Raw genomic sequence first — 110,502 nt, forward strand, 5'->3', positions numbered from 1 at the left:
GGAGGTTCGTGAAGGATTACAGCCCATAGGAAGGACTTGTGTTGGAGACGTTCATGGAGGACTGTCTCCTGTGGGAGGAACCCCACACGGGAGCAGGGGAAGAGTGAGGAGTCCTCCCCCTGAGGAGGAAGGAGCAGCAGAGACAACGTGTGATGAACTGACCCCCAACCCCCATTCTCCATCCCCCTGTGCTGCCAGGGGGAGGAGGGAGAGAGAAACGCAAGTGGAGTTGAGCCGGGAAGGCAGGAGGGGTGGGGGGAAAGGTGTTCTAAGATTTGGTTTTACTTCCCATTATCCTTGTTTTGATTTGATTGGTGGTTGTCCTGGTTTCAGGTGGGATAGAGTTAGTTGTCTCCCTAGTAGCTGGTACAGTGCTATGTTTTGAGTTCAGTATGCGAAGAATGTTGGTAACACTGATGTTTTCAGTTGTTGCTCAGTAGTGTTTAGACTATAGTCAAGGATTTTTCAGCTTCTCATGCCCAGCCAGCAAGAAAGCTGGAGTGGCACAAGAAGTTGGCACAGGACACAGCCAGGGCACCTGACCCAAAGCGGCCAATGGTGTATTCCATACCATGGGATGTCCCATCCAGTATAGGAACTGGGAAGTGGGGGCAGGGAATCGCCGCTCGGGGACTAGCTGGGTGTCGGTCGGCGGGTGGTGAGCAATTGCCCTGCGCATCATTTGTACATTCCAATCCTTTTATTACTACTGTTGTCATGTTATTAGTGTTATCATTAACATTATTAGTTTCTTCTTTTCTGTTCTTTTAAACCGTTCTTATCTCAACCCACGAGTTTTACTTCTTTTTCACGATTTTCTCCCCCATCCCACTGGATGGGGGGGGGAGTGAGTGAGCGGCTGCGTGGTGCTTAGTTGCTGGCTGGGGTTAAACCACGACAGTAGTAAATTAGATTGATTTTGGTTTTACCCCAAGTTGAGCCTGTCTTTTGCCCGTGACCATAAGTGGGTAGTGATCCCTCCCTGTCCTTGTCTCAACCCATGAGCTTTTCTTTATATTTTCTTGTCATCCCACCAGGGACAGAGGGGAGGAGTGAGCGAGCGGCTTCATGGTTCTTTGTTACTAGCTGGGCTTAAACCACAACTTGGCAAAAAAAGAAAGCTCAGGAGAACAGAAAACATCTTTTGAGGTGGCTGCATAGGTAAGTAGGTGTCAGGATGTGCTGAGTGGCCAGAACATTGAGCAGGGACATTTGGGGAGAAGTGAGTTTTAGGTATGGGACTAGCAGGGGCTTTTGGGGAGGGAATGGGTTGGAGAAGGGAGGATTTACATGAAAAATGTGGAAATATGGGAAATTTCCTACATTCTAAACAGGAAATACAGATCCTTTCACTTCACCAAATGCTATTCCATGTTTTGTGCCCACCTCCTGTCAGCCTTGAAAAGCAAAAATTGCAATTATCTGCTGTATGGTGACTCAAATCTAAGCTGGGGGCTGCCACTCAAACAAGTGGGAGAAGTGTGAAGGAATGGGGAATGCAGGGAGTTTCCCATGGGGAAGAGGCAGGGCAAGCACTGCAGCTCCAAGGGAATTGTATGGCAAGGGCTGCAGGAGCAGGCAGGTTCTCCCACATGCCACGGGTGAGCAGAGCATATGGACACAGCTCTTGAGACAGAACAACCCTAAGATGAGTGGAAGGACCCCAGGAGATCTCTAGTCCCACCTCATCCTAAAAGCATGCTCAGCTATTGGGGTCAGCCTACATTATTCTGGTCTTCATACAGCTGGGTCTTGAAAACTTCCAAGGACAGAGGCTGCACAAGCTCCCTGCATGACCTGCTCTACTGCTTGACTCTCTTCAAGGTCAAAAAGTATGTCCTTGTATGCCATCTGCACCTCCTGCAGCAGCCCAGTTCTTGGACTCAGACATGGCTTAAAAGTGAGACGTCCCTTTCTCTGAGCATGGCTCCAGTACACACCTCAGTACCCCCATGGAGCAAGGTAAAAACTCACCACCCAGGCACCAAGTGCCCCATGAGCTAGGCTAGCTAGTACCTCTATCAAGCCCTTGTTGGGTGCTTGGCTGACCTCCTTGGGAGATCAAGGCAAAGCATTTGTGAGATGATGCATTGCTATTGCTTGTCCCAGTGCCCTGGGAGGTCCTGCACACCCGGGTGGTTTAAGCAGGCAGGACCAGGGGACAGAGCTGTGGCTTGTGACAGGCCTGACTTTGTCACCAGCACAAGATGTGGCTGTTATCCCACTGACTGGATGCTAGCAGTCAAGTCCGTCAATAAAATCTAACAAGATGCCTGAAGCAGAGACGTGCTACAAGGCAGGAACATATTGATAGGATCGGCAACTCTTGGGGACCGTCATCCCAGGAGACAAGAAGAGGAAGGGCTTAGCCAACACATCTGTGTACCACCGATGTGGCATAAAACCAGCACCTAGGAGGTCCACTACACTTCCTTGCACCCATTGGAAATGGGCTGTGGGAGCGAAGAGGGAGGAAGACAGGCAGTCATTGCCAGAAACCCGCCACAAGGCCAAACAGGCTCTGTGCTGGGTAAGCACATGGGTAACAGCCTCAGCTTCTCCTCCAAAATGAGGTGGCAAATCGCAGTCCTGATAGGGTGTCCTCCTTCTGCGCCTGAGTCTTGCTCCCACGGAGCTGGTGTGAATACACTGATGCTGTTTGAGATGGATACAAGGAGTCTGATGTGCTGAGTAGCCCAGGTCCCAGGCTTTATGTTCTTTTTTTCCCCAAAATATTAAAATCTCCCAGCTGCTAGCAGTTTTGCAAGCCAGGCCTCCAAATTTGTGAGAAACTTGTGCAAAAAATACACCCAGCTTCATTCTTTTATTTTCCCCACGGGATACCTGCCTGTTTTCCCAAAATCTTCTGCATGGGCAGTTGTATCCAACAGGTGAATGGCAGCTCCTACCAGGCTGGCCAAAAAAATAGAAGATCCGAGACGGGCTTTTCCTCTGTTCAGCTTTCAGCAACATGGTGGGGGACTTCGTCTCCAGGCCCCTGGAGAAGGTCAAAGCTCTTACAGCAGATGGGACAGCCATGAGCCAGGCTGCATTCATTCATAGTCGCCCAGCGTGGGGGGGGGGGGGGGGGGGGGGGGCAGCAGGGCTGTTAACGTCACCTCACACGGGATGCACGTGCTGCTGGGATGAGGGTACCACCACTGCTCGCCCAGCCCCGCGGGACTCCCCCGTGGGAGCATCCCCCAGACATGGGGTGCAGTCAGAGACCCCCCGTGGGAGCACCCACCAGGGTGGGGAAGATGGATGAGAACGTGTACCTGGGAAATCGCTTTCGCGGCAGCAGAGTGGCGCAGCGGAAGCGTGCTGGGCCCATAACCCAGAGGTCGATGGATCGAAACCATCCTCTGCTATTCATTTATTGCTCCCCCCAACGCTTTTTTCCCGAGGCAGCGGAGACCCCCCCACCGCGCACAGCTCCCGCTCGGAGCCGGCAAGGGAGTTGGGGGCGGCGCAGAAAACGCTTCGCAGCGCGGCCGGTTAGCTCAGTCGGTTAGAGCGTGGTGCTAATAACGCCAAGGTCGCGGGTTCGATCCCCGTACGGGCCAAGTACAATTTTCGTGGGTTTTGGGTTTTTTGGTTTTTTTTTTTTCCTTCCGGCCCTCCCTTTCGTTTCGCCCGGCGTCGGGCAGTGGTGGTGCAGGGACCCGCAGGGCCCTCGCCAGGGTCGCGCAACGCGAGGCGCCTGGGGAAGGAAGCCAAAATAAATTAAAAAAAACAACCCGGGGAGGAGAGAAGGAGGGGGGGGGGGGGGGGGTAAAATAATTAGCAGAGGATGGTTTCGATCCATCGACCTCTGGGTTATGGGCCCAGCACGCTTCCGCTGCGCCACTCTGCTCTCTGGTTTGAAGTTTCCCCGCTGTCTCTTTAGAGCCTCTCTTAGGCGCCCTCCCCGCCCGCGTGGGAGGTGTTCCCACGGGAGTTCTGCCTGCACCCCTCAGCCCTGGGCCATGGTCCCCGGGGAAAGCCTCGCCCTCTAGTCTCACCCCATGCTTTCCCTACTCCTTCTTTTGCAGGTTTTCATTTGTTTTGGAGGACAACCTTCACTACGTGCTACAGCCAACGGCATTCATCTCTACAGTGAAGAATTGTCGAAAACAGGCTTTGCATGGAAAGCCAGTGACCAGTCAGCATGCAACACGTGCACCCGATTAAGCACCCTAATAGTGTCACAAATGGGGTCAAGCAAAATACACAAAATGCATCACCACCACCACCACCATAACTTGCTGCGCTGGAGGGGAGACCAAGGTTGCTGCTCATCTGGGAGCTCAGCGCTTCTCACACCAGCTGGCCTCTGGGGACAGGTTCCCCCCCACCCACTTTGTCTCTCTCGCTCCCTTTTTTTATTTTTGCCACAATAAACATGTATCATTAGAGCCAATGTATGCCACCAGCTATAGACACTGCTAGTAGTTCTTTGTGCCTACGAGCCTGTACCAGCACCCTTTGTGTAACACCCGTGGGATGCTCTGTTAGGTGCTGCCAAATCCAGCAGCCCAACATGGCCAAGGCTGCCATGGCTCCACCTCCCCAGCTTCAGGCAGCAGCAAGGCTGAGCATGTATCCCCAGGAGGCACATACACCCCAAACTAGTAGATAGGTCGTTAGATAGATGATACACAGCCCCTTTCATACCCTCATCCCTCTATTTTCCCACATTTGTAGCTCCCTAAACCACCTTGATCTCTTCTTTTCACCACCTTTGGTTCCTCCCGCTGAACATCCCATTAAGTCTCATACAATGCCAAAATGCAATTCCCCTGCATCCCATACTGTGTCCCTCAGCCCTGGGCAGTCACACCCTCAGTCCAAGAGGTGATCTGGACAGCTGCCCCCAGCTGACTATCCTGGTGGGTGCCACCTCCTGGCCCATGGATGGCCCTGGCAACAGCCAGGTCGGGGGATCCCTGGCACCGTAGAGGTTCCCAGAGTTCCTCCACCTCTCGTTGTTCCTCTGCTTCTCTTCATTCATGGAGATGAGCCTTTAATCACATAACCTCGTGTTGTCTCATGGGGTGGGGGGGGCTGCCTGCACCCCAGCCCTAGGGGATGCTCCTGGGGAGAGGAAGCCTGTATGCATCCACCAGCCCCGAGGGATGCACCCACGGAGGATGCCCTGCAAGAGCCACCCCATAGAGACCTTTCCAACAGGAAGAGTGTGCCTTCCCCACCACACCACTTCTTTCTGCATCAAAGCCAGGTCTGATCCCTCCCTCTCCCCCCACTGCAGCAATTTTGGGAGGGAAGAAAGACTGCCTGTCCCTACCAGCCCTGGCCTCTCTTGCTCTTCTCCCTGCCAGCCCTGGCTGACCCTGACACCTCCCATCCCATCCCACCCCACAACCTGTCCTGTCCCCTCCAGAGTGCCCCTTGCACCAGCCTCAGGGGACCCACACCCCCACAGGGTGTCAGGGCTGGCACCACCTCGGCCCCTGGTACCCCAGAACCATGAGGGTGAGGTGCCATGGTAGACTGCACCTGCCCCAAGGTGCACCCCAGCCAGGCCCCAGCTGCTGCGCCTTACAGCAACCCCACAGGAGCATCTTCAGCTCTGCAGAGCCTGGAGGGAGTGAGGATGAGGTTGTAAGAGGGGTCGGACATGGGCTTGGGGGTCAGACGTGGGGATGTGGCTCTAAGAGTGGGTGTCGGGGATGCAGTTGGAGCTCAGGCATGGGATGCAGCTCTGGGTTGTCAGGATGGACACTCTTGAGCGTGGAGGTGATCCTTGAATATCAGCCCCCTTTCTTGGGCTCTTCTTTCCTCCAGGGCCTTATCCCATGGGACTGTATCAAGCAGATCCCTAAGGAGGCCAAAGTCTGCTCTCCTGAAGTCCAGCATTGTGATCTTGATTTTTGCCTGGCTACCTCTCCTTAGGACACTGAACTCCACCATCTCATGGTCACTGCACCCAAGGCTGTATTTGACCTTCACATCCCTAACAAGCCTGCTCTTGATGGTGAATACGAGGTCCAGCAGAGCACCTCTCCTCGTTGGCTGTTCTATCACTTAGGTCAGGAAGCTGTCATTGATGCACTCCATGAACTGCCTGGATTGCTTATGCCATGCTGCGTTGTCCTACCAGCAATATATCAGGGTGGCTGAAGTCCCCCATGAGCACCAGGGTCTGAGAACGTGACACTACTTCCAGCTGTCTGTGTCACCTCTTTAATCCTGACCCATAAGCTCTCAGTTGGCTTCTCACCCGTCCCCAGGCAGAGCTCCAGGTACTCCAGCTGCTACCTCACATAAAGGAAAACTCCGCGCCCTCATCCTCCTGGCCTGTCCTGCCTAAAGAGTCTGTGTCCCTCCATTGCAAGGCTCCGGTCATGTAAGCTGTCCCACCACATCTCCATCATCCCAACAAGCCCACAGTTGTGTGACTGCACACAGATCTCCAGTGCCTCACCTTGATTCCCCATGCTGTGTGCATTAGCACACAGGCATGTCAGAGTGGCAGCCCAGCGTGCCGATTGCCCAGAAAGGGTTTGGGGTATTTTTCCATAATGGTGCCTTGTAGGCGCTTTCTTGCTTGCATGCAAATGCTGAAGGTGACCCCACTGAAGCGCCGTCTTGCTGATTTTGAGTTCGCTTTCATTCACATCACCCCAGACCCTTTGCTTGTCAGCCCTCTTCACCACCCCCACAACCCTGACTATGCCCCTCTGAGCTCTGCAGTCGTGACTGACACTCTCCAGGTTGCCCTTGGGAGTATCACTGGTACCCACAAGGAAGAAGAGCAGGGGGGGGAGAGTCAGACAAGCTTTGGCAGTCTCTTCACAACACCCCCGACCTGGGCCCACAGCAAGCAGCACACTTCTCTAGACAAGTCAAGACGTACCCTGCAGCAGATGTGCTGGGGGCTTGGAGACGGGTGGGTAGGTACAACATAGGAGGTACCCCAAGCCGCAGAGGGATAAAGAAAGAAAGGCAGGTATGGAAGCAGGCAAAAGCTATGCTTGTTAGGTACTTTTATTCTCAAGAAAGGTCAATATACTGCACAGAGGAGGTTTCAGTCGCATCTCAAGTCTGCTCACCCCTGTTCTAGGGACAAATAGCACTAATAATGATTCTTCTAAGAGAAAAAGCAGCTCTTCAGCTGCTCTTTTTTACCAGCAAATTCAACTTACAGCTTCCCAGTTGGTGTGGTACAGTTCAGGCTTTGGGGTTTTTTTTGGGGGTGGGGGGAGAAGGGGGACATAGTTGCACTTTCTTACAAACCAGAGCAGGAGACACCCAGACCTTGAAAAGGCAAATTAAAAAAAAAAAAACAAAAAAAAACCAAACAAAAACCACCAAACTTGTAAGCTATTTCATTTGAACACCTTTCCTACAGCTTCAAGCTCTGTTAATAAAATTTGTGAGCTACTTTTCTTCTATTTCTAACTCCCACCCTTGAAAAACTCTGACCTCCACAGCTGGGTGGATTTGGTTTACATGGCAAGGTTGAGGGGGACGGTGCTGCAGGGGTGGCTTCAGCTGAGCAACCAGCAAAGCTGGTGGCACCTCTGTAAAAACATATTTAAGAAAGGACAAAACACTGCCCAGAGGGAGGAAAAGAAATACTCAAGAAACAATCCCACTAACACCAAGGGCAGAGCAGAAAGAGTGGCAGGAGATTCCCCTGCAGCCCACGGAGGACACTGTGATGGAGCAGGTTGTCCCCCTGCAGCCTGTGGAGGACCACACTGTAGCAGACATCCACAGGGGCCCCCGCCAGAGCAACTGTGTATTCACTGAAGGAACTGCAGTCCATGGAGAGTCCACACCGGAGCAGTCTCTCCTGATTGCCACATGCTGCGAACACACCATCTCCCTTAAGTAACAACAGCCTTAGGCCTGGCCAGGGCAGGGGGAAGTAGGCTAAGTTGCAGTATTGTTCGAGAGGAATCTGTAAGGCAGGATTATCTGAGCATCATTAATATTCTGCACAAAAACTTGTGCAAAAGAATATTGTGCTTGCCAGCATTTTTTCCTCTCGATCAGGAAGAGATCTCAGCACCTGTTGAACCAGGTTCATGAGAAACACCATCCATCCCTCCCCAAGAATGGAGACACTTTCTCCTAATTAGGGAAATGGATTTCACCAACAGCTCCTGAGCTACCAAGGCTCACTCTGGAATGATGAACGGCAACACTTAAGCTCTAACGAATCCACTTACCTCTTTTAGCTACTTGCATGTATCTTACACTAAGTGATGAAGCTATTCTCTCCCTTATCTGGCATAATCTCATTTAAGCTGGCCCATTAGGCAAAGGGTTCTGTAACACTCTATAAATGAATAATCACATTAGCATCATTGGAAAGACTAAATGTTGTGTGATTATGCTATGAGATAGGTCAAACTGGTTTTCACATTAAGGTCCTAAAACCCACGTAAGCATGCACATGGAGGGCACAGAGCAAGCACCAGTTAAAGTACAAGAACAGATAGTCACGTTTCCAGTGCAAGCTACTGTCACTGCAGGGCTCAGTGATGCCAATACATGACCTACCTCAGCACTACTCACCTCCTAATTCAGCCAACCAGACTTTCTTGTGATAGCATATGCCCACACATTCTGTACAGTTTGCTTAAATATTTTTATGGTTTTAATATTTTTTACCAGCTGTGGAAATTGGTTTGCTGCTAGATAACTGTAAAAGTGAGATTTGATAAATGATTATAAGAAATCATATACTAACATTATGATTGAAACAATAGACAAACGTGTAGCCAGGGGATTAGCTAGTAGAGGTAATTACAAAAGTGTAGTCAAGTGATTAACTAGTAATTAATTACTCCTAAGTTTGGTAGTTCTTTGCTCTTATGACTAGATGTTCCTGTACCCTAGATGAGAACAATGTTGCAACTGACTACATGTGATTGAAACTGTGTTAAGCTTCAAGACCAAAGAACAGGGACTTCAAGGTCAACCAACAGAATCTCAAATGGGTCAGTGGTCGTAAAAGCAGCCCTTCAACTCAAACGAATTCTTCATTGCACATCATGAGATGTAGGCAGTACTATGATAATCAGTTACAATAATTTTTACGTATACTAATCTGATTAATATGTAATGAGTTATTCTATATAACCTGTTTGTGCTGAAGCTGTGGCACGCACACTAGGTGGAATTATCCCCTGTGCATCCAGCGCTGCAATAAAGAATGTCTGCTTTCTAAAACTCCAAAACAAGTCTCAGAGAGTATTTCTTTACAGGCTGTGAATTTCAGTATCATCTGCTGCTACAACCAGCACGAACTTCACAAAATGGATTTTAGGGAAAGAGGCAGCAAGAAGCATTGCCTTGTAAGGCGAGTCTTGACTTCTCTGGAGCAACCTGAGCACTTGTGCTGGTTTTGGCTGGGATTGAGTTAATTTTCTTCTTAGTAGCTAGTATGGGACTATGTTTTGGATTTGTGCTGGAAACAGCATTTATAATTCAGGGATGTTTTAGTTACTGCTGAGCAGTGCTTCCACAGAGCCAAGGCCTTTTCTGCTTCTCACCCCACCCCACCAGCGAGCAGGCCGGCGGGGGGGGCACAAGAGGTTGTGAGGGGACACAGCCGGGAGAGCTGACCCCGTCTGACCCAAGGGATATTCCAGACCATAGGACATCAAGCTCAGTATATAAAGCTAGGGGAAGAAGGAAGCGGGGTACATTCGGAGTGATGACATTTGTCTTCCCAAGTCACTGCCACACACGACGGAGCCCGGCTTTCCTGGAGATGGCTGAACACCTGCCTGCCCATGGAAAGTGGAGAATGAATTCCTTGCTTTGCCTGCTGTGAGGGACTGAAAGAGTTAATGTCTCAAATATTGTGGTGGGGCAAGTTCTGCTTAATGAGTTAACTCTGCATAACAAGGAATTCTGCCTAGCAAAGAACCCCAGGGGAAAGGCAGATCAGCGCCATCAGCAACAGGAGGGGGAGGGCATGCCCGAGGGTGCACAGCTCCCAGTGCTGATGTGCTGAGCAGGACAGCTCAGCCTGCAGGGAAGGGGAAGTTACTCCCCAAACGATCCCCAAGCCCAAAGGCTCACAAACTGCTCATGATACCCAATTAGCCTAATGCCCACCCGAAGGAGGGCCAGGGATGATAAAAGAACACAAACTGAAGCCTCAGGTGCACAAGCCCACTAGAACTGGAGCCCTTGGCTGACTGAACCAATGCTGGACCCAGGACTGGTGAAATCTTTCTCTTTTCCCTTTTCCATAATCCCCACACCTCATCCTTTTAGACATAAACCATTGACCAAGTCTGGGACTAAGAGCTGATCCAGCTGCCCCACAGCTCCTCTCTGAGAAAGAGTCCAGAAAGCAAGGGGGTCTGCTCTGAGCTTCATGACTCAACGGGACGACTCTCCTTATTGTCTTCCCTGAACTGATCCCCAGACAAGCAAGGCCTGTAGTATATGTTTGGTGATGCATGATTAGCACGTTACAGTTTACTGACATAGTTTCATGCCAATTTTTGTTGTGAGCACACCAATTTTAGTGGTGAGCATGCCAATTCTTCTTGTGAGTGAACAGAAGTTGAGTTTTGTGACCTTAAGGATCCCTGGTGTTGTTTCACCTTAAAATCCTGACCTAGGAATCAGCAAACCTGAGTCATCGTCCTGAGAAATCAGGATGTTATAAGTTAATTTTGTCCCAAACAGGATTCTAAACAAAGTTAACAATTCATTAAATTAATAAAGGCAAGCAAACAGCGCTGGGGATGTGGGGAGCTTCTGTGTGAAAAACAAACCAGCTTCTTTTATAGTCTAACGTTCATTACATATTCATACTAGGCGTGTTCTCCCATCTCTGGGTTACTTGGGTGCTTAGAAACTTATCTCTGACCAGGCTCCCCACTGTTAGTGCCAGACAGCAGACATGCTGTGTGACAGCCGACACTTTGCACAGCACCAGCTGTGGTCACCAGAACCCAAACAAGTTCACAACAGACACCTCCCCCTCAACAAATACATACAACAAATGGCCCATCAAGATCCCAAGCACCGCAATCCCTGAGGCCCAACACACATCCAAATGCCTCAGTTCTCCCCCAGGACAGTTAACAACAAAACCGGGTTTGGGTTGGTAAAAAGAGACCGAACTATGTACATATCATCTGTCTCCTCCCGGCCTGCGGTTATACAAGGATCGACAAAATGGTTAAAGATTACATAGACAGTAGGGGTCGCATTTTATTATGTGGCCCTAGCATTGTTTATATTAACACGAATCAGATGAACATATTTCACGAGGACATGACACTTACATGCACAGCTTTTGCTTTCCCTATTAAACTGTCCTCATCTCAACCCACGAGTTTTCTCACTTTTACCCTTCTGGTTCTCTCCCCCATCCCACAGGTGGGGAGTGAGCAAGCAGCTGTGTGGCACTTAGTTGCTGGCTGGAATTAAACCATGACAGCGCTATTCCAGGCTTTTCTGGGCTTTATGTCTCTTTCTTTGTCCCAGGTGCCTTCAGGTAATCCCTAGTAGTTTGCGTTGCCAAAGTAAGTTTTGGAAATAAGAAACAACAGCTCTGTTCCATATATTACAAATCATGTTTGTCAAGTTAATACACACAACACAAACAGTTTTAACAAGCACAGTTTATACACAATTTCAAGCATCAAAATACATCAGTTCCAATGCCTTATTTAGGTACTGTTGCCTCCTCCACTGTTCTTTCCAGAAGCTCCTACTTTCTGCAGCCGGCTCGCACTTGGTTGCCGAGGCATCCTCTGGGCAGATCCTTCCCGGCTGCTCCTTTCTGCTAGAACCTGGGTCCCGCTGACAGCAGAACTAGTTTTATTTCTCCCTGAATAAACAAACGCATACATTAATTTTCAAGTCCCAACCCTACGCATCATCCACACAGCATCTAAGCTGCAAGCGTTCCTTAAGAAATCATGCAAAAGGCAAAACTCTGTTAGATGTCGCAAATGCATCCAGCACAGAAAGCTAATTTGTGAATTCAGCTCAAGAGGCATCAGGGCCACAAAACCAAAACAAGCTGCAGTAGGAGCATTCTTAATTTTCATCAGGTTTAATCTATGAAGTAACCAGCCACTTCGTTCTTGAAACACTTGCTTTTATTTGGCACAGGAACACCAGCATTGCAACAGCACTTCAAGGAGAAAATTAAGAGCATCTAACACCTCAAGGCTGGGATAAGTGAACCAATGTGCCAGTGTCCCTCAGTTTCTGAACCCTGCAGCCACATTCTCAGATCAGAAACACTTCTCCTCATGTCACTTCTGTGACTTGATAAGCAAGCTTGGATTCATTTTCTGGAGTTTCCAGGAGCTCAGACTCCTACACAGGACCTACTCACAGATTTTCTTACTGTGTTCAGAAGATAAGAGTTATCCTTCTGTAGGCACAACTGACCATCTCTAAAATGCAGTGACACAGCAGAGAGAAGCCATGGGTAGAAAGGTAGAAGTTGAGGGAGGCAAGGGGCACACAGCCCACCCTGCTGGATTCAGCCAGAGGAGAGAGTGACAGGCTAAGGTGTACTGCAAACAAATGACAGGAGGGGATAAGTGAAGGAGACTGACTTTTCTTGGCACTGGAGAGAACTACTTCAGATAAGAAGTAGGACTCGCATTAGGAAACATTACAAAAATAAAAGACACAAAAGGGTCACAGCTTTTACTAAAGATAGCAAGCTCCAAGAAGCATCATAAAAAAATAGTAATATCAAGGAGGAAACAAAACACAGGAATACAGTGAGCTGTAGTTACTGTAGTTACATGCATGCAATTTAAAATGAAGAGTGGCACTTCAGCAAGCGTTAATCAGAGCAACCTTCAGAATACGAACAGCTACTCCACACACTGGAGTCTCCATGGGCATGGATTGGAAATCATCATCTTGGATCATTTGTGCTATCTATGGACAGCACACAGACTGGAGATACGTCTGGTTTACTTACCAAACCACCCTGTCTCCTTGGAGCAGCTGTCTGAGAATAGGACTCACATCGACACCACAGGTTAACACCTTGCAGCACCAGAAAGACAACCTGAGAACTTCCAAATAAGAGTATGTGGCCCCTGCATATCTGTAAAATTTGACAGACTGGAGTGGCAAAAGAAATATATTCACTTATCCCAGCCGAGTCAGGTGCTCTTAAAAAAGTCTATTATTGTAAACCACACTAGTGATCTGCCAGCAGTTATCATCCCAAGCCAGCCAATCAGCTTTGCAGTCTTTCTTTGCAGCTCAAGCACTTTAAGCAGTTTCACTAATGCAAGTATTGTCCATGAAAACAAACAAATTACACAAAGGCAATACATGATCTCACAGTATTTGAGAAAAAAACTGGCAGGAACAAAAAGCATTATAGTTCACCATGATGCTTTTAGCAATCCAGAACATCTCTATAGGTGAATGCCCTTCCCCTTCTCACATGCATCTACCCGGTAAGAGTGCAAGTGTACGACAACCTGTGTACAACAACTCTAACCATGTGCACATACAAAACAACTGTACCATTAAGCACTATTGGAAGTCAGGCCCTTGATCTTCTGACCTAGCTGAAACAACTTGGGTAGAAAGAATCACTTTACTGAAGAGAAGATGTGCTCAGACAAAGCACATGCCCTCCATCCTCTCTGCCTCAAAATCACGGTAAAACAAACCAGTTACTTAAACAGCATAAAAACCAACTATATTTTTGGAAGCATCCTATCTTGACTCACGAACCAGTCAAGAATAGCTCAGGAAGTGTGCAAGGACAGGCATGGTTTGTGCACTTCTACCAGTTAAAACACTATCAGAGATAACAGATTCAATTAATGCAAAGTACAGAAGTTGAACAACCACAAACTCTGTAATTTAAGTACTACAGATGAACAAAAGGATTCCACTGATATTTTCCTTGGTGACACAAGATGTCCTAATATTGGACGTGTCTGGCTGTCATAGAACACCTGCAGCCCAAATAGATACAGATGCCAGAGACAAGCCAAAAGACAGCCTAATCAAATACCTCCCTTCCCAAAGATGACTCCAAAAGAGGCAGCTACATGTTTATCTCAAGAGCCAGCCATAGTTTAAGAAGAATGGTATATGCACACGAGCAGTGGCAGAAGTGTGCCCTACCTACCTCTGACTGCTAGCTTCCCCCATTTAAAAGCAGCAGTGTCCGCTGTGATCAAGCTGTTTACTTGGACACATTAATGCTGATCATCTCTGACAAAATCCAAGGCCAAAAGGCTACAGCCACCTCTAGGAAAGGCTGAAGCAGGAGTCTTCAGGGTGGAACAGGGCAAGAAGAGAAATCCTTAAGTAGCAGAGGGAGAAAGAAGCACCTTCTTGCATCAAAAAGGAGGCAAGTGAAGACACATCAGATTTAGGAAAGGAACCCCAACCCCAAATACACTTTCAGAAGTGGAAATCCAAAGCTCTTCTCATTCAGTCTCCTCTCCACTCAACCTACTGCTTTCCCCAGGGGATCCTTTCCTGCCTCTGAGCAGTAGCAAGGACTACAGATTTTCCTCCCACTGGTAAAATAAATAAATAAATAATTATTGGTACATTTACTTGTAACACAGTTAGGGATATCAGGGCTGCAGCAATCTCAAAATATTTCTTGTATTGCATATTGGCAGTGACTATGGGCTAGAGCTACCATGACAGTACTTTTAAATTCTCCAAAATCCTGCTCCTGTTTCTGTCTCACAGTAGAGCTTACACTGGGCACAGTAAATCAGCTGGCCTTTCTAGACAACCAAAGACTCAGTTTTAGGTGTGAACAAAAACTTGTAAGACCAGAAGTCCCTCCTTCTTGCAATTGCTATGCGTTACCTAGAGGACTAAAGAGACACCTTTTGCCTAATCACCAGAAGTGTGCACAGTGATGGGACTCACTTCAAATCCCATCATCTCCTGACCATGGAAGAATCTCAGACATGGCTAGACTTCACTCTCCAAAGCAGTCCCAGTATGTGACTGGCTCATTATACCCAATTCTTTGCCAGACTGTCAGGTTTGCCCTTCAGAGTCTTGCTCGCATCCCTACATAAGTATCACAAGTAGTCCTCTTCTGCCACACAAACTGGCAGGTTCTCAGGTCTTCAAAGCTGCGGCCATATCTTAACAGCTAATACACACACTGGGCTCTCTTCAGAGTAAAAATATCACCCCTGCTAAAGCAGTCTCCCTGAGAAGACAGAGTAAAGCAGACAGGTAAGACCGGCAAAATACGTCTCAATAAATCTGGCTGAATTGTTTTGAAACACAGGAAGAGGAAAAAGTAAGAAGATGGTTTTCAAATGCACTTTTCCAAAATACTTAACTAAGACCTTAAGTATGCATTGAGCAGAGGATCATTAAGCACATTTTCTCTTGCAAACACTTATCTGAAGAGAAGGATTTGGAGAAAGAAGAGAACACAAAATAAGTGGACACCTACACAGGCCTACAAATCACCTGCACAGAACTTACAGCTTCCTCTCTTTTCCAACAAGCTTGTTTCTTCCTAAGAGTTTAGGTATTCAACTGCATTACTAGATACGACTACAAAAGCAAGCTTATATTAACAAAGTCCCAGATCCTATTCAACATAGTGATAAGCCTCCTTAGGTGCTCAAACATCTCAGTTTAACACATCAGGTAAGAAGCATCTAAATGAGATGTCTGAAGGTAGGTTAGGGTATAGAGCAATTCCCCCCTCCCAGAGCAGAGGTCTGCATTAGTCTGATCAATCTGACAGTCCTTTTCCAAGGCAACTGTCTGAAATAATACTTCATTCTCATCTACACAATGGATGGATTCTCCCTTACTCTACTATCTATGTTACCTTGGGAGGCTGCCAACTTGACCACCCATGAAGTGTCTGGTTTACCAAAGACAAGGTTTTCATTCACCTCTCCCACTCTTTTGAAAGATGGCTCCCTTCAAGGCTGCTCAGCAGAGTCACAGGAGCTCCCATCCACTGACCAACATGAAACACACCAGCCTTTTCCCTACAAATTCTCACATGTTCCTGGTTGCTCCTCATTTTGCTAGTTTTCATCACCACACTTGGGATAGTCTTATTTCCTCCCCTTCTCTCGCACATAGATTACAGAAAGAGTAGATGGAGAAGAGGTCCCTCATTTTTCTCAGAGAGGTCTATTCAGTCTGTAAGATTTTTTTTGAGTGTTTCTTTGGTTGGTTGCAGGCGGAGGGTGTGTGTGTGGGGGGGGGGGGGGGGCGGGCAAAGAAGGAGTTTGTCACTCACAAACTCAAATCTCATTACTTTGCCACAAAGCCACACATGATGAGTCTGGCAATTACAGTACCCCTCTAAATCCCTTTTCTTTCTGCCAGTACTTGCTTCACAGAGCATGAAAAAGAATAAAAGCCACACCTTGAAAATGAGCCTGAAAAGACATACTAAAAAAATCCTAGTGCAGTGTTTAGCTCAAATACCCAGCAGAGAAGAAGCCTTACAGCCTCAGGTAAACCTGCAAACCTTCTGTGGAGAAAGCATGACCAGAGAGAGACCTACACTGGCCAGAGATCACCAGTCCTCTCTAATACCTTGCTCATGTTGACAGTGCTGCCAATGCCATCCAAGTCCTCGTTTTAGCTATCCATCCGCATCAACTTGCCCATCCATGTCCATCATACCTAGAGCACATACAAAAACATTACAGAGAACCACCCAGGCTACTGAAGGGATCCCAGTACCTTCAGGGAATACATCAGCACACAGTGTTTCCTCTTGAACTGCAGCCTGTCCAAAAGCCACCAGCTTCTCCGATGGACACAGCCACGTACTCATAGCTAAATCATTAGGCAAGTCTGCAACACGCTCCCACCGTATGCAGAGCACTGCAAAGAACATAGCACGCTTAAAAGAAAAAGAGAATGGAAGAAGTCCATACCTCTCAGATAATGCTTTCCCCACCCACCCCCCCTAAAAAGGTTACTCAGATGGGAGGAAGTCTTTAACAGATTCCTTCCCAAAACACAGTAGTGCAGATTGCAGCACAGCATCCAATACAGCCTTTTCCTCATTCAAAAGGAAAGATTCCATAAAATGACAAGTTTGTCTAGACTTCAGTTTTCAAAGTACGTTGCCCAGAGAAAAATATATTCTGTTAAAATTAAAAAAAAAAAAAGTGCATTCTGGAACAGGAGCCTGGGGGGGAAAGGGGAGGGGAAGCAACAACTCCACATCAGGAATGCTCTAAACATAAAACTTCTTGCCTTGTATAATTATCATGACCATCATTTCACAAAACAAGAATAAAGGCCTCTAATTCAAAAGGCTTGAACTCTGCTGCATATGGTAGAAAGAGTTAAGAGGGAGTAAGAGTTAGCAGGATCCGGAAGGCAATCTAACTGCTATTTAGTGAATTTAGGAAATCCACTTATTGGAGCAGTATTGATGAAGTACTGAAAAAAACTGAGTACGAGTGAAGCAACTAAGTAAGAAAACCATGATCAGGACTGTATTAATCCTTTGATAAGTCCTATAAGTCACCTACAGATTATTCTACAGATTTTTTTTCAGGGAAGACATACAGACCATGAAGTGTCCGAGTAGAACATTTACAGGTGCATGGCACAATTAAGAATGCATTGCTATCAGTCCAGTCCCATGGATATATTTAATCTACAATTAAAGCATAATAGGCAGTATAACCAACAGGAAAATTCACTGTATGATGTACAAAAAACAGATTAAACACATTTAAGAGAAATTGTTAGCATTTCTGGGGAGATTCCTTCCACCGCTCCACAGAGCATTAGCCTTGTTAGCTACCCTATCTCCTTAATACAGAAGTCTGCATTACAAATACCACATCAAGATGAACCCTGAGACAACATGAGGCTGAGTAAGTCCAGGGTGAGTGTAAGAGGAATGCAAAGCAGCTGGCGTGGCCAGCCAGCAGTACCCAAGAGTGACAGCAGTCACCATGGGCCCTTGCAGCTGTCATACCAAAAGGCTGACCACAGCTGGAGACAGACAACACAGAGAAAGTGCAAGAAATAAGAAATTAGAAAAAGGGATGAACAGGGAAAGCTACAAAACATAAGGCTGACAAGAGGAACACATAGGGAGGACAAAGTTGGCAACAAGCTGCACAGTAGACGGAGGAATATTTAGGAAATAATCAAACAACAACACTTGGAAGAGACCTTGACCATATCTAAGTATTTACACAGGAAGAAAGTAGTTACAAATGCAGGAGCAGAAAAGGACTTACAATTCTCAAAAGCATATTTTTCCACACAGGCAAAAAAACACAGCCCATGAACCCTTCACTGAGCCCATGGTGGTTGGTGGGCTCAGTGGCTTTTCCAACAGGCACCTAAGTGCAACATGGAGTTTCACAGAGTAGGAAAGCATTCTGACCCCTGCTGTACAGAACAGGAGGCTGCAACAGTTCCTTGCAGCCTCAAAATCCATAGACCAGGTGAGAGGCCCACAATGGAGACAGGATTTTGAAAGGCAAGCTCATGTTAACAACATATTTAGTACAAGAAATAAGCTGGGGCAAAGCTTTGGGAAGTAACTTTATGGAAGACACTTGGGCTGGTGAAGTGGGTAATGTGGAAAAGCCAGTTGGAGTGCAAAGAGTGAGAGAAGCATCAAAGAATATTCATCAGCCTAGAAAAAAAGAGCAAGGCATTGACATATGCATGTCAACAGAGAGGTAGAAAACTGCAGGGAAACCACCAGGAGCTTGAAGTTTGGCTGATGGGAACGGAAAGCATGGAAATAATATGTAAGAAAATGGTATATTTAACTACACAAAGGTAAACTATACACACACCTAGTCTAGGGCAAAACCAACACCACTGTCCTAATGGGTATGCACACCTCCTCACATTCACAGAAAGCAATCGCCCAGGATATCCTTTCTCTTTAAAATCAGCTCTTTCCCTCCCAAATCAACAGTTGAGGAATCACTTCCAATGCAGCTTGCATGGAGTTGTATTTAGCTAAATATGCCAGATGGATGCTCCAACACTCAAACACCGGAATTTGGAGCTAGCTATGAAGAATTCAGTTACAGAAAAGCTGTAACGTCTTTTTCCAGCTGCTTTAAAAAACCTCCCTGCACCATGATGGGCTGAGAAGCCTAAGCCGATATCTCATTGTTACTGATAAAACTCAAGCAGAGCAGTCTTGGCTAATCTTTAGTGAGACCTGGATTACTTCAGCCATTTGTCTGTCTTCTGACAAAGGAGGAAGCACAGGAGAAAGAGCAGATAAGCAGAGTTGAAGGACACTGTGCAAAGCAGCTTGGCAAGCTTATATAGGACAATCACTGTTCTTTGTATTAGCGCAAAGAGACACAAGTCCAAGCTACGCAGAGGAGGAATCTCCCATCTCCAAATGCCTGGTCCTGCATGGAAGCTGCACCATCCTCTTCTTAAACAGAAGCAGCATCTTCCAACAAGAGATGGCGGGGCCAACAGCAGATACAGCTTTGGTTCCCCTTCCCGCAGCAGCTCCTAAAGGAAAAGGAGGCAAGGCAAGCCAAACGCTCCTGCAGAACAGATCCAGCCCAGAGGACACCCCCAGTCACCCTATTAACACTTACCCAACTCCTGAATGATGGACTTAGACTGTGCCCAGAACTAGAAAGCTCAGTGAACGAGGAACAATTCCTCCTCCTCTTCAATCTGAGCTAGCTGGTTGTTTCTTCAATTTAAGGAGAGAAAATTACTCTGCTGAAGATACACTGATTTTAGTGGGATCTTTGTTTCAGCAACACACTTTCCTCCAAGGGCTACAGTAAAACAAGCTCCTGTCTTGAGCTAAATAGTTCAAATCCTAATTCAGCCTAAGGTGGTCCAGTAAAACACAAACAAGGCTGGCAGTAATGGCCCAGTTCTGCTTTACATCATTACCGATTTCCATCAGCTGAGAGATCTCTCTGGACACCTGCTCGTTTTCATGACCTTCAACCAGGAGTCCTCATACATCTTCCTCAGACACATCGCTCCAAGTGTTACATGGCTCTGCAGAGTCACACATAAGCTAGCCAAAATTTGCACAAAGCTGCCAATTCAAGCTGCAAAAGCTTGTTCACTTGCACTTGATGCCCATCTTAGGTCAGGCTGGGCACTGAGCTAACATAGCCCCCTCCTTCAACTAAATCACAGCAAGTTCAGACATCTGCCTTCCATCCGAGAGGCTACAGAAACGTATCCTCACAAGAGCAGCTGGACAAAACATGTCCTCTTCTTGATATTTATGAGATCTTACCAGCACTTCTTATGCTTACAGAAATGAGGACACAGGACTAAGGTTGTGATAAGTCACCACTGAGCTTAAGTTTTGCTCAAAGAATTTTCTGAGAAAGTTGGCTTTTCAATGGTGATTTGATTCGCAAAGGAATTAGCCAATGTCAATAGGTGCTGGGTGACAGCAAAGTCATTTAGGCTGACAGAAACTAAAAAGAGAAGTTTTCATTCTAAGTGAGTTATGGCTCTAATAACACACAAGCTTCCAGAAAACAAAAAAAAACCCAACATAGCTGGCAAGACCAAAACTTCTGGCAAGGCATGCAAGCGCTGCCTGTCAGAATTTGGTCAGGACTGAGAGCGTGATGAGAGAAAAGGCCCCTTTATCACCATTACAGAGAACCAACTTGCAAAGAGAGCAAATCCAAGTTCAGCATTTAATGTTTTACCACATCTGCAGTGAAACTGTGGCTTGATGGGCACAATCCTCCTGCCTCAGTAAGCTGTGTGTGATCCGTGATCTCAGTGCACCGACTAGCCCTGAAGACATATGTTAGCTTTGTGAAATAAAACAGCAACAGGAGACACTGAAGGCCAAACTAATACTGCGAATATTTACCACACGCAGTGCAGAGCTAAGGTCACCTTTCTCTGAACTTCACTGCGCTTCACCCTTGGGTCCAAGGGCTCGTCCCAGTGCACTCGAGGATATCAACATGTCCATTTTAAAGCGAAACTACAGAGGGGAAAGTCTGGCTGGACACACTACGACTGCAATCTGACTTGGGCACCATCTTGGACCAGGAGATGCTCTGCTAAACATACAGAATGAGCATCCTGGATTAACACAGGCACAACTGAATTAAGCTCCCAAGACAGATACTAATTCCTGCAAACTCATAGCCTCTCTAAGGTGCTTACAGCACCTCAAGCTGGTAGGAGGCAACGGTTAAGGCCATTTCAACTCTACCTTAGGGTTTCCAGCTTTTCCTCTTGAGAAATTTAATACTGATTAGCAAACAAGTTGCCATCTGACTGTTTCAAACCTGAGCTGGCATACTACTAGCTAAAACTAGTTCATGGCAGTGACCCAGTCCTAGAAAAAAATAATCTCATTTTTACAGGAAGTACCACACAAACAGCATACATGAGAGAACAAAAGCTACTCCAGATTAACAGGCAGACAGGAACAAAAACCTTACCAAAGTTCCTCCACAGTCTGAGTGGCCCGTCGCACCTGAAGCGCCAACAAAGGAGAAGAGAGAGCAAAATTTAACAGCACCTTTTGTTCAAAATTGCTGCTCTTTTGAGATGTTTCCTCTCAACGTGGTACCAGAATAGCATGGTGCTTTTTACTTAAAATATCCAAATACTGTACCTTTCTCATTTTGCTCGGGAAAAAGTAGTCAGCCAGGTGTTGTCTTTCTCCCCTGTGCATATTTAGAGTCATTTCTCAGTCACATGTGAGGCTGTTCTCTTTACCGCAACCAACTTCTCTGCAGGAAATTCTTAATCAAGAGCATCTCTTGAGAAAGGGGAACCTGTTCACAGTGAAGTCCATGGAGTCCCAGACACTTTACTGGCACACTCCAATTCCCATTTGGGCGTAAGCAAACTTCCTCAGAGCCTCTGTACAGCCACCCTCAACTGCTCAGTGAGGTGATTCTCACCCACTTACCATGTGGGAATCCACACCAGAAGCAGCAGGCTCTGCTGTTGCGAAGGTGCCTCAGATTATGCCCCAGGTGGCATAATCACCCTTACCCTGAAACTCACTGCTTATAGCTGGTCAAATAAATCTTGCCTTTCAACCCCACTTCGTACAGGACTTAGCATCAGACTTGCAAGCACAGCCATGAGAATAAACACCTCCTACCACCAAGGCAGCCTCAGTAGTGAGGCTCGACTAAGCAGTAGTACACTATCATGACAGGGAAACCTTACTTCCCCTCCCACCTTGCTCTGGTTACCTGTGCTGACAAACCTTTTCTTTCTTGCCCCATTCCCTGTGTTCCCAGCACAGTCCTTGCTGACAATTACTTTTTAAAAGTTTCACCTCAAAATTCATCATGGGTCAACAGAGACCCATCAGCTACAACAGATTTTTCACCCTGAAACAGAGAGAGGAAGGGAGAATGGAACATGACAATACAATTCGACTTGACCTCATCCATTTCTAGGGTCCTGCTGGGTGATCGAGCACACCCACGTTACTGGTATGGCAGCGCTGGGGCGTGCAGCTAGCCGAGCTTTTGGTGTGCAGTTTTGCTCTTGGCAACCGCAGACAATGCTCACAAAACCCTGCTGTTTCGGCCATTACCCCTTTCTACTATATTTTTGAGCACAAGAGAAGTGAGAGCCTTTTCACAGTGAATTCAAGCTTAGCGACAGCAGACTTATTTTAGTTACCTCTTTTTAAAACTTTTGGAAGTAATCCGCAGAGGTTGCAAGCTACCAGCCAAAAGTCACTTCCGGAAGTTCAGGGAGTAAGTAAAAACTTTTATTAGAACTGGTTTGGAATAAAATAAAATATATATACGGCACAGCTTCAGGGCTACATTTGTTACTGTCCGCCGAGATTAGAGCAATAACAGAAGATAATTACATTTAAAAGCGGTTCCTATCTTAGCTGACAATCCCACGCAGCCTCCCATTTCACATTCCCACCTAAATACCATCTGCCGGGCACGGAAACCGATGGCCGGGCGGCAGAAAGCCACCGAGCTGCTAGGTGGGGACGGAGCAGAGCGAAGCATCGCAGCTCCCCTCCTTTTCCAGGGATTCCTAACGTACCAAAAACCCGCACTTTCTGTCGAGTTAAATACAAGCGAAGCAGCACCGCGTAGCATTATTGCGTATTAAGGGGCTTCTTTTTTTCGTTACGGGCTTGGAGGGCAGAGCCGGGAGGCTACAAAACCCAGCACAAGCGACCGCAGCAGCCTCCCCCCGGACGCACCGCACCGCTCCTCCACGCCCACCCCCCGATGCTGCCTAAAACGAACAAAAATTGAGAAAAAAGGGCGCGGGCAGGAGGCGCAGCGGGGCGGGCCCGGGGCTCCCCCTCCGCAGGGCCCCGCGCAAACCCCCCATCCCCGTCCCCGTCCCCGCGGCCGGTCCCGTCCCCGCGGCTCACACCGAGCGGGCCCCCCGGGGCCCGGCCGAGCCCCCCCTCGGGCCCAGCCGCCCGGCCCGCGGCCCCCTCCCCGCGGCGGGGCGAGGGACGCGGCCAGCGGGAGGCGCGGGGAGGCCGCGGGGCAGCAGGCAGGCCGCGGGGGGGCCTCGGGAGAGCGGCGGGCGGCCCCCCAGCCGCGGCGGCCGCAGGCCGGAGGTGGGGAGGAGCGGGGCGGGGGCCCGGCCGTCCTCGGGGGGCTCTGCGCAGGGAGACACGGGGATTAGGGCTCGCCGCCCGCCCGCCCGCCCGCCGGCCCGCCGGCCCGTCCGCCCGCTGCCCGCCCCCCGCCTACCTCGGGTGTCGGCGGGGAGCGGCGCCGGCGCGGCCGGGGGTCCGGCCTCGGGTCCCGACGGCAGCCGCTGCCCGGCGCACATGGACTTGAGCACCTGGAAGACGGCGAGCGGCGCCACGTTCATGCGCAGCAGGTCCAGCAGCACCCTGCGGGGACAGCCGTCAGCGGCGGCAAACCGGGGGTACCGGCAGCCGCCGCCCCCGCCGCTCACCGGAACACCTCCGGGTCCAGCCCGCTGCCCGCCGCCTGCGCCAGCTCGAACAACTCCGCCTCCTCCGCGCTCAGCAGCTGCTTCCGCCGCAACCGCGCCTCCGCCATCGCCGCCGCCGCCGCCGCCATCCCCGCCGCCGCCGCCGCCGCCGCCGCCGCCTCCAACATGGCGGCGCCTGACGCCACGCCCCCTCACGGCCCGGCCCCGCTCGCCGCGAGGCCTGGTCCCGGCGACGGCGGGCTCAGCCCCCGCCGGCCAGGCCCGGCTCCTCCCGCCCGGGCCCGGCAGGTGGCAGCCGCGCTCCAGCCGCAACCGAGGCCCGCCCGGCGGTGCGGGGGGGGGGGGGGGGTGCTCGCCGGGGCCCTCGGCCCTCTTCCACCTTCCCGCTCCCCCGAGGGGCTCCTCTGCTGCCCTCCACCACCACCACCACCCCCCCCCGGGCAGGCTTCCTGCTTCCCGTGAAGGCCCGTGAAGCAGCAGCCGTGGTGTTTTCTGGGTGTCTTCCCCAGGTGGCCCTTCAAATTCACTCCTCCTCCTCTGAGCTTACATGCCTTCTGCTCCGGGATGTGCCCTCAGCCGGCTGGAAGGAGCCTCTCTGCGGCCTCCATGCCCTCTCGGTTTAGTTAAGCCAACCAACCTCCTTTCTCAAAGTATAGACGCCCGTCCCAGAGTCTTCGGTCATCACTCACGAGGTCGTGGCTCCTTCCACCGACCCTCTCCAGCTTCTTTTCCGCAAGCTGTCACATTTTTAGCTGAGTAAAGTACACGGTGGAGGAGATCACATGGAGGATCACCAGCTGCCCCATACCCACCCATCTGTGGGCAGGTGAACACGTACTCAGTGTAGGCAGCGAACAAGGACACCTTCACCCCCATGCTGGATTTCTTCTTTCTTCTTCCATTTTTCCCACTGGAAGACAGAAATAGCTGGTTGTCCTCATTGTTGTGGTCATCCGGGTGACTTCTTGCGTGACCATGCTCTGCCCCCCAAGTGATCTGGGTCCTGTATCACGGCGGTCAACTCTGGATGCTGGTTTTAATCTCCTGTCCCTGGACAGGGTTAGGGAAGGGAGCTAGTGAGAGGCAATGGGAGCGCTTTGGGCCGCAGGCAGTGCAGCGGTTTTGGGTGTGGAGAAACTATATGTGCCAGCTGCCTTGTGGAGCTACACACAGATAATCATCCGTGTTCACGCACCCAACTGTCCACCTCTGCTGGGCTGCAGCATCTCTAATGTGCTTCAGTTCCCAAGCCAGCAGAGAGCATCTGGTGTTGTGTAGGGAAGAAAATTGGAAATCTGGGTCTTGAGTCGCACTGTGGTGAGAAGACATCAAGCCGAGATTGAAATTCTTCTATCTAAATGGAAATGAGCAGTGCCTCTGCCATCAGGGAGGGATCGCCTGTCCCTGCTTCCCGCATCCCAGCAGACACAGAGTCCACGGACGGACCAGCTGGCGCTGCTGAATGGAGGGGGGGAGGGGGGGCCACAATGCAGGGATGTCCCCCGTTGGTGCCACCATGAGAGACCCCGTCCCGTCCCTGCATCAAGCCGCAGGAGAGAGATGCTCCCACTCCACACCCTGAGCAACCTGCAAGCATGTCAAAATCATCAGCCACCACAGGGCGACCTGACCTTGCATCCTGACGGGCATTCAGCTTCGCTAACAGACAGACATTTACTGCAGCTGCCAAGACGGGAATGAGATGTATGATGATAAAAGAAGGATCTTGCTGCTAACAGCCCTGAGCAGGACCAGCCCAGCAGGGACAATTATCGCGGTGCAGATAGCGGGAGCAGCTGCTGCCAGCATGAATTACCTTGCTGTCTGCGGGGCCGACAATGCCAGAGCCACAGAGCCTGAGGTTGCCCTGAATGATGGACTTTCAGAGGGACCCTCACCTAAGTGGGGCAATGAGGGGTCTGCAATGCAAAGGAGACTGGGCAACATCCCTGTGCTTGGTCTCCTGCCTGCTCTGGTGTATGATGTCCTTCTTCCTTTGGGACTGGTGGGAAGTCAAATGCAAGGGCAAGAGCCCTCACCATGTGGGTGATGGACCCTCTCCAGCCCTTCCTGGTCCCATTTGGACCATTTCCCCCAGCCCACGGCATCTGGGAGCTGGGTGACAAGTCACAGCAGAAGAGGGCAAGATGCTTTTTAGTTCAGCCACTCTCTGGAAAAAAAGAAGAAAACCAGGGACCACCTTCCCTACAATAAACTGGAGAAGCCTCAGCTAATACCTCCTCCTTCCTAGCCCCAGCCGGCTCCAGCCGGCAGCTTTCCCTGCATGCTCTGGTCACCAGCATCACAAACAGGGCTGGAGACCTTTCCAGGATAAGGGATGGGAGATCCTGCCTCTCCCATGCTTCCTTCATAGGCCATGGCTGTGGGTCCCATCTTCCTCACCTTTCTTGGTGTAGGCCTGGATGGGCACATTCTGCAGCTTTGAGTGACAACACTCTCCTCTGGACTGCATGGTCCCTTCTGCCCTCTGAAGCATTTCTAGGATCTCTGATAACCCAGTTTTCCCCTTTTGCTCTCCCAAGCCAACAGGTCAGTAGAGGAAGTCATTGGGATTCCATAAACATGCCCTGAGAAGACCTTAGTTTCTGGAGCTGCAATCTGGGTAGCACCTGGGACTCTGGCTTAAATGACATTTGGCAGGACACGGGGTCTTGCTGCCCACCAGAGGCACCCTCCATTACCTCTGGCAGGACTTTTAACACCTAGTCACCACACAGCCCACAGATTCCAGACCAAGACATGAACCGGGGCAGCCCAGGATGGTGGTGCCAGGCTGCATCTCAGCCCTTGTAAGACAGTTACAAGAGGGGCTGAGCAGATGGGGGCAGAGGAGGCTCAGACAGCCTGAGTGTGTGGAAGGAAAATGGAATTAAGCACAGCACTGAACCTGCAATCTTTACCATAAATTACCAGCTAGAGTTGGGGGTTGCTCAGACGCTGGGACACGATGCTAGAGCCTTGCACACATAGCAGAAAGCACTGCTACAATATGCCTGTCCGGGGGCTGCAAGGCACCTGCATGGGAAAGCAGCTAATGCATGTGCCATAAATTAGGATGTCCCGAGCACACGGAGGCAGCACGACACCGCATGGAGTGCCCACCCATTGCACACACAGTAAATCCAAGACCACTGCATGCACAAGGGGCAAATCAGGCAGACTACTCCCCTTGGAGAGGGGCAGTGGCATGTGTGAGCATGGAGGCAAAGAGATGCAAGAGCCTTCCCTGTAAATCAGGACACGCTGTGCCCGGTCAGAGAGAGCACACTAAAACCAGACGTGCTGTGAATTTGCAGAGAGGTAAACCTTAATGCATGCCATAAATCAGGACACGCTGTGCATGCGCAGAGAGGCTGTAATGCTGCATATGGGCAGTAAATCACAGTGCACTGTACATGTGCAGCAAGGCTACCTCATACAGGAACAGTGAGAGGGGACACACATGTGCAGAGAGCCCGCTGGTCCCATGCAGGCACAGATCAGGACTTGCTGTGAGCTGCCACTTAAGGGAGAAAAATTCAGCATGCATATATTTATCCTGGAAATTAAGAGAAAGACTTGTAGCTGTGCAGGTCATCCAGCTGAGCAGGATGTGAAGGACAGAGAATGCCTGAAGCACAACCACCAGATGAGGACACACTTTGAATGCATGAGATGAGGGTCAACCAGGAGGAGCTGCATGAGATCAGGGAGGAAAGGAGGAAGGAAGGTCACCTCACTGTGAAGGAAGGACCAGATTTAGGATAACCTGGGTATGGCTCAAATAGCAAACAAATGCAGCAAGTGTGCCCCCCACATCCAGAAAAGGAAAAAGAGGGGTTAAAACATATCTAGACTTTCACATCTTTCTTGGGGTTTTGTTTTTTTTTTTTGAAGGAAACCCAGCTTCAAGATAGGAAAGCAAATAGAAACAGAATTTATCACAGATACATTGTCTCAGTGTAACGTAATGATTTTTCTTTGATCATTAACTTGGACAAGGTGATGCAGCGCATTTAGGCTGGTTAGATTTAAGGAAGGAGTTTGATTTGCACCCAGTACGAACCAGTTTCCAATGCTGGAAGTCACGGGTACGGATACAGCAGAGGAGGAACCAGCTAATCAAGTAAATGATGTATTAAAATGGGTGTCTCTGAGCAACGCGATGCTTCTAGCACTGTTCCTCCACCTCAGTCTTGGGATGACCTGACCAATGTTAATAGCAAGCAGTGCAGGGCTGGGAGCGTGGAGTCATCATGCCTGGGATGTCTTTTCACAAGGGATACAGCCACATCACTAGCAAGGCGCTGACTGGGAAGATCTCACCCAGAAGATCTGCCCGAGCATGCCATTTTGGAGACAGGCCTCCAAAATTGTGCAAGGAAAAGGAGAGAACTGCTCACAAGCGTAGACTGAAAAATAGGTGGAGGCATCCAAGCATGGATGTTTTGGGACAATTTTCAAACAGGGTACCAGGAGCAAGAAACTGGTTTGAGACGATGCTGGGGAAGCGTACCGAAGGGACTGAGCAAGGGTGGTCTCTGAGTTAGGAGCTGAAACTTGCCCCTTGTGTCAAATATGTTGGTCTTTACGAGAAGATTTGAAAGGGAGCATTTTAGCTGGGCCATGTGTGTACCACATGCGTGTGCTATGTATGTGCTACACTGCACGTTTTGCTGGTAGCCTGCCGGGATCAGGAACAAATTTCTCTCCTTCGCTACAAACTTTGGCAGCTGAGCTGCTGGGTTATTTGATCCTTCTGCAGACTGCTGTGGTTCAAGACAGAATACAGGGCACTATGTTTTCAGTGATATTCAAGCAACTTAGGCATCACTGCTAGGACTGGGGTTTTAAACTAATCACTAGGCTTGGGCTTAAGGAAACTTCTCCAGGCCAGAGGAGCAGGAAGGGGGCATTGATGATGGACCACACCCTACACACATCTGAGGGTTTTGCCCAGTCCCGCAAGGATCAGAGTTACTGGTAATGCTCTCCAGCCTCTGGGGTGTTCAGGAGCCTTGGTGACTTGTGCCAGGGTGGGTGATGAGGCTGATGTCAGGCTTGACACTAACCGAAGTGCTTCATTTTCAGCAGGTGGGAGACATTAGGGACTATGAGAGTTTCAGCGAACATATCCCAGCTTCCAAGGAGGGCAAGCTCAAATTCTGCCCTGAATCAGCCTTTCACCCCTCTTGGTTGCCTTCCTCCTGCAAGACTGCATCTTCTGGCCAGCGAAGTCCTGTGCAGGAGGAAGCACAGCCCCAAGCTGGCCCACAACCAGGCAGAGTGGCACGAGGCTTGGGGGCCATGCCAGCTCGGCCCTGACCGCTGTGCAAGAGCAGTGTTCCCAGCCGTGCTAATCCAATTATGAAACAAACTTCCTTCCCTCATTATCAGGGTCTGCAGCATGCTAAAACAGCTCAGCGATTATGGAGGGCTTAGCAAGGGACTAGAGATCAGGCGATGAATGACAGAGCTGTTTCACTTCTGGGGAGGAGAGACAGAGAACAGAGGCAGCCAGGAGGACACAGGGGATTGCTGGTACAAGTGGATTGGGAATTGCTACAGACAAAGGTCTCTGGTCAACCTTCATGCTCCCAACAGGGTTAACCTTAAAGCCACATCAGGTTGTTCAGACCCTTGTCTGTGTCCTGGGGATTAGCATCCTCATGAATGGGGATTCCCCGTCACCTCTCTAGCCCTGTTGCATGGCTGCCCCCACCCACCCCATTCCCGAACAACACTCACTGCAGTCATGGGATGGCACAGATAGAACTAAAATACCCTTGTAGGAGAGATTCAATTCAAATTTTCTGGGAAGGTCCTGATCAGCTCCCATCATAAACAGAGGTTCCAATACACCAGCCAGACCCAGCGTCACATGCTTCCTGTGCGAATCCCAAAATGACACCCCCTGGGTCCAAAGAGGACCCAGGACCTCCTTGGATCTGCCCTGTTTGAGAAGATCAGGTCCATCCCCTGACCCAGTGTCAAGCTGTGGGCTGGCTCTTTGTCCTCCTGTGTCCTGGCTCTTTTTGTGCTCTGCATCCTGCAGCCTGCTCCTACATCTTTCTTGTTGGACCTCCTCCACCACATGAGGGCCCACATGGAGCTGGAGGCTCCATTGGGCTGGAGGTGTTACCCTCAGGTTGCAGTGCATTTGCAGCCATCTGTCCCTGGTGTCCAGTCCCTCCTGGTAATGCTATGAAGAGGGGAAAAAGAAACTAGCTGGGCTTACGGCAGTTCTGCTTCTCTCCAAAAAAAGCCCTTCTTGGACTTTGGTCAACACTGACACTGTTTGGAGTAGGAGGGTGAACTAGAGATCTCCTGAGGTCCCTTCCAATGGAAGTTATTATATGAGTGTAGCCAGGTCAAAGGAAGTAGTTATTTCCCATTATTTGGCACTGGTGAGGCCATGTCTGGATACCGTGTCCAGTTCTGGACCCCAAGTACAAGGAGAGAGTCCTGCAGAGGATCACTAGGATGGCCAGGGCTGGAGAACATGTGGTACAAGGAGATGCTTGAGGAGTTGGGCTTCTTTAGCCTGGAGAAGAGAGGGCTGAGGAGGGATGCAATTGCCACAGGGAGGATTGAGAGCTGCTTACCTGAAGCACTTGGACACAAAGCCCAGCTCCAGAGCAGTCCTGCTGGTCTGTGACTGTTTCTGGGGAGCTGGTGCAACACACACACGTCTCACACCTCTTAGCCCTCGGCAGGGATGACCCTGAGATGGATCCAGGCTGCTTGGGCAGGATTTCACCCTAAGGCTGCGAGGTTGCTGATACAGCCAGCACTGTCTGCCAGGCAGTTTGCTCCCTGCCACAGTTTCTTGAGAGAAAAACCCACAATACGAGGGGAGGCTCTCCTGTGCCTTCATTCCCCAGCTGAATGGACCGGAGAAGCCTCTGCTTTCCCAGCCGCGGCCACAGAGTACCCCCTGGGATGAGCTCTGCACTGGAGCCGTCAGGGCACAGCAGGGCCGCTAAAGGACCCTTGAAAGCTTTTAAATGCAGCAAGGGCATCCAAGAGCATCTCTGCAGATTTCTGCATCCCCAGCCCTTTCTGCAGGCACTGGTGTGGCACTGCCAGGAGAAAAACCCTCCAGCTGGAGTCGCCTCCGTCACCGCCAGACAAGATGCCTGCCTGGGATGGAGAGAGGCAGCCAGGGAGCTGCCAGCAGCCAAGCAGGGCTGTAAGGAGACACCGGGCGCCCGACAAACTCAAACCACTGCCTTTTAAGGAGCAGCAGAGCCTGAGGCATCCTGGAACAAACCACCAGAGTTTCTGCAGGCTCCCAACCACGGCATGCACTTGGGGACCACGCTGGCCATGCCTGACGCTCCCCACGGCAGCTCAAAGCCGTGATGAGCAGCCAGGACAGCGATCCCCCAGCTACAGATTGAGTCTGGAAAACCCCAGAGCCCTGGATGGGAGAGCAGAGTTCCTGCTGCGGCTGCGGCGCTCGCCCATGCAAGGTCCCTGCGGTCCCATCGATCACCTCTGTCCCCCCCAGCAAACCAGCAGGACCGGATCCTTCCTGGGAGGAGGCGGTGGGGAGGATGATGCTTTTTCACAAAGCCTTCATCAAGCCACTGCTAACACATCTCACCAACGCCCCAAGCGCTTTCCTCCGCTGATGCAAAAGGTTGTGCTGGTCCAGCAGTGAATTTGCCGCTGCCATCCCCTCTGCTGACCACTGCAGGACCACCCAGGGAGCGAAGGGGAAAGGGAACGTGCTGCAGGGGAGTAACAGGGAGACAGCTTAGTCTGAAGCATGGATGGAGGAAATGCACATGCGTGGGTACAGTAGCAAGCAACACCAGAAACAAGGTTAAATGGCAAGGTGTGCATTAAGTGCTACAGAGCACCAGATGTAGCTTCAGCCAAATGAAGAGAAGGAGCAAGCTGGCCCAAAGACAAGGCGTCAGGAAGACGAAGAACAGGACTGAAGCCAGTAAATACCCAGAGGAGGGGAACAGGAGGTCCGTGAAATTCAGCGATTTTGCCTAAGACTTAGAAGGGGTGAAGGAAAACAATGAGACAAAAGATCCCAGAGAGCACCGCCTTCTACAGGGAATAACAAGCAAGTCCAAAATCAGCTCATCGCTGCCTGCAAAGGGTCCCAAAGACATAGCAAGGACGTGACCACCGGCATCCCTTGTCCCCCATGTATCAAATGAGTGAGCTGGCTCGGACACACAGGTCTCAGTGTACACAAGAGTGAAGGAAAGATCAATTTGCTTACAGCCTTTGTGTAATAAAATCCCTCTCCCCACCATTTTGCCACACTCAAGGTGGTGGGATGCGGGTGCGCGGTCCCCACGGAGCAGGAGGTGACCATGCACCGCTTTATTAGGCAGCGGTGCTGCACGCGCAGCTGAGACCGGTCACTATTTACATTTGGCAAAGGATGGCGGCGAGTACCGAGCATTTGTGTGGGTGGGGGCCACCACCAACCTGCCTGGCCCCCCGCGCCTCGATAGCCGCGAGCAGGCCCCTGCTCGCCCCCTGCCAGCCTCCTTGCCTGCGGGCACAGCCGTTTTGTCTCCCGTGGGCAGAGCCAGGCACCCTCACAGAGGCACCTCAGGCCTGCTACTGGATGATCTCTCCCCCTTTTCCTGCACGTCACCCCCCTCCCCAGCCTCTCCAAGGCCCCAGCTCTGGTCCTTGCATCCCAAGCTCTGCCAGGAGGCAGGTGAGGGCAGCAGGCAGCCGGCAAGCCCCACTCAGCTCCTCGTGCAGGGGGTCCCCTGGCGCCGTCCCAGTGGGCAAACCAGCGCACGGGAGTCCCCTGAGCGAGTGGGACAGGGGGTCCGGCTGCAGCAATCCCCAACAGCGCCGGCCGTGCCCAGCGAGGTGCTCACGGGCTGCTGGTCTGGAGCCATCCTCAGCACAGCAGCGCTCGGCCCTGCGGATGCGCCAGTTTTGGGTGCACCCAGCCTCGAGCCTGGCTCACAGGGGGCGAGTACTATAGGGTACGGATAGCCACTGGGTAAAGCAAGGACATGTGCTCAGCCCCCTTGATGGGCAGCTTGCGGCTGGCGTAGTGATGAATGATCTCCGGCACGCTGTCGAAGGGCGGGCTGTGCTGACCCAGCACGTACTTGTTCTCTTGGGTCCGGGACAGTTTCATGTGCATGAAGCCCTGGCTGCTCCTGCAAGAAGAGATCGAGGCAGGGTTAGGGGGTACAGCTGGCCCCAGTCTCCCGTCAGCTCCCAACCCCCCTGAGACAGGCAGCCTGCCCCTGCAGCTGGGGGGGATGCTGCTGGCTCCTGTCCCCAGCCACGGCCCTGCCCGCACCATCCCACTCTTGGCCAACTCCAGACAAAGCCCACTGCACAAGGGAAGGAGATGGCCAGCCACACGGCACTGTGTCCCCCGGTAGGGAGCACGGCTATGCAGTGGGGCGCAAGGGGTCCATCTGGGGACAAGGACAGTGCCGAGGCTGGGGTAGGTGTCTGCAGGCAGGGAAGCAAGGGCATAGCCCGGGCAGGAGCAGCGGGGGCTCTTGCCGCAGGGTGATGTACGGGCAGCAGCTTTTGCCCCTCACATGTGGTAAAGCCCCTTTTGCAACCACCCCAGCTCACACGGGGGGACTTCAGCTCACATATCTCCAGCCTCACTGTGGCAAAGCAGGATTTGCTCCTTTGGCCTGCAATGCATTGCCCGCCCCCCCCCATACTGCGGGCTCCATAAAACCCGCTCAGCGTAGCGAGGCCATTTCCCGGCACAGCACGGGCACTGAGCCACGCAAGGCTGCGCAGGGAGATCCTGCCACGAGCACTGATTCCAAGTGACGGGCTAATGGCCCTGTTGCTATTAATTTGCGTCTCTGAGGAGAGCCACAGCCTGTCTGCAGCGTCTGGAATGCACATTATGGCAAAATATTGATGACTTAAAAGCAGACAGGACCTCATCAGCAATGCTGAGCCTCTTCCAGTGCTGTGCAGGCCGGTTCCACCCCCCCCCGGCTGGAGACAGTGCCTGTAATGGACAGCCCAGCTGCATTAGCAGAATGGGTTTGCAATCCATTTAGCGTTGAGAGGCAAGGAGCCGGCTGTCCCGGGGGAGGGCAGGGGGGAGAGCTGCAGCCCCCCACCAGGGGCCAAGGAAAAGCAATAGCTGGCCACATCCTGTGTCCCAGCAGCAGGGCGCAGGGAAGACCTGCGGGGGCTGCACCGTGCATGGCATCCCATGAAGGTGCATGGGTTTATCCGGCACACACACATGTGGCTGCACCACTAACAGGCAGAGCTGCCCATGGGTGCTGTCCTCGGCACTGCACCCTGTCTGTAGATGGACCCAGCCCTTGCCTGGTGCTGGGAGGGCGAAGATGCACAGGAGCCTGGTGCAGAATCAGTGCTGGTCCAGAGCTGGAGTGCTGCCACACGGGTCCACAGAGAGGCGATACTGGTTGTGTTTTGCCAAAATCATTTCACGGGTCTTTGTCGCAAGCTCAGGGACCTGACCAAGATCAGACCCCCGGAGAGATGCCTGAGGGAGCACACTGCAAACCCGACAGCCTCGGAGCCAGCACCAGGGGCAGAACGAGGACAAGGGGCAGGTGCTGCTCCTGCCGAGCACCTTACAGACGCGAGGAAGGCCCCAAACCTTTGCAGCGTGGCCCCAGTCACTCTCACAGAGGTGTGAGCCAGGAGAGACTCATTCTCCGAGCGTTTGAGGCAATGACACTACAACCCTGTCCACGACAGGCAGCGTAGGGCTGCCTAGCCTGGACCAACCAGAACTGTCACGGCAGGGTTAAATTCTTCCAACTACCCAGCTACCTGACATAGCTACGGCTATGTGTACAGCTGCTCCTGCTGCTCTCTCTCGTGCATATTTCCCTTTAAAGCAGCACAAAAGGGCTTTAGGTCAGCACCAGAGCTCTCTTTCAGACCACCTCCTTGGCTGTACCCCCTTCCTCAAGGGGGAAAAAAAACCAAAAAAAAAGAGTTTAAAAAAAAGAAATAGAGAGACACAGACAGACAGCTTACAGCTATATAAAAAGTGTCCCAGGGGATTTTCCTTGAAAAGGCTCTACAGAGAAATGCAATGGAGTAAAAATCATGCTCCTGAGGCTGCAGTCTCTCTGCAAGCACAGCTGGAGGACAGGCAATGCCTGAGCAGCTCCTGGATGGGCTGCATTCTCCTCTGGAGAGGTGGCACACCACTGCAAGGCCACATCCTAGCCACACATGCTGTTTGAGAAGAGGATTTGGCCATTTTTGCCACGAGGCTAAGGATGGGCAGTAAGAAGTAAGGAAAAAAAACCCCAAAGAAGTGAGTGACTGGCTTGTAGAGAGGTGATGGAAAGGGGCACCCTCTCTGGCAAGAGAGGAAGCCCCATCAACAACCCCAATGCCACCTCCCAGGCTCTCCAGTACACGTGCTGGCTAACGCTACCTGCAAGGCGATGGCTGAGATGACCTCTCACAGCCTCGAATAAGATTCATCAACCAGCAGAAGCTGTTGCTTCAAAATTGCTCAAAAGCCAGGGCAAGGAAAAAATACTGAGAAAATTAAAACATCAGTAAAAATTCTTGACAAAAGAAGGAAAGGAGGGAGCTTTTCCAGAAAGGCTTGTTGTCTGATCTGAAAGTTACAAGTGCAGAAGGAAGAAAGAATATTTTCAGCTAAACCTCTGCCCTGGTTTGGTGCTGAAGGCAGCAAAAAGTGAAAAAAAAACAAACAACAGAGAGAGAGATGGAGCAATCTAATTCACAGTTGTGTCACTGGGAAATAAACAGGGGAGGCTGAAACCACCAGGGAGCAATGCAGGTACAGAGACCACTAGGGAAACTTAAAAGTATATTGAGAAATACAATGGCCCATTGCTGGGCAGAGACGACTGAAGTACTCAATAAATACTTTTTTCACATCTACCAGGAACAGAGTTAATATAGTCGTCCAGCAGAAGGGCAAGAATGTATTTGCTAATCCATCATCATCTTCAGGACAGTAACAGCTTTGATTTCATGGGTTTGGGCTGCCCCAAGAGTCATGCAAGAGCTGGATGAGGAGCTATGGGCAGCTCGTCCCTGGCAGGACACGTGCAGGGATGCTTCATGCAGTTTTGACACTCAGAGAATCTGAAAACTTGGGGAGGGCGTAAAGATCCCCCAGAAAACTCAAGCAGAAACCAAGCCATGCTGTGGGGGTAAGGTTTCCCTGCTGGGAAATCAAAGCAGGGTAATGCCCTCTCTACAGCGCCAGTTGAGCAACGGCTTCAATGATTACGTGAGCTGGGGCAGCAGGGATGGGTACCCGCGTTTCTGTCAACAACAGGATCGCACAAACGTTCTTTTCCCATGAAACTAAGCTACAAAAAACCAGGGTAACAAGAAGCCAGAGCTGGAAGCTGTAACCAGACGCATTCAAGTGAGCAGCGAGGCACATCGTTTTATCTGTCTGAGGGACTACTAGCACTGCCAAGGGAAAAGCAGTGTGCCTCCAGATCTACAAGCCTTCCCGAGAGATACTTTTGCCAGACACCAAACCAGAAAGAAGCCTGTGCCACTCTGCAGTGAAGCGCAGACTTCTTCTTCCAGCCATTTCTGTCCACCCCGTGGTCTTCTCAGACTTACCCCATCAGCACAGGCACAAGTTTGCGTGGGGCATCCACCTGCGAGGGGATCACCCATGGCACCGGGTCCCTTCTGTTGTGGGTCCACCCCCCCCCCCAGCCCCATCCAGGCCCACTCACTTCAAGGAGAGGGAGAAGTCATTCTTGCTGGTCTCGCTGTTGCGCACCAAGTAGCTGGCCTCCTTGCACAGCCTCAGCAGCGTCTCTGCGTCCGTCCGGCTGATGGCCCCGTGGTACCAGCTGGAGACGGGAGAGGGAACGGCTGTGCCAGGCAAAGAGCAGGCACCCTGGGAAGGACTATGCCCTGAGGAAGCAGCAATGCCGGCACCCCTGGCACTTCCCCGAGGACAGCAGCTGTATTCGGGGAGAGGGATGTGGGGTGCCACTGCTGGGGCTGGGGGACAAGGGGCAGGGCTTCCACCGGGCAGCTCAGGGGAGTGCAGAGGGCACACAGGGACACCACAACTGCAAGACAGGCAGCAGGGACAAGCAGGCAGAAACGCAGGGCCAGGGAAGAAAGAAAGAAGCGGGTCTGCCCCAGGGCTCCTCGTGGTGTGGCGACAGGCAGAGGGGCAGGAGGACTCACCACTGGCTCTCCAGGGGCAGGGCAGGGTCAATCCTCTCCCCAACGAAGGGGCCAGGCTCAGCAATCAGCGTCTTGGTGCTCTTGAGGCTGCTGGAGCCATGCCTGAGGGCAGCCCTGGCCTTCTCCTCCCTGCAGGGCGAGGTGCGGCCATACCCCAGCCCCTCCGACGGACCTGCAAGACAGATGCACGTCACAGCTGGCAGTGGGGACAGGTGGACAGGCTGGGCTCCCAGCTTTCCCCGCCGTGGAGGGAACCCACAGAAAGAGACAGAGCCACGTCACGTCATGTCGTGCTGAGTCCCCTCATGCTACCCCGTCCCCCTGCTTTCAGCAAGGGCAGTGCAGGGCAGCTCTTGGACTGCTGCTCACTGCAGTGCCCCAGGACAGACAAGGTTGCATCCCCACCACGCCAGGACCAGGGTCCTCACAGCACCCAAGCCCCTGGGGATATTTTCCAGGGAGGTTTCAAAAGCTCAAAGGGGTTTTGCTAATGCAACCAGCGATTCAGTGGTTGCGGCGTAGAGTTAAGTGAGAAGCAGTAAGGAGAGGCACTCCAATCTTGGGGGGGGGGGGCAGGCGGGGAATTAAATTAAACTAAAAAAAGAGGGGGTAGATGGAGCTAAAGGGAGCAGTCAGTTTGAAAATGATGGACACATTTCTGCTGGCACAAGTAAACCTCCTGAGGTGAAAAAAATAATTCCCCGAGGTGGGAAGGAGACATTTTGACTGCAAGGTGCCTCCCCAACGCAGCCACCTGCCTGGCACCAGCCCAGCCACTGGCGCCCCAAGCACCAACAAGGCACGGTGGCCCAGTGCGTGCCACCCGGCGAGCGGCGGGGGATTAACCGAGACGTGCCCCGGAGACCCAGCCTCCCGCTGACTGTTATTTCTGTGCAGGATGATTTCAGCATTAACAATATTGTTTCTCCCTCCTCCAGAGAGTTTATTATTGCTCCCCTGCAACGCAAGCCCCCTCGCACAAATTACTTATCGATCGGGCAGAGCTGCCTTGACACGAGGCTGCCGGTGGCTGATGCCACGGAGGCACAGTCACCCTGGAGGCAGCCGAGCCCAGACACTACAGGTCCCAGGACAAGTGGAATGTCTGGGACTGGGCAGCGTCCCCCCCTCCCCATGCTCCCTGGCTGCTCCCTGGAGGGGGAAGCAAAAGCAGGGCAATGCTGAGGCCATGCTGCTGCGGGGCAGAGGCAAAAAATACCCAGGGAGGGATATTCTTCTCTCTAGCAGGGCATCCTCTACAGCAGCTATTTGAGGGACACCTTGTCTGGGCCCTACACAGGTGAGCAGGTCTCCGGCCCCCCCAGCACTGAGAAGAGAGGAAGGCAGCTGAAAGGAAACCCAGCCAAAATCCTCTGCAGCTTAGCACGGCTTAAAACCCCCTGAGAAGGAGCTCAGGGAGGAGGTGCCTGGCATTAAGGCTTGACAAGCCCTGCCTCTGCAGCGGTCTGGCTTTTCACTGGCCAGGTTCACCCTTGTACGTAACATCCAGGCTTCAATTTCAACTCATCACCTTAAAAAATTGGGGTGATCATTAAAAAGCCAGACAATCAAAACACCAAACTGTTTGCTAGCAGCACAAAGTCATCGTGTTAGAGGCTCAGAAGAAATGCATTGCACCTGTCAGAGAAAGGCAGAGGCATGTGCATGATTAAACAGGATATTAAAAACAAGCCCCTAAGAGTAAGAAGACAGCCTTCAAGAAGTTCAAGTCACTCCCAGACAGGGGAAGTAGAAAATGAGACAAAACTCTGGCAAGATAAACTTAACACAACAAAGCAAGCCTGGAAAAAAAGGGACTCTGTGTTGCTAAAACCAGGAAAAATGACAAACTGATGTGTTCATCAGGAGCAGGATGCATGTCAGAATGACTGCAGGGATAATAAATGATGGGGGAAGAGAAGAGGCTGCATAGCAATGAAATTAATTTTTCTTGACACCTGCATTCATTGTAGGAATCCTCCTGCCAAGACCTTTCTTTTTTGGGACTGCTCTCAGCCTGTAGCATCCCTATGGGTTTGGGACAGTACCCCAGCGTGGGCCTGGCAAAGCAGCCACGTCGCTCTGGAGTGCCCCTACAATCGGCAGCAAAATCAGCTGTCACGTGCAACCTCATGCTCAAACCCACCTGGGAGGCAGCAAAAGCCATACTGTTTTTTCTTTACAAAGCTCTGCAGGGATCTGGGTAACTGCAGATAAGGAAATCAGACATCTGCACCTGGCACGTCACAGTGTCTACCAGGAGCAGCGTTAGTGACGCACAGGCAGACACGGCACACCGGGACGCAGCCTCCGCTTTGCAGAGAAAAAGTCACGTCTCGCAGATCCGTCCCAGTTCTCCGCAAGAGCGACAGCCCAACCCCAAAAGCCTGGGTGGCTTTTGACAACACCCCCCCCACACCTAATGCTCTTGGCAAAATCCTAATCCACCACAGCACAAGAGCAAGGTCCTTACAGTATTAACAATGGGTTAAAAGAGAAGCAGCAATATTTGGCTTTCATAAGCGAGACTGCCAACAGAGTCCAAGGGGGATTTACATGGGGGCTCTGCTGCTCGGCACACACAAAAAAGGCTTCACAACAAGGCAAACCTGAGATGACAAAGTGTACCTGGGAGATTTAGCTGTTCAGGATAGTAAAAATGAGAGTGAAGAATCCAGAGGGACCCCCTGCCACTGAGCAGCAAGGTAATAAAATAGTGGAGGAAACGGAGCAGTGCTAAATGACGAAGTGAGGCACACAGGGAGAAAACAACCCCAACTTCAGCGGTGGGATCTGAATTAGCTGCTACCACACCTGTAAGGGACCTGGGTATTAAGTTGCAAGAAAACATCAGCTAAATGCTTAGAGCAGTTGTTGAGAAGACCGTAAAAGCAGCCATCAAACACTGGGAATTTGGAGGCAAAGAGGAGAGAACAAAAGAGAAGGTAATAACTCTGCCACTGAATAATCCCCTGGCGCAGTTCGAGTGCTGCGTGCAAAGAGGCATCGTGGAGCTAAAGAAGATGCAGAAGAGGTGAGGACAAACGTCTAGCATCCGGCACAGGACACCTGAACAGGCCAGGAGGAGCGGGGGGAAGGCAGAGGAGGAGGGTGGATGTCTGGCAGCACCTGCAGTCAGTGGGGAGAGCCCTGCCAGGTCCGGGCAAGCTCCGAGGTGTCGCAGCATCTCGGTGCTGGTGGGGCAGCGAGGCAGGGTCACGGCAAGCACTGGCCGCAGTCACCCCTGGACACCCCGCTGTCATGCAAGACCCACCGTTGGCGTCTTCGTAGCTGGGCTGGCCGTGCTGCAGAGGGACGGAGGCACCAGCCTCACTGTCCGGGGGGCTTTCACCACTGTCGAGCTGTCCCACCGGCGGTGGCCATGGCAGGTCTTTAATGACCTTGATTTCAACTGGAGGGGGGGGGGGGGTGCGCGGAGAGAGAGAAAGAGAAAGAGAAAGAGAGAAAGAAAGGGCTTAGAAACAACCAGCAACACCAGGCCCACGGAGAAGGAGAGCAGCTGTGGGGGGAAAGACCTGAGGACTAAATTCCCAGGAGCCCTAAGCCAACTTGGCCATCTAGTCCCCTCCCCAACACCAAGCAGGAACAGGGCTGATGTGGGGCACATTCCCAATGGAGAGACCCTGCTCCTCCATCAGCTTTCCCAGCCGACCCTCTCTGGGGTGGGAGGGAGCCTGTGATCACCCCCCGTCCCATGTGCACATCCATCCGGAGGACCCTGGCTGAGCGTCTCATTGCCATCAGTCCTGCCTGTGCATCCATCTTGCCCCGGTTGCTTCCCAGCCACCCCACGGGGTCCACGTTCCCCTGCCAGGCACCAGCAGGTTGCTGCCTCATGCCAGTACTGGCTGCCCATCAGCAGGGGTCTCACAGGCCCCCCCAAAGGGGGAATGGGCCAGCAGAGAGATTCCGGCATTGCAGGAGAGGAGAAACACCTTGCAAGCCACAGCAGAACCTGCTCTGGCTCCAGAAAAAAAACAGGCAGCAGATCCTAACGTGGCCCAGGGCACAGCAACTTGACTCCCTCAGGACTCGGAGCAAGCTTGAAGTGCCCTGGCTCATGCCCATGTGCATCCACGCACGAGCCAGACCTGTGAACATACCACCTCCACCCAGGGACATCAAGCAAGGCGGCTCATCCGCCCAGATCTGGAGCACAGACACCTCAGCACAAACCCAGCCCGGCAACGCACTGCGTTTCATGACGGAGCCCGACAAGCCGAATCCTTGGCACAGTGTGCAGTGCAGTGGGCACTGGCCCTGCACCCAGCTGAGTCCCCACGGTATGAGTGCAACCCCAGGCATGAGTAGATGCTGTGGCATCGAGCCCAGCAGATACATCTCCAGCTCGCAGAGCCCAAACCCAAAATGTGAACCACTCCCAAGCCCGAATCTCCACACCAGTATCCCCATGCAGCGCCGACAACTGCCAGCTCAAGCACCTTGTGTGCACCGGCTGCAGTGCAGACGCACAAGGCTGCAATTAAAATGCATCCTAGATAAGAGCGTGGCAATTAGCCAGCACTGGCGGAGGAGCCAGCGCTAATGCACAGCATGGATTTCCTCATTAACAAACACAAACACAATCGATCCCACAGCACAGATAAATAGGTCAGGGGGCTGGACAATTGCCTGGCCAAAGGCTCCTGGGGGAGCGCCCAGATCTCCTCCTGCCCCGAGGAAGGATGGATCTGCTTGAGCCCAGGGTCAAGCCTCTCCCCTGCAATTTGAGGTTTCTGGGGGTTGCACCAGAGGCTGTGATCACCCAGAGGAAAGAGGCAACGAAAGATGAGCACTGGACAGGCTGCCAAGGCAGCTCCATCCACCACTCCATGCAGCCTGGCTCCCTTCTGAAGTGCATGAGCACTCCCCAAGCCATGGAAATGCAGAGGCCAACACTACTGACCCCCAAAAGATGAAGGAACCCCAAGGAGCCAGCTTCCCCCCTGAAAAATGCAACTCAGTATCAGTTGCTTTATGGTTGGAATCCATCCTTTATGGCTGCTCCCATCACACACCTGCAAAGGCTTTGGAGATCCGCTCCTTCTTCCACTCCCAGGGCTGGTCATACTCCTCCGGCGGCCGCTCGTCATCCTCAGGCAGCCGGGACTCCCTGGGCCTGTGGCAAGCCAGGCGTTCACCATCCATGTCCAGCCCTCCAAGCACAGGCTCGTAGGGAGTGTCGTAGAGGTGCAGTGGCCGTGCAGGAGCCTCCCGTAAGCCCTTCTGGCGGATCTCTAGCAGGAGAAGAGGGAAAAGACCATGAGCTCTTTGTCCAACACAGCCTGGCCATGCTAGATGACAGGGCTCAATTTCACCCAAGGGTGACATGGGATAGGGACCAACAGCGATGGAGGAGAGCCCCCAAACCTCCAGCAAGCACCTGCCAGAAGCCGGGGAGCTGCTGGGCAGCCGGGTCCTGAGCAGTCCACAGCACCAAGATGCCTTCTGTCCCCACAGTACAATATCCCCTCACTTGGACAGCCCTGCAAAGTGGGGTCCATGGTGACAGAGCATCCCAAAGCCTGATACCCTGCAAGGAGCAAGGCCAGGTTTCTTCCCTGGACACCCAGTGTGGCTAGTTTAATAAAATGCCCTTCCCTCGAGTAAAACAGAAGTCTGTCCCACAGACACAAGCAGCCTCCTCGCCGCTTGCAGATTTTTCCAAGAATTGCAATGGACTAGTCCAAAAAGCTGCATGAGCTTTCCAGAAACCACTCACTCCAGGAAAATCATGGAACTGCAAAGCAGAGACAGAGCCTGAAGCATGCAAGCCAGCACAGTGACCCTGCATGCGCTGTGGCGGTAAGAGCAATGCCTTTGGGAGCACGCGCTCTCACCTCACCTGCTTTCCAGCCATAAACAAGACCACTGGGGATCCCACTGCTGCAGCAGACAATGGCACGCTCTGGCCCGGTCCTAACCAAATTAAATAGCTCCCACATCCATCTTAGTTTTACGCCAGATGCATCAAATGTCACACCTCTCCTGGCTTAGCCTGGCAAGCAGGCACTGTGGTCCTGGGGGGCAGCATCGCAGGGGGAAATATTGAGGTGCCTTTATTGCTCGGGTAGCCTTTGTGAGTGCTCTGGCTATGGAGAGCCCATCACACACAGCTAAAGCTGTGAAAATTTGCCTGCAAAGTGGCTGTGTGCCACCACAGCAATCAGCCAGGTTTGCCTTGTCTGGGGGATCAGGTGGTGCCATGGGCTGCAAGAAACAAAGTACAGCGGCCACCAAATTCACACAGCAGGGATGAGAGGCACAAAGTGGCCTTTGCACGGAGCCTTCCACCTTACCAGCCATCATCTTCTGGGCTTCATATGGCTCCATGTATCCATCGTTCTCTGTCACCTTCTCCAGCCCTGCCTGGCTACCAGCCACCTGCGCCGCATCGAAGGGATCTGCGTAGTCCTCCAGGACAGCCAGCTGGAAGAAGGGAAGGTTAGGAGAAGGATTAGGATACTTCCTGCCTTTTTGCGGGGCGGGGTCATGGGGGCAGGTCAGGGACCAGTTGAAGCCCCTTGAAACCACACCACGAGCTCTGCTAGCAACAAGCCGGAGCAGCAGCTGGGACCCCGAGCCTGCATCACGGCATCCCCGCAGAGCAGGTGCTGGCAGCCGGCGGCTTTCCAGGCACCGGCGCTCGGCCGTGGAAACGCTCCAGCCTTTGTCCCGAAAGCTGGGACAGAGCCAAGCAGAGCAGAAGGCGGCCCGGCCTCCTCCCTTACCATCGGCTCAGCACTGCCAGCGCCCACGCAGACACCCCGGCAAGGCCCCCGCTGCGACACAGGCCTACTGGTGATGCCATTCCCCCCCCCCCCCATGGCATACAGATGCTCTCCCTGCATGCAGCCGCATTTCCTCACCCGATGTGGGGAAGGGGCACAGATCCCAGTACAGGCGTGTCAGCTGGCACTGGCACAACTGGGAACTCACTGGTTATTTTCCAGTGCTCCTGCAGGCTCATTTGAAGATGTTTCTCAACAAAAGGGCTAAGAACAGCCTACGGCTTCCTGTCCGCTCCCTCCCAGGCCCCCACAGCATCCCCACACGTGTCCCAAGTAACACAAGGCAGGGCTCCTCCACACAATCAGGAGTCACCGGGAAGCAGGACCAGGAGCCTCTCAAGCGCCATGTCACCGGGACAGCACAAAAAGTCCGAGGTTTGCCTTCGCTAGTGAAAAGGAGATGGTCCTGCAGTAGGATATGGGGAACGTCCCAGAGCTTGATCCTCTCTGGCGCTGGAGCCACACGACTGCATCAGCACCTCAGCAGCTTCCCAACTGGAGCACAACACTGCACGATGCCACAATCTCCAGCAAGCCTGGAGCTGTACATCCCCCCTCCAGCCGCAAAGCCTGGTCCCAAAACAGGGCCACACAGTATTTCCAGCAGGGCTTGAGTGCGCCCAAGCAGCTTTGCCAGGGTCTCGCTCACCTACCAGGCTGCAAACCCCAGGCTGGACCACCCGGCGAGATGGGTTTTGCCACCACAACGCCAGCTACGCAGAGCTCCCGCAGCAAGGACCAAATGGCCAGAGCATGGTCTGCTGGCTGCCTAATCCCACCCAGTGCCAGGCTCTGTCCTCACCACCGTGCTGTCCCTGCGCCTGGCCAGCCTTGGAGACCAGGGCTGCTCCATGCATTCCTCTCTCCTGTAATCGGCTTAAAACAAAACATTTCTTCCTCCTTCCTGTGCAAAACGGCCCAACAATAGCCTCGAGCAGCAAAACCCAGCAGGAAAAGGGAACAGGAACTGGAACTGTAAACACCTCGGTGAAGCCCTGAGCCTTCGCATCCCTCCGAGCTGCAGAAGGAACGCGGCTTCCTCCGCTCCGGCTCACCACCTCCTCTGTAAAAGTCCCAGCTCCTGGCTCCCTGTGTGGCTGATGCAGTGGGGAGCCGGGCCGGCTCTCCAAGCCTGGCCCCTCTGTACCCGGGGTGTGAGCGAGCAGCAGAGCGTTGTCCTCGGAGCAAACCCCAGGGCTCGCAGCCACCCCAGGCAAGCACGGGGGGGTGGTTCAAACGTGGGAGCGAGCAGACGCTCTCACCCCTCGGCAAGGCAGCAGCAAGACAGATGGCTGCTCAGGGTATCGGCCTCCGCCAGACGAGAGGGAAAGAGCAAAACCTCCCGCTGGCTCTGCAGGCAGGGCCCAGTGCCAGCGAGCTGGCTGGGATGGGGCTGCAGGAGCAGCCAGCCCCTGGCTTTGCAGCGGGAGACAGGAAAGAAATCTGCCCTCTCCTCCATCATCCAAGGGAGACATGGCATCGCTCAGGCCCTGCCGGGGACACCGAGGGGCAACACTGAGCCCAGAGGGATGCAGCCCTTCATTTGCCACCGCTGGGTCAAAACGTCCCCAGGGAAATCTACGTCACTGGTGACTTTTGCAGCTGCTTGGTCGCTAGGACCCGATCTAATGCCCCACAGGGTGGGGAGATGGGCGACAGCAACTGCAAATTCACTACGGGAAGCCCCTGTTTTCTCAACACCCTTTTCCTCTCCAAGGCAAAGAGGGGTTCAGCCTGCAGCAGGCGGGTTGCTTCCCACCCACTGCCTGCAAGATCACAAGGGCAGATCAGTGCCTGACACTTCGAACAGCCAGATCCCGTGGGCTGCACCCATGCCTCAAAAAGCTGCAAAGAAGCTTCCGTGCCGATGCAAGGACATCCACAGAGCACAGCCCCACGCTGGCGACAGCTCGTTCGCACACGTGCAAGCACCAAGGGAGGCACGAGCACGCAGGCAGGCGTCCCAACACGCACAAATGCAGGGGCTCGACACACAAGCGCCTGCAAGGTGGGCAGACGGGCAGCACCATGCCCGATGCTCAGCCTTTGCAAGAGCTCTCATGGGTCCAAGTGAGCTGCGGGACTGTGAAACACAGTCTGCTGACTCCCCTGGGCTCAGAAAGGGGTTGCCTGCTCATTCCTCCCGCCCCAAGCCCAACCTGTCCGCATTCAAACCTGCCACAAACCCCGTTTCCTAGATGCATTTTGCTAGGCAGACATAGACCTGGCTTGCTGCTGGCACCAGTCCTGGACCCTCCCTCTCTCAACCCGCAAACACAGAGCAGCTTCAGACAAGACAGGGCACCAGCACAGCAGCTTGGCAGCCGAGAGGCTCCTCTGCACGTGGCGGTCGCACTTCCCAACCAGAGGAAAGCCCCCTCCATATTTCCTCAGCACTTGGGTCTGTCTTCCTAGGGGGGGACAAGAGCTCCAGCAAGCTCACAGAGCAGCCCCCGCTCAGATGCCTCCAGCTCCAGATCTAGAAAGCAGAGGATGGTGGAGAATCCTAACACATCTCTGCCAAGACCCCTAAAACTGGGTATTTTGCTTGCAGGGGGGTGCAAGAGGCATTCCAGCAATTAGACAGGCCCTGCACAGGCAAGACTGGTTTGCTGGGCTTAGCTTGGACCCAGAGCAAACGGCTCAGATCAGGCAGGGGTTTGAGTCTCCAAGCTCCCTAGGTTTGGTGGGGTTTTGCCGCACTGGCTTTACTCCTCCACTATCTCAAGGATGCCTCTCTGTAGGAGCGAAGTCTCCCCACCATGGGGTGCTGAGAATGTAAACCCATTCATTTTTTAAATAGCCAGATATTACAGCAGAGAGCCACAGAAAAGCTGGGAAGGCAACTCCTGTCTCCAGGGACATTGCAACCTCGGGATGCACAATCAAGCAAGCGAGAACGGTACCCCGAGCCCCGAGGCTGGAGGGGCTGGTGGCTCCAGCCAGTGCTGGGAATGGGGCAGGGCTCTTAGAGGGCAGACAGCGGGGATCACACAATTACCGAGTGCATCCTAATGCTCTTGCACGAGGGGCCGAATTAAGGTTGCCCAGGAAACTGCATCTCTGACATTTCCTAATCGGAACGCTGGACTTTTACGAGCCACTCAGGGTGCTCTGCAGCAGCCGCAGTGCACACAGCCGCTCTGCCACTGCAGGCGGGGGCCACAGCCACTGGCAGGGCAGCTCCCAGGGTTGCCCCAGACACCCCCCACTTCAGTCAAAGGCCAGGCATTTCCATGCTGCGCTCGCCTCCCATGTCGCGGAGCAGCTGCTCACCGCCCGGCCGATCCCAGCGTGCCGCTTGGGTGCCCGGATACCGAGGCATCACCTGCTTATACACAGCACAAGCTTTGCTAGATTTGAAATAATGCAGGTGAAAAGCAAAGCCTGACACACAACGCCACCATCCCAGGGCAGCTCTTGGTGCAGACTACTCCTTCAGAGAGCAGCCAGGCACCACTGGCACTCGGGCACAGTGAGTGTTTTTCTTTATGCCCGTGAGTGTTTTTCACGCATTTATCTGCTGTGGCAATGCACACCCAGATCCCTGCTGCAGTACTGAGGCTGGTCTTGCTTTATTATTTATGCCAGCTGTAAGAAAAAAAGAAAATAAAAAAAGTAAGGCGAAGGACCAGATCATCACTGGGTTCTTGCAGTAAAACAGTTTTTACGCTGCCCACCAGGGAAGGCAACAGCAGCTCTCCAAGAGCATTCACAGTTCAGACACCGAGATCCCAGGGCAGAGCCAGGGCTCTTCACCTCATCTTGCCTACAAACGTCCTAACTGCCACAAACTTTTGCCACAACAAGATGCTCCACTCTATAGAGAGGTCCCTGGAGGAACCTGGGGAGATCCCTCACGTTACAAACAAGTTTCTTGCACTGGAGATAAAGCATGTTTGGGGTCCCCCCAGGGAGATTGCTGGGTTTAATGCTAGAGCCACTCTGAGTTATAACCAAACTCAGTTTTTGTTCTTTCTGTCAGGTGCAAAATTTCCCCAGTTTTACACGTCTTGCAGCTTGGCTTTTGGTGGACGCCGAAGCCAAACCCAAAAGCAAACCGAGCACTGGCCTTCCAAGAAAGAAAGGTCCAGTCCGCAGACCGTGGGGGATGGCTGGGCTAGGTGGGGAGCCCATGGCTGCACCCGTGGCACGGGAGGAGGGAGTGGGGGGCGGACAGCACAGCATCGCGCAGGATGACTCAGTTCGGGGAGGCTCTTGCAGGAAAGACACACGCCCAAGAGCTTCCTGGCCGGCCGTTCCCACACCCCGCGGCACTGACCCTGCGTTCCCAGCAAAAACGCCAGTGACCGGTCCCGGCGGGCACAAGACAAAGACGACCCCAGGCAGATCCCCGACCCCGTCCCCAAGTACACGGTGCCCTGGGTGTAGGTGTTCCCATGCAGGCACATGCACATGTCCCTCACCACATCTCTCCCCACTGCATCCTGGTGGCGTTGCTCCTCACGCCTGATCTAAACCCAGCAGAGAAAACATCTCCAGGGTATCCGCCTCACTCAGGCGAGCCACACAGGGCCAGTTCGTTGTCCACTGCTGTACGGAAAGGACTGCCCAGACCAAGCAGATGGAGAAGGACCTGTGCTAGTTCCCACCATGTCCAGCAAGGATTTGTAATGGAGCAGGTGCCACTGCAGAGCTCACTCTAAGCGCGTCCCCACAAGATGTTGCAGATCCCACACGAGGCAGAAAGATGTGACAACTCATGCTATGAAAGCAAAGCATCACACGGCCCAGGCAGGAAGGATGCCATTGCCAAGATGTCCCTGCCACAGTCTTCAGCTCTCCAGAATGGGCAGGACAGCTACAGTGGGCACAGGGCTCCCAGGAAACATGGTCGGTGCCCCAGCCTCAACGCAGCATCCATACCGCAAACCACACGGCCTTGGCCAAGCCAAACAACCAGGAACTGATGGCTGCTCCATCCACTTCTGTCCATCCTTGTCCTCCCCACTCGGAAGGGCTGCACATTTTATTGGAGTGTGTTTTTCACTGTCAATCATTAGCAAAAAACCTCTCTGCTCCAGCAGCCTTGCCTGTACCTAGAATTGTACTTCTCCCTTCATCTTCAGCATCACCACAACTCAAGGCCCACACCCACGGGCTTTGTGGAGTCCCAGTCCCCACAGCAGGTAGGGAACGGTGCCCATCGCCTCTTCCTAAGCATGGGAACACTGAGCCCCCTGCCACAACCATCGTATCGGCTTGAAGAGCTCAGCAGAGGTTCCAGCCCGGCCCTGGCATGCCTTCCCTGCTCCAGGACACCTTGACGTTGTCACCCAGAGCAAGGGCCGCAAGTGTATCAGCAGCCCCCCAGCAGGCACCTCCATCCTCCTGGACCACCTCCAGAAAGAACCACCATGACCTCGCAGCAACTGGGGAACCCTCCCACCGCTCAGCCCAACGTCAAGGCCAGCAGATGGGAGCTTCAAAGGGCGCTCAAGCCCAACAGAGATGCTCCACGTGGTGGATGCTCCCCGGCTCCTCCAGGGAAACTGTTTTAATGGACAGTTGCATGCACTATCAAATACTGCCACTTTATCTCTGGCTTCAACCAGCCTCCAGAGCTCTGCCTGTGTCCATCATGTACTGGAGCCCTGAAGGTTTAGAAATGTTCTCCCCACAGAGGCACACAGGAGATCAGGAGATAATCTAATTACCATCCATCTCGGATAAGATGAAGGGTCTTCTTCGGCCTAGTGCTGTTAGCAGGGTTTCCCCAAACGTATCCCAGCTTTTGGCTCTTCTCTAAACTTCCCAGGTTCTCCTCAGCCCTCAGTTGCCCGCACAGCCCTGGCTGTACCTGTTGGCAGTCCCCATTTCCTGCAGCTCCTGCCCAGCCCTTTGCACATCACAGCCCGAGTCCTTCCTATGACCACCACCTGCTCCTGAGCCCTCCGATCCCACACGGCACGTTCCGGAGGAAAAACCATCCAGCCTGCCTCAGCAAACCACATCACCACAATGGGCACCTCCAGTCCCTGCTGCCAGTGTCCTCCTCCTCCTCTTCTGCTGTTTGCAGCGGCCAGTTTACAGGATCCCAGCTAAAAAGGGGGTTTCTGCTGCGCCCCTCCGGAAACCTCCCAAAAGCAATTAGTCAGTACAAGCAACGTTCCAAGATCCACCAGCGACAAGTTTTTCTGTCTTCTTAAAATATTCCCAAGCAGATTTTGCCCGGCGCTCGTTTTGTCATGCCGCCCGGTGATGCCAGGACCACAGATGGGATGATTGTATCCACCATTCCCTCCACCAGCCAGATCTGCAATCCCGTCGAGTTCGCTCGACAAGCCCCGTCTTGCAGGCGGCAGTGCTGGCGGGCACTAATTACCCCTCCTGCCTTTATTTGCGCAGTCCCCGCATCAACCTCTCTGCCAAGAGGCCCAGCACCGACGGCCGCAGCCCCAGCGGGTTTATTCCTCTACCGGGTCCTTGTGCCGCTCGGATCCCGTCTCCCCGCGGGGAGCCTGTCCCTGGCTCCTGCCTCTCACCAGGGACGTTTCTCACCTCCTTTCTGGCACCGGCAGCGCCAGGCTCCGCTCTCGCCCCCAAGAAGCCGGCCGGGAGGCGGCAGACAAAGAGGCGCTGAGGCTCCCTGACAAAGCAGCACGACGGCTCAGGGGGGCCCGTCCGCTGCCGCTGGCACGGGCAGGCCCTGGCAAGCGGGCGCAGAGGGAGATCTGTGCCACTAGGCACAGGGCGGAAGGAGGCCGAGGGCCGCCAGCCCCGCCATTGGAGGCCACCGGAGACGGTCCTGTGCCGCGCGGGACCTTCCCAGGCTGGAAGGTCTTCGCCTCTGTAGAGCACCGAGCGCTTGGCTGCAAAGAAATGGCAAGAAGGGAGGGGGGGAAGGTAGCCGGCAGGCCCCACGCTCTCGCACCTCGGCGAGCGACGCTTCCTGCTGGGGATCATACCTGCCTCCGGCGGGAGCTGGAGGAGAAGCCAGGGCCGCCCCCACTGCTGCTGCTGATGTGTGACCGGCATGTCGGTGCTGCTGGGGTGTGGGGGGGGATGCAAAGCCTGGCCGTGGCTCCCGCCATTGGCGAGCCCTCGGCGCTCGGGCCCCACCTGCCCCCGGGGGTCCCGGCCTTGCTCCTCGCAGCAGGCGCTGAGAGGCCGGCGGGGTGACCCAGAGCATCCCCCCCCCCCCCCATACCCCAGCCGTGGGGCCGGGGGCACCTCGGTGGAGGGCGGCGGGGTGCCCGCACCGGTGCAACTCACCTCCTGCGGCGGCTCGTCGGGTGGCTCCGGGCCGGCCAGGGGTGAGCTGGGGGCAGCGGGGGTCAGCAGCGGCGGCGGCAGCGGCGGCGGGGGGCTGGCGGGCACCTTCTCGACGGCCTCCACCTTGATGAGCCGGTGCTTGGGCGAGACGTACCGGGGCCCGTCGGGGGCGGCGGGCAGCGGCGCCCCGCTGTAGGGGTCCTCGAAGTCGCGCTCCTTTTGCAGCCGGTAGGCCGCCACGATGTCTGGCTGGGCGGCGGCCAGCGGCTCGGCGGCGCCCCCGGGCGGCGGGGGCGGCTGCGGCGGCGGCCCGGCGCGGTAGTCGGGCTTGGGCGGCGCGGGGGGAGCGGGCTTGGCGCTGCGGAAGCCCAGGTGCTCCCGGAGCCAGCGGGCCATGGTGCCCACGCACTGCGGAGCCCCGCCGGCCCCCGCCCCGGCTCCCGCCCCGCCGCCGCCGCCGCGCTCCGAGCCGGCCGCCGCTCCGCTCAGCAGCATCGGCGCTGGCGGACTGAGCGCGGCGGCGGCGGCGGCGGAGCCCGGGCCGGGGGGGGAGCGGGGGAGGCGGCCGGGGGAGGCGGCCAGTGCCACCTGCCGGAGCCGCCGCGCCGGCTGCTCCGAGCGGGGCTTCCCCCCCCCCACCCCCACCCCCCCCCGCGCTCCGCCCGCCCCGATTCCCCGGACCCGCTCCCCCCCCCCCGGCACGGCGCGGCGCGGCGCGGCGCGGCGCGGCACGGCCTCCCCGCCGCCCGGCCCGGCCCGGCCCGGCCCGCCTCCCCCGAGGCCCGCCCCGCTCCCCCGCCGCCCGGCCCGCCTTCCGCCGCGCCCGGCCCGGCCTTCCCCAGCGCTCCGGGGCCGACCCTCCGCCCCCGGCTGGCTCTCGGCTCACTCCCCGCGGCCCCGCGGCCCGCCCCGGCCCCGGGGGGGGCGAATCGCCCCCCCCCCCACGGGCGCCCGCTGCCCCGTGCCTTTTCGCTGCGGAGCCCGGAGAGCGCGGGCCTGATCCGGCCCTGGCTCCCGCCGCCGCCGCCACCCGCTCTCCCGGAGCATCGCCCGGCTCCGGGAGCGGAGGAAAGTGCCTGCAGTGGCACCTGGAGAAGGGCCACCGGCAGGCTAGGCAGTAGCAGTGAGGGGTCCCTCGATGGCAAATCCACTGCCTGGGAGGCGTTCGTGAAACCGGCCCCGTGCGGGACCCGCGGAGCAGATTGCTCCAGGGAGGGTCACCGAAACGCCAGGCCAGCACCATGGACCCCCGCAAGAAACATGGTGGGAGCAGGGACGAGCCAGGGGAAGGTGCTTGGGAAGAAGGCTGAGCCGAGGCTCGGCGTGCAGGGACATCGGGGCTGAGCCGCAGGAGACACACAGCCAGGACACGGGGTGCAGCCCAGGCAGGGCTGGATTTGCCAGGAAGGGGCCAGTGGGGACAAGCGTGCAGAGCAGGGTAGCGGCATTGGGAGCAGTGGGTTGGAGCATGGCAGCAGAGGCTGAGGCCGCCGCAGCGGCAAACAGCATGCTTACACATGTTCTGACGGTGACTCCTGCACACGCGCCCGTCACCAGCCACCAGCCGCCCTGCTCACCCACCACCCAGGACCGACTGTTTCCCTGTGCCCTCCTAACCCCCCCGGCAGCCACTGTGCACAGCCCTGTCTCCAGACCTACACCCCTGAATCCTCTACACCCCTTCCTAAGTGCAGACCGTTCACCCAAACCTACTCCCAGCCCTGCTTGCCGACTGAATCCCCCAAAGGCTGAGGTCAACCGTGCCTGAAAGGGAAGGGTGCCAGGGGCAAGATGCTCCAAAAGCAGGACCGCTGCAGAGGTGAAGCCGTGCGGAGGCATGCAGTGAAGGGGGAGAGATGCCACGGCTTGGTCCTGTCCGTCCTCACACCGTGAGCCGGGCTCCTTGCCCCAGTGTGGGAACAGACATCGGAATGTGGCTGTCGGGGTGCCTGCTGCTGGGAGGAGAGGATGCCTGGAGAGAGAAGCTTCTCGTGGTGACCCCTCTTCCTTCCAGCCCTGTGCAGGAGGAGAGCTGGGATGGGGCTGCCAAAAAGCTGAGCGTCCTGTGCCAGCCTGGCACGGCACATGCCACATGTGTGCCCAGTGAGCCCACCGAGTCCCAGATTTGTTGATTTATTGAGTATGTGCTCACTGCATGCTCCTGCCCAAGAAAGCCAGCCAGATCCCCCCGGTCCAACCGGATATCAAGGGAGCTTCCTCCCTAGGGAGAAGACAGCCATGGCACCCGGAAACCAAGACTGGAAATTTCAGAGCATAGGGAATGCAAGACAGAAAAGGCATCAGGAGAAGAAAAAGTGTCTGCCAGGAATAGTGTGAATACAAGGCAGTGTTTGAGGTCTAGCAGCAGACCTCAATCCCAGCAGATGGGGATGATGAGATTGTTATTAAAATGCAGAAAAGACAGAGGTTCTCAATAAATCTGTCTGTCTGGCATTTGGAAGGAAGCAGGATGCAGGGCTGATGGCACATGAGATTGAGAGTACTTCCACCCTCTGTAACCAAGGAGGATGTTCAGTAACATCTGCTGGAGATGGCTCTTGTTAAATCCTCGGGCCTGGAAAACACATGCTTGGCATCTCCTGAGAGGTGACCGAGGAGGGATCTAGCTTATGGTGGTGGTTTTTATTTAAAAATACTACCATAGCAGAGGAATTGCAGAGGTCCTTCCTGTCACATTCCTCCCATCGCTCCCTCCTTGGAGGGGCAGCTGCACCAGGGCCATGCTGGGGATCAAAAGAGGGTCTGTGGTCTGAGCCTACCTAGGACCGACCCCAGCACCTCCTCACCACTTGCTGGGCCTGTTTCTCTTCCAAATTCCTCTGTGGCCTTTTGGCAGGTGGGCACCTGGCCCAGTGTAGCCCCGTTCTCTCATCTGTGCCCCGTGGGGCATTCCCTTCTCACCTGAGGCTTCAGCAGAGCCTGGAGGGGCATCAAGAACATCATCCCTGGACCCACTTAAGCCCTCAGATTTGAGCTTCCCCTGGGCCAAACCACCCAGAGAGCAACACGGGGCAGCAGGGTGAGGAGAACGTAGCTGAGGTGGGAGCCCGCCTCAGTAGTCTTCTTTGTGCTTGGGGAGCTCTGAAGGGGGTTCCAGACGGAGACCAAATGAGCTCCATACACCCCTCGTGGCTCAACACAGGCACGGGCTGCTCATATTTTTTCTGCAGTCGTGATGAGACACTAGCGACATCCTTCCATTCACAGCAGTTCGTTTCAGGTTTGAAGAAGCCGCAACAGATTTCTGCATTCACACCGCCAAAGCCAAGCTCCATCTGCGTCTCACGCTGCAGCTGGTGTTGCTCCAATCCCCAACTGTTTACGTCCCTCGTATCTGATGCACGTTGGGACCTGGGTGATGCCCGCACCACAGAGGCTGGCCCCGATACCACAACTGTGGCCACGATGCCACTCTGCCTGCAAGTCGCCGCAGATCGCTGTGGCAGATGGCTGTCACCTAGCATCACTTGTGTAGGGACTTGGCGGGGGACAAGGGGTGGGACTGGCAGACAGGAGAGGATCAGGGAGCACACACTGCGCCACTTGTGTGCCAGACTCCACATTTCGGCTGTTCTCTCACGCAGCCGTGGTGGGAAGCCCCCCACCTCACCGGTGGGATGCACAGTCCTGAGGACTGCCAGCTGCTCGTGCTGCCCACAGCCCCCAGAGTCCCCAGGAAGGAGGGAAGGATGGCGGTGGAGCCACGGCACACACAGTTGTCCGTCGGGAGGAGAACAACCCACGGCTGCAGAGAAGTGATTTTTGGCTCACTCTTATGAACCGTGGGAATAGGGGAGACGGGAGGCCTTCTGCAGTGGCCTGCAAGGACCCAGGGCTCGACCTCTGCACCGGGAGCTCTGCTCCCACCCTCTTCTTCATCTCTGGAGTGTCCAGGAACTCTTCTCTGTTGTCTCTGGGCTGGAGCTCACAGCACAGCCCTTCCTCTCACCAAAGGCAGCAATAGCTGCTCACCTGGGTAAACACTTCCCAGGCAGGTCAGAGCACGCACCAGGAAGAAAAAACCAGGCAACGTCTTCCGGGCTCCTGCCAGCCCTGCGGAGAGCTGTGTGCGTATCTGTCCTGGGCCTGAGGAGCTGCTTCTTGTGCTCTCCCACAGCTGGGGACAGGAGCCCTGTTTGGCAGCTGGGCCAAGAACAGGACACGGGACCTGCCCTGGGGCTCGGAGGTCTCAGGCCACATCTTCCCAGTAAACCTTCCCCTCCAGTTTAACCCTGGGTGGTGTGGACACAGCCCATCGTCCCCCAGGCAGCAGCTTTTGGTGACTCAGAGGAGGAGGTCTCTGCTCCTGCACGCTCTGGAGGAGGTGCTGGAAGATGATTCACCCACAGGTGATGTGGGGGCTGAATTTAGCATTTCACACTTGCCAACGTGTCACTTGAGTCAGGCACTGGGTCGGCTGCTACCCATGACGCCAGCATCTCTCTCTCCTGGCTTGCAGGGAAGCCTGCAGCCCCTTGAATCTCCAAGTGCTTCTTGCACAACTTCAAATAAAAGCCATCCCCAGGAGTTTAGAAATGTCTGTGGTGACTCCAGCCCCTTCCCTCCTCAGGAGCACCCTACATAAGCCCCGTTGTGCAGTGCAGCAGGGACCAGGAGGATGACACATCTGCTGGGTGACACCCCAACCTTCCCTGAGGTCTGGGTACAGCAGGGGACAAAGGACTGGAAGGTGGCAACTATGACACCAAAAATGCTTCCCAGGAGGCAGCCAGGGAGCCCCAGACTGATAAATGACACATCTGTTCTCTGCAAATGAACAAAAATTGGCAGAAGGAGTAGGAAACTGGCATCGTTAGGGGACAGATGGATAAATATGACATATTGGGAAAGAGTTGACACAGCTCTGTTAAAGTGAATGTCGTTTTTGCAAAGCTAGTGGCTTTCTTGGAAAGAGCCAGCAGGTACCCAAGGGTGATCCAGCTGAGAGAGGTCACCTGTATTTCTACAAGCACATCCTTTGATGAGATGAGATCAGTAGATCAGTGACAAAATCTGCTAATAATATTGAATTACTCTGGATACTGCAGATGAATGCTAAGAATCGCAGGAGGACTTTCAGAGGCTGAGCAGCTTGGCAATAAAATGAGACAAAAGCCAGCATCAGGGAAGTGACACACATGGGGAAACCAAGCCCAGCCTCACATCTAAAGTGATGGGCTCTGAGACCGGGAGCTCTGACGGTCTGTGAAAACGTCCCCTCAGCACCCAGCAGAGGTCAAAACTGCAAAACCTCTCCATCAAAACTGATAGGAAGAGTTAGGAAAAGGTAGAGATGATATCAGAGGTGCCACTATTCCCTGGTCAGTCCCGGCCTGTGTGCGTTCCTGGCCCGCCCCCCCCCCCCCCCCCCCCATCCCGAGGATACAGCAGAGCTGGAAAATGCACAGAGAAAGGCGACGGGATGATCAAAGGTTTCTGCACGGGGCGGGGGGGTGGTGATGGACCAGGGCTCTTTGGCATGGAAAAGAGACAACTGGGGTCACAGGGCAGAGATCTGTGCAGCTGGGGAGGGTGGGGAGAGACTGGTAGATCAGGGATAAACACAAGGAGGTGACTCAACGCACAGCAGCCCTCCCTGCCACCGGCCATTGCAGATGCTACGTGGTTTAGGAACAAGACTGGACAAATCCACAGAAAGAAATCCATCAAGCACCACAAGATACAAAGACTGGCACAAGGAGCCTTGCAAATATTTGGAGGCACGGATCGTGTCCGGGGGAAATGTTGCTGCACATTTGCACTAGGAGACCATCAAAGGCTGGGCAGTGGGTGAGTTGGGCTGCTCTTGCCACAGCAGCTGCCATTGTGCAGGGGGCTCCTGCTCCCAGACATATCACGCAGGGAGCATGCTTTCATTTGGCAAGCCATTCCCAGGCTGGAAGCATCCCTCTTCCAGCAGCCCCTCGTCCACGCACCAGGCACATCCCCCACCAGTTGCTCCACAGCACTTAGGAGCCTGCAAGTTTCATTCACCCCTTCCAGATATCCCAGCTCCCATCAGGCTGGAAGGAAATGGCACGGAGCAGCTATGCCCACCCATCCCAGCCCACTGCCAAGGTGCCCTGGGGAAGGCAAGGAGCAGGGTGGCGTGGAAGGGATGCTCTGCACCAGATGCTCTGCAGCCCCCTCTCACCCCAGCCTGCCGCAATGAGTTGCACACAGGTGGCAAGGGCCAAAGATGTGTGATAAGTTGGGGGAAAGGAAGGAGGAGCATGGAGAACGCGGACCCCCACCAAGTCCCATGTATGATAAGACAGATTGCTCCTCCCAAGCATCACATACTAGGATGTTTCTGCATCAACACTTGCACACGTGATGCAGACCCAGACTTTGTAAGTGCGTTCAGGCCACTCGGACGCTGTCTGCCCAGACATGCGGGATATGCCGAAAGCATGTGTGTTTACCAAATGGAGCAAATTCTTGCAGACACTTTTTGCAGCTTCCCAACCTTTCTGTCAAAAGAAATCATTATGCAGTTGATAATATAATTGAAACCATGCTAATTGACCAAAAGAAGAGACGACAGCTCGCTGACAGACATCTGCCAGCTCGGAGCCAGATACATCGGTCATTGCCTTAGCCATGCCGAGCGCCTTCTCTGCCTCTGCTCCCAGTGCTGACAGCCCTCTGCACATCCATGACCCTGAGCGTCATGACTGCTCTCTGGTGTGATCCGTTATTTCATTAACACTTGACAAGGTGTGGGGAACTTCCTTTCCACAAATCCAGGCGCTGCGCCCTGGAAACAGGCCAGCAAGAGAGAGCTGGGTGACAGATACAAGAAAAAAATTACTTCAGGACTGACACCCAGAGGGTGAGGAACGCTTCTTTCACCAACAAATGTCAGGTATGGGTTTGAGGGAAATTTCCGAACAGCTGCTATGTAAAATCTTCAGCGTTTTTTTTCTGTAAAATCATTTCATGCAGGCTCAAGCCCTGGAGAGCTGAAGCCGTACTCAGTGTCCATGGGGACAGGGGAGCCAAGCCACAGGAGCTCTCTGCAGCTGCCTTCAGTATTTCCCCAGTAAAACCAGGCTCGTGGCAGGGAAACCTCATGACAGATGCCGGCTTGGTGGCAACAGCTGTATTATATCCTGCAAATCTCATGGCCTCATCCAGCCACCCGCTTTCACACTCTGCCCAGCCAGGTTGACACTTTCTTTCAGGGCTCCAGCCATAGCACAAATTGAACCCCTTCATTGCTGGCCCATCAGTGGGGAGGGCAGGGAGGAACATCTGCATCCGTGGAGTATTATTTGCCCCTACCAGGGGGCTTGACCCTGCAAGGGCACAGCGGTGTCCAGGTGGGATAAGATGCCTGAATTCCTCCTCTGAATGAACAAAGGAAGTGGGACCAGCTGGGAGAGTGCTGATCTGAACTCGATAGCAAATGGTAAAGTGGAATTGATTGGAGCCGCCTGCACTCATCGATCTGAGGCAGAGCAAACTAAGGAGCTGGAGCATTTGCAGCTCAATCAGAGCAACGTGCCGGTTGGAGGCCTGTGCTGTGGGGCTGGCAGGGGACCTGTGTGCCCCAGGAAAGTCTTAATGGTGGATTTGATTAATCCAGCTGCAATGGCCATGCTCACACAGCTGAGTCCTTCTCCAGACAGACTCTCACCAGCCTTACGTTGCCTAGGGCATGTGAACCACCTCTGGCATCCCCCTCATATCTCTTAATAGGGCTGTCATCATCCATCAGGAAGATGGGCACGGCAGGCAAGAGCAAAACAGGGGCCATTCCCTCCACACAGAGGGGAACAATTGCTTTTGCCACCAAGCCAGCCCTGTGTCTCCGAAAGGGCTGGGATGCAGAAAATGAAGGTGAATTCAGAGGGGAGTGCAAGATCTGGAGAGGCGAGGGCCAGACAGACTGCCTGGCAGCGTGTGGCTGCCTGTTTTCTGCCCACTCAGCATCACGAAGAGGGGTTAAGAGGTGGCTGTGTGCAGGCTATAAATCCCTGTTGCAGGAGGAGGCTCCTGCTCGTGGCACAGACAAAGGCAGAGTGAGAGCTCGGGCTGGCAGCTGCAATGAGGCAGGGCACACACAAACGTGTGGCAGTATTTATATAGGGCTCTGGGGTGGCTGACTCTCCCCTGGGATGCTTTTATCACATCCCATCTTCAGCTGGATGCTGGACCCACAAGGAAAGGGCTCAAGAGGCTGCTCCAGGCTTTGTGCTCCCTGGAGGTCAGACAGGACAGCTTTGGTGAATCCCTGCTCCATATGTTTTGAGGACCATTTTCTTTGATCTCTGAATGTTGGAGCCAGGCAAGGGGATCCCAAAACATAACCAAGCAGAAGATCAGTCTGTTGTTGCCTGTTTGCCTGCCCTATATAGCGCTGGCAGACTGGAAAACATCCTTTGAAGCTTGGGCTTTAGAAGAACCAAGACCATCTCGCGCACTGTTGTGGGCTCATGAAGTCTCTCAAGAGCATCGCAGCTGAACATTCATGTCAAGAAATGCTTGAGTCCTTCTCCTTCAGTCCTTGGTGCACGTCTCATGAGCTAGAAGAGGATGGGGAGGTGGATGGTGGGGACAGAGCTGTGTCAGGTTACTTGCAACTGTCTCCCAGCTCAGATGTGCTGTCCTTTGCTCCCAAATCCCACCTAAACCTTCACCTCCAGAATTATCCCAGCCCCACGACACTTCCCTGGCCTGCTCTTGCTCCAGCATCCTGTACTGGCCCAGCAGTGCCTGTGGGTATGGGAATACGGGATATCAGGCTATGGTATAACTCAGTGGAGTCGCTCTGACTTCCTTAGGAAGGAAGGTGGGCTTTCAGCAGGAGAGAAAACTACAAGCTGAATTTATGGCCTCTGAATACCGAGAGATGACAGTGCTGGCCTGCATCAGTGCACAGTTTTCTATCACCAGTAAAACCCAGAACACCTCCTTACAGCACTGGCATCCATCCCACCTTCCCGGGCATCAGCGTTGCTCCTGCGGCTGTTTTAGGGATCCGAGGCCTCTTTCGGAGGTGGTGGGGATCACTCTGCCTCCCATCTGCCTCCTTGAGATGGGGAAAGGAGGCCAGGGGCTGCCCCAGCAAGGGAACAGCTGGAGAGGCCGCTCAAGGGGCAGAACAGCTGAGACAGCCATGCAGTGATGAATTGCTCTTGTCCCTGTGCCAGCCAGAAGATTTATGTTTGTGCCATGGAGTGGCAACGTCTGGGCCTAGCAGCACTCTCTGCCTGGCTACACTGGTGTTTCAACATTGCAGGCACCTTTAAAATCCCATTGAACACAACCCACAGGCATCAGAGGGCTTGGAGAAAAGCCAACGAGGGGCAGAGCAGGGTAGGAAGAGCAGAGGAGCCTGCCTGGAGCAGCTGTCCTGCCCAGGTGCCGAGCAGAGCCCGAAGGGATCGGGTCACCCAGCAGACAGACAGTCCCCCAATGCCCCCGCGAGCTCATCCCTTTTCCTCCACGCTGTGTGAACGTGTCCTGGCAGGTCCAAACCATCCGGGGCAGACCAGCAGCATCCTGTGGACAAAACCCACGCAGCCAAGGGTTGTTGGGGCCCTGACAACCTGGCATGATTTCATTAGGAGTGGTCATATCCGAATCCTATTGGGGAGGGCAGCCCAAAGGTCGGAAGCTGTGCTGGGATGGGGCCACCACCGCCAGTGATGGGTGGCAGCAGCTTTGTGCCTCCTTTTCCGTACCCACCAGGCCCCTGCCACTTATCTCTGTGTCCACTTGCCACCTCCCTGCTCACTTCGATGTTTGCCCAACTCCTCCTTATCGCTGCAGTGTTTATCTCGGTCATGCCTGTTCTGGCAGTTGAGATCATTGTTATTCTGCTGGCCTCCCCCTTCCAGAAACGTCTGCTGAGCATCCAAAGCATGAGCCCCCCTGCCTCCTCCCTGCCCACCAAGAAGCCTGTGCCGTGCACACCATGTGAGCAGTGCCTGGCATGCACGCATGCAAATGTGAGCCCTGCACCATGCCAGGCCAAGAATCAGGACCAAGACCATGGTGGACCCCAGCCTCAGGGGTCCTGCTCTGGCCTGCTCATACAAGTGCCCGAGGAGGAATCCCGTGGTCGCTGCGTGCAATTGCTGTAGGTTCTCAGTCCCCACGAGGCATGGCCAGCATGTCCTGCCAGAGGTGCTCCACATCTCCACACCGTCCCACCTTGTTCCTTGGGTGCTTCTTCCCCACACAGCAATTGCCCAGGGCTGTACGGGAGAGCAGGCCAGTGTGGAGCTGGGCTTGTCCTTTCACCGGTGATACAGCCCAGCTCAGGGGCATTGCGACACCACCAGCTCAGAGTGGAGGAAGGCACAAGAGGCCAGGCACAGGGCAGCACGAGGACCTCTCCCCTCCACAAGCTCGTGCCTTCAGATTTGGAGGTTGCGATGACCCCACCTCTATGGCTCCCCTGTCCTGCAGATGTCTGGGTGGTCAGATGTCTCTCCACACTGCAGCCAAGGGGCTCATGACCATGTTAAACTCCCTGGACATGGGAGGAGACACACGTGTCTCCCACCAATGATGCTGTGCCCGCTTTAGGTCCAGCACAAGGACACAGATGGTGACAGGGTTGGCCACAGATGCACAAGAGCAGTGTCCCTGCAGCCCTATGGGAGGGACAGACTGGGATCCTTGGAGGGCGGAGAAGGGAGGGAGAAGGGCAGCACGGGGGCAGGAGGGCAGTACCAAAAACCACGTGGGCATCCAGCTCGTTAAGAGATACCGCCAAAGAGCCCCTCCTCCACCATCTCCTGATCAGCCGTGTTTGATGTTGTGGAGAGCATCTCCCACTGCAAAGGTTCCGGCCATTGCCAAGGGACCAGCGTGCACACCAGTGCCCAGGTGGGGCAAGTCAACAGCAAAGAGGATGGGGGAAGCAAGAGGTGGGCATAGACAAAGGGAGGACCCAAAAGGCCGTTCTGTCTTCCTCTACCACTCCAAGTTCTTTTTGGTTGGATACGAGCAAGATGAGCTCAGGGTGGCAGGAGTAATTGCTTCACGGAGTAATCAAGGTGCACAGGGCCTTCCTCTGGTTTGTCAAAGCCTCGGGAAGACTCTTTTAGGATTCACCAGCTGCAGCAGATCTACAAGGGTGGATGTGGTGGCGGGACATACCCCTGCCCGACACGGGCAGCATGGTTGCAGGAGACCTCTGCCTCTTCCAGCACCCCCTCGCACGCAAGCGAAACATGTAGTAGAGGTGCATATACCCGATGCCAAGCCATGAGCTGGTTGTGCACACAGGAGCAGAGGTTTCCGTGACCAGCTCTTTCCCGTGATGCAGCACAGAGGTATGAGTCATCTGGGCCATCCGAGTGCCTTGAAGTGCCATGATTGCTCTAAAAATATTTTAGACAAAGAAATCCTTTTGAAGCCTGGCGTTTTGAATTCTTTGCATATCTGTGAAAAAAAAAGAGCCTTTAATACTCGGAGCACTGTAAATATCAGCGGCAGTGGTGACGGCAAACAGTCATTAACTATTAATGTGCGTTTCACCAGGAAGAAGCAGGAAGGGCAGCGCAGGTTGGTACCTGCCACTGTTTTGAGCCGCAAAAGACAATTTCACCCTTGGTCCCTCATCTTCCTCTCTGTCCCCGCAGGCACCACCCCGGTGTGACGAGTTGTTGTTAACGCTGCGGTAAAGAGAAACTTTATTCCCTGCGAAACACCCACGGGGAGGGGGGGGGGGGGGAAGACGGGATTACAGCTGGGGGGGTTGGAGTTAGGGAGACGTGAGGGACAGCAGGAGGGAAGTCTCGGGGTCAGGGTTACAGCTGGAAGCAGGGAGAGGGTCGGGATCACAGTCTGGAGTTGGGCCAAGGCCACGGAGGGGGGGTCAGGGTTAGGAGTGGGGTTACAGAGAGTTAAAACCACGGCCAGGGGGAGGGTTAGGATGGGCCACAGGGTTAGATTCGGGGCCGGGGCCGGGGCAGGAGGTGAGATGGGGTTAGAGGTGAGGTGAGGAGCGGGGATCGGGCTCAAGGTCTCCTGCCGGCATGAGGAGCGTGGAGCGACCCGGGGTGGCCGAGCCCGGCGGGGTCCCCCCCCGCCGCGGCCGCCAGCTCCGCGCAGGCGCACACAGCCCAACCCCGCGGCGGCAGAGAAAGAACGCGCCGCTCCCCCCACGTCGCCATGGAGACGCTGCGCAGCGGAGGCGGAGCGCGAACCTGCCGGCCCCGCCCCTCGCCGCCCCTCGCCCCCGCCCCGCCAGCTCCGCGCCGTCACCGCTAAGGGCCGCTGCGCCAGCCCCCACGCCCAGAGCCCCGGTAGCGCGCCGTGATCGTATAGTGGTTAGTACTCTGCGTTGTGGCCGCAGCAACCTCGGTTCGAATCCGAGTCACGGCATCGCCCAGGCGGTACCACGGCACACGGGCTCCGATACGTTTTGGGCCTTTTTCCACTCGCCGGCGGCCTCGTGAGATCCTGATTCTCGTGTCACGTCGCGCCGATGTTCCACTTTTTTTTTTTTTTTTTCTTTCCTTCCCGGCTCCATGGCGGGGCGCGCTGCTTGCGGCGCCGGGCAGTGCCCGCCCACCCCGGGGGACTCTGCAGGGCTAGCGGGGGGATGAGTAACGGCGCAACGGAAATTTCAAACTAAAACTCAAAAAAAAAAGTTTAAAAAAACGACGGCGTCGGAGAAGGAAGTTTTAAAGAAAAAGAAAAATATGTCGGAGCCCGTGTGCCGTGGTACCGCCGGGGCGATGCCGTGACTCGGATTCGAACCGAGGTTGCTGCGGCCACAACGCAGAGTACTAACCACTATACGATCACGGCGCGCTACCGGGGCTCTGAGTACGCCGCCCGGCGCAGCGGCCCTTAGCGGTGACGGCGCGGAGCCGGCGGGGCGTGGGACGGAGCGGGGCGGCTCTCCCACGCACGCCTCGCGAGTGGCGGGGGAGTGGGGGGGGTGGGGGTGCGCAGGAGCTCGCCTGCCCGCTCTACGCCGGTAAGCGCGGCGCTGGGTTCGCCCCAGCAGCCGGTTGAGCGCACGAGCACCTCTGCCCCGGGCTCTGCACATCCCACCGGTGTTCGCGGGGAGTAGCCCACGGGTGTCGCAGCGGGGGGGTGGGGGAGCCTCGCGCACGCGGGGAGGGGTTTACACCAGCGTTGCACCAGCCACCGTCAGGGTGTTGGCCCTCGCCGGCCGTGCCACTGACTTTGTGTGGGCAGGGGGCTGAGCGCCCTCACGCCAACGCCAGCCCCAAATTGAGGCGGCTTTGGCAACGGGGCTTGATGAAATCCACGGGGAGAAGGTGCTGCTTGCGCGCGCCAGGGAGCACATGGACGTGGGCACCTTGTGGAGCACGGAGACCCCGAGCACCCCATGGCATCATTAATCATCAATCTCTGAAACGATTCCTGATGATCACTTGGAGCCACATTGCTTCACCGCTCCCTGTGCAAAAAAAAAAAAAAAGAAAAAAAAAGCAGGGGGATACCCGCTGAGTGCGCACACGTGGGGATACAACTCCCACTCCCACTGTCCTGCATGGAAAAACGCCTTCCAAGGCACGCTGGCAGGCTGCACATTTGCTGGCTGCAGCCCCATCCGCCCCACACCGCTCGGGTACCGGGTGACGTGACTTTGCACCACGACAGCTTTGGAGGCCGCGTCTGCCCAGCCTTTTTCCTGGGAAGCATTTCCTGGGGTGGGGTAAAGGTTGGATTTCTGCTTTTAGTATCTTCCCTCAAGGCTCGTTTTGCCTGGGGGGGGTGAGTGAAAGTACCTCGGGCAACCTTTTAGGGGCAACACGGTGCCCTGCATGGCTGCCCCTGTGTGCCCTCATGGGCTCCCAGGCATGAGCCCCGGGAGGAACTGGGGTGGCCTGACCCCGCAGCGCCCAGCCCAGCTCTTTGGACCGAGCTGTTAATGGGTAACTGGGGCGCAGGGACGGGAGCTGCGCAGCCAGCGGGGCTGGTGGGTGAGCGTGAGGGGCCAGCGGGCACTGGGGATGGCGGGGGGGTGGGGGGGCGGGAGCCGTGGGGCATGAGGCCACCGGGGACGGGAGGGCATGGGCACAGCCTGAGGACATGGGGCGCGATGGGGTGAGGGGGGGACGTGGCGGGGGCATCCAGCTGCTGCCCCACCAACTGGCTGCCTGTCCGTGTAGTCGCATCCCCAAAGGGGAGAGCAGCCAGTGAGGCTTCGCCAAAACAAAAGGCAGATGAGCCACGTGGCAAGGGGTGGCACTTGGGGGGGGGGGGGGGGGGGGCATGGAGGTGGCATCAGCCCAGGGATCCTGGAGGGCACTGAGCCTGGGAGGGATGGGGAGAGCCAGGAGCTCTGGGGGGGTCCTGGAGCTCTGGGAGGTCCTGGAGGGGTCCCTGAGCACAGAGCGATCCCGAGACTGTGTCCCTGAAACAGTGGTGGGCCTGGTGGGCCTCCTGATACCTGACGGGGTCCTGGTGAGGGGTCCCTGAGCCCTGGGGAGCACTGGGGGTGCTGGAGGCCCTGGAGGATGTCTGGGGACCTGGGTTCCTACTGTGGCCCTGGGTCCTGCCCTGTTGCCGAAGAGCCACGAGCCCAGGGACATCCTGGGGGCCAGCAAAGCTCAGTGGTCCCCCCTGGTGGCTCCACTGGCCCGTGGAGCCCACAGCCACCTTCAGCTGCTGTGGGGTCCCACATTGAGGGTGTGTTCTCCAAAACTCCTCACCTCCACTCGTTTCATTTGGGGCTGGGTTGCTCCCTTCAGTGGATCCTAATTCTCACCCTGCAGGGAACAGGCTGTGACCCTGCTATCCCCACCTTCTCCACACAGACCCCTACGACTCTCATCCAAAGCAGGGACATCCCCTTACTCTCTCTGTCCTCACACAGAAGTGCTCCTACAGTCAATAGCTGCCTTCTCTGAAACGTCTCTGCTCTTCCCCCATCCTTCTCCAGGTAGAGGAAGCGGGAGGGTGTCCAAATGGGATGCTCCGAGGGTTCCTGCCCCAGCATAACACTGGTTCTTCTGGCTTTGCTGGACCAGTTCTCCCAGTGTGATCCTCTGTTAGGACCAGTCCCCATGCAAACTACCATTTATTCCTACCCATCGCTCCTGCGCTGTACTAGTTATCAACATGAAAGGACCTTCTTCCTTATCTTACTCAGTTCCACCAAGAGCCTTCGATGAGGGATGCAGCTACATTTATTTTTTGCAAAATCCCGCTTGCAAAGGAGGCTGGTGGCCACTGCCACCAACTTGGAGGAGAAGTACCAGCTCTCCCTGCTGCATCTAATCCTTGCCTGTAATTCCTTGGAAGCATGGAAGAGCAAAAACCTTCCAAGAGTTACAAAGGAATAAGGAAGTCAGCACACCAGCCCCATGGCTTGAGGACCCCATGGAATGGTCCCTGGAAGTGCTGGTGCAGGAACTGCTCTACATACCTACCTCAAAGGGCATTCTCTTCTTGGAGACCCAAAATTGAAAATGGTGGCTGGACATTCCTCCTCCTCAGAGGTAATCCTGTTGTTCTCTCCCCAGCCAGCATTGGTCCCTTACAGTGCTGCTTCTCTAATGCATTGAAGCTGCAGCACTTCTGGACATGGAAGAAAACAAGATAACCCTGGACAGCCTTGAGAACGGCACAGATAACCCAGGTTTCAGCTCTGTGGTGAGTCCCCCCTTCCCCTCCCGCCAGGGTACAGGAGCTGCTCAGGGTACTCCAGCTAATGATGTTTTCCAGGGGGAGGATAGACTCTATGATGAACGTGATGGTCCATGTGGTGAGAGCAAAGAGGAGAGGAGAAGAGAAGGGAAAGGGAGATTCTCCTCCTATTGCAGGTAGGATAACCCCTGGAGATGCATGTATGTAGGGTATTTCCAGTGGTCATAGCAAGTCTGCAATCCTTGGGCCAGCGATTCTCCTGGAGCCAAACCTGATCTGGGAGCAGAGAAGGGTCGTATTGACCACATAGCGGGGACAGTGCCTGATGGCTCTGTATGGCTTTGTAGGGTGGCAGCGGCAGGTCTCTGTCCCCATAGCAGCCACCAAGACCAAGCCTCCACTCATGGTGCCAGGAGTGTTGGGGTATGTGGTGGGATCTCCCTTGCCACAACAGGCCAGCTTGCTCCTCCTGGGAGCGGACAGCAGAGCTGCTAGAGGCCACAGCACACCTATACCACGGTGCTGCTGCCGCAAGCACCCTCTGGGAGGTGTGGTCATGACCTGGCTCCATTGAGTTGGGTTGAGTTGATCTTCAGGATCCATCTTCTGCACCTCTCATGTCTCTGGCATGTGACTCTCCCCAGGAAGGCCCTGCAGCCGGCATCCAAGGCAAAGCGCTTCTGCAAGGCTCATGCCAAGGTGTTGAGAATAGTTGTCCTGGGGCTCCTTGGAGTAGGTGAGGACTTCCCAGCACTGAGACCTCCACCTCCACATCCCTTTGGCTGGCCGTGCCCCCAGCCTCTAAGCACTGGGCATGGCCATCCGTGTGAAGGTTGTATCCACTCTCACCAGCCCCACTGCCTGACCACTCCTCACCCCACCACTCCTGTCCATGAGAGCTACCAGCACCTCACTGTCCTCCTCCCCTTTCTCCACCTACCCAAAGCATTTGCTGTGCCTCTTCTGCTCGCTCCATGTGCCCACAGACAGCTGAAGTGCTGTCACCAGTGAGCCTGGCTGCTGGGCTGGTGCTCCCTAAGTCCTCCTTGCGCACAGATGGGAGGCTCAAGGGTGGCCAGGGAAGGACATTTGGAAGAAATGAACCTCATTGTTGGCCCCGGTTAGTGTTATGAGTCCGTGATCCTACAGCCCTGATGTTTCTGACCCTCCAATGTGCCTTCTCCAGCCTACCTGTGCTACTTTATTGCGGCCTGTTGGCTCAACTTCCAGCGAGCCCTTGCCTTGGTTGTCATGACTGCTGTGGTTGTCTTCTTCGTCTGCTGGAGCCTCTTCAAAAAGCACTGTGGGGCAAAAGTAATGCTGCTCCTCAGCCCCGTTTGGAAATGCTTCCAAAAATCCTGGCCATGGCTGAAATGGTAAGTCAGGAAAAGGCAGGGCCAGATCCCTCCCAGTGCCCAGGTCCCCTCTCCCGTGGCTGCCCTGCCAGGGCAACCAACAGCTGGTGGCATTGGGCACATGCCCTCGTGCCGTGCAGGCACCTCATAATGATGAGTCATGGCCCGGCTCGGGGACTACTTAGAAGCCATGGCAGAAACGGCTTGCCGCTCTACTTCAGTAGCGTGATGGCTATTCACACCCCTCATTTGTGTCCAAGTCCCAGGTTTCTTCAGATGCATGGACCTCACAGTGCCATCTCCCACACAATTAGCTCCTGCCCTTTGTGAGCTGCTCTCTACCCCGTGGACGTGTCTCCGTGACAGTCTGGGATTTCCTTTGCAGGCTGCTGTGGATGGCCCTCCTGGGAGGCCTGATCACATGGCTGGCTTTGGACACCTCCAGAAATCCAGAGCAGCTCATCTCATTAGCTGGCTTCTGCTTTTTGGTGCTGTTCCTGTTTGCCTGCTCCAAGCACCATGGCGCAGTATGTGTTTCAGGTGTGGCTTGGCCATCGGTCCCCTCACAGGACGAGGCCACCCAGCACTGGGGAACAAGTGCTTCCTTCCCATTGGCATCCCCTGACGGGCCAGTGCTGGAGCTCCCTGGAGGAAGCAGAAGCCCAGCAGGGCTCCTGGGCAGAGCTGGGCACAGCCTGGGAAACCAAGCTGGTTGTGTGGACGGAGCCCCAAAGCCACCTCACTGTTCTCCTTCCCACTGCTCTCCTTCCCACCGCTCTCCTTCCCACTGCTCAACCCAGGGTTCCCCCATGGTGCCCCCATCCTGTTTTCCACCATGTCCCTCATAATGGGTCAGACCAAGAGAGACCCAGCACCAGACCCATGCCTGAGCTTCAGGTGCCTGTGGGTGGAGGGTGGGCCTGAGTTTCGGGTACCCTGGGTGACTTGGGCAGAAGTGATTGAAGTGCCACTGCCTTGCAACCCAACCTGCTTCAATATTTTGGGCAATACCTCCATCCAAAGGGTTAATGAACAGGAAATTTTGATCTAGCAGGTCTGTACTACCAGTCAAGCCATCAGAAGGGCTCTGTGCTCATCTCCTCCTGGGTAAGCCTGGCATGTAACGTTCCACCAGCCAGTTCCTGAGTCCTACCAACTCATCTTCTTCCTCTTTAACCAACCTATGTTTGTGTGTTTCTGTGACACCTTTTTATCAGTATCCCCATGACCCTCACCCAGGGTACAGTGGAATGGTGTTTGCCATGTGCAGCTGTCGAAGGGGCAGGAAGCCAGAAAGGGAAGTCTGTAGGCTTTGCTAACATCTCAGTCCCTGTTCTGCTTTTGGCCCACAGGTGTCCTGGAGAGCCGTTTTCTGGGGCCTTGGGATAGAGTTCTTATTTGGACTCCTCATCCTCCGAACAACCCCTGGCATCCAAGCTTTCCAGTGGCTGGGTGACCAGATCCAGGTATTGCACCTGCTCACCCCATCCCGCGCTTGCGCCCTCCTTGTAGCCCTCCCTGGGATCAGCAAGAAGTGCAGAGGGTGGCACAGGGCAGAGAAACTGCAGGGACTGCACACACACAAGTGTTTTTGTCTGGGACTGGAGAAAAGCCAGCTCTTTCCTGGTTTTCTGCAGCAGCCCAGACCCTTCAGTGTGGTCTCCCTTGCAGGATGGAGGAGTGCCCTGTGGCTTGGAGACAGCCCACCAGTGTCCTCAGCTTAGGTTTCAGAGGGTCATTCTCTGGTTGGGTAAAGTGAGCTGTGAGGCTGGGGGGACAGACCCCTGCTAGGTAGAAGTGAGATGTCAGGGAAAGAGCTAATGGAGGTCTCCATCCCACCATGTAACTTCTCCACTTGCAGTTCTTTCTGGGCTACACCACAGCTGGCTCCAGCTTTGTCTTTGGGAATACGCTCATTGAAGAAGTCTTTGCCTTTCAGGTCAGCTTGGGCAATGGGGTATGGGGAGGGAGAGGCAGAGCCTGGTTTTCTTCTGGTCTGGCTGCCTCACTGGGTCCTGGAGAGCAGGGAGCTAAACGCAGCCAGTTTTGCTGCAGCAGAGCTCAACCAGCTCAAGGGTGGGTCTCCCTTAGCTTTGTACCCACCCATGGACCTCCTCAGTGCCATGGGGGATTTGCACTGGTCCCTGTCCCTCCTGCCAGCCTGACCCAGTGTTGTGGCATCCCAATAGCATGGGCTGGCTATGCAATACCACACCATTCCCAGCTCATGGGACAGAGTAGCTTGGTCCCCAAGTGTGCTTAGATGTGTTGCTCAGCTCTCCTTCAACACTGTGGCCCGGTGCCTTGTCTGCAGGCTCTGCCCATCATTGTTTTCTTCAGTTGTGTGATGTCCATCCTCTACTACCTCGGCATCATGCAGTGGCTCATTGTCAAGGTAGGGCCTCACACCTGGCTCTGGGATGGTGGTGGAAAGGAGAGGAACCTGGTGGGTTCTCTAACTACTATGATCAGCTGAGGGATGTCCCAGGAAAATCAGCACTGTATTAATTTGGGGTGATTGTTCCTGCTTAAAAAAATTGACACAAACCCCCTCTTTCTTGCATGTCCTCCTGAGAAAGCCCAGCCCGGGAGCTGATGTTGCTACCTGGTCTGTGGGCACTTCCCAAGATCACCTGTGTACAGCTCGAGGGCCAAACAGTGCCCTGCTTCATGGGGTGGGTGGCAGGGTGCCACGAGCCTTTGTGAACACGGTGGCCTTGTCTTTCCCCAGATCTCCTGGCTGCTTCAAGTCTCGATGGGCACCTCTCCCACTGAGACCCTGAGTGTGGCAGGGAACATTTTCGTGGGACAGGTAAGGTCCTGGGCAGGAGATCCAGCTCCTCAGCCCTTGCAGCTGAGCCTGCCCTGGAGGAAGGGTCTTCTCCCTTCCCAGGGGACCTATGGCCTTGCGTGGCCCTGTCTCAAGGACAACAGGGTTTTCTCTCTCGCAGACTGAAGCCCCACTGCTCATCCGCCCGTACCTTGCCGACATGACCCATTCAGAAATCCACACTGTGATGACTGGTGGCTTTTCCACCATTGCAGGCAGCGTGATGGGTGCCTACATATCCTTTGGGGTGAGTGCATGAGCAGACGTATGCCACATGCTCCCTGCTATGGGATCCCAACACACAAGAACTGCTTTGGACTTGTGGGTGGAAGAAGACCCCCGGCAGGTGCCCTGTGGTCCCGTTCCATAAGCAGGATGAGGGCAGGGTGCTTCCACATCCAGCCTCACCTTCGCTAGCCTGGCCAGAACCCCGGAGCCTTGTGAGATAGAAGGCACTGCCATGGGACCCTCACTGCATGTCCTTGCACAGCGAGTGGGGCAAATCCGACTGAATCATGGGATAATTTAACCTCACAGGACCCTCTGGGGGTGTCTGATCCACCCTCCTGCCCAAATGAGGTGATGGCAAAGCCCAAGGGGATGCCCTGGGCCTTGTCCAGGTTGGTGGTGAACATCCCCATGGATGGAGATCTCCCTCCAACTGTCTGGTCCACTCCACAGGTGCCTCAGACACAGGGAAGAATTTTTCTCCTTATATCCAAGGAATATTTCCCCACTGAAATTGTGCTGTTGCTTCTCACCCTTTCAGTGGGCATCTCTGAGCAGTGGCTTCCCTCCAACACCTTTTTAAGTAGTTGAGAACAGCAACTATAAGCCCCCCCAGCCCTCTTTTTTCCTAGCCGAACAAGCCCCCCTCTTCCCGCATCAGCTTGGTGACCCTGTGCTCCGACCCCCCAGGGATGCCCTCTCCAGTTCATCAGTGTCTCAGCCTTGGACACGGTGTCCAGACGTGGCCTTATCAGTGCTTTGTAATGGTGAATAAACCTTTCCCTCAACCTACTGGTTGAGCTCCTGCTATTTAAACATTAATTAGTCTCCTTAAACAGGAGGCAAGGGTGAAAGCTCAGAGAAATGAGGCGTTGCCACTTGGCAGGCAGGGCAGGAGTGAGACTGGCAGCTTGGCTCTTCGTCGGGAGGTAGAAGTTCGCAATGTTGTACAACTTATTGCTCCGATACTGATAAAAAGGGACAAGGAAGGGCCAAGAATCATCACAATTAGATCAAACAGCAGGAGAGATTAACATCTCGGAGGCTGCGACCGCTGCAGCTCCAGCAATGCCTCCATCCAGGCGAGCTGCCCTAGGTGCCATGGCTGGTTGAGATAGGAAAAACATTTCTCCCACCCTGAGCAAACGGAGGGCCCTGAACTGCTCTGAACATCACAGGCTGATGCCAGCCACGTGCTAGGCTGCCCTGAGGTGGCACATCATGGGGCGCAGCCTTGCACAGAGGTGCCTAAGCCCATGGTCTGCACGTTGCAGATAGACGCGGCATCACTGATTGCAGCCTCCGTGATGGCTGCACCCTGCGCCCTTGCCATGTCCAAACTCGTCTACCCCGAAGTGGAAGAGTCCAAGTTCAAGGGCAAAGCAAGTATCCGCCTCTCCCGTGGGTGAGTGCAAGGAGAGGGATGGTGGAGCGGGGCTGCACGTGTCCTGCCAGTGCAGGCAAGCCGTGGGGGCAATTTGGGGGCACAAGTGGACATCGCGGGTGGCCCGAGGTTGGGAGAGCCTGTGGTGTGCAGACATCCACGGAGCGAGAGCAGACCTTGCACAGGGGATGCCCGGCCACGTGAGCCCATTGGGGTCTTTTTCCACACAGGCAAGAGCAGAACATCCTGGAAGCTGCGAGCAACGGGGCTGCTGCCTCCGTGGGGCTCGTGGCCAACATTGCGGCCAACCTCATTGCCTTCTTGGCGGTGCTGGAGTTCATCAACTCTGCCCTGCGCTGGTTTGGGGAGATGGTAGACATCGAGGGGCTCTCCTTCCAGGTATCCCCAAGGGCAGCCCCATGGTCTGGACTGCCAGATCCTTGCATCCCCCACCCATCCCCACCTTTGTCAACCACGTCAGTAGGCTGCCGAGACACCTGCTGGGTGTTCGGCAAATGCTGGCAGTGGGTGTCCAAGCCAGGGGCTATGCAGATGGTCAGCCCTGGGTTGCTCCCTTCTGGGATGCTTTTCCCAGGTGATCTGCTCCTACGTCTTCATGCCCGTGGCCTTTCTCATGGGGGCTGACTGGGCAGACTCACCGCTGGTGGCCGAGCTCTTGGGGATCAAGATCTTCCTGAACGAGTTTGTGGCATACCAGCAACTGGCCACGTACAAGAAGAACCGCCTGTCAGGCCTGGAGGAGTGGGACGGGAGCCGAAAGCAGTGGATATCTGTGAGGGGCACCTGCCACCCTGCTGGGGACAGGGCAGGGATGGAGCCAGCCAAAAGGGGACATGGGAGCTGGCCAGACAGATGGGTGGTGGGCAGGCAAGGGATGATGGTGTTGGGGGTGCGAGGGCACCTGTGGCCAAGTCAACTTGCATGTTCACTAACTGCTGGGTACAGGGTCATCCTGAAGGAGCCAGTGAAGCCCCTTCCCATTTATCCTCCTTCTTGGTGGGGCAGATCATGGTGCTACAGGGCCCCCTGTACCCCCAGTCCAGCCTCTCCCAGGGGCAGGCTGCCTATGCCCTGCATCCTCACTCCCAAAAAATAGCTGAAGGAGAAAGGATTGGGGTGGGGGACTTATCTCCATCATGTCTGGCTGGGTTGGGAGCTACGACATGGTGCTCACCTCTGGGTGCTCTGGGGCTGCTCCTGAGCAGAGGTGACCAAACCCTGCCACTGTGCTCTCCAGGAGCGAGCCGAGAACATTGCCACCTTTGCACTCTGTGGATTTGCCAACCTCGGCTCCATTGGGATCATGCTGGGAGGCCTGGGTGAGTGCGACCCATGCCCTGGGTGCCTGGGCACAATGCAGGGGGATCCTGGGCTCAGGGAGCAAGGGCTCAGCAGGAGGAATTTGCTGCCCTTGAGCCTCCATGTTCAGTCTCTGCCAGCACACAGATAAGAGGATTTGCATAAGGCAATAGGGATGATTTTTGCACTGCACCCATGGGCAAGAGCATGTGCATGTCCCACAAGCCCAGGTGCCATCCAGCCATGGGGCAAAGAGCAGAGATTCCAGTGCTGAGAGCACCGAGGGCTCTGGTTGATCACCCGTGGGTGCAAGGTGGGCACAGTGCTCTGCCAGCACCCACCGCTGCCAGGACGGGCACAGAGCATGCTGGGTGCTGGATGGGATCACCGTGTCCCCCAGACACCAGGGGTTGGGGTGGGCAAGGCACTACGTGGCAGAGCCAGCCGGGGACCTGGGACACGTCCCTCTCTGTCCCCAGCCGGGGGTAGAGCTGGAGCAAGGATCTGACTCGCCCTGGTCTCTGGTTTGCACCCACAGCCTCCATAGTACCCCAGCGCAAGGGCGACTTAGCCTCTGTTGTGCTGCGAGCCCTGCTCACCGGCTGCTGCGTCTCCATGCTCAATGCCTGCCTGGCAGGTAGGTCCCTGCCCACGGCCAGTGGAGCCACAAAGAACTGGGCGGGGGGGGGGGCGTGGGACACAGGCAAAGGGCTGAAGACCCCTATAAATGCAGATGCAGTGATGGGGACAGCTGGCCTGGCCTGTCCTCCCCATGGCTCTGCCAGGGCCTCCAAACCCTCTGCTCTCCCCTCATGGCTTTGCCAGGGGCTGCCCAAGCCCAAGAGCTGTGCTGGGGCCCCTCACCCTCATCTGGCCTGGGATGGGGACATTTCAAGGGCAGCTTCTGGGGCACTGCAAGGAGTCTCAGGGGTGAGGTGGGATGGCGCATGGGACCTGCAAGCACAGTCCCAGGTACAGGACTTGAAAGCAAGTGTAGTCAGGGTATGCGATTTGCGAGCAGCGTTGGGCTACAGGACTTGCAAGCATGCTCGGGGTATGGGATTTGCATGCATGGTCCCTCAAGGGCCCCAACCGGGAGACCTTGTCCCCCAGGTCTCCTTCATGTGCCAACGGAGGTGGGCGACTGCGTGACCTTCCTCAGCACCGCCAACTTCAGCTCCACCAGCTACACCATGTACACATGCTGCAAGCAGCTCTTTGCCAGGTGGGTGCGAAGGGCCCCAGAGCCATAGAGCTCTGCCCAGAGACCCAGGTGGTGGGGCTCATCCTGACCATGCTTCTCCTATTCCAGCTCAGTGCTCAAGAATGGGACGGTCTCCTTCACAGGAGCCTGGGCTGGCCTAGCAGAGAGCGTGCTATGCCTGACACAGTGCTGCGGGCACTACAACCACACGTCCTGCCTGGGGACAACCTAGGAACATGCAGGCAGCTGCCCGCTCTGGGGCTGAGGGCCTGGAAGCACCAGGGTCTGCAAGGCCTGGCCCCAAAGGTAGAAGAAACTCTGGCAGAGACCTGTGTGTTTTGTCTTCTCTGCTCCAATGATAATGGACAGCTGTGTGCACCTTGCAGCCAGCACCCTTAGGTGCTGGCCTCGTGGACACAAGGGAACTGCTCCCAAATAAATCATGGAAATCGCCATGTGCTTGCCCTCAGCCCCGGCTCTGGCCCCTGACCACAGCTGTCCCACATCGCATGAGGTGCTTTGCTCAGGCTGCACGCTGCAACCGCAGCTGCCGTAGCCAGCGTTCGCTGCAGACCTCGCAAGGCAAGCCTCCACCAGGTGCCGGTTTTAGGGTCCAGCCCCAGCCACCCTCCTCTCCCCCGTGGGGTATGGATGGGGGTAAAGCCATTACTTGAAGACATTTCCTTCCCCTGAACACAAAGCCACCCCGTTCTGCCATGCTTGGGTGCATCTTTTCTGCAGGGACCACAGCACCGGGGAACAGGCCAGTCCTCGCTTTATTGCACTCAAGAGAACGCATTCACCAGTGTGGCCACGTTATGTACATCGTTATTTTACAATGACCCAACAACAAAACACCAGGACCCCAGAGCATGCCACACTCCCAGCCCAGTCCCTTCCCTCCTCCGCCAGGCTGCATGGAGCCATCATTTCAGATACCACCATGTGGGATGGCATTGCTGACACCTGGCACCCTCCTCCAAAGCCCTAGGGAAGGTGACGCTCTGCAGCAAGCAGAAGAGCGCTGGGGCTCTTCGTAAGCCTTGCTGCCCACTGCCATGCTCTGCCGGCTGCTGCATGCCTGAGCAAGCTGACAGGCACAAGGGAGGCTTGATGCAGCGCAGGGTGCTTTACTTTCCAGCATGAGCATCACTGCCTGTCCATCACTGCCTTCTGCTGTGGGGCAGCGGGATCTGGAGCCGGTGCTAATAGCTGCCACCAGGGTATGGCATGTGCCAAGCAGGGGTAACACTAAGCAAGCATAACCAGGTCGTGCTATGGGGCTGGGCAGGCCATACGAGGTGTGCATATGGCAGGTGGGCAAGTAGGAGTGAGTCCTATGGGCTGGACACCCACATGTGCCAAAGCGGCACCTGGCATGGAAGGGAAGTCTCCCCTTTGCTCCGCTCCCGGGTGTTCCGTGTGAGGTAGAGCATCCTTACCGTGGCACTGGCTGGCACCCATAGCAGCACCGCCACCCTCAGCATCCACCCGGCAAGGGCACGGGAGGCTCACCCTGGGGTGCAGGGGAGGCCGGGAGGGCAGGGGTGCAAGATCCCATGCCCGTGCAGTTGCCGGTACTGATGTCAGTGCCCTGCCACGGAACTGGCCTGTACCCCAGAGCCCCACACAGTAGTAGCAGGAGCCCCACAGGTCACCGCTAAACCCCTCTGCAGCAAAACCTTTTAAATCATGGTGTGCCAGGGCACATGAGACCATCTGGGTTCTGTTGGGGTTCACATCCTTGACACAGAGCACTGGCAGGGCTTGGCATAGTCACTTTATGGAGGACACAAAGAGGGAGACGAGGTGCTGGGAGCCAGGAGGGCAGCCCGGACTCCCAGTTTGCTTGGGGGAGTCAGGCAGGGGACATGGCAGCTGCAAAGCCCGAAGGAGCAGGTCTGATGGCCCCTGCCTTAAGGAAGGCAAACGGAGAGAGTCGAGAGAGGAAAGTGAGCCCAAGCGTGGAGGGGCATGTGGCCCCACAGGATCCACCACCGGCAGCAGCTCTTGTAAAGAGGTATTGGCACAGGGGTCCGCGCTGCCCACGGCTCACAGCCCCCCCCATGACCCCACCCGAGCCGCTCACACTAGCACACACCACACAATGCAAGTGCCATGGGCTGGGGTGGGAGCCAACGGGAGGAGAGCAGCAGCAGCAGCCACTGCCAGGGTCTCCCCTTCCCAGCCTGGTTGCATGCTGCCTCCGGGCTGCTCGAGCTGGGGTCTGGAACAGGGGGTCCCAGCTGCGGTGGCTCTGGCTACTGCAGGCGGCCAGACCTGCCGCTCTCTCCTGACCCAGGTTTGGAGGCTGCTGGGGCCTCCCCTGTTTCTGCAGCTCTCCGGGAGCTCTTGGGGCTCACGGCAGCCTTGCGGGTACCCTGGGGACTTGCCAACCCCTTCTTCTGGAGCTGGGGGCTGGACTGGGCAGATTTCCTACCCATGGAGGGGCTCTTGGAGCCCTTGGGCTTGGCTGGCTCCAGTGTCTTCAGGCCCAGGATGCTGCAGTAACGGTTACACTGGTGAGCGGCCGTGAATTGCTCCAGCAGGGAGGGGAAACAGCTTTCCTTCAGCCCCTGGTACCTGCCAACACAGCCATCCTCAGCCACTGCTTTGCACCAGGAGACATCCTGCTGGAGCAGGAAGTCGAGGACGGAGCCCAGCCACACTCACCACCATGGCTCTTTGCCATGAGAGCAGTGGAGCTGGGGACAGCTGGGGCCACCCTGCACCAGCAGCTCAGGATCACTCACCCTTTCAGGTTGGTAGCGATCCGCACGTTGGTCATCTTCCAGCCCACTCCTGCAATGAAAGGGAGGACAGCTAGTCTCTGCCTAGAGAAGGATGGGCACCAGCACCAAGGGTGGGTCATCACCCTGCGAGCTGGGCTCCATGGCACATGGCAAAAGAGGCGGGAGGGCAAGGCTGGAGCTTTTCCTCCTCCTTTCACAGGCCAGAGGGTGGTGAGGGGCCACAGGAATCAGATGGGAGATCCCTTTACCTTCCATGTCAGTCACGAGGATATTTCCATTTGTCCACTGGTAGACCCAGTGCTGGAAGGTGCAGCATTTGAGCACAATCTCCGAGGTGCCTCGTGCCACCAAGCTGCCATCTGTCTCGGTGATACAGTACTGCTCGCAGGGCCCGCCCAGGTCTTCCTCCATTGTGGCATAAGGGATGTTGTTGGCCGGTCGGTAAATCAGGTACAGAGGAATTATCCTGTGTGGGAGTACACAGACAGGGTCAGCACCAGCTGGCGAGCTCTCCCGCCACAGCAAGTGGAGATTCACACTGCGGTCTGCAACCCTGGCTTTTGCCTTGCCCCCCAATATCCCTTCCATTTGAGGGTGGGAGAAGAGCATGCTGCCCTTCAGGGTGTCCCCAGCACCTATGGGGAACCCTTCCACCATCCCCTGGGATGCTCTGCCGGGATGTCAAACCAGCAAAGCCACAGCACGTTACTTACTCGGGCACTGCTCCAAAATCAGGGACGGCTCGTGCCTCAGCAGCAAAGATCTTGCAGTACTCACGGCTGGAGTTCTGAATTTTACATTCCTGGAGATGCAAACAGAAGAGTCAGGGACCTGTCCCATCTTGTACCAATGCCTCCCTGGGAACCCCTGCCTGGCCAGGCATCCTCTGGCACCACTGCCAGTTGTTTCCCTGTCCTGGTGGTCAAAGGACAAGTGACAGAAAAGCTCCGAGCAGCTCCATGTTGCTCAGAGAGAAGAGCTGAAACCAAGAATAACAAGGACATTGCCAGCCTGCTGGAACATGGCTCAAGCCCTCCAAAGCATTCAAAAAGTGGAAGGAAATAAAGTGGGCACAGAGCTGGGGACTGTGGCACAGACAGATGGGGAAGGTATGGGAGACACAGGTGGAGGATGCCCCACAAGGATGCCCACCTGGATGGTGATATCATAGTTCTTCTCGATGAGGCTGTTCTCATTCTTGGTCCCAAAGACAATGAAATTGTGCACTTTGATGACGCAGGTGCGGCCAGACTCAAAGATGGGCTCCAGGCCATAAATGGCTCTGGCACGGCAGGCTTTGTACAGGAAACCGGCATCCACTTCCACGTCCTCGCTCACCACACGCCCGAAGAGCTTATCCCCCCAGTAGCCTGCATCAGCCAAACCCTTCGCGAACACCATGGGCGTCATCTCAATCTCCTCTCCAACTGGCAGAGGGAAAAGCTGGTGAGGGGGGACAATGCGGGCATGTCCTGCCCCCGCCACAGAGCTGCCTGCCCCCATGCAGCAAGGGGCAGCAGTTGCAGCTCATCAGCATGTGGCCCTTACCTTCAATCTCTTCCCGCAAGATAAATCCTGACAGCACTAGAGGAGATAGAAAGCAAAGAGGCGTCAAGGTCCTGCCAGGATCCCACCCTGTCCCATGCACTTCTACACCAAAGGACAGCAAGGAGGATGGTGTGAATGGGTCATAAATTAGCACAGGGAGGCAGGTGCACCTGGCAGAGGTGGTGTTATGGGGTCTGCAAGGCTTGCCCTTCAAAGCCTGGCAACCAAGCCTTCTCCACAGTTTGCCATGCCGCCCCACAGCACACCCGGGCAGCTAGAAGAGCTGCCAGGCTGCTGAGGGCTCCTCACCTTCTGGGCTGAGCAGGAAATCGGTGGAGTCAGTGCCGTACTCGTTGCTGATCACGCACCGGTAGACCCCGCAGTCCTTCTGGGATGCCTGCACAACAGCCAAGGCTGCCTGGCCCTCATCACCAGTGCTGGAAGAAACCAGAGCATGGCCTCAGCCCCGTGTGACAGATGGGGGCACACAGGAGCCCCGTGACAGGCACTGCAGGTGGGCACCGTGCTGCCCTTGGAGGCCTGCAAGAGGGCTACAAAGGAAGACAGCCCAAGGGCAACCCAGCCGCTCCCCTGGCACCTCGTGGCACCAGGAGTCCTGCCCTGCAGTTTGTACTCACAGAGATGCTCATCTTCCAGGCAAGCCCTGCAAAATCTGGCCAGGATTGGGCTACAGACTGATAAGGTACTTGCCTCTGAGTGTGGCTGGGTCAGGGCTGCGCTTGGGCTAACAGACTTGCATCTGGATCGGATGGCTGGAACAGCCACAGAGGTGTCCAGCTTCATTTTCAGCTGTTCACAAGTAAGGGTGGACACCGCTTCCCATCCTGCAGCCTGCCCCTCTCCAGGGGACTGGCAAAGCGCAAGCTCTGTATCAGCAGGCCGCTGTTCTTCTCCAGCCTGCAGCACCAAGCTTTGGATGGCAGTTCCTCTAGCCAAGGTGGCAACACACCAGGCAGATGGGTCTCCACAAGAACCAAAGGCCTGTTTCTGCCCCACATGGCCAGCATGAGCCAGCAAGGGTCCCAGAGGGAAGAGGTAGGACCCTCATCCGGAGACCTGCTGGCTGAGCAGGCTCTGCTCTGGTCAGCTAGAAGGCAATGGCCCCAGCTCAAATATCTGCCATAGAAGATCGTTTCTGCCCCAGAAGCACCTCATTCTGCCTGCTCATTATAAAGGGAGCTCAAGGGATGCTCAAAGGCATCAAGCAAATGCTATCCAATGTAGATGATGTTCCCACGCAATCCCTTGGGCTTGAGAACAAGTTGCTCTCCATAATGTACCCAAAGGGCCATCCAGGATACAAGAAGCCTGGACATGCTCTCCCGGTGCAAGGGCAGTGCCAAGGGATAGAGAGGGCACAGCCAGAGCTGCTTTTTCCCTGTTGGTGCTTGCCAGTGGTGGCTGCATGGAAGTGCCTGTTCAGGTGCAGCATGCAGACCCTCCCAGCACAGCTGCCACCCTCACATGCATCACTTGGGGTTCCAGTTTTGCAGCTCACACGCAGCCCTCAAACTCTCGAGATGGGCACAGCACCTTCCTTGCCCTCCCCAAGGTTTGGGTTCAGCCCCTGCCCTCCCCAGGGCTCTGCTACTCAAAGCATCAGCCCTTAAGCCAGGCTCCAGATGGAGCATCAATAGGACAAATTTGGCAGCAAATTCCCCATCAGGGTTATCCCTCCCTCCCCAGGCACTGAGAAGGTAAAGTTCACAACGTACCATGCCATGCAATGAGCTTCTCATGCAGCCTTAATAGAAGGGGCACCTTCACCCCAGTAAATGCAAGGAGCTGGATTTAACACACGAACCCAGGACTATGCACAAGGACTACAATGAAGCAGAGCTGGCAGGTTACCTCCTTTGGGCTTCTGCTACAGGGATCTCGTCCTTGTACCACATCAGCTTAGAATCACTCAAAATATTGAAGAACTGGCACCAAAGTTTCAGGTTTCCTGATGCATCGGAAAATTGTTCTGCCCTGATCTTACGAATTACCTGTGGAGCTAAGGACAGGGTGCAAAGAGATCGATGGTGAGACACACAGTGCTGGCTGCAGCTCTGGGGACAGGCCAGCCTACCCCAGAGCTGCTGCTTAGGACTTTGATGTTGGGTATCACATGTATGTCAGCACAGCCTGGTATAACATCGCCTCCCCAGGGAAGGTCTCAGAGCTCCACTTGGATAAATATGGTGGGATACAAGTGGTACAAATTCGTTTTAACAGTGCACCACTGCAATACCTAGTGGGGCTTGGCCAGAGGCAATGTAGAAAAACACTAATCCAATGTTGGAGGAAACATTTATCTACTGAAGTAGGGGTTTATCAAGGTTACCCTTACTTTTGCAAGAGTGCTGATATGTGTGAGGGTATCACCTGGCTCCTGCAAGCACTTCAACACCAGGATTATGCCTTTTCTAATTCGATGTCACGAGGGATCAAATTAGCATTGACCATAGAGGTGGAAAAGGAGCATGCACCCCACTGATGCCCACTGGTCCCCTGACCAGCATGAGTCATGCTGAGGACCAGGACATGGAGACCAAGAAGAAGAGGATTATATGATTCCTTTGGCCAGGGAAGTCCAGGCTGTGGAGACAGCCAGTCTCAGCACTGCTGTCTCTTGTGTTCCTCCGCCCTCCCTGCGCTAGGGTTGAAGTCTTGGGGCAGACTATTGCTTTCAGACGGCCAAAGGGCGATGCTGAAAACCCTGCAAATGCACAAAACTCATATGGCCCCAGCTGACTATCACCAGCTCAGATGGCCAGGCTCCCTCTGTAGGCAACAAGAAAACATGCTTCATGGGGACTACCTCTTCCCTTACCTTTAAATGGGTTATTTGCTTTCTTGGATTCTGCTGGCTGTGCTTCTGATTTAGCATCTTCAGGGGCCTCGTGGTCACCACTGCTGTCACTTGTGGGCTCCTCATACAGCTTAGGAACCTCCAATGTGGCCATCTTCCTTGTGAGGGTTGGCGAGCGCTGCTCTGCAGGAGGGGATGGAGCCAGGGCAGGCGACTGCAACAGAGCCGGGTTCTTCCTGGATTGCCGTGGTGAAACGGTAGGACTTCTCACGTGCCCTGGGCTCTCTGGGGTTGCCTCCTCTTCCTCCCCCACCTGCTTCGTTTTTGGCAGGTATATTTTGCGCCGGGCCCCAGAAGCAAGCTCCTCTGGCGTTGCACAAGGTAGCATTGCCAAAGGGTCACCAGGGCTCTCTTTTTCAGGGCTCACTGGAGGCAAATCGGAAATATTATTAGGAGGCTGCCCCACTCCTGCTGCTGGTATGCTGCCCACCACGATGGAGGGCACAGAGAGCTGGGGTGGCCCCTCTGCCTCGGGAGCAACCCGGGTACGTCTCTTTGGTGGCACAGGCCTGCAAGCCAGCATCTCCTTGCTGGTAATGAATTCCTCGTTAATCATGCCTGTGATCCGCCTGGATGTCCTGGGGGTCAGAGGCAAGTTCTCCGCTGTCTGGAAGAGCTCATTGTTTTGTACCTTTTCCAAAACTCTCCTTGAAGTACGGGGGCTCAGGCCTGCAATGCCTATCTCTGGGAGCATGACTTCCTCTGCATCAGGCTGCTCCTTGTCCCTGGGGTCAGTGTCTTCGTTCGCAGCATCCTTACTGCTATCTGACATTTTTAAAAGCAGCAGCAGATAGTTCTTCAAGGAGGAAACAAGGTTTTTGTGCTGCATCTTCTCCTCCAAAGACATCTCCTGAGGTTTCTCGGGGCTAGGCAGGACCAGCGGTACTTGTGGCTGAACCTCAGCACCTACTTCAAAAGTGCCTGAAGGTGCTGCTGGTTCCTGGGGCGGAGCTGCTGTGGCCGTTTGCCCTTCTTCTTGCTTCCCCTGAGGTCCCACAGGCACTGGTTTGGCACTCTGCTCCCCTAACATGCTGGCTGAAAACTTCTCTTGCGGGGTAGATCCACCTGCTTTTTTAATCTCCGTTTCTCCACCCACAGGAGGCAGCAGCTGGACTCCAGACAAAGCCTCTCCTGCTGTGGCCTCCATCCCTGGGATGTTGTGAGCTGCAAGCCGTGCCTCCTGAGCCACCGACGTCCCCGCTGCAGGAGCAGGACACGGCTCCTCCTTGGCAAGCTGAACTGAAGCAGGAGCTGATGTTTCAGTCTCTTGATGTCCCAAAGGTGTCCTTCCCACCTCCCTGTGCACAGGCCCAGGAGATGGCTCTGCTGCACCGCTCCCTGCTGCCTCTGCACCGGGATGGCTCCTGGACAGCTCCGCTCCCGCCTCTTCACTCTTCCCATCCTTAACTGCTGTCCGATGTGTGATTTGCTCAAGAGGAGCATTTTGTCCAGGGTCTGGAGGACTCGATTTCTTTAGCAATGGTTCTTCCTCACCTTGGCTTTTGTCCTCTTGATTTAACCATCCTTGTTGGGTCTCTCTGCCCTCAATAGCACGGGAATGTCCTTCTGCCTGCTTCCTAGAGGGAGGGTGCTCCTTGCTGGACTGCACGTGGTCTGGAGACGGTGCTGGTGGCTTTGGTGGCTCCTGAGGCCTCAGCCGAGGATTTGTCCTTTTCCCAGCCCCCCTGGTCTCCTGGCAGACAGGCATCTCTTTCCTGAGTTCCTTTAACTTATTGGCTTGCTGACTGGTCTCTATGGTTGGACTGGACACTGAATGTTTTACGTCACTAGCAGACTGTCCCACTGTTGCTACAACCTAGTCAAAAAAGAAAATAGAAAATTAGCATCACTTTACTGCCTGAGTCTGCTCAGTGGTGCTTGTGGTCCTTCTGTACCATACGGTACTGCCCTACTTCTGCCTGAATCATAAGTATTAACCTGGTATCGCTGTTAGTCATCCAGGGTCTCCTAGCTTTGCCATTGTCCCACGGTAGTGGGTCCCAGAGCCCCCGTCATGCTGCACAGAATGTTTTTTTCTTTTAATCTGCTCCAACTCTTCTGCCTTTCAATGCCTTGGTTGTACACAAAGAGGCAGGCAATCTCCCTCTCTAAAACATTCAATGGCTTTTAATTCAATCTCCTCTGACACAACTCCTTCCCAAGGAGCAAAACTTTCCTGTTTTCAACAGCTGTTGCTGAGACCTTGTATAATTTCCTTGCTCTTTTTTAAGACTCAGTGCTCCCCCTATACTGTATCTGCAATCTCCACTGAGATGGGGTGATTGGCATGTCACACACTATCTGGATGAGGCTGCCCAAATGATTTATAGTGAAACTGTACACTGTGACGTTATCTGCGCTATTCGACCATCCTGTTTCTTTGACATTCGGGAAGCTCAATGTTTCCGACTGCAGTTGCACGCCAGCAGACATTTCAGCAAGCTGCCCCCTGTGACGGCTGAGCTTTATCCCGAGGAGATCTAGTGAAATACTCCAGCCAAGGAGCACTATCTATTTTTGTAGGATAAGGCTCAGGGGAGGCAGCGATACCGCTGATAGATGCTGTGCCCAGCTGGTGCCCAGCTAGCAACACCAGGACAATTGCATGGGAACAGGGCATGCACACAACAGGTTCCCCTTCCATCCCAGAGGATCTGCTGCTAAGGATTTTCTCCTGAGGTCTCTGACTTGAGCTTTAAGCCTCCAAAATGAGGTCCAGGGAAAAGGAGGGCTGTGGCACTTAGCCCTTCTATTTTGTGCCACTCAGGCTTTGTTTGAATGTTTGGAAAAACCAGGAAAGGTAATGCCAGTCTCTCGGCAAGCCCCTCCCCAAGCAACTGTTATGACAATGTGAATATCACAGGACTGGGGTGGGAGCAGCAGCATTAGGGGGACCATTCCTGCACACAAAATTCAAGTCTGCTTCCTTGGTAGATTCCAAAGGATGCCAAAGGCCAGGCAGTTTCTTCTCTGGACACAGGGAGGGCAGAAATAGGGCCCCAGTTCACAGGGTTGCACAGGCACCCCCAAATGCCCACATCCCTGCTGCTGTTCCCCTAGAGCCATGTCCCTAGCCTGCTTCACTGGGCTGAGTGTCACAACACAGAGCATCCCAGCGCTCAGGCTTAAAAGGTTTTATTTTAAGAGACAGAAGGGCTTCACGCAGTGAAACCTCTTGGGTTTTACCACAGTATTTGGTCTTCCGTGGCATGGAGAGGGATGGGGATGGACACAGCCCAATCTAAAATAATTTCAAAGTTAAGCAACAGTGATCATCATGCAAATCCAGTTTCTCCTCTGCTCTTCCGTATGAGGATGTTCAAAGCCTGGCTACAGTCTGGCATTTTGCAAAGCTTTCTGCTACAGATAAATCCAGCTGAAAAGAGAAGTTCTGAGCATGAGGCCCAGCTAGGTCTCAAGGCCAGGAAAACACTCACCTATGACCCTGTCTTGTTTAAGGAAAAGATTGAAAAAGAGAAAGACAAGCAACCAGCATCCTGGGGAGTGAAAATATCCTCAAACTCCTCAGGAGTCAGCTTTAAAGGGCTTTAAAATAGCTTATTTGGTCACACAAAAGCCTGAGCACTTTCCCCAGCATCACCAACTAGCTGAAGCATTCAAATTCAAATCAAAAGCATTCCCTTTTGTCTACTCAAAGGCACATCAGCTGACAAGTTACAGGTTTCCCTCTGTGAGTGGCTTTTTGAAGAGGAAAATACCTTGATGCATGTCAAAGGCTCAGGGATGGCAGCCCAAGCCTGGCTGCTACACACCAACACTTTCCACCCTCCTTAAGAGCAAGGGGCAGAGAGGGAGAAAATGAATGGCTTTGCCATGGGCTTGCCTGCACAGCAATAATTTCTGCAGCAATATGTGATGCTGATGGGTCGGGTTAAAGATGGGTTCAGGGCACTGCACCGTGTCGAGGCCAGGACCCAGACACTTGCTTCACTGCGTAACACAGCAAGTTTCTTACCAGTAAATGGTGCTCCTACCTATGGCTAAAGAAATCTAGAAAAGGAAGAAAGGAATTTTTTTCACTGGAGCACCCAGCAGTCCCACTTTCCATATCGTGGATGTTTCCACATCCTGAAATATTTGCTTTACCTACCAGGGGAGATGTGCTGCACCTGGAGTGCCTCTTCTGATAGCCTTGGTCTGTACTGAAAGCGTGAACCTACCATAGCTCAAATGCCAAATCCTGACAGCACCTGCAAATCGGACTCAGAGAACCTTTTACCACAGAAGGGGTCATAAAAAAAAAAAAAAAAAAAAAAAAAAAAAAGACTGGTAGCTTCCAGTCTAGTATTTTCATGGAAAATGCTTCAGGTTAAGTGACAAAAATAGAAGTTGACTAAAAGATGCAGTGAGGGTCAGGAGCAGGTGCTGTGCCATGGCACTGCATTACCACCACAATGAGTCTTGCAACAGAGTTTTTCCAACAGGGAAGAGCCAAAAAATAGCCCAGATCTACTGTATACATGTTGCACTGTAAACAAAATTCAACGCCCTGCCTGGTGCAGTTCACATGGCGTACCTGGCACATTGCACTTATTTGCATGGGGGGGCTAATTAAACGCCGGCTGAAGCTCAGGCTCAATTGCTAAACTTAACAGATGTCACCAGTCTCACTGCCTGTCATCCACCCCCAACTATAAATAGCCATTCAGAGCTCCCTGCTTAACTGATTTGGAAACATTTCGCATGAGGTCAGCCTGCTGATTAAACAGCACGCCTCAGGCCACCCGGAGACCAGCTGCTCAGCTGGAGGGCCCTGACGTACATCTCTCCTCACCACCTCGTCTGACATTTATTCAGGGATGGGGTGGAAGTTCTGATGTCTAGGCACACAAAAGTCCAGAAAGCCCTTTTTCCTGGGTGCTTTTGCAGGTGGAGACCTACAAAGAAAGCCTTGGCAACAGATCCCTTGGGGTACATGCAGCCTCCCAGGGTTGGTGCCACAATACAACCATGCAGCACGAATATTTTCTTGTTGCAACCTCTGCGTTGGCTGCTTTCTGTCCTAGTTACCTCTGGACTGACGGCTTTGTTTCCCTCCAACTTCTGTGCTTGGTGCTGGCCTCTCTGTCCCTCAGACTGCACAGGTCCTGCCTCCGACACCTCTGAGGACAACGGAGCATCGTCTGTCTGTCTGCTGACTGCCACAGGCTGCAGGGCAGCTTCGCTCGCAGCATCCTCTTTGGCTGCCGCCTCCTTCTTCCCAGCTGTCGGCTTTACTTGCTTATCAAAATACATCTCTTTCAAAGAGAAGTGCACATCACCATTGATTTTAGTGTCCTGATTCACAGCTTTCCCGGGCTCTTTGATTTTTGGACTGTTTTCCACTTCTTGATCATTTGCCACCCTCAAACGTGCGTTTTTGCGTAAGGGGACAGGAGGGGCAAACCTTGGATTTGGAGAGGGGTTGGCCCTGTCTCGCCCACTTTCTTCTCGCTTGGAAACTTCCTGCTTTGCTGCTGGAGGAGCCTCCACCTTCTTTTTCTTTTTAGCTGCAGAGTCTTTCACCATCGGCTTAGTCGCCAGGTCCTCCACTGTCTCGTAGATGTATGCAAGAAAGCCATTCCCGTTCTCCTCCACACTTTCCAAAGAGGCATCTCCATTGGTGGTCACCTCTGCTTTCAAAGGTGCTATTAGTTTGTTTGGAAAGGCTGTCATTGCATTGACCGGCTGCTCCTTTGGCTCAGCAATATCCTCATGTAATCTGGATGGAGAATCGGCGACATGCACTTTCGCTGCATCCTCCTTCTCCCATGGAGAGGCTCCGGACCGGAGATTCAGATCCCTGGCCAGCCTCCGCTTCCTCTGGAGCCGATCGGGGCTCATTCCCTGCAACTTTTCCACCTCCACATTTTCTTTCCCTCGTTTCTTGCCCTGTTCTATTTCTCGCAGCTTTTCTTCAGCTTTTCTCTTAATTTTTTCAAACCACCTCTGATGGATTTTGAACTCCGTCATGGTTCCCACTTCCAGCACTCCAGAGCAGGACACGATGCCTTTGTTATTTCTAGCTGAGGCCTGGTAAATGCCTGCATCTTCTTCTCGGCACCTGGAAACCAAAAGCTCTGCATGAGACCTGCCCGTCCTCTCCAGGCACTACCGCTGGGCACACAGGCATGCATGGTCTCCCGCTTCTTGCTCCAGAGGGGCCAAAAGACAAAGACGTGGCCCTTGAGGTGCCCACAGTAGGTCTGGAGGCCTGGGGCTGGCCTCCCATCCCAGGCTCTGCCTGTTCTCAGCACTAGCAGATAAGCAAATTGGACATTAAATCAGTGCCCAGCTCCCCCCTGTGCTGTAACTCTGATAAGAGATGGCTGTGATGGTGGAGGAACAGCTAGCACCAGGCTTCCCAACTGTTCTTGGCCACATTCCTCTGCAGGATCTTCTCCTCTCAGCTCTTCACAGCCTACATGATGTTTCTGTTCTTCCTTCACCCTACTGCCTTACCAAAGCCTTCCCACCCCGCTTCACAGGCAGAAGCACAAGCACTAGCACTCTCTTGTCACCCCTCAGGGATGCCTGGCCCATGGAGATCCCTGCTCCTGCAAGAGGTAAGCCAGCCTCTGACAGAAACCTGGACCACACCTGGGGTGGCAGAAAAGCCCAGGCTAGAAGCACGAGGATGACAGGACTACCAGCAGTACTGATATTCTGTACTGTCAGACAGTGACGCACCTGTCTGACAGCCCAAATCCAGGACTCAAGGTGCAACAGGTCTCTGCTTGCTGGGGACACAGTGTGCCTGGCTCTCCAGAAACACAGTCCTTGTTTAAAGTTAAAAGCTGGTAGTCAGGGCTGAATAAAGGAGGCCCTTGGCTCCATCAGTCAAGTGCCAAAGCAGCCCTTTCCTTCCCTGACCTCATGGTGAGAGCTAGGAAAGGCCCTCCCGGGCCATGGCTGCAGCCCTTTCCCCTTTCTTAGGAAACTCCTATGAACTGTTTCTGTCCTTGTCTTGCCTGATCCCCTAGACCATCATCATGGAGGCAGCCAGTACTTTCCCTTTGCTCACCTTTGTCCAGCCCTAATGCTCAGTTCCTGCCTGGTGCAGCCATAGCACACGCTGCTACCAGCACTGGAAGACTCCAGAGAGAGGAATTTCTCCTGACCTTCCTCTTGCTTGCAGCACGGCAGCTATCCTTGGATGCAGTAATGGATCTCATACTGATGTGATCGGGGAGTCATCAGAGCAAAGAGCTGAAGGGGAAGGGACAGCTGGGAACATCGCAATGGGGGACAGAAGGGGCCAGCATGGATGCTGGGGGGAGATCACTGCTGACAGCCAGCTTGTCCAAATACTAAAAACATGCTCAGAGCTCCCGTCACCAAATCCTACCACTCTCCAGCTTCTTTACTCACTTATACAGCTGCAGGGTGTGGCGATTTCCATGGCGGAATATCTCATACTTGGGTAAGCCACAGTAGCGGTCCATCTCTTTATCATCCTTATACCATGTCACCTCCGGCTTCGGGTATCCTGGAGAGGAGACAGATGGTACATCAGGCTGTGAAACACATCAACCAGTAGCACAGCAAGCTTGCTCCCGCAGGGACAAGGTATCAACAGCAAAACAAAACACTCCGGCAGAATAGGATACATGTTATTCTGGGTTCACCACATTGTTTAAATCACACAGTAGAAAAACTATTGTGAGTGCAAACCTGATGGGCTTATGCAAGTCTTTAGTCACTCCTAGGAATAGGGCTATTTTTGAGAAAAAAATCCCAGCACTTCATTCCTGAATAGAGGGGAGTGGATCACATGATCATCTCCTGTAACACTGGCTGGGAGGAGAAGGTGAGCATACTGTCACTTTTATATGAAGAGGCATGTTTTGATGAGACTAAGGCTAAGGTTAGAAAACAGGCATTTGCCCCTCCATGGAGCTCACAGCATTTCGCTAAGTGTCACAGCCTGTAAGCTGATCTAAAAGTTTCCATTGAACAGAAACAACCTTGATTGCATCACAGCCAGCTTGGTGTCCTACAAATGTCACTTGACAACAGATGTCACCTGCCTTTTCAGTAGAATGACATCATGATGTGTGTGACTGGCTGGCTAGCAAGCTGGGCAGGCAGCCACATTTCCCGCCACCAACAGGGGTGGTAGATCAGCATGAGTGTCCCACATGGACCAGTGCTATCCACAGTGCTCATCTCCTGCTAGAGCTAGCAGCTCTAGCTCAGAATAAGAGCAGTTTTCAGGGGAAAACTGCTTGAGCCAGTGGCCCACATTGCTTCCCGTACTTCCACATGGGGCTCCCGGCATAGCCAAGCTGACCTTAAGGGCATGGGATAAAAGTTTCAATGATCACGTCATGGCTTCGCTTAAGTTGATGCACTCAACAGTTGTTTGAAGCCCTAAAGTAGACATCCGAAGCTCGCCTCCTGCAAATGCCCCTGCTGGCTTTCTGTGCTGTGAAAGTGAAGGAGTCCGGCACTCTGCTCACCTCCACTAGTCCCCAAGGGTCTCCCCACCAGCCCCTGGCACGCCTGAATGCAGTGGGGGGTCAGCGCTCATGGACAGCCCTGGCATGGGGCCAGCAAGGGCTCTCTAGGAATACGGAAAGCATCCAGACTCGATGGCTCTGAAGTAGAGAGAAGGCAGGGACAGGGCACTACCTACCTATCCTGGACACCTCCCAGATGCCAAGCCACAGATTTCAGGGCTGACCAGGACCCTTTTCATCTCCAGCGTGAGAGCCTCCTACTTGCACCAGCCAGAGATGCCGGCAGCCTGTAGTGATGCCTGAGCCCAGCTTATGCCTGCTCCCATGAAGGTCCCATAGCGGGACTGAAAGACCAGGAGCAAAGACTCATCACCAGGAATTCACCCTGGTTTTGGCCAATTCAAAATGCCTTTGACCAGAAAAGCAGCATACACCAAATCTCCCCCCTCATGTATTGCTTGGTTTCCCCCACCCCAATCTGCTCTTCTGATACATTCCCTGTCCCAATCCCTTGCCTGTTGGGGCTCTCCAGTGTCCTCTGGCCCCTTGAGGGACTTAGACCACTGGAACCAGACAGAGTTGGGGAAATAGTCTCTGAAGAGTTTTCCTTTCCTGCTCTCCTCCATGAACAGCCATCCCCATAGCCCAGATGCCTCTGCAGACCAGATTTTACTCTATCATCTTCCTTTCCTCACTGAGGTCTCTTACACTGCACTGCCCCTGGCACCTACTCTCTCCATCCTCACTGCTATACATCTCTCACATCCTTTGCTGCCTCATGCCCCTGCCATTGCTGCCATCGGCAGCTTTGGCTTTCTGTGGCTTAGTGCCTCGTTCCTCCTCTTCTGCAGGAAGCCAAGTCATGACTTTCTCCCAAAGCCCTTCCTGCAAGGCTCCCCATCCTCCCCTTCAGTCCCCATCTCACCACAGTCTGCTCTTTGCTGCTGCCCTGGCCCTCCGAACCAGCTTCTAGAAGTGCAAAGCCCTCAGATGCTTGTGGCTGAAGCGAATGAGCCCTAAACTGCTAACTGGAGGTGGCCACGAGAGTTTCCCAGTGATGGGATCACCAGGGATCGATGCTGCTGCTTATATTCTCCATAAATATTACCTACTGACTGTACTTGGCAGCAGGACCCTGGGCTGAATAAGCCTGTGGCAGTTTCTTTCTGCTCCAGGGATGAGGAACGAAACAATTTTCATACACAGCTCACTTTGCCCAGAGCAATCCTACCCTTCCCAAGGGCTGTTCTGTAGGCAAGACCTCCAGGAGGCCCCCACAGTTCATAACATAGGGAGCTGGCAGGTAGATTTTCCTGATAAACTGCAAACAGTAATCACAGCACTTCATTCCGGGAACTGCAAGCATATCATTTCCGAGAAGCCCTGTGATGTCCCCCTGTGGCCTCTGCAGCTGATTCCCATTCCCAGCTGACATCTGCCGGAAAGAGCTGCAATTTCTATAGCTGTGCAGTGCCTCAACAAAAGGCTTTTCCTCCTGTTAAGCCTAAACTCCTTTGACCTGTAGCACTTGCGTCCTTGAGGCTACCTGCTCCCTACCAGGGGCAACCGCTGTGCCAGCCCCACGCAGGCAAGGAGGGACTAGCCCCTGCTGCATGCTCCAGCCTGCTGCGAAAGGGAGCTACAGGCAAGTGCTGGCTGGAAACCTGCAGGCAGAGGGATGCTGAAAGGCTTCCCACCTCCCACGCAGAAACAGTGGCCCCAGCTGCCTGTTCAAACACCAGCCATCCCTCCCCAGGGGCTGTAACCTGAACCAAGCAGGGGATGAAGAGACTGTGCAGGGATAAGGCTCCCTGGCATGCCCTGTGCTCCATTGGGGAGGGGAGCTGCTGCTGCCGCCACTGCAGGCATCCATCTTCGGGCTGCCGAGTAATAAATTCCCCTCGTCGGGGGGCGGGGGGGGGGGGGGGGCGCGGAGGGGCAGACATCACTCCTGACACATCCCCTGTGACCACAACATCCACAGCTCGCCCAGCTGCCGTGACAGGCCAGTTTCAAGGGTGCTGGTGGGACAGGGTGGCTGAGCCGAGGGCTCCGTCGGTGGGCATTGCCACGCACAGGGTGCTGGGTGCCCACCCTTAGGATAAGCACATTGCAAGACAGAGCAGCCATTCATAAATCAGGCACTGGCCCTTCCAAAACCTGTCACTCCCGCAGACCCCCCATGCAGCTGGTGCCGAGAGGGATTTGCCAGCAGCTGGTCCCCTGCATCCACCAGCGAGTCCCTGCAATTGCAGACAGAGTGGTGCCGGGCATTCCTAGGGAGAAGGGCAGGTGTCCACTGCACATCTTTGAGCACAGCAAAAGTTTATTGGTAAGCGTGTCTTCCAGCAGCATTGTTCCAGCATGATGGCCAATCACTGCAAGACCCAGGAGACTTCTCTGAGCGAGGATTTTTTTTCATGGAGATTGCCAGGTTTAGATCAAACATTTTTCCCCAAAGCTGTTGACGTTTGAGAAGTCTTCAGAGCTTTGGTGACCTTATCCAAAACAGTTCTTGCAACAGCTATCCAAAATCACCCAGAAACTCTGTTTAAAGCAACTTTCTTGTTTTGATTTTTTTGGGGGCGAGGTGAGGAGTTAGTCTTCTGAAATTTGGGACAGTAGAAAGAGTTTAGAACAATTACAATAATCTCCACGGTTTTCTGTTTCTGCTTTACACAAGATATGTGGAGTGGGGACTCAGGCACTTTTGGGAGGAAAAGTCATCGTGAGATCTCATCCTTTCTGGCTTTCTGGATTTAAACCTCCCCATCATCTGAAGACAAGGAGGCTTCCAGTAAAGCTGACAGGAGGGACAGATACTCACTAAAAACAGTAGTTCCCCATGCCACCGGCCTGTGAGCAGTGCTCATTCTCCATCCCTCTCTTGCCCTGGCTGCCCCAAACCCAGACATCCTCATCTCCCACAGGCCTACTCACTGCCCCATCCCCAAACCCACCCATCCACCCTTCTTACAGCCCTGAATTTCTCCAGGCATCCTTCATCCAAGCACTTCACTCTCGTCCTTCAAACATTTCCCTAAGAGGGCCACCACAGATGTAATAAGTTGAACTTCTTTATGCTTATGAAAATGCTCATTCACTAAGCACATGACTGTCTGCTCACCTTAACCCAACTCTATTCCCCAAGCCATGGGCAGAGCCCTTTCTCCTCCATAGCCCTACAATAAAACCAGACAGTTTCTGGGCACATTGCTTCATTTCCATCCCCTCCAGAGACATGCTACTCAACACAGTGCAGATGCTGACATTGATCGAGCACCTGCATAGCATGGGAGAGGTACCAGGCTGGACACTTCTTCAGCACAAGCTCTGACCCATGAAGAGAGTGATGGGACTGAGCTCCTGAGCTGATGATTTGGACAGCCAGGTCAGAGGGGGTGAACCTGCCTAAGAAGGGCTGAAATGGTACTGAAGAGGCAGCTGTACAACGGTGGGCAATACCTGGATACTGACATACAATGGCCTTGGCTAGACCCAGTCATGACCTCTCCCAGTTGGCCTCATTCCCTAACAAGCAGTCACAGACCCAGGCCCCTTCATCCAAGCCCCCACATTTCATCAGCCAACATCTCTCCTTCCCAGGCAATGCTATACAGAAATGACTGAAAAGTTGTAAATCCTTGTAGGAACGCCTCCAATAAGGGCCACTCTCTGAAGAGAAGAGCCCAATATCCACTCACTGGGAAGGATCTGTAATGACCCTCGAGATCCTGAAGTCCAGACAGACCCACTAAGGGAAACACTTGGTGCAGAGAAAGGGGTGTGCTCTGCTCTGTAAGAAACTGCACAGTAAATGGAAATGTTCTCATTCCCTTTTTAACATCTCTCAGAGAACAAAGGATGAACTAATTTTGTCTAAAAAAGAAGACATGTCATAACTGATGCAGGATTTGACCCAAAACAATCAAATCAGACATGCTAGGGACACTGATAGCAGGCAGAACTAGACAACAGGAGGGAAGGAGGGTTTGTGCAACCACTGGAGAGCATCAGGAAGGCTGCCTCTGCCTGCCTGGTGTTTTCTTGCCTGCACCACCCAGCACATTTTGGAGACTGGCTCTTCAAACACTTGCATCTTGCTACCTTCCTAGGACATGCCCAGCAAGTCACTGGTATTCACAGATGTGGGACCACCCCTTAACTCTCATTATTGGTCAAGAAGCAGCAAAAAAATAAGATGTTATTGTAGGACATGTATCCATATTTGTGGCTTGAGAGTCAAAACAGGAGCAGGTGACAGTCTGCCCTTTGCCTCCTGCAAGTTTATGAACCAAAGTGTCCCTGGACTCCAGCCATAGCAGTGGGACTGAGCTGGTTCCACCCTGGTCACTGGCCAGGGATGCAACTGCCACTTCCTTTCTCCACGTAATGTCTCCCAGTTGAATGTAAACATTATGGCAGGGGGAGATACCTAACTACTGATCAGACTTTGCAGTCAGAGTTCACTTTCCACCTTGTGCCCCTCTCTCCCAAAGAGATCCTGAGCAGCTAAAGCAGTCCACAGGACCACATGCAAGAGATGACCATATGGCATAGGTGGTTCAGGCTGCTTTTAAGGATGTTTCTCTGAAAATTCCTAATTTTGTAGGTTTATTAATTTAAGTGCATAAAGATATCCCCCAATCTAGTTTACCAGGTACAAAGATATTGCAATAGGCTACATGCTGAAGATGCTCATTTGACACTTTCCTTCACTTGAGCAGAAAATGAGACCAGTATCAAGTCAAGTCTTCAACCTGGAGTAATACACCAGGTTGTGCTACACAGCACCAGCAGGTCACCCAAAACTGGAAGGCAGCGTCCTGCCTACCAAGAGCAAGGATGGACTGCAGGAAGGGCTACACACTGGACAGAGTGCAGATCTGTCTCTAGACGTTGACACTTCAATTTTGGTACAAGCAGAGGAGGTTATTCCTTGGCAGCATGTCTCCTGCACAATATACAGCAAAGAGTTTCTCTAGCTTTTCCAGGTGAGATGCTGGAAAGGACATGGACATTGCATTTACAAGGCCTCCCTGGCAGGGCTGACTGAAGTATCTCTTCCCCATTCCTCTTGAGAGGAAACTGAGCATGTTGGGCATCACACGTGCAAGGCACTTCCCACCCTGTCATCCATCTATTCTCATGGTGAACTAGAGCTCAGCTGCACAAATGCACCTCACCTTAACAGAGCCCACATGGAGCCAATGGTATCATCTGGACTTTGGAAGAGATGAAGTTTGTTAGAGGGAACTCAAGGTGCAGCTGGTGAAGATTTAAGCCAGTGAGAGAAGCCAGGACTAGGCACTTTAAAAGGTGCAAGAAATCCTGAAAGGAAGAGCAGTGCTACTGCATGTCCTTGCAATAAGCTGTCATGCTCTGGGTCTGCAGCATTTCTACACTTTCAGGCAAGGGAGGGTGGAAGACAGAATTGGATCTGCTCTTACTCAGGATTTCCTAACATATCTAAACATCACTCATTTTTTTACCTCTGACACGGCTTGCAGAATAGTGAGTTCCATGCTACCGCACAATATGCCAAGCTTTTGCTTCTAGAAAACTTTAACTGAGAAAGCCCTTCTAATGAATCACTAAAGGGCATGGCTTGGAGGCATTTCTCTACCAGCCCACTTTTGCCCTGGAAGCAGGAAGTGGTCTGCTGAAATTAAGCACCAATAAAATCAATGTATCAGTTGTATCCTTGCAAGTTCAGAAACTCAGACCTGCAAAACAAGTGAATCCATGAGAGAAGAGCTAACAATTCAAAGTCAGCAGCTCTCAGAAGGGCTCAGTCTGCATTTCCTGGCACACAGCTTGCTTGCAGCATGTTTCTAATGGCAAACTAGATTCAGTAAATCTTAGCAAAGTCTTGGTCCTTGAGACTAAGAGTCTCACTGGAGATACCCTCCTTCCAAAACCTACAAACTTGTTCAATGTCTCTCACTGAGTAACGTGTTGGAATAATTAACATGGCAACATCAGGAAGGATCACAGAGTTGTAAACAAATACAAACAATGGAAAAAAGAGGTTTTAGAATCCCTATATTTAAAGGACAAAAGCTCATGAGTAAAGAAGCTGCTTGCTTTTATACCAACGTGCTGCCATGCTAGGTCATCACAATGCCTTAGTACCAAGCCCTCTTTCTCAGCCTCCCCCCTCCTCCTCTTACTGGCCTAACCCATTCCAGTCCAACATTAGATTTTATCTCACTGGGCAGAAACTGGCTTTTATTTCAGATGTTGACAGACACACAAGTTTATCACTGATGCGAACGCAACTGCACTCTTAACCATTTACAGGCAGCAAAGAGAGCCAGAGTTGGCTCAACTATGATAGCCTTAGTCTTCAAAACTGCACATTCCTGAGTTATGGAGTCCAGGGTTAGAGAGGAAGCAGAGATTAGGACAATAAAATGTAGCTGGCCCAAGCAGTAACCAGCATATTCCATTTTCTGGTCTTTAATTTGCCTTGTTTGAGATGTTAGGTTATGCCTCTGCCTCTTTACTATCTCCGGTGTTTCCCTCCCCCCTTAAATTAAAGCTGAAATCATCATGCAATTGCTGAATCTTGGCAGTCTGACAAGGGTGGACTTGTTAACATGTTGCCTTGCTATCACTTGCTCTAGAGTTTAACTAGTGCAAGTCCATCAAGTGAGGCAGGACCAAGTTATTCACTGAAGACACTGTTACCTGTCACTATGCACGTGAATTTAGCATCAGAGTCCTCGGACACAGAACGGGATTTGATAGTGGTTTCAAATAGTGGCTGGGTTTCTTCCGTCAGCTGAGAAATGATTGCGCAGAAGGTGCTCCTGGAAGATTCAAGAAGCATTTCTTAGAGATCAAGGTACTAGAAAAATCAAAGGGTCCACTTTCTATCTCATCTCAGAAGCCTGCATTCTTGTTGTAAATGCCCGCCTTCCCTCCCATCATCCCTGCCCAAGGTTGTTCACAAGTCCAGTCCAGCATCAGGGTATTTGACTGTCACTCCTAAGATGACTGTCAATTTAAAGTGTCATTTGGGAGACGTACCCTTTGTCTTAGCCCTTATGGCCATTGGGGTAATGAATGTCAGGAACCATTTTAGTTCTTGATTACAACAGAACACTTCTTTGATCAGCCAGCAGGCTCAAAGCAAGACCCTAACAAAGTCAGCTTCACATTCCCAGTACTGCACCATCAGTGTTTCTAGTGTTGTTTTGTTCACCGGGATTTTACTTTATTTGTGAAGGCTTCATATGTAATTTCAGGCCAAGTGGGAACTGAACATGTATCCTGAACACAGCAGCCCTCTTTGAAAGCTTTGACTTAAGAAAAGCTGCCTGCTGTAGGGACAGGTCTCTGAAGGAGACCTTGAGCCTGGCTTGCAGCTTTCTGAGCTCAGGAATTACGTGTGAAGCTGACATGCATTCCCTGTTTAACCTCTCACTCCTGCAGGTAGGCGCTCACACTACATACTCCATGAGTTCAGGCACTGACCTTGAAGTTCAGGCTGGGACACCCAAATAGCCAGAACTATCCAAATAGTGAAATCTATGAAGCTCAGAAATGGACCTTAGTTTCTCCAGTCATTTAAGCACTATTCAATGATAGATAAATCAACATATTCATACAGTACTGCAACCCTCTTGAAGCGTCACCAAGAGAGGCCCCAGAAGATCTGGGCTTTCTTAAATAAAGGAAAATGATTTAATTCCAAGTTGGGTCTTCATTCACATAGTGCTCTGGGGCTCTTGGAGGGGAAGAGCTGCTTCCTTCATTTTTCCCTCTGCAATTAAAACACTACATGTTTACAGTAGGAGAGAGGACCCCAAGGTCTCAAGTGCAAGGATGTTAGGAGAAACAGCAAATATTGCAAGAGAACTGGTAGCTGGCAGCTCTACTTATATAATTTTCAGCAGTGGAACACATTCCTTAAACAAGTGATCAGCTTCTAGAGACATGCAAGAGGTGGAACAAACCCCCAGACCATTCCTGATACAGCTCCACCACGAGCAGAAGGGCTCATAGCACGTGGTGAGGGCTCCACAAGGAGGACCCAGGCCTCACAAGCAGCCCCCAGCTTGCAGGCAGGATGCTGGTGCTGCTGCTACTCATGCTCTACCTGCTGAGGGAGCAGACCTGTCCAGGAAAAACAAAAACACCCCCACATTTAGCATGAACCCAGCAAGGTCAGGTGCACTGACAGGCTCTGCAGCAGGGACTAAACTGCACGTATGGCTGAAGGTGCCAGGATAGCTCCAGCCACAGCAACTGCCTGTTTCATCCACCCGGAAAACTTACCTGGAGGCTGCAGTACTATGATTTTCACTCTGGCTTCCTGCTAGAATGGGTTTGTAAGAGATGCAGGGAGACAAGTCCCTGAGTAAAAAACAATTGGGATGCAGCGGGAGTCTCACACAGCTCCCCAGCACTTTGTGTTGGGTAAGGGTACGGGACAGGGGCAGCTAGGGCTATTGCAAACTTGACTCATCTGCTGAACAAGGGTTATAAGCACTGTCTATATCCAAACACACATGTGGGATGGTGTAAAAAAGAGATGCCACAGCTCAGACTCTTTTCTGTGGAAATCGATGGTCCCCAGGAGATTCATCCTGGCAAGCTACTCTTCACACAACTACAGGGCCAGGAAAGGGCTGTGGGAGCCAACAGCTGTTTCAAACCAGAGAAACCTTTCCATACTCCAACCCCAGGAGAAAAAAAAACCATTTCCAAAGAGCAAGGCAGACAATCCAGTACCAAGGCAGTTACTGGTGGCGTTTTGATGGCCCCTTCAATACAGATGCCCAGCCCTAGACCAGTAAATGCCTTTTAGATCCACATAAGGAACTTCCCAAGCATCAAGAAACATTTCATACCCCAGCAGGAGAGCAACCAGATCAGCATCTTATAAAAAAGTGATGCGCACACACATAGTGCCACTTGGGACCAAGTTTAATCCCAGTACCATGCCACCAGTATCAGCAGGCAGCACCAGGAATAAGTCTGGTCCATTCAGTGCAAATCTCACAATCAGGTGAAATACAGCAAAGGCTACTGAATGGTTTAGGAAAGCAGCATCACCAGAAGCTGAGGGCTCCACAGGCACAGAAGATGAATCAGAGGAGACTTGCCCAATGTACACTTGGCAGGGAGCTCTGGAAGGTCTATTTAATCTTTCAAAGAAACCATTGTATTTGTCATGGGAGGTTTAGAGACTGCAGCACTGTGGGGCTCTCAGCTGACTCACTCCAGCTGCAAGGAGACTTGTCCAATTCAAATTGCTTTCTAAACCAGTAATTCAGAAAATTCAAGAAATCTGATACAAAGCAGCAGCCGCTCTTCCCCCGGGCCTTCCTGAAGCTGCATCTTTGTTGCAGAAAAAGCCCTGGAGCCTAGGAAGAGAACACAGGCAATTCAGTAGCCTTTTTACATTAAAGAGGGATTTCCATACAAAAGCAGTCTGCAGGAAAAGGAGATTTGAGAAGTGTATTCCTGTTCTTCGAGATTTTCTTTTCTGGACATTTTGGGTAGCAGTCCCACAGCTAAGCTATAGGGGTGTTTTGGAGAGGCCTTTCCCTCCACAGTCATTCCTCTTCCTGCTCCTGCAGCAAACCAGTAATGCCAGCTGATTTCCAAATGTGTTATTTTGCCAAAGGCAAAGTACAACTAAATAAGTGCATTTCAGGCCAGAGTCCAAATGAATGAGGATCTTCGCAATAAAGCACAGAATGGCAGGGGGAGAAGAAAATTTCTTCTTTGAAAGTCTCAGGGCAGGCACATCTAATTTTTAATGTCTCTGTATGGAAGTCTCACTTTAATATCAAGAAGTAGCTGAACACCCATCCTTTGGCTAAGAAAGAGGAATATTTCTTGCACCTTAACACAGGAATTACGATGAACATTCACTTTGCTGTCTGCAGTTCAAGCAAGTATTAGGGATCCAATCATGCAGAATAAGGCTGTTAGATCACTTCAGGGCTCTCTACTAATTAATTAGTACCAAAGCATCACAAATTAATCATGTGCAGTCAGATTCAGCAAAGTGTTGGGTCAGAGCAGTTTAATGCAAAGTAGTTTTACCTTCCTAAACTGGAGGGAGAGAATCTGCTGCTTGATAAGCTAAGCAAAAAACAGCATAAAAAACATTAGACAGAGAAGCATGGAAAGGAGCTGAAATAAACAAACCGTTACAGAGACGTATTAATGATGAGCCGTTTTGCACAGGTCAGAGTTCCTATTAAAAGAAGGTACAGCTGCCTTACTCAGGCTGACTGCCAGGACGAGCAAGCCGCATTGTAAATTGAAATCAAAGGCTGTAAAAATGAAATGGTCGTTAACTGCAGAGAATAAGTGTAAGGATATTTATACAAGTAGGTTTCCAAGAAGCAGCACCTGAGCCTTCCATGCACCATCCGCAGCGTTGTGCTCAAAGCAGGCAACTCCACCCCGGGAGATGTTCGATTAAACGGCAGGCAGGAGTACAGACCGTTGCAAGCCCACTTCTCTGCTGGCAAGCAGGTGGCCTGAGCTGGTCACCCTCTGTGCATCCAAGGACAGCTCTTTGGAGAAGCTGAAAGCTCTCTGGTCACTATACACCGTTTTCCAGCTTGCCAACCAAATCACTAAGGTCTGGCAAAAAATTAAAATAAAATAAAAGAAGTAGACTTTACAAGAATCTACAGGTTTTGCTTTCTTTGCAGGAACATGTTATAACATTAACCAATTCAGGGGGAAAAAAAATATCAAACACCCAAGTCCTACACAAGGGACACCCAGATGAGCTACTTACCAGTGGCCACCAGCTCTCCCAAAGGAGTGTCTTCAAGGACTCACATCCTAGCCAAAAGGCCACATTGCCATATTGTGGCAGCAGCCCCTTGCAGGCTGTAGGAAACAACCTCTTGGCATTGACCCACAGCAGGCAGGAGCAGCTCCTCAGACCCTGAGCTCACCCACACAGCAATCAAAAGCCTAAAACTAACTAGGTACCAGTTAGTCAACAGCACGTAAGTTCAATTATTTAATCACATTGAGATATGTATTAGTTATGCCTATGCAACAACCTCACCATATAGCCTCAGAAGTGACTGCATCCCTTTGGGATGTTAGAATTCAGACTCCCACATTGGTATGTGCAGGCAGATCAATCCTTCTCTGCCTTGTGCACTGAAGACCACTGTTGAACAACCAAACTTCAGTGCTTTACGATGATGCTACAGAAGACAAGATGAAGAACCGAGAAAGGTGCACCTCTTCAGGTCTCCTACCCAAATGACCACATCTGGGCTCTGTGCAAGTCCCAACCGCACGCAAGTCAGCAGGACTTCAAGTCTTGCCCTAAAAATGACCACAGAGGGTCTCTGAAAACCGCTGCTGCCAACCATACAGCACTTCCACCTGTGGAGGCAGAACCTCCATGCAAATAATAAGTAAAAAAAGTAGTTCAGCTTGAAGGCCTGACAGTTTACACAAATAATTGCACATTTTCATTGGGAAAAAAACCCAGCACTCTTAAATGCTCACTGACTCCTCTCCTTCAGATCAGGAAAGCAAAGACAGAAGAAGTTTTAGACAGCCGCTCAAGAGTAGCTTTAACCTAACAAACACGGGTGGCACTTGCCCTTTTGGCAGCGGCTTCACCCTCTCCACGCCCAGCCGCACAATCCTGATCCCTCCCCAGTGCCAACTGCTGTTCACGCAGACAGAGGATGAGCAGGTCAGGTGTTATCCAGCTGGAAAAATCAAACACTAACCATAACAGGCTGAGGATCAACCACCCGATCCATCTTGCATGCACTGTGCTGGCCCACAGGAGAAGTCAGACAGAGGAACTTTGTCTTTCTGGCTGAGCCCCACCACCTGGGGCATCCCTTTGAGCCCCATGTCATTTCCAGCACTGCAAGGCATGCCTTTGCACGACCTGCCTTACTGACCAGCACCGTCACCTTGTCCTCATCACTCCCAGCCACCTTAACAGCTCAGAGAGCTCAAATTGCACCTCCAGCCACTCTTGCCCTGCCCTGCCCTCACAGGGGGATCGAGCTGCCTCCTCCCCACAACCCATCCAAGCACATCGGCCCAGGGGATCGAAGGGGCAGCAGCACCAATGTGCTGTGTCCCTGTGCTGTGGGCTGCCCCCGGGCAGCTCTGTCTAGCTGGAAACACAACTCACAGGCTTAACAGTCTCGACCACCAGCTTTTCAACAGTAAATGAATCCCAAAACACTCTGCATACCACTGCAAGGGAAAACCGTCCTTTTAGCCTCCAGGAATACTAAGGACCTAGGCATTGCTTGAGGAGCCAGCAGGGAAGATCCTAAAATGCTTGCTGGAGAATGCTAGTATAGGCAGAAGTGTGGTTTTAATCATGCTTTCTTGCTTAAGACAAATGGGAAGGTGTCTTGGCTTGAACGTAAAGAAAATCACTCAAATAAAAAGAGTCAGAATGAAGGGTACCTGTGCCACGAACCCCTTGTGCTCATGAATGTGATCAAACAATGAGTATCGTCAGTACTTTTTTTTAATCCCCAGTGTTGAGCACACAAATGGGGCTTTATTCACTGCACATCCTGAAACACAGTGCTGAATACTGGATTGAAGGTCTCTTGAGGAGCCTTGATATTATCAAAAGAAAAAGTCCATCACCACAAAGATCCACATATTAACTAAAGTTTAACCTCAATATGCTAAGGAACCAAGCAAAATTTGCTTTTCAGACTAGAGATTTAAGCCCAGAGAGAGCAAGATCAAATTCTGAATGCTTCAGCCAGAACAGGCCTGCCTGCAGGCAGCTGGCATTTCACTTCATTTTAATTACATTCACAGCATACCCGCATGCAGCATAACTACATCAGACTTTACCCACTCTACCAGAAATCTACCCACTTGGAAACATGAGACTCTTGAGCAAGGCACAGAAGACACCCCAGCAAGCCCAGTCTGATACTCGCTGGGACTGGGCTGTCTGTGTCCTCAGCTCCCCAGAGACTTATTAGGGCGCACAGTACAAGACTCTGCTAATGAAATGCTGCATCCGCAGCAGACGTGTCTCCCCCAAGCAAGCTTGGGGGCATTATAGTTACTGCATGAAGGCAAATGCTTATCTTATCCTGAGGAACACATCTAAAGTGGGTAAATCAAGGTCTCAAGGTACTGGTTTCTCTCTACTGGAGAAGAGGAGCTCAGAGAGGTCTGCTCCAGGCATGTCCAGCATCAGTGGGAGGAAAGCCTCCTCAGGCACCTTGCATCCATGAAGTGAAGCATAGCTTGTTAAAAGCTAGCCCTGAAAATACAGGCTTGGTTATTAACCACTGTTGTACTGGACTGTAGAATTATACCCCACTACTATGTACCTTCTACCAGCCTCAGTTCTTTAAATTCTGTTTTATCAGATGCTTTCAAACACCTTTGGACATTTATCATCCTCTTAAAGGTTTTAGACCTTCAACTACTCCTAATTTTGTTCCGAAGTGAAGACCATCTTCCCCATTTTTTATGCACTTGCCAAATTTCAGTCTGGCAGCAATGGCAGGAGGCAGAACTGTCAACGCCACTCACTTTTTTTAGTCACTAAAAATATTGCTCAAGTTGATGGCCTAGGCTGGTACATCACTCCACTAGCACTGAAAAGTTAATGGCTTGAAAAACACCGATTTTAAATCCAGCACCTTTTCTAACCCTCTCATGCAATCACTGCATGAAATTCTTCTCTTCTGGCATTTCTTCTCCCCGAGATAAAGAAATCTTTCTCCTTCCAGCTCATGTCTTCATATGGAAGTTGACAAGAGCTCTGGAGACCCTGAAACAGGCTTCACAGTGGTTCCATCCTCACATGTACAAGTACAGGGACATGATCTGCTTGAGCTGCAGCAGTCATCAATGTATTTCAGTGCTCTTCCACAGCACGAAAATTGAGCCACACAAGCTGTCCCCTGCAGCAAGTAAACAGAGAAACCTGTCAATAACAGCAAAGCTGAGACCTCCGAGTTATGTTTTGACAGAAACAGCATTGCACAAAAGATCCTCAGAAGAGCCCACTGAAAACTTGGCAGCCCTTCCATCCTGGGAGCAGGACAGGGGGATGGCCCCAGCAATCCCCTACAGATACTCCCTCTTGCTGGCACTCTGACCCGTGACATTATTGGGCATGTTTTACACATACAGACTTCCAAGTATAAGTTTTCATATGAACTTCTCTGCCTCCAAGGTTAATACTACTTGAGACAAATACAAGCCACTCCGAATGTCTTCTCAGCTGACAATAGCAAACCATTTTCAACATTTAAAAGCCAACAATGAAGCTTTCATGTACATATGGTCATGCTTAAGGCATCTTTCCTGCCATGTGTCCCGCTTCTTATCAAGCACTTCATGCACACACAGAACGAGTGTGTTTGTGTTTCATATACCATGGCAGTAATTATCAGCAATCCTGTGATAAAGCAGCTGTGAGTGCTATGGAGCTGTACAAGACAGACTGCTATTTTACAGACTGGAAAACGGATGTATCGAGTCTTTGCTTGTCAAGGTCACGAAACGAATCAATGTTGGAGAAATATGGCATTTTTTCTGCAGGTAGTTTACTTTGAGCTGAGATGAACATGGACTTGCATGTAACAATTCAGAGCTAGATTTCATTAACAGAGAAGCTAGAAAACAATAAATTAAGTTACATGTTTCTGTATCAGCCTCTATAACACTCTGAAGATGGCTCAGATCTGTGTATTTTAACTCTGAATTATTGCTGCCTTTATGGTCCAAATTAAAGTGGCAGCTAGTTGAAAGACATCAAGGAATGAGAAAGGACAAAAGAAAGCAAAGCAACTATTGGACAATGAGATGCCCAGGAAAGTTGACATCTTCCTGGTAACACATTGTGTGCAGAAGATTTTTGTGGCTGTGGGTTAGAGAAGAAGCAAGGTGAAAATATTGTTGTTTGTAACAGCTCTTCTGCCTTCCTCTTCTTAGATCAGGCAACTCTGTAAAGTGTGAGACAACAGCCTCATTCACCCGAGACCTTCCTCCCCTTGCTGAAACAGAGTGAGGACAGAGCACGTTTTAGTTCTATTTCCTGGAAACTACCTCTGCTGTGCCACAAGAGGTACCTTGTTCAGAGAAGATCACATTCTCCCCTCCGTGCAGAGAGGATCCAGTGCCTGGGAAACATCTCCATTTATGAGGTTTCCAGAGAAGAGCAAAGTTCACACAGGTGATATATTCTGTATTTTAACTGTGGTCCTGACGGGCAGTTTGTCCAGCTCCACAGCTTGATCTTCCACCCTAGGTTATTGGCTCATCAGCCTACGTACTCAGCTCTGCTTGACTTTCTAGGAGACATGGACAGGAGGCTTTTAGAAAGGGGGCTGAAAAATGCAGTCTAGGATTACTATTCACTATGCACAACTGCCAAGGAGCCCCACTCAAACAAGGCATCACTGTGCAGATAATTACACCAATAGGGAAAAGACACCTCTATCCTAGAGATCCTACAGACTGGAGATGAATCCATCGATGCCTTTATGTTTGCCCTTCCAGTGGGTACTGGATGTCCCTCCTTTCAGAGTTTGGGACACTTCCATCCGACAAGACAAACAGACTGAATTCCCTCAGACGCCACAGCTGGTTTCTTATCAGGGATTTACAACACTTGTTGCCAAATGCAAGGTCCCATAAGAAGTTACAGGTGCCTGACTGCTGAAGAGGGAACTCCTCTGAACTAAGAAAGCTAAACATGCTTTTCAGGAACTAAGCACTCCTGAGTTTTCAGCTCACTTTTTATTATAGTAACAGATCTTTCACCTTCAGTTGGTATTACGTGCAAAGCAGGAGGTACAAGATTGGGAATGGTTTCTAGCCAGAAAAGCCAGGTGGCAAGGCACTCTCCCGAGCTCAACCACGACCACAACCTGAGACAGCCGTCCAAGAAGAGATCAGAGGCAATGTCACTATACTCTATAAATATCTGCATATGATGAAGCTATGACAGTAGAAAGATATTTAAGCAAGGAGGCAATGCTGTAATGAGACTGAGGAGCAGACGTCTGCATTAGATGAGAGGTGCAGATCACTTCCAACAGAAGAGTTTGCCTAGGACTCAGATGAAGTTTTTACATAACGTTGCATCTCTCCGCACAAGACATTCTCCAGACTCAGCTAGTTCTTACAAAAAGGACACCTAAAGATATGTCTTGAAGTTGTAGCCCATGAATGCAGCTAAGGCAGACGCTGAACAGGACTGACAGCTTCTCCTCTCACTTTGTGAAGTAACTGTAGTCAAGTGCTTTGAGACATAAGAGGTTTTTTTAAAAAAAAACACACTTACCCCAAAATAAAAAAGTCCTGTCAGCTGCCAGGGCAGAAGGCAAGTCACCATGACCACAAGCTGCTCCTCACATTGTCCGTTATCAGGCATGTTGAAAGATCGGCAAAGGAAACCCAGTAATCTCTTGCCACTGAGCTACCTGCTCACAGGGAAGATTCTTCCCAAGGACCAGTTCCCGAGAGCACAAAAAGTAAATATTCTGAATACTCTATTTAATAAAGGCATAATGTTCTCTCTACGGCCATTTTCAACACCTCTATTCTTTTGGCCCCTGCAGCACCACCTCTGACAAATTCTACACCCTAAAAAACACAAAAAGCATGTACCGATTTCCAAATTAGTACTCTTCAATTTACTGTCCCTTTCCTCCTATAGGATTAGGGAGACCAAGCAACACAATCCAGACTACTCTATACACGGTTCATGAACGCAAGCATGTAGGTGAAACATGCTCAGGAGACATCCCAGAAGCAGGCATTCCTAACCTCAGTTTTTTTTCATAAAGATATTTCCATGTCTGTAAGTACCTCTACCATGTCACTCCACTTTCTACTGCTTTAAGAATGGGTGAAAAGAGCAGGCAAATATTTCAGTTCAACACAGTCTACAAATACATACGGAGACAGCAACAGAGAAGCCTGAAAAAACCCACACTTTCTTCGGATCAGAATATCAGAAAGATTTTTGCTTTCTAACCACCACAGCAGCCTCCCACCACAATTCTGTGTCTACCTCACTTGTCCCATACTTTTGTTAGCTCCAAACTCACCAGATTCAAATATGTTCTGCGTTAAAAAGAATTGCTGAATGTTATCTGCCATTAGGCATGTCACTCATCTTGCTTTTCAAGTTCTCCCAGGCAAGCTCTCCAGATGCTCCTGGATTTAATTAAACTCCTAATTGCTTTTTGAAAGTCTCCTCGCTATACCATTCCACTCACTTGCTTTCCAGAATTGTTATGATACATTATTTAATTACAGGACAAAAAGCCCCACTTCATTCAAGCCCTTGTCCTGCATCATAGACAACAACACAGTTTTGTAGGCACTCTGAGGGCTGTGCAGGGAATGAGACTTTTATATTACTCCTCCCTAACTCATTAGAGAAACTGGAAGATGTCATGAACACAGGGAAAGGTCAGGTTTGCTATTTAGCAAATATTTATTCACTGCTTCTTACAACAGAAGGGGCAGCCACTGAAGTTAACAGGCAAAATGAAATTACCTTTCCATAGGCTTTGACAACCAAGTACATAAGTGGGTTGAAAAAAGGATTGGACAATTTGTGGAAATCGAATGCACTGCTGATTTAAGCATGGTAATACAGCATCCCTTTGCCTGCAAAAGCATTAGGCTCCCATGGATGGAAATTGGGGTGCATCCACCCACAGCACTAGCCTGACAAGTTCAAGGTGTTCAGGACTCAGAGCTTTGCAGGCACAGGGTGGATTTACCATACCCGAGCCACAGCGTCGACCCAGCCAGAAGACACCAGGCTCGCTGCACGGGAGCGGTACATCGCTCTGTGCCTTCCTCAGCAGCCTTAAGGAGAACTTTGGGGATCTGGGGAAGCGGGCTGGGAACGCTGGAGGTACTGCTTGCGGGACTGATGAACACTCCTTTATGGTTAAACTGACTAAAGCTGCAATTTGAACATACTCGGAGGGGAATAAAAGTTAAGCTATAAGCAAAATAACCCACCTCAAATTTATTTATTAAAGACTCTCTCTACTTGTAATCTGCAGAATGGAGTCATCGGACTCAATTACAGATTTCCTTTGCATGGTCTGAGGTCGCAGATTGGTTGTGGGCACTGTACGGGCATTTGTTGGTACCAAAGATGCCACAGTATGCAGACATACTGCTGTTAGATTGCACACTATGATACAAGCACAAAGGAACTGAATTAAGGCAACTTAACTTTGGCATTACTCCAGTTTTAACATCTGACTTCCAGGCAGCACTTTTTTATCTCTTTTGGTCCTGTATTTGTTTTTACATACCTCTGATTCTTTGAGGCATCAATGCTTGACACGCTGGAAATGGATTATTTATAAATCAACAACAGGGAAGAGGCATGCTCGTTTCAAGAGCTTAGAGACCAAAGAGCATTCCTAGTGAATTCAAAGTAATTTATAGGGTTTATTTTGAACGCTTAACACAATCACCAACACCTTTGCCTTCGCTGGCATGTTGCCTTGTTTTTTTGCATTTGCTAGCCTCAGCCAGTCTCAGTTGACAACATGTTTATCATACCTTCTCCCGTGTGAACAAAGCTTTATTCCTACCACAGACCCCCTGCCTAAGGCCATTTCTGACCCAGGAATGCTGTTCTCATCGCTGCTCGGCCCGTATCTACATTGTAGAAATGCCTTTTTGGCAATAAGATAAGGCACACGGGCAGCGGGCCCCTTGCTCGGCGTCTGGTGTCGATAACGCGGGCGGCTTCACTACAATGAAGGCAGGAAGGTCAGCGCCATACCCCGCACACGCATTTAACTCCAGGGACGCGGAAGCTCATGCCCGTCAGGATTTCACAGCGAGACGAACAACTTCACACACCCGACCTGCCATAAAACCACGCGCAATGCTGACAATCCCTGCCCTGGCAACGACCGCAAAAAAACCAACCCAACAAACCCACAAGCCTTTTTCTGCAGGGAGCGAGGGGCAGGCCTGCAGCAAACGGGCTCTTCTGGAGAGCCCAAGCCATCACTTGTTTTTTCCACCCTGCAGAAGAAAGAGGGAAAGGCCCGTGCAGCCACCTAGGTCGGTGCGGGGCTGGGGTATTGCCTTACGGCTTTGGGACGCCGCCAGCCCGCTCCCCTCCCGCTTCACCTCGGGCAGCTCGTCCCCGCTTCCCCCGTGCCTCAGCCCTCCACCTGCCCTTGGAATGCCCATCATCCCCGTCCCAGGGAACCGTGGCGGGAGTCGGACAGGGGGGACACCCACCCGGCCCCGGCCCCGGCCCCGGCCCCTTCCCCACCGGCTCCGGCCGCCCTCACCTGTTCTGGGGGCGGATGCCCAGCAGGTAGCTGCGCCGGTCGGGCCGGGAGGCCCAGGCCGCGTTCTCGGCCTCCTCCGCCCCCTCGACGCCGTCCGTTCCCCGCCCGGAGAGGCCGGCGAGGGCCCGGCGGGGCGAGCCCATGGCGGCGGCCGGGCTACGGCTGCCCCTGCCCCCGCCGCCGCCGCTGCTGCTGCCCGCCCTGTCAGTCACCGCCGGCATTTATAGCCGCCCCGCACATGCCGCTGTCAGTCGGGGGCGGCGGCGACATGACGTGACGGCCGCGGCCCGGCCCGGCCTGGCCCGGAGTTGGCGGCCCGGCCTCCTCCTCCTTCTCCTCCTCCTCCTTCCATCACTGCCAGCTCGAGTTCATCTCCTTGGGAGAAAGGGTGTTGTGGTTTTTTGTTTTATAATAGCCTCCACACACACACACACACACCCACACACCAGTTTTGGGGGATTTCTCGTGCCTCGAAGATGTCTCAGGATCTGCTAAAAACATTCCCCCAGTTTCTTGCAGGCAC

General features: G+C 53.2%; 4 protein-coding genes and 5 non-coding genes across 17 annotated transcripts; 4 read left to right on the top strand and 5 right to left on the bottom strand.

Moving 5' to 3' along the window:
• The first annotated feature begins 3,299 nt into the window (after window positions 1-3,299).
• On the top strand, window positions 3,300-3,371 carry TRNAM-CAU (transfer RNA methionine (anticodon CAU)). Its single transcript has one exon. It is a non-coding gene; the product is annotated as a tRNA-Met (tRNA).
• Window positions 3,372-3,492: 121 nt separating this feature from the next.
• On the top strand, window positions 3,493-3,566 carry TRNAI-AAU (transfer RNA isoleucine (anticodon AAU)). The gene has a single exon. It is a non-coding gene; the product is annotated as a tRNA-Ile (tRNA).
• Window positions 3,567-3,784: 218 nt separating this feature from the next.
• TRNAM-CAU (transfer RNA methionine (anticodon CAU)) lies at window positions 3,785-3,856 on the bottom strand. Its single transcript has one exon. It is a non-coding gene; the product is annotated as a tRNA-Met (tRNA).
• Window positions 3,857-11,175: 7,319 nt separating this feature from the next.
• LOC126043611 (mitotic-spindle organizing protein 2B-like) lies at window positions 11,176-24,113 on the bottom strand. 6 transcript variants are annotated; one of them, XR_007507482.1, is made up of 5 exons: window positions 23,872-24,102; window positions 23,661-23,806; window positions 21,399-21,433; window positions 16,681-21,292; window positions 11,692-11,815 (listed from the first exon to the last, which is right to left on the bottom strand). XR_007507482.1 is itself a non-coding variant. In XM_049812297.1 (4 exons), the coding sequence occupies exons 1-4, from the start codon at window positions 24,036-24,038 to the stop codon at window positions 11,771-11,773; spliced, it is 393 nt and encodes a 130-aa protein (XP_049668254.1). In that variant the 5' UTR covers window positions 24,039-24,102; the 3' UTR covers window positions 11,657-11,770. The 6 variants fall into 6 exon arrangements, 5 of the variants coding, with proteins under 5 accessions (XP_049668253.1, XP_049668254.1, XP_049668255.1 ...); XM_049812297.1 differs by lacking the exon at window positions 16,681-21,292 and having other exon boundaries at window positions 11,657-11,815; XM_049812298.1 differs by lacking the exon at window positions 11,692-11,815 and having other exon boundaries at window positions 16,188-21,292.
• A 3,721-nt stretch (window positions 24,114-27,834) lies between these two features.
• SHF (Src homology 2 domain containing F) lies at window positions 27,835-51,720 on the bottom strand. 2 transcript variants are annotated; one of them, XM_049812641.1, is made up of 7 exons: window positions 51,093-51,720; window positions 43,365-43,494; window positions 42,084-42,302; window positions 40,319-40,456; window positions 37,045-37,216; window positions 36,579-36,698; window positions 27,835-33,026 (listed from the first exon to the last, which is right to left on the bottom strand). In XM_049812641.1, exons 1-7 carry the CDS (start codon window positions 51,585-51,587, stop codon window positions 32,840-32,842), a joined length of 1,461 nt encoding a protein of 486 aa, XP_049668598.1. In that variant the 5' UTR covers window positions 51,588-51,720; the 3' UTR covers window positions 27,835-32,839. The 2 variants fall into 2 exon arrangements, with proteins under 2 accessions (XP_049668598.1, XP_049668599.1); XM_049812642.1 differs by lacking the exon at window positions 40,319-40,456.
• Window positions 51,721-63,389: 11,669 nt separating this feature from the next.
• TRNAH-GUG (transfer RNA histidin (anticodon GUG)) lies at window positions 63,390-63,461 on the top strand. Its single transcript has one exon. It is a non-coding gene; the product is annotated as a tRNA-His (tRNA).
• Window positions 63,462-63,818: 357 nt separating this feature from the next.
• Window positions 63,819-63,890, bottom strand: TRNAH-GUG (transfer RNA histidin (anticodon GUG)). The gene has a single exon. It is a non-coding gene; the product is annotated as a tRNA-His (tRNA).
• A 2,692-nt stretch (window positions 63,891-66,582) lies between these two features.
• On the top strand, window positions 66,583-75,379 carry SLC28A2 (solute carrier family 28 member 2). The gene is made up of 17 exons (XM_049812302.1): window positions 66,583-66,713; window positions 66,786-66,883; window positions 67,352-67,443; window positions 67,894-68,083; window positions 68,448-68,589; window positions 69,415-69,528; window positions 69,924-70,001; window positions 70,377-70,457; window positions 70,794-70,874; window positions 71,014-71,139; window positions 72,395-72,525; window positions 72,735-72,903; window positions 73,100-73,297; window positions 73,763-73,844; window positions 74,363-74,461; window positions 74,938-75,049; window positions 75,137-75,379. Exons 1-17 carry the CDS (start codon window positions 66,645-66,647, stop codon window positions 75,258-75,260), a joined length of 1,986 nt encoding a protein of 661 aa, XP_049668259.1. The 5' UTR covers window positions 66,583-66,644; the 3' UTR covers window positions 75,261-75,379.
• A 423-nt stretch (window positions 75,380-75,802) lies between these two features.
• ALPK3 (alpha kinase 3) lies at window positions 75,803-110,218 on the bottom strand. Of its 3 annotated transcripts, none has more exons than XM_049812923.1 (14): window positions 109,980-110,218; window positions 100,735-100,773; window positions 97,363-97,484; window positions 89,579-89,696; window positions 87,239-88,271; window positions 82,169-84,023; window positions 81,202-81,349; window positions 79,639-79,766; window positions 79,330-79,365; window positions 78,934-79,208; window positions 78,495-78,583; window positions 78,030-78,247; window positions 77,782-77,830; window positions 75,803-77,611 (listed from the first exon to the last, which is right to left on the bottom strand). In XM_049812923.1, exons 1-14 carry the CDS (start codon window positions 110,198-110,200, stop codon window positions 77,290-77,292), a joined length of 4,653 nt encoding a protein of 1,550 aa, XP_049668880.1. In that variant the 5' UTR covers window positions 110,201-110,218; the 3' UTR covers window positions 75,803-77,289. The 3 variants fall into 3 exon arrangements, with proteins under 3 accessions (XP_049668880.1, XP_049668882.1, XP_049668881.1); XM_049812925.1 differs by lacking the exon at window positions 100,735-100,773 and adding an exon at window positions 101,047-101,283 and having other exon boundaries at window positions 109,980-110,091; XM_049812924.1 differs by lacking the exon at window positions 100,735-100,773.
• Window positions 110,219-110,502: the final 284 nt, after the last annotated feature.

Source organism: Accipiter gentilis, chromosome 10 (genome assembly GCF_929443795.1).
Source record: "Accipiter gentilis chromosome 10, bAccGen1.1, whole genome shotgun sequence".
Taxonomy (NCBI): domain Eukaryota; kingdom Metazoa; phylum Chordata; class Aves; order Accipitriformes; family Accipitridae; genus Astur; species Astur gentilis.

Bases quoted from the DNA above. Each gene is read 5' to 3' on its own strand.
- LOC126043611 (XM_049812295.1), bottom strand. From the start codon at position 24,038: ATGTTGGAGGCGGCGGCGGCGGCGGCGGCGGCGGCGGGGATGGCGGCG. The intron at 23,807-23,871 runs GTGAGCGGCGGG...CTGTCCCCGCAG, and splicing joins CTGGACCCGGAGGTGTTCCG to GGTGCTGCTGGACCTGCTGC. The intron at 23,568-23,660 runs GTAGGCGGGGGG...CTCCCTGCGCAG, and splicing joins GCTCCCCGCCGACACCCGAG to AGCCCCCCGAGGACGGCCGG.
- SHF (XM_049812641.1), bottom strand. From the start codon at position 51,587: ATGCTGCTGAGCGGAGCGGCGGCCGGCTCGGAGCGCGGCGGCGGCGGC. The intron at 43,495-51,092 runs GTGAGTTGCACC...CCCTTCTTCCAG, and splicing joins CCGACGAGCCGCCGCAGGAG to CTGGCTGTCCTGGAGGACTA. The intron at 37,217-40,318 runs GTGGGTCTTGCA...TCTGTCTTGCAG, and splicing joins CAGCTACGAAGACGCCAACG to GTCCGTCGGAGGGGCTGGGG.
- SLC28A2 (XM_049812302.1), top strand. From the start codon at position 66,645: ATGGAAGAAAACAAGATAACCCTGGACAGCCTTGAGAACGGCACAGAT. The intron at 70,002-70,376 runs GTCAGCTTGGGC...CCTTGTCTGCAG, and splicing joins AAGAAGTCTTTGCCTTTCAG to GCTCTGCCCATCATTGTTTT. The intron at 75,050-75,136 runs GTGGGTGCGAAG...CTCCTATTCCAG, and splicing joins TGCAAGCAGCTCTTTGCCAG to CTCAGTGCTCAAGAATGGGA.
- ALPK3 (XM_049812923.1), bottom strand. From the start codon at position 110,200: ATGCCGGCGGTGACTGACAGGGCGGGCAGCAGCAGCGGCGGCGGCGGG. The intron at 81,350-82,168 runs GTAAGGGAAGAG...CCCTGTCCTTAG, and splicing joins AGCAAATAACCCATTTAAAG to CTCCACAGGTAATTCGTAAG. The intron at 79,209-79,329 runs GTAAGGGCCACA...TCCCTCTGCCAG, and splicing joins CTTGCGGGAAGAGATTGAAG to TTGGAGAGGAGATTGAGATG.